Genomic DNA, 134,725 nt, shown 5'->3' with positions numbered 1-134,725 from the left:
GTACAGTATAGTATACAGCAAGAGATGCATAAACAGACCAAGAAACCACATACACATTTTAATTTAAAACAATGTTATAAACATTTAAAAAATTATCTCTAAAATGAATTCAAAAGACTAATGGCACACACAAACACACTTTCCTGTCAAAGCCTGTAGGAGAGAAATGCCTCAATACCACCCTCTCTGAAGCCTCCGTCAATCACCTATGGGCTATGGCACCATTATGTAAAAACCATATAAGGAGCCAATATCACTAGTGATGTCATCCTTCTACCTCCTCGCCTTCTGTTTACCTTTGTACCATGACGTGATAAAGCAAAAAGAGCCGCAGTATCTCTCAAACCTTACAAATCATAAAATTATGAAAGCCCTTGTGCTTTGTTGGAATTGGGCTTAGTGACAGGTGTTTATAATAGCCCCATTAAGTTCACTTTGCCTAAGGGAAGGGAATATTGTTTTAAACATCTGCAGCATCCTGACAGCTACATGCATGGCTGCTGATCGGAGCCCAGCAATAAGACAAGATGTATCCAGCTTCTTTATCTTTTCAAGGTTTATAGTGTACTGTAGATAGTTTTTTTTCATTCTTTCTTTTTTTGATAAAAATTTTTTTAATGGTGCTAACAACTAAAATAAAACCAGTCAAGCAATCCGCTTATATGTTTCACAACCACAGAGAAAGTGGCTGACGTGGGGAAGATCCCATTAGTTAGCAAAAGCAACACTTTCTATCACCATGGGTGTTAAGGATATAGTTAGCGGGTTCTGTTCGAAGATACAATAAAGACAATTTTCTTTAAAGCTGTTTTGTACAAAAAATTAAGTATAAAAGCAACTTGTTCAGGTTTTATAGTTGTTTATCCACCAGATTATTTTCTGGCCAGGTGCAGTGACTTTGTGGTGTGTTGTGTCAATCAGGGCATTTACATGCACTCCAGTAACCGGATTACAATAGGCTTTCTCGGGAAAGTTGTTGTTGGAAACCTGGTTACCGTAATCTGTGTAGGGGATTAGAGAAACCAGATTTCCCGAGGTAGATTTCTCCTGAAGATCACTGATTGCTCTGCCATGTTAACGAGTAACCGGATTTCTAATAAGCTTTTTGCAAGAGCGCATGTGCAAAGCAAAGGCTGCTGACACTCACCACCACAACAACAACAACAACAACAAACAGCCTTTATTTGTCATATGTCACATTTTACAATGAAATTTGGTCCTCTGGGGAGCTAGCGTGAAGTGTCTTGCTCAAGGACACACCTGGAGTCTGTGATGGGGTTTGAATCCCGAACCTTCTGTATCTAAGGCCACTGATCTACCCATTGAGCAACCAGGCCACAGTACTACTATCAACTGAGCAGTGCTGCGGGATGAATGGAGAGATCATTAGATGGAGCGACAGAATCTCGTGTTTAATGTGAGGTTGCCAGACAACTAGTTCAGATTCCACAAAGTCACAGCATCTGGCAAAGAGATTGTCTAAGAGCTTAATAATCAATTGACAAAGTGATAGTGTTTTTACTTTTTTCATGTAATTCTTGTTAAGAAAGCAAAGAAGCACATTCCCAAAAAATGTCAAACACATCCTTTAACTATGTTTTAATTTTCATCAAGGTTAAACATGTTACAATGAGTGAGCACAGAGCAATAACACCACAGTAATGAGTATTGGGCGCAACATTTGTGTGGTAGTATAGTAAAGTATAGTGTCTGTATTGAAAGCATTCATGTCTGAGTCATGAAATAACAACACTGTTATGTGCATTCTGCACAACATATTAATACTGTGCATATTCTTAATAAACTTAAATTAGACAGTAGTAAAGTGTTGCCAAAAGAAACTTGGGAGAGTGTAAAACTTCATAATTGCCCAGATGGTAAGAGGACAACTTGATACAGAGGAGCAAATGAAGCTGAAGGAGTGCTGCCATGTGCAGCCACACTGAGAGAACCATATGCTGTTTGTATAAGACAACAACAAGGTTTTCCTCTTTTCATCAGCTCATTGACTTTTATTGAGCCTTTTGGGCTGTAGAAGAGCAGAGAGAAAATGGTTCTCCACTGAGCCATTTAAATGAAAATGAGATGGTCAAAGTCATCTTCAGAAGAGACTGTCAGCAAAATAAGGGCGATTCAGCTTCCATGTAAACATAATTGAGGCACTGATCTTAAACTTAGTGCAAATCTGTTTTGCAAAATGGCTGACCAGAATGACTATACCATAGTGGTAAATGATTTCTCATTAACATAAAGTGTGTATTTCAATTTGTTTATATACTGTAACTTCAGCAGCTCAGCTTCATGATTGTGTAGGCGACCGACTAGCCTTTGCACTGATGTCTGTTTTTAACCTTTCTCGCTGATCTGAACACACATGCTCTTGTTTTCCAGCAACGCCCTACTTCACATTCACACAGCTACATTCATCCAACCTGGGAGTGGCCCAGTACAACCACAGTCTGAAGACTGAAGCCAGTGCAGAGCTCCACTGGAGATACAGTTAAATGCTTGGCTCAAAGGCACCCCAGTGGTACAGCATTTGCCCTGGGAATTCAAACCTGCAACCTTTTGGTCACGCGCCTGCCTCCCTTAACCTTAAGGCCACCACAGCTACACAGCAAAGCATAACATCTTCCCAGAAATAAAATGAAAAAAATCCCTTATGCTGCACTTTGGTGGGAACAGCCCAAGCTGAGAGATGGCGCCGGTTTTTCGTCTGTAACCACTGTTGAAATATTATTTCAGAGGCAAGCCGTCCCAGCATCTTGGAGCACGGTGAGCAGAGCACTTGAAAAACGCATTAGGTGCAAAAGGCAAGTTGAAGGCTATACATTTGCTACCAATTTAGTTCCTGCATCTTAGATTTCGTTCCTCTCTTCCTCTCCTGGCCCTGAAGCCAGGCCTAATGTAGTAAATGACCTCTAGGATAAATAGACAGCAGGCTACATGACCTCAGCGATCAAAACGGAGGCTGTAATAAATACTACATAGCTTTACAGGAAGCGTGTTCAACATTCTCTCAAAACCTGCAGGGAAAGAAAATGAGGGCCGAATGAAATCTCTGTTCACTGCTCTCTCTTTGGTAAAAAGCTTTTTTCCTGAGGTCTATTATTACCGACCTAGTTCCTGGGTTCCCATTCATAGTGGAGCTTGTTCATATAAACCTTGAGGTTTTGAGGTATCGCTGGACTGACTGGGTGGCTTTCACCAGGGAATTAGCACAGGGTCACATTAGATCACGATCAGCAGGCTTTCTACAGCTAACCTGTGTTGGACCATGCTGCTTATTGAGGTGGTGGTGGTGAGGACAAGTTTCCTGGCTCCTGGAATATGGGTCAGTCATAACCCAAGATGTGTAGGTCCTCATCCTGCAAATTAGGATGAGGGCCTCATGCCTCAAGATGATGCTTTTCTACTTACTGTATAACTTCTAAATTATTTTATTTAACCACTATTTTCCAGATTAGCCTTGATGAGACTGGGCATCGCCTCTGCTGTAGGAAGGTTTTTCTTTTTAATAGCTGGGTATATCCCAGTGTATATAGCCGTTTCAGTCAGATACATAGAGTACAGCACAGCTGGTTCAATTGAGGGGAATGGTACATTACTCATAATACTAAGGCTGATTTACCCTTAGATTTATAGCTTTCTGAACAGATTCTTAGTGATGTTGTGAATAAATATATAAATAATTTGATTATCATTACATTACATTAATTAAATTATTAATTAAATTATTAAATAAACAATTATTCAGATTTTAAACAAATCAATACAAGAGAATTAAGGATACTCTAAAAAGGTAAAGGTAACTACTACTTCTACAAATTGCTCCCTTCCTTGCTGGCTAATGATGCCAGTAGTGGTTTCATTCTCCCACATTTCCCTTTAATCTCTATTTTCTTTTTACTGTCATTGTGCTTCCATTGAATAGAAGAGAAAAAAACATTAGTAAATATGAAAATAAGAAAAACAAGAAAGGGAGAAAAGATAAATAGTCAGTACTGTGAACTCCCCACTCATCTTGTACATGCTAATGCTCATATGCTTTTGCTTGTCTTTCAGGTGAAGTGTCTGTAGTACACACACAAGTGAATATGCTCTCAGACCCTATCCATCTGTCACACAAAAGTCCAGAAGTGGCTGGCTGCTGACAACTCCCCACCCAACAGCTTCAGCACCACAGAACGTTTCGTCTCTGCTCTTCAAATGACGATAGACATTTTACACGTCCCGAACATGTGGCTTTTTCAAACACAAATGACATGGTGTCATCTCTGTGCTGGGCACATCTGCTCACTCTTACTCTGGTTTTAGTGTTCTTTCCATTCCACATTTATGTGGAAAGTGCTGTGTGCCTTTGTTCTCTTCTGTAGGGGGTTTGTGTCCCTTTGTTTAAAAGAGACATCAAACAGGGCCAGAGGGGCACATGACTCAAATATGATCGAAATGGTTATTTTTTGTTCTATAATAGTGTCACTAGCGTTGGTTCTTATTTTTCCTCTCCATAAGATGTCACCATACTTTTCCCACAAATGCCCAAAATGTTTACAGCCTGTATGTTGAAGGTTTAGTCTTAGTTTAGTTATTTTTAAAGTTTTTACATATATACTTTTTAGCACATTCCACATATGTTCTCAATACATTATGGTCTAGTATTTTATTATTTGGGACTTATTTTTTAAATTTCATTCTTGCCTGGGAGTTCCATTGGTCACTGACCCGACTGGAGCAGCTGCAGGGTTCAGTCTCTTGCTTAGCAGCACCTTAACTGTGGTTTACAAGTGAGCCGAGCATGTTACTCATTTTCCCCAGACAGTTTCCCAGCTGCTGCAGGGATACAAACCAGAAACCTTCTTGTCACAATGTTTCTTCTCAAGAGTAGTTGGAGTTTAAGTGCATTGCTCAAGGCCACCTCACAGGGGACAGATTTGAAACCATTGATACTGATACTGTTCAAGATACTGCTGTATGATTAAATATTCCTGTATATTTATGTTATTCCCCTTACACACATACTTATACAGCGTATATTAGAAATATTTGAAAATTTTAGTAACTTGAATGAAGATATTTAAATTGAGGTTTAATTTATATAGCAGCCAATCACAACAAAAATCATTTCAAAGCATATAACATAGTTCTAAGATGAAGAGCTTACAGATAATAGAGAAAATCTCTACAGCAAGTACCAGACAAGAGTGGAGAGCAAAGACACATTTTAACAGATGAAACCTCTAACAGAATCACACTGTTCTGTGATGATTTTAATCTATATCTAGTTCTGATAAATAATTATTTAAGCCTTTAACTTCCTTTAACTTATCATCTTTTCCTTTCCACGAATGAGTGCCCTCTGGTGGTGTTAGATATTAACATTCATCCTCTAATACCTCAGGTGTATACAAAGGTTTGTTCACCTTTGTATTTGGATCTCATGGGTTATTTCTGTATTTCAGGCAGAGTGAGGGAACTGGTGCACTGAATAAGGTGACATTAATAAGATGACAACATAATATGTCATTAGCTCTTTTAAAAAGTCTACCTTGTACTGCAAAGAGGTATGATGGCCAACATTTTTCTTAAGGTAGAGAGCCTTGCAATATTACACCAGCTGCAGCACTATTTCATAGTCAGCCCTTTCTGCTGTTACAATAACTTTGCTAAATAGTTTCTGCTGAAATGCAATATCTGGTCTTTAAACCACCAAAACTTTAATTGTGTTACTGTCTAAGTGTCCAAGTGTATGTGTTATGTGTTTATAGAAAAAAAGAAGAGATGACAAAGGAAGGAGGAGGGAAGCCTTATAGGCAGTGGGAGAACACTAAGTCCTGCGTGGGTGTGTTTTAGTGTGGGGTTGCCTGCTAACGTTTTGTTCAAAGGATGAATTATTCATTTAGACCTGTCACAAGCTTAGCTTTCAATTCTGAACATCAGTGCAGCTTAATATACTAGCAATTAATGAGCAAATTCTGGACTAATCGCTGTGTTTTCTTTTGCAGTATCACAGAGAGCAGCTCTGTTAGAATATTCATATGTTTCACAAAGAGAAAGCTGGCTTATCTCTAACTTCATGTGGCTTTGTCTATGAACAAGGGGAAAAAAATAGGCTTTTAGAGAAAAGAACAACTCAAATATTGGATAAACCAGGAAATGTCTATGTCACTAACTTTACATAACTGTAAGGGAAAAGCAAGTAATACTGTATAATAACAATGCACCTAGAACCAGGCCACATTGCCATACATAGGCAAACTGAGAGCTTTTAACAAAAGGACTTCACCATAATTTCTGTTTAATAGCTGTGCTGGAGCTTTTGACTATTTCACTTGGTCTTCCTTAGCACATGGAGTTTGCCCAGTGCCCAGTTTTTATCCACATAACTAAAAGTTAAGATTTAAAAGTTTAATATTGAGTTTGAAAATGACAGTTAACAAGGTTTCATAAGGTTTTGACACAAAACAATGTGGTGGGTTTAAGGAAATATGGTGTGAGTTAAAATAACTATAATAAGAGAAACATTTTTGTTTGAGTTAAAGTGACTTAGGATTAGGCTACTTTCAGGAATTAAAAAGATGCATTTAATTGCACAATTAAATAAATATTCAAGATTAAGATAATATTTTAATGTTGAATAATTCCTAAACAGGAAACAACTGTGACAAGCCTTTACTTACTCTTTGTTCAGAGGATTTGGAAATTTTTTAGGCTTTTGACAAGCAGGAAGGCTGAATACAGCCCAGCACTTGCATTCAATACTTGATTCAAACATCTAAGCGAAAAACACTCATCAACCTGTTGTCTTCTGAGAAAGAGTGTTGTCATTTTTCATTCATGACTTCAAACAAACCGGTTGTAAAAATTGGTAAGGAGTGTAGCCACAGTGACGGTGGTAACCAGAGATGTTTTCACAGTCATTTCCTCCAGGATTTCGATATAACCACGCCTGCAGCACATGGGAAAGGCAGTTCACAGCAACAGTGAGAAAGTAAAAAGAAGAGTGAAAGAAACAGAGATAATAAACAATTTCAGCTATTTCAGAGTTGTGGATGTTAAATGTAGTATGTAGAGATACAAAGTGCAGATAAATCATAGGAGTACACAAAAAAAATAATTTCATCAATAAAAACATAAAAAAATAAATAACAAAGAGATATTGTAATGAACAATACCTGTTTCATACATATCCCAACATGACCCTGTTGCAAAATGCAACTGATTCAATCGTAGGACAGCTCCAATTTTACCAGCATTTCTCTATGAACAATAAGTCTAACTGGCAATGCTGCATGGCAATCATGAAGACTTCAAATGTGTGCCTTCTTTATGTTATGCCTTTACAGATAAAAAATATCCACTTCTAGCTGCCAAGTGTCATCTTTTTTTCTTCTTCCTCTGTGGTGATTAAAGGAAAAACCACTTTGAATTGAACGTGAACCAAAAAGCCTTCAAATGATTCAGCTCTTGACTTTACCACTTCATATGTCACTTGTCAGGAAAATTGAGAGAAAAGCATAACACAGATTACCAGAAACTCTGTGCAGAAGGAAACAAAACATATAAACACCTCCTTAGCATACATTCATCTTCAGTGTCTGTTTGTGATAATAGTTATTGCGCTAACAGAGAAATGCAATAGCATAGATGTGCCAGAGTATGAGTATGAAAGTAGAGAGGATGTGGGAGGTGTGTTGTCTGGCACCTAAATTACATTTTGAGAAATGTAATGCAGTTTACCGCTGACTAAATGTTTACAATGACAGCAAAAGGGTCAATGGAAAAATTCTTTACGTGTCAGACCTGCCATCAACTATCTCATCTCTCGCCCAGTGTCAGCTAGGATGGGCTTTAACTCTCTAGAAGATAAACCAAGGCATAAGTAATTGATAGATAGGACTTCATTTTTTTTATTGAATTTAGTTAGTTTGGTGTGCTGAATTTGCAGTTTGGATACTTCACTGAGCAAACTGTGTAAATTAGTAAAACAAGTACAATTACACTTATAATTAAATGGAAAACAAAACTTTAAAAAACTCTTAGTGAACCACATGAAAACAACAAGTGTCTACATACAGAACACTGGCTTTGTAAGGCTGTGTTCACATTTACATTGGCAATGGTAACATTTATATTCAAGTCAAGTTGCAAGCAGCATCAAAGTACAAGAAAGCATAAGAAATTTGAAAAGAAGCGAAAGGCAAGTTTGAATAATTACACTTTGGAAACGGATGGCTGCTGTGTTTATGTGTGTGTGAGTGTGTATGTTTTTGTGTGTGTGCGTGTGTCTGAATATGTTAGTCTCTGGAGCAGGTTGGCTTTCACCCTGCTGTCTTTACATTGTGCTGGATGTCTGAGATTTTAGAGTCACTGCCAGAATGGACACACTCCTACGTACTCTGTTCCTCCTCAGCTTGACGTTTGCCCTTTAGGCCACACTGGACGGCAACAAAAGTAACAAAGCAACATCAAAATAAGTTCATTTCATTTTGGATACAGGTTGATCCAAAAGCCCAGTATGTTGTTGATTCATCTCCTACGTCAGTATTTGGAAAAGGTCGCGGTAATTGGAAACAAAAACAGTCAATGTTTTTTCTTTTTTTTTTTTACATACATTTTTCTGATGTCCCGAAAATCCATTTAAATAATTTGAAATAGATGATGTCACTATTTTGGCCACAGCAAGAGTCTTCAGGAGTCATGCTGCCAACTTCTACTTTGTGAGCAGTGAGGGGCACTTGAATCAAAAGATTAAACAGGTTTCATTTGGAGCCCCAATTTGATAGATTGAAGTAGATTTCAAAGCAGTCTGTTGAGGGAATAATTTCCTTTTGGCGAGACAAAGTAAAAACCTGCATTACTTGGTTTCTCTTTCACAGGATCTCTGATCTCAGTGAGGGTGGTGGGTGCTGTTGTGACTTTAATGCCAGTCGGCTGCAAACAGAACAGTTCAAGTAAAGGACACAAAGAACCAAGCTATAATTACAGAATGGTGCTAAGACAAAGTCACCCAACCCAAAAATTATAAATGGATGTATTAAGGAGTTGCAGTTAGACAGCTAGATCCTCTCCTTTCATTCAGATAATTCAATAATATAGATCATTAATTGCTCTGGACACACCAACATAAACTTATAGACTGGTCACTATTCAAGTGGACTATGGACAGAAAACACACGGTAAATCTAACTTTATCATAGGCACCCTTATCATGAAATGTAAACATTGTGGACAATTACTACATCCTTTTCCTGTGATAATAAAAAGTACTTGATGCAATTGTAATGTAGTATTGCAGTGCATCAGCAGACAGCAGTGATTAAAAATGTCTTAGTAGCTCTTTTCCCACTGTAACCCCTGAGCACTGAGTTCCTGTTAAGGACTCTAAGAATTGAGACAGGAAGATCATCTTACTGTAACTTCCACCCTTCAGATAGGAGAGCTTGGGTTTTTCCCTTTTCAAACAAAGACAGATGAGTCATATTTAAGGAAGTCGAGACTGAAGGAGACTAGGACACATTAAAACAAACAATGTCTGTAACCCCAAACAATGACTTCATTAAAGGGAACTGCTGCTCTGTGACATTACATCAATGTCAGAGGGTCTGATTCAATTTAAACTGAAATATTTCTAGCCAAAAATAAAAAGAAATGTCCATTTCCATCTGCACATCACTGTCCTTTCTCATCTTTATTGTAACAAAGTGGTTGAGGAAGGATATATTTGCATGGAGCTCTGGTGCTGAAGAACAGTTCCACACTGTCCACTGGCCTCTAACATTACACACTGGGCTTGTCAGATCCTTTGAGAAGACTCTCAGTTTTCAGTAGTAGTTATCTAATGTAGCAATGGCATAAAATTCTGAAATTCAAGCTACATATTTAAATTAATGTATAGTCATAAATATTATTTTCACTAGCTACATATCTGAACTAATCATGACAATTTTGAATGAAAAACAGCTGTTTTGTACTGTTCTGCATTGGAAATAATGATGTGTTTTTATTGATAACTGTTTTAAATATATCTTTTTCTTTTTAACAAACTTCCCAGAATATGTTTTGATACAAAGTTATTCACTTTCATTGCCTTAACTAGATGGTTAATCCATGATTTTTGATTTGCAAAAGGTAGCAGGTGTGTTCGTGCCTCATTTGCATTCTCAGGCTATAATTGCATCAGTCTCACTCACTAATCCTTTTAGGTCTTATGCTACAGAAATATTCAGAACTAATGCAGACTTTATATTAATAAGGTAACACAAATGTAAACGTATATGCCAGGATCTCACCCATCCATATAAAGCCCCAGACTCACACCCTCAAGCACAAACCCTCTTCTCTTAATACCCTGGGCCTCTATTTTCATCATCAAGTCAACATCCAACGTCCAGCTTTCCAACTGCACTGCCAATGAAACAAGGCTTTTCCATTACTGCCCTGAGAAAGTGAACAATTGTTTTGGCCTCAGCAGTATACATAGTTGTAAATGCAAGAAATACTTAAGATTTTAGAAAATCTTGGAACTCTGTATTTACTCTTCATTGAACCTATCCTTAATTCTTGTATCCTTTATCTTTGTTCCATAGACAGAAGGACACAAAGCCGACAAGCTCAAGATGGGATTTACATCTTATGTCTTGGTAAGGAGATGACACTGACGCCCTTGTGAAATCCCCTTGTGTGATAAATGTTATTTATGTTACAATGACTGCTTAATCTGACATATGAAAGTATATAGCATTGCACTCATCAAGGGTTCACTGTATAATTATAGCAGCATATTACCATGACTGTCATTCAGAAGCATGGGTGATTCCCAAGTGCTATTCCAGAATTAGCAATGTCAAGTTAATGTTGAATTAAAAAAAACAACAACATTACACTAACATACACTACACACTTAGCTAAAAAACACTGTCAAATATTAATTAATCCTCCCTTTATTAAGATAAAGAGATGTTGATTCTGCTGTGTGGTGATTTTTTTTATTCTAGCAGAAATCTGTTGTCTAAGAAACCTCATTAAAGCTTAACAGGGAAAAAAAATACAATGGCCAAAAGACAGATGTGTAGGCCTCCAGTGCATCAGTTTCTTTACTTCCTGAAACCCCCTTACAGAGACACATCCTGAGGATTCCCTGCTAGCATTTACCTGCCCAAGATCTCAGTCCTTTAGGGAGCTGGTTTTATTGTAGGATCCCATGTTAAAACTACTACACTGGTTTCTATTTTGGGGGGCCCATACTGGGCTGGGTATTGTAATATTGCAACCAAAATAACTCAATAAACTTTTAGTGGGAAAGTTTAATACCTATTTAGCTCTTGTGTGGTCTCCTTCATGATAAAGGCCTCATTTTCCACACTGCTCTGGAAACTCAAGCTCTAACACAAGCTCTATAGTAACTTCAGTGGGGTTACTCTGTCTTGCACTAAAGCCTGTGGCTTCAGGATTGTCATACATGTCACTAAACTTAAACATTTTATGTTAGTTATACCTGAACTTGCAGAATTCTACCCTTAAGGCTTTTTTTGTCAATGACAAGACATTTCCAAATACATCATTGGAAAAGAAAATATAAAATAGAACAGAGGATCTTGGCATATAAATAAATTGATTTAATATATCACATGACACACAAAAGCCATTAAAAGATACAATAGGACAACTGTTCAATGTACACAGTGTTCCATGGATCTCATTTTGATAAGAGACAGTAAAATGTTTGACAGTGAAATCTGTCAGACATGTCTTTACCCGTTTAGTATAAAAGCAGATTACAGGGTAAGTTGGAAAAATGCAACTGAGGTCTCTTACCATTAGATTAATAGACCATTTATCAGCAACAACATGTAGGCGCCACCCACACAGGACAAACGTGTTCTTTGTACCATATAATTGACAGGTATAATTACATTACAGTATATTTGTCTATCACAAAATAAATGGGTAATACAGGATGTTGAGTGCAAGTTAATTGTTATTTCCTGTCATGAGGTGGCCAAGAAATTGCCTCAGGACATAAATGACCTTAATAATAAGCTTAACTTTCTATGATGGAAGAACTGTGCTGGGTGAGGTTATGTGATGTTTTTTTCTATATAGCATCTTCAAAAACAAGGCAACTGAAAGTACTTTAAATAAGCCACAAAAAACACACAATCGGGGCACGACAGCTTCACCTCACACACTACATCTGAGAGACAGAACACCTAAAGACTTCAGACATTGTTGCTTTCACCAACCTCACTCATGCTAGCCTATGGCCCGAACTTGAAAATAATTCTTTCACTGAAGAATTTTATTTGATTCATAAATAAACTCATTGAATTGCATAGCACCATTCATTGGCATCATCTAATCACACTGTATCAAACTGAATTGCTGTGTTAAATCAGTTTATGTAGAACTGCATCATGATTAGGGTGTGAATAATCTCAAAGCGTATCGATAGTTGCTGAATATGTATCTTTAATGTATCATGCCTCACTGATAGTATAGGGAGACATGTACCCTCTTACACATAGAAACCCAACCCTAGTGCACAAACAGTCGCACATCAAATGCTGTAATATCTGCAACATGTTGGTGGAACAGTTCAGTACAAAACAGTACAGTTTACTACTGTACTTTTTGTGACACCAGCATCAACACATGTTAATGTTTGGATCCTTTCTTTGATTCTTCTGAAAGTTCTCTAGGAGAAACTTTACAGTCACCTAATGAATTGTGACCACTACCTGCAATATGTCTACTCTGCAGCCTGTGGAGAGTGTAGGTCTACTTGTGGTTCCTAGAGTTTCCAAATGTAGAATGAGTCTTAAGCTATCATGCTCCTCTCCTGAGGAACAAGTTCTGCGTTCAGGTTCGAGAGGCAGATACCCACTCTAAAGACTTAAGACCTTTTTTATAAAGCTTATAGTTAGAGTTGGCTCAGGTGACTCTGGACCATCTCTTAGTTATGCTGCTATAGATTTGTCTGCTGGTACTGATACTCTGAGCTCTTTGTCTCTCCTCTCCCTGCCTATCTTCACTTCTATCCATTCAAATGCTACCATTGCATGTCATTAACTTTGTGTTTTCTCTCTCCGGTAGTTGTGCTTCCTCCTCTCTGTCTCCCTCTTTCTGTACTCCTCTGCAGGTATCCTTAGCCCCAGAACTGTATAGCACCAGAGTGCACTTACTGTCCCTACCAACCTGCCCAGTGTTTTTGCTGCTTGTTGTTGTTTTTTGTTGCTTGCTGTGTCTGTCTGTCTCCTGTTTCCACTAATCCCAACCGGTTTAGGCAGATGGCCGCCCACCCTGAGCCTGGTTCTGCTGGAGGTTTCTTCCTCTAAAGGAGTTTTACCTCTCAACTGTCACCTAGTGCTTGCTCAAGTGGGGTTGTTGGGTTTTCTACATAATTCTGTATACATTTATATTTGTACTTGGCTGCCAAGGAAATTAGCATTCCCTCCTGTAAAACCTTTTAGTGTTAAATATGTACCCACAAGTAACCTACACTTTCTCATCTGAAAAGCGGGTGCACATATACACAGACACACATACACATTCTCTTACAAAATATATCTAAAAAAAAGTTACAGATGACTTATATGTCATATTCAGGTTTTGCATATCATATTGCATTAAAATGGACTTGTCAAAATGCATCGAGAGATAACGTGTAGCAATGTGACAGCCCACTCCTTCTATAAATCCTCAAATTATGCTCCAAGACATTTTAATCAGTGCAATACTCCATTACAATCGCATCAATTCTTTTTAGCATTACAGGAAAAGGATACAAGGATTGTCCAAAATGTTTACACTTATAATGGAAAGTTGGAATGACTTGAATTGAGAGTGTTTGTCATCCCCAGGATTCAGAATAATAGCTCTTGGGTAAATCACACAACATAAAAAAGTAAGACATATCCTCTGAAGTGAGTAATCAGAAGAAGTAATCTATACCTGTTTGGGGTATTATGACACTGTTAATGTATCAGAAATTAGAAGTGTTATTGCAATGATTGTAAAAATAATAACAGTGTAATGTACAGTATATGCTTTAGAGATAAATTAGTGAAACATTTAGTAGTATGAAGTATATTTACAGAAAAACATGGTGGTGTATGATATATACAATGCAATATGTAGACTAGGGGATAGCAATCACAATACAGACAACACAATGACAGTACACATGCACAGGCTGTGTGCATGTTTACACAGGCTCGTCTGTATGTCTAACTGATGACCCTCTTCTACACTGCCTCCTCTAACTGCCTTGTCTCAGGTGTTGCAATGCAGGGGATTTCTAAAATACTTTAAGTACGTGGGCTGGGAGAGTGACTCAAAGAAAGACAAAAGATTTACACTGCTAGAGTGTGTTTAGTTAACAATCATCTAGTCCCAGAAAGTTATATTTTGTTATTAGCGGTAGGTCATTATTCAAAGTCAAACTTGTTCTTGCATCTTCACATGCCCAAAAAGGGTGAATTTTTGCATATGAAACCTAGGTTAGCTTCCTTGATGAAATTAGTTGCTGCATGATTGAGTCCCAATGCGCCACATCACTCAGACGCAACACAAAGAAAAATGCCAAAACCACACAGCTGAAAGGCAGGGTTTACACGACCTCTGATATGAGTAGCCATAGATATTCCTAGCACGCACCTCTTCACAAAAGGAAATGGGGAAAAGAATCCCAGCTTCTTTTACTTGAGGACCACTGTGCACTGGGTACAAAACAAGCCAACCAATAAAAATGAATGCCAAAAAGGACGGAAAAAGGGGGAAAATGTGGAGAATGGGGAAAAATAGCCATTGACATGTTGGGCCAGACTGAGAGAAAGTTGCATTGTTTGGATCTTTTTGTTTGCAACAGCGGGGGTAAGCTTCCAGTGAGAACTGAGGCACATCACGTGCTTCACTTCAACCACTGAAAGAGCAAAGAGTAGGCCAAAACTCAGACTGAACAGCTCTAGAAGTCTTTGAAGTGAAATAAAGCCACCTCATCGATCACGGATTCAAAGGCCCTTTTTCTTTCTTTCTCTCTCTCTTTTTTCACTTAGAAAGCTTTTGTTTCTCGTCCAAATGAACCTGTTATAAGGCTCCTTCACTTTCCTAGAAAAAAGGAAAAATTTTAATTCTAAGAATAATAAGTTACATAAATGTGACATTTGAATATAAAAGTATGACAAGAAAACACAAAGATAAGATTTAAAACCATAAAATTATTGTGTTGACACAGCTTAAGTATGTTTACTTCTCACCTTGACTGAGGACAGTGGTTTTACTCTCAAGATATGATTGCCTTAACTTTAAATAGAACTGTATCAAGTTTTTTAAATTTGCAATATTGTACGCATTAGGTTATTAACCTGTTCAGTAAGGAAATTGCTTTCCAATCTACAGATCAGACTTAAACTTCAGAATTTCTGATTGTATTTTGAATTAAAATTACAAAAATCTCATTGACAATCAGGCAAATAATTTAAGCCCAAGTATTTAAAGCCAAAGGTTTCATGAGTCTTATTAAGTTGCTAAGCGAGAGCTAGGTCTTTTTTGTTTTGTTTTGTTTTTGTGCAACGAGTAAACAGTGTTTAGACAACAATAAAAATAGTTTTAACATGAAAACATAAGTTGTAATAAAGATGGAGAGTTTTATCATGCGTTAAACAATAAAAAATAGTCATAGGATAAGAAAGCCCAGCAACACTATTGCAGGAGCATGACAACCTCTCGATAGGTAGTCAAAAATATAAATTATACTTCTTCTTTATTTTTTTTATTTTTCATGACACTGATATCCTATTACATATACTACTACTTAAAATATCTAGAACTATAGGTAAATGTGCAACTATTTCACTATGTCTAATGGCCAGAGACCCAACTTACAAATTGTAAATACAGTAACAAGGACTTTGAGTTCATCACATCAATAGGTCTGTAAGGACCATGGCAAGCTGTCTGCTGCCTCAGTGTCATGCAGTGCCATCATCATTAGATGTTAGAGAATCAGGCTGTCAGTGTCTGAAAGATCAGTGAAGAAACACAGTTGTTTTTGTTATGTTGCCTAACAGCATTGCAAAGAAGTGGCATGTAGCACCCATCAGGGGGACTTGGGGAAAATTGCTATTTTTCTGTTAAAGCCACTGCCTCCTTGATCATAAGATGAAAAAGTCAAATTAGTGAATCACATAAAAACAGACATTTAGTGTTGGAAAATAAAATTGGATAGCTTCTGTCAAGGAGTCAGTAATGCAAATACTGTGTGCATGTTGTCTGCTGACGTATTTTCAACAGCGTTGGTATAGAGGTGTATCAACGGCATGTCGACATATCAAAGGGTTTTGTTGAACCTTTTATAATGAAACCGCAGTAATATAAATATATATTGATTTAATATAGAATAACTATAATTTAAATCTACATTCATAAAGATGCTATAAAGCAGGTAAGATATATCAATTAGAGATCTTTAATCTCTAATAATACTATATATTAGGGCACTCAAATAAAAAATAATCAAATTAATTACATGAGTACATCTGAATGATTACTCTAAATTATTCAAATATATAAATATTTGCTGTAGTATTTTAATAAATATTTCAATTTGAATGAAGATTAGCAGATGATTGATTCAATAAATAATTGACACACAGTTATAATTCATTCAAGTGCAGATCAACTGAAAGAAGATTATTACCCCAGGGCTGGACTTACAGTTATTAGAAACTGGGAAGGAAAATTTATTCACTTTGCAGTTCAGAAGAAAGATGGTCATTTTGGTTTATGTTCTAATATTTTCCATACTTTCTCTTTCACCTGAAATGTTAAACAAGCCAATATGATGCAGTAGTTTAAATTCATTTGCATTAGCTTTACCTTTCAGAACTGCTCTCTGGCTCTTTGTTGATGACCTTGACTGAGTTGTTCACACATAATTGCTTAAGTCATGTTTTGGTAAATGTGAACACGTAATCGCTTCTGCTCAATGTGTGTTACTCTCTCAGTTTCCACCCCTCCTTTCTTTTTCAGTTTCCCCCTGCCTGTGGCTTCTTGCTCTCTTTCACTCTCTTCCCAGTGTTACTGCACTTTTTGTGAGTGCTCCCCCACCCTCTTCCATTTCCTCTGGTGCAAGTTGAGGGTAGGAGAGCTCAGCCAAGGGTCAGTGGTGTACTCTTGCTAGCTCTGTCCCTGAACACATCTCCTACTCTCTTTATATCTTTCGCCACAATTATCCTCAAAGATCTAAGCAATTCCAAGATTTCAATCCTCAGCAACCATGCAAAAGACCAAATCACTGCAAAGGACACACACCTTTCTGCTTGAGTACCTCATCATAAAGGTGAAGCTGATCCAAGTTTAGCTTACAATGGTAAAAACACCTAGTCTTCTGAAGTTTTCACAGAGAGCTACATCAAACCTCTCAATTCACAAGCCAAATCAGTAACAGTGTTTGAACTCAAAGGCTAAAGTTAAGATTAGATGCTCAAGGGACACCACTTAAGATTAGAGCCCTAAAGACCCTGCCAATCTAGCAAGAGTATGTATTAAGACAACTGGAAATGTAAACTGTGCTGTTGTGATTCCTTAGTCCTGTTAATTCTTCTCATTCAGGTCCCTGATTTTATATTGAATCTCTAAGCTCAACCTTTATGTAAAATGGAGGCCATACATAATGTAATGACAATATGAGATGTAAGCAAAGTCAAAGCTTTCAGCTTTAATTCAAGGGGTTTGACAAAAGTACTGCATTAACCATTAGGAATACAGCTATTTTCTGTTTATGCTGTGTTCATGCCCACCTTCTTATCACCTATACCAGCCTGCCTGCTTTCTTGTAAACCTTGGACATTTCAGCTGTAACATTTGTGACAGAATTCAGGCCAAACTAACATGGGAAATCCCAAGAAAGGCAGCATCAGGTTTAAGTGAATTGATTACCTTTACTAAATTTAAATTGGTTCAGGATAAAAAAGAATGTTACTGAGACTTCAGTTAAATACAGTTTGGCACTGCAGATGTTGGTTTCCTTTAGCCCATGTTCTCAATAATCTCACACAATATCTCTATGCATAACTGAATGGTCTAAATTATAAATTATTACTGACAGTTTATTATTGACCGTTTTCTAAACTGCAGAAAAAAATTAAATAATCTTCTCAAACCATCCATTCAGACTTATAATTCAGAATTTTAAAGTGGTCTTAAATCCACAAGCTCTTCATACTTTGGAGATACTCTTGCCTCCATCAGTCTTTAGCTGCAGTAGGTGTTCCAGTGTGTGCGTTTGTATGGTTATATTGTATGGTTCATTGTGAGGACCTGCATCACTTTTTGACGTTTAAGCCAGTCCTCACAATGAGAAGGGTGTTTAAAGAGCATTTGGGGGTTAGGACTAGGTTTTAAGGTTAGGGTAAGGCAGTACAGGTGATAAATTAAAAATTGAAACAGAATAGATTAAAATGGCGACAGTAGGGGCCTAGGGAATGCTTTATGTCAATGACTGTCCTCACAATGACTGCCATACACAAATTGTGTGTGTGTGTGTGTGTGTGTGTGTGTGTGTGTGTGTGTGTGTGTGTGTGTGTGTGTGTGTTTGTGGGAGAGAGAGAGAGAGAGAGAGAGAGTGTGTGCTTTATGGCAATCAGTGTACTAGTTGTAGCATAATGGCTTGCATCTGTTTCAAGCTTGAACCCCTCAAACATCATCTACTAATATGAGCAACTGAAGCTTTACATACACAAACTTCGACAGACTGCCCTTAAGTTCAGTGCTTTAGTAAACATCTTTAGATTTATGCAGTTTTAACATAAAGGTTTTCACTTTTGATAATGTATTTCAATAAAATTTTTGAATAATTATGCATAGGACAATTTTGACAAAGGTTTTTGTGTGGCCACTAAACATCAGTAAAAAATATATAAAAAGCAAAAATACTCTGCTACATCTATAAATCCAGCAATCAAACTGTTACCTAAGTAATTCTACAAAATAACTAGCACTACAGCTGGGAGATAAATGTAATGTAGTAAAAGCAAAAAAAAAAAGCTAATATTTAGAGGTATTAAGGTACAAAGTATAATAAAATGTAAACCCTCAAACAATTGCCTCAAAATTTCAATTAAGAACAGTACGTACAGTACTTTGAAAATGTGAACTGTTTCACCACTGCCACTGTACCCTACTGCCATCTTCTGTTTTCTGTCCAAGGGGATACACTTGTCTCAACAGTGATTTCATACTAACTGGCAGGAAATCAAACAGTTTTGATAACGTCTGTAATTGTTGCTTTAACACTGAGATTAGGGTATTCTAATGTTGTTTTTGATAAGATTACGGTACGTGCGTTATCCTGCATCTCTTGCAGGGCTGGCAATTCTGAAAACAGGTTTTACAGATTACTCAAAACAACTCAGAGACAAACAGAGCCACATAATAAAAACAGCTATGAACACATGTAGTACAAACATATATACATTACAGTTTAACTATAAAGAGCTGTGAAAAAGATAATTGCACAAAACAAAAACAAAAAACAAAGTTTACATATTCATAAGTTTATTTGTGATTATGTATTATTGAGCACCTCGTATTACTAGTAGCTTCATGCTGTTTGCAAGCAACCCATTACAACCCATGAAAGATATTTATGCATGCACCAGTTAGATTTGAGCATCACCATCATCTGATGGAAGCAAATTGATGCTTCAGTCAGTAATTCACACCTCTACACATTCCAAAAGCACAGTCACACCACCCAAAAGCCATTAAACCAAACTAGGAACTTGGCAACAGCAACAGAGCTGTTAAACATTACACTTGCTTGAAGAAAACACTTTATGCCCTTGCATGGTGAAATATAGTCCAATCCAGTATAATGACATCTGAGGACATACTCCAGGTTTTAGTTGACACACTGTAAAAACTATAATGTTTAGCTGCAATGTTGTGTGTTTCAGCAGAAGTGTTTTAATCTGAAGGTGTGTAATCTGGAGTCAGTTCTGAATGGAAGCAGTTCATTATGGGCTGTTTTCTTTTGGGTGTTATACTGCCAGTCTACCCACAAATAGGAATAGCATCAATAGTTTGAGTTGATGGACAGAATGCAAAATGTTCTACGTTTTAAATGTTTCTTTTTAGTTTTTTCTTTTGTTTATGAGTTTCCTGCAGTAGGTTCATTCCAGGTTTCTTTGCGTGCAAAATTAATTAAAAAAAAAGTCTAATAGCCATATCCCACATTGGCTTCCATGCATAACACATCAACCCTTTGTCCATCAGTAATTCAGGAGGTGGGTGACAACAGCTGATTTGATGGTGGGAGGTTAATGCCTGAACAACAATGACCTGAAATGCACACTGACCCTTATCAAACACAAACAGACACAAACTCATCACATAAGAGCCCTCTCACGCGTCACTGTGACGGCATCCAACTATCTCATTTGTGAAAAGCACGTATGTTCTTTGGAGCAACACCTTTTCTGAGTCTTCTCTGAGTCTTCAGCCAATTCTTCTTAAATAGAAGTGTAGGAGGTTCCTCTGACACATTGTAATATTAGGTTTTATGCTAAGGTGGAGTCTGAATTTATCTCTGAGTTTTCTCCAAAAGATAAATGCTGCCTCGCAAAAGGTCTCTCTATCAATTATCTGCACTTTAGGCTGACACCTCACTAAAATAGTCACTACCTTCATGTAATGTAATGTCCTACAATTGTAAATACAATTGTGACAGCTGTCAATAGCACTGTCGCAGACAAGTATGATAGGGGATGAAGAACAAAAACAATCAAGATAAGTCTGATAAGATAGGTGGTTCCAAATATTTTCATTGTGTAGCACTTCATAACCTTGTTTCGAAAAGTGCAATGCAAATACAATTATTATTGTTATTGTTGTTGTTAGTCTCAACATACCAACAGAATATTTGTTTGATGTTGATGTTTTTTTTTTTTTTTTTATTGATGTCTTCTAATAATGGGAAACTCTCCATTGTATCATGCAGTGAGAAACAGTTGTGTCATAATGTATTTTATTAGTGTGAAAATATAATAGAAGAATGGTTAGTTGTTATAACTTGATAGTGACCTTTTGTTGTCACAGTGGCACACTGCTGTATTTTTCTTGCAAAAATGTTAAAATACAATATGTTCCACTAATGTCAAAGTGTGAGTTAGCAATCATTTTTATCCCGAACTCACCTAGCTCCTGTATGGTGCCCTTGCAGCCATTTACCTCAGCAGTCTCTAGGGAGGATCTCTGGATAGCAATGCTTGGGATTTATACTGGGGACTTGACTATTATTCATCTTTGCACATTCCAGATAGGCAGCCTTTTAAAGGTTAATTGCTCTGGCTAATTGCTCTCCCTCCCTTTTGCTAATGAGAGTGCACTCCTCTATGATGTCATTGAGTGGCTGAACCAAAATACTCCAATCACTTTGGTGATGGTGCCTCACTTCAGAAGGGCACCGCAATGTCTTATCTGTTTTACTATGAAAAAACAGACTGGCAATTAAAGACTCTACAACCCCAAAACAAATATTCTGCTACTCATTCAGTTTAATTGATTACCTTTAAAAAGGTCTCAATAACATTTAAAACAGCTAGTATCATAACTCACAATTAAAAAGGAAAGAAATCACATGCACGTCATCATCTCTTGTTCTGATGAGTTGCTGCTACTAGGAAACTAAAATATTATGACGGACAGGCCAAAAAATGGCAAAATGGCAAGGCAACGGAAAAACAAAACAAATGGTCATACACAGTTAAGTGAGACAGTCTAGTTGTATTTCGAAATTGATAACCTGGCAAGGCATCAGAGTCAGGTTGCGGGAAATAGCTTGAAAGCAAGATTGCATCTGGTGGCTAAAGAATGACAGCAAATATGAAGAAAGGACAAAACCAACTGTCTGAGACATGTATTATGACATCCCAACACTAGTTTGGACAGTCCAGTTGAGTGACGCAGCAACAAAACACTAGACAGCTGCTCATTAGGAAACTGAACCAAAACCATTTTCTGTGCCTTTACCCAAGAATTAGCTACATATATATATATAAAATTAAATAATTAAGTAAACAATGTAACAATAAATAGGTGCATAGTGCTGATAATGTAAATACGTGCTCATCATAAGAAGGAATCATCTGATAGCAGACTTGTACAGCACTACAAGACCTGTTATTCAGGTGCTTCAAGGGATATGAGTATGCAATATCCATTTATGATGGCTATAAAAAGGAGTGAACCCTGATGGGCTTTTTCACTTGTGGATGATGCTATCTCTCATTACTACTTACCACATTTATAGCTTAGATAGCTGTGCTTCTCCCATGTCAGGCAGCAGGGTGGCCTAGTGCCTATGAATTCACGCTTCTGCTCTCATAGAGTCAATGAGTGCAGTGAAGTGAAGTGTCCAAGTAAGTGACTAAACCACAACCATCTAATTTTATCAATTAGACTAACTTATCAATTGGAGTGTAAGATCATGTTGAGGATATAAATGGATGGAGATAAGTTTTAGGACTTCTGTCCACACTGCAACATATCATTTTGCAACATACAGTGGGTAAACAAAGTAATTAGAATAAAAGGGCACAGTTCATTACAGCGAGTTTCAGATTAATTATTGCCCATGCAACACAGCTGGTAATGATTAGCCATTATTACAAAAGATGTACTGAATATACTGTTGTAACTGTCTTGAACCGAGTCTGTGGCTTTGACTCGACTTAACCAGAATACAATAAAATGAAAATAAGAGACTACTTGGTCTTTTTCAGTCTAAGGCTGGGATGTATGCCCAGTTTGTTATACATTTTAGAGTTTATGATCTAGAAGGGTATTCTAGCTTAGCTAAGAGCTAGAAATATAATGTAAATAAGCAGTACTCAATGTGGTGAGGCGTTCATTGCCACTTTCAAATTGAAATGGAGAGTGTCTGCTTTAGGAAGGACCGACATGCTAATGAGGTTTGACAGTGGTGCATTATTGATGTATGAAATGTAAAACTTTAAACAGCTGTGTGGCTTTTACAGACAGTTACTGTTCACTGTCTTAGGGACGGTTTTGTTGTCAAGAATGAAATTTGAGTTTGATGTCTTAAACGAGTGGGAATGCGTAAGGCTGACTAATACTGCAGTAGACAAGTATAGTGTGCTAACTGTGCGTCACCATAATAAGTTCATCAAATCAAGGGGTCTGTTTCTTGTAACTGTATGTTCTTTCACATCACTTCAAAATAAATTCAGTCTCAAGATCATAACAATGAATTTATGCTGTATACTAGGTATAAAACTGATTATTTACAACTTGGGGCCAATCTGTTTTCTGTCTCAGGTACTTCAGTAATTACATTAAGTGTGGCTGCTTTTGCAAAGCTACTTCTCAGAAACTGTGTGAGTGTTCTGTCCAGAAACAACATACCCTTTTTTTGTATTTCAGTAGATCTTGATAATGACCAAGCACACTGAAAAATAAAGCTGTATTAAACAAAAGCTACACTGAAAAGTTAAATTCAAGTGTAAAGTTAGATGATTCAATTGTCAATTCCAAAAGCCATTTTGTAATCGCAGTGTGTTCAAACCTTTACTTAACTATTTGACATAGAGTATGACATTTTCATATATAAGCCCAGCTACAAATCAATGAAATCTTCCTAGTTCTTCATACACCAATTACAAATATGAGATTTAGGTCGCCAGTACACGCATTACAAATAGCTAAGAGCACTGCAGCTATAGAAAAAATAATGTACTTCACAGCTGTGAATGACACATTCAAGACATCTATTAAATGTGACAGTGGCAAAATTATTCTACAAGCATAGTCCATGTTTTACCAGCTGACCCTCCCTGTAAAACCAACATGATCAAACAGCAGACAGGGATAATATGGACATGTTCCAAAGTATAGTTACACACTGGCTTGCCACTGTTTCAAAGCTCTGAGATTAGATTGGGGGAGGTAACTCTACGCATACACATGATAAAGTTTAGGGGCCTTGAGGTTAGTTAAAGGTAAAGTTGCAGCTGAAAACCTAAAGTGACCAAAAGTTAAAACCTATGAGGCATTTTCCCAGGGACTGCACTGAGAGAACAGGATGGGAATGGCAGAGATGGCCTATTATTGCTATAAATCCCCAAAAACACAGAGTAGGAAATGATTTATGTGCATAAATCTGCCTATTGGGAAAAAAATGGCAGATCACATTACTGTTCCTGTGTTTGTGCATCTGGGGTTCACGGGTGGTGCGTAACAGATCCGAGTGTACACACCTAAGGTTTTGCGTGGGTTGGCAGAGACATCTCTCACATAATCAGATCATTTGTCTTGCATATACAGTGATTAGTGAAAGCACTCAGCACAAAGTTTGGAGGAAAAAGATTTTTTGATGTCATGTCATGTCTATTCAGTTGTAATGCAGTCAACAGGTGTTTAGAAAAGGGGCAGACAAAAAAGGGATTTGTTTGTTATACAGTGAGATATCAAATAGAATAAGGGATTTCCTGAGTCTGTAAAGGTTAAGTGGGAAACTGACTTAAGCAGTGAATCTTGCAAGTGCCATAAAAACAAGTATGGAGATGTTAACTCCTGTAAAGCTTTTCACTGGCTAATTATGCATGTTCCTTTTCACCAGTCCCCATTAGTGTGTGAATGTAACATTACTCTTACACCATTAAATCTAAAACCTGAAGTGAAGCTAATTCACATACAGTATACAGAGTTTTCTCTGTACCTTTCAATCTCCACCACATCCAGCACTTATTTCTTTTTCTTTTCATATTCTGTACAATTTTATCTTAGACCATGCCATTGCTTAACATAAGTATGCATTTCTGCATACTTTTGCATACAGGAGTCACATGATGGTAAATGATTTCCCTTTTGGCTTTATTTCCTCATCTACTACTTTTTCTGGAGTCATATCAGGGCCACAAGAAATGCTGCCTTTTATAAACACGTTGCTGCAAAATTCTGTGGTAGTCATCTGGTTTAGCGTGTCATCAATGTTTTCAAGTTGCCAACAGTGTCACAAGCAAAGCCCCAACACCATTACACTTCCTCTTCCTTGCTTCACAGTTGGAGACTCACACTCAGGAACTATTTATTCACCATCTCTACATGTAACAAAGACACAGGGTATGAACCACATTCTGGGTTGTTTGACATGTTTCGTTGGATACATAATTAAATTTTTACATTTACATTTTAGTGTATGTAATTTCAGTGTGATAGTGAATTAGGATTTTATTGCAGAGCTACATGCAACACACTGACTTTCTCAGCGGCTTTCCCTCTCTCTCACACACACATACAAACACACTACAGACTGTCGCTGACAATGCATTTAAAGGTGCCAAATCCTCAAAAGAATAGTTACCAAGCAAGTATCATTAGCTAAGTTATCTATGGCAGTGATCTATGTTGTTGTGAGGTCTGTCTACATTTAAGCTTCTTGTCCAATTTAAATTTAAATAATCCTTAACATTTTATGTAATAATTTAAGAAGAATTACATAACTTTACATAACTTTTGTTTGTTTATTTGTGGGGGCGGGGGTTCCTATAGGTCATCATGAATGAAATGCATGTCGCTTACATTACGCATGTGTGAGCTTTGCTAGTTACCTTAGTGACATGGAATTTTTAAAAATGCTTTATTTGTTATAGATAGCTGCTACATTGAAGGAGCTACTACTTGGAGGCCATTGCCAGAAGGAACCAGAAATCAAAATGGCAAACATCCCACCTCCTTAACCTTGCCTTTGCGTACAGCTTTTTACATCAAGGCAGTAGCACCATGTCAAGGTACGGCAGAAGTAGCTTATAGGAGGCTCTATTTTTTACAATGGCTTAAACTAAATGTATAAAAAAACATGAACATAGAGACTTGACAATCACTATCACAAACTAACAAGATGTCATCAGCATTTTAAGGACATTTTGCTAATCCTCTCCCAGTATGAGATATGATAATAAGTAAGGAAAAGAACCAGATGAGGTCATTATTCTTCATTTGAGAGAATCCTTTCATCCATCTTTCCTTTTCTCTTAATGGTGACACTAAATTTCCCATAGCTGTGGATGTGAGCTTGAATGATTGTCTGATCTGTGTGAATGTGAATGGTTGTCTGTCTGGCAGCCCTGTGATAGACTTGCAACCTGTCCAGAGTGTGAACAGTGACAGTTGGGATTAGCTTCAGCACCTCTGCGACCCTTAAAAGGAAAAGCAGTTGGGGAAATGGATGGATGAATGGACGTGTTAATTAAAAAACACATTTGCCTTATTTGCTATTTGAATTTTAGTCTGGTTGGGTTGCTACTCTATCACATTATCCAAAAGTAAATAACTCAGTTTGTTTATCAGTAAATAACTTTTAAACCAAAGGCTTAGGTCATCTGCAGTTTAATTCTAAAATGTATTATCAGTCACTTTGTAAGAACAAATGTGAAGTAAAATATACAGTATTACTATTCAACCTTGTAGTGATAATTACTCACAGTTTCCTTGCTTGAGATCATCACAGCAAAAATACAAACAGTACCCAACCAAGACAACAGTTTCTTACGGTTGCTAGCCAGATCCACAAAATAAAAGTTCTCTACTCTCCAAGCCCAAAGCATCTCTGTTTGTGTCACCACGCCAACCCCTGATTGAATGTCTTCTCAATGTGGTATCAAAGACAGTGATCACTGGTGGGGTCCTTTCAACACATTCTACATTGGAAATATCCAGAATTTATTTACAGAGAACAAGAATGAGCTCACAGGGAACTGGTGGAAAGAGTGAAATAAAATCAGTCCCTGGACAGAAAACAGTGACTCACTCCTTCAGTGTAGTAACACAGTATAAAGATGATCCATCAACACAAACAAATAGAACAGCTTAACTTGTTTAGAGAGAAGCCCTGGGGAAGCCATGGAGAGACATGACATGGCAAATCTGTAACAATGCCTGGAATGTATTTACTACACAAAATCAAATAATTGAATTCATCTGTAATAATATTAGGAAAAGGGAAAGGCACGTGTAGTCTGCTGTTCTTTAAAGCTTCTGGCAAGCTTTCTTCCAATTCAAAGACTTCATTTAAATGCACATATTTCTGCTTATAACAATGATATATGTTTAATGGATAAATCTGACCAAAATTTTAGATACATTTTCTACATTGTCAAATAGGAGTAAGAAGGACTGTCTACCTTGCACTTAGCTGCAATCCATCAAATATTGACAGGTCTTTTATCAGGTTATTATTATAAGTCTTTTTAGGTCAAACTGACATAAATATTTCTTAAACTACAAATTATCTGATGATGCCTCTTTACCAAAATAAAGTGGCCTAGCCTCAATATGGATTCCATTATTGTATTTGTTATTCATTAAAATACCTTTCTGACCTGGTTTAAAGGTTTAACACTCCTAAGACGCCAGCATGTTTTTAGTGGACTGCAACCTCCTGGGCCAGACTAGTATGTGCTCCAGATTTGAAAATAGTAATTTTCCTGTGAAAACTTTTATTAAGCTAAAATCAGGCCTGCTTCAACTGTTAAACTAAATTTAAAAAAAGATCATAGCCAGTATCACAGCCCGTAAATATTATGACACATACATCCTTTTTTGAGCTAACTGTCCATGGCCACCTTTAGCATATTCATACAAAGCTTTTTATGCATGTATGAATATATCTTTTTTTTTATTTAGGTAGAAAATATAGGTCAGAAAAATAAATACAAAAAAGCTCAGTCTCAGATATTGAACTTCACATATGATCTGAGAAACAATGAAAACCCTCCCTTTCCTGGCTGGAAAGGACATTGAGTCAGCAAGATGGACTCAGACTTCAAAGTTTCCTGACTGTGAGAGGAAGAGGAAATGAATTGAAATTTTTGGTGGCTACTCTTTCATCTCATATTACATGAGAGTGCAAGGAGACTGTAAATGCATTTTCTGCTACATTTAATGAAAACCATCCAATCTTGTTATAGAGTATGTTTAGGGTTTTGTATTAAACATTATGTTTTCATGGCTCATATTTAAAGGAATGTAATAATGAGTAAACAGGTAGTCACTTTCTCAATCAAAGGTAATGCCACAATGCATATGAAAAAATGTATCCTGTAACCCTTCTTTGAACTTGTGATTACTCTGTTGACAGTGGTACATTGTTGTAATAATCTGTTTCTATTTTGAATTTATGTGCTGAGAACCTTAATTCTACATACTCACCTGTAATCCCAGTATAAAATGTGTCTTAGTCTACTCCAATTTGGATTAGCTCAGAGCACAGGTGTTGAATTTCAACCATGAGGACTCTTTGCCATACCCACTAACTAAATTGAGAATGTTTGACCCAACACTGGCAGGAGCACTGTCCCAATGACTCCACACAACACCAAGTCACAGTTGTGGCTCAACCAAGGAGAATACAAGCTAAATACTGAGGGAGAGAAGAGAGAGAAAAATAACATTTAGTCTTTACACCAGGGCAGAGGGAAAAAAAAGTTCAACACTGTACAGACCCTGAGAGCCCTTCAGTGCCTTACTTTCCGCAGGACCACCTAATAAGCACCTCTATAAACCCAGAAAGCTCTGAGAAAACTCAAGGGTTTTCTTTAATGGACAACGCCCTCGCCATGTGCTCACTTGGTTCAGGTTCTCTCTGAGAGGAAAAGATTCAAGATGTTTAGATGTGTTAGATGTGGCCAAGTTCGGACCATACCAAGATACACACATAGTATTTAATTGTAGTTTCAGTAGATTGACTCTACCTGTATGAAGTGACTCTCACTGTAATGTGTGAATGGAAAGTTGAGTAATGCAGCTTGTGCTACATGTGACTAACAAGATAGCACTAACATAATTTTATCCCTACACTTCTTTTCTTAGCAGAAATGGTCTGTGTTTACACTGTGCAGATGGCTAATCTAACGCTGCTCTGCACTCTCACCAAGCTATGTCCAAGACTAACATTATGAAATGAGCGGCACAAATTACTATAAAAATAGAGGACTGCTTTAAAATAAACTCAGCTGATTTTACATTTACTGAAATATTAGTTCATCTGAGCCGGCCTCCACATTTTTAAACCACAATCTCTCTCTCTCTCCTTTCTTCACATTTTCAGTGAAAAATCAAATGCAAACAATTGCCAGAGAATGAAGTAATGTTTCCTTTTCTCAAAAGATCAAACAGCACTGTAAGTGCACTGCTTGTTGTTGGATAATGTGTACAACCTACAATGGTCCTGGCATATACTCGATGTACTGTAGTAACAACGCGATGCTCAATCATTACATTTTACATGCTAGTTATTTAGCTTGCAGCTCAGTTTTGGGAGCATATAGTGTTGCACATGCACAAATGTTACTATAGTTGTGGCTAGCAGCGATGACAGCTTTATACATTGTCCTTCCTGCCCAAAATATGTTAAAGACACACACTGATATTGAGGCAATCTAAATGTGTGCGTGAAATATTGTCCCAAAAAAAGACTTGATACACACATGAATATAAGGTGTTCAAGTAGCAGATAAATTTAGTTAATCACATTCTGTAAGTACCTCTGGCAGAATCGAATAGGGTTGACTCAATAAAAGAATTTGCAGTAAATTTCAGCCAAGAAATAGGACCATTTAATGTGAAAAGTGACTACTTTTTCAGATTCTGAAATATACACAGTGGCAGAATAACTGGAAAGTTATTTTGGGATACAGAAATGCTGAAAAATACAATAAATTGAAATACTTTCCATTTTTGCCCTGCTGCCATGGATCAGGAAAACCAGGAACCCACACCATGACTAAAGTGGTAGGGTATCATATAACCGATCCATCTGCTTTACAAATGAAGCTTTGTGTGTTTGCATGTTGCTCAGCTACAGAACAGCAGGGCTGGCGAGTCCTGTGCAAGGCAGTAGTGTATGGTCACATTTTTGTGCAAGCTAAAAGAAACATTATGCAAAGTGCAGACCCCCTTCATTTGGTGGAAAATGTGTAGCAACTGCCATAATCAAGTTCTAAAAATACAGTTATGTGAATCTCTGACATTATTGCTGCTGGACATCTTCTGGTTTTCTGATAAATGAAAGTGGTGGCGCCGAAAGAAATGAGGTAAGGTGGGAAGAGGGTTATACAATCTATGTCACTATTTTTTATGTAGTAACCTGGCTGTAACACTGATAAAAATACATTTTTGGTGTTTATCCGATGGCAAGGTTATTCCATTATATTAGAGTTTTTTTATTATGTAAAAGAGTAGAGTGCAATTGAAAATAAAATGTTGTGCAGTTTGATCAAAGCTCAGTGTTTGTCTGATTAAAAAAAACTGAAAATCCAAGCATCCAATGTTTATGCTTTAATACCTGTGTGAATTCTGTTCATGGGCAGCAAAGCGGATTGGTGCAAAAGTGATAGTGAAAAACAATAAATAATCACAATAAGTGAGCTGCTCTTTTTATTTACTATTTTCAGTGTTTTGTCAAATCATTTTTTTCTTGATGTGAGATACTGATGACATATCAAATAATTACATAACATTAAATCCATTAAAAAGAGACGAAATTGAACAGTGTTGTCAAAATAATTTCAAATCATAGAGACAAAGTATTAGGTTGGTCAGTTAGGTGGGATAAGATAACTTTTTAAAATATAATCAGTATAATTTAGTTTTAGCAATCATATACTGTATATAATATAATAATTCCTTCTCTGGTTAAACTGTAATCTTTAACTTTGAATTGACATACACATTGAATTACTAGTACACAACTTAAAACTCTTTTTCTTGTACATGGAGTATTAATTCATCCTGTTTCTCTTCCTGGCAGATCCATGTCTAAACATCTGAAGGTTGCTTGGATTGTTTCTCTTGCTCCTCTGTATTCTTCTATGTCACATCCTCTGTGTAACTATCTCACTTTCTCACTCTATCTATTGTGGTCTGCCTCTGTCTCTAAAGTAATTGCCAGCAGTATGGAATCAGACTCTGCTATGGTAACAGCCGGAACAAAGCCCAGTGTTAAAATCATTACGGCGCCATGCTGATGAGGCTCTCAGTGTTACTTCCACTTGCGAGGCATTCCAGGTGAACCGCGACTCCCTTGGAAATGTTTAATTATAGCTGCATCTAAATCTGTAGTGTTTGCTCCTACAGTAAGTTGCATTTCCCAGAACCTCCTAGATTCCACATTGTTGTTGTTGTTGTGCATCACACATATTTGGTGTGTGTAGCTGTTGTCCTCTCATATATTTATTATATATTATAGACTCTTTTCAAGGCTGACTCTTGTGCAGTGGGGATTGGGGACTGGGGATTGGAGGGGACTGTCTAGTGCAGAGTGACTGGGCATCTAGCTTAGGGCTATTTGCAAATTTATCTAGAATGAAAAACTGAAAATTTGTGAAAATAATGTAAAAACAAAGAAATTGTTGAATGTAATCACAAGTAAACTCTAAATATGGCTTCACCTTGCAGCATGCTTACACCTGTGATAGCATACGTCTACTATTAACTATTTTAGCTAATATCTGTGACTGTAGGGGGTGAAAGGGGTCTCCTCTACCTACAAAGGGAGAGTGGGCATTACATCAGCCTTGCTTAAGGTGCCAGTAAGTGTGTACACTGAGTCAGGCTGACATCATGCTGGACTTTCATCCACCTGGTTGCTGATGCTGCCCGCCTCTCATCAACCCCCCACATTCACATCCTCGTCTCTAACTCGCTTTTTTCTGGGACTCTAAGGCTTCCATCTGTCAGCAATCATCTGACCTTCAAATCCTAGACTGAGCCATTGTTTGCCAATTGGCCCCACCTGCCAGTAATCTTCCCCATAAGGCAGCGCCGCTGGTTTTAGATCAGGTCCACCATTTGTTTCCCCTCTGATGCTAATCACCTGTTTGTTGTGAAAGTCCCAGAACATGTCAGGAGACACTGTGCTGCTGTGTTTTAGGGTCAAACAGTGTAACGATCACGGCCCCGATGGAGGCTGCTTGTGCTGGACTGGCTCCAATTCAACCAGCTGACCACAAAGATAGCTTCTAAATGTAGACAATGTAGTGATCATAAAAATATGTTTTCCGTTGCTGCAACAGCTTGGTTCACCTTAACAGAAATATACCCCCCACCCCCCTCACACTTAAGCACCTGAAAAGTCCTATTCCCTCTCCTAACCATTTTAGGAGCTCTTTTAATGCTTTGGGATTCATTTTTATCTTTACTAGGATTTTGTCTTAACTATAAGGAGAAATCTTAGAAAATGTCATAATTCTAAGAATTTTCTTAGAATTTCATCACTAGGAGCTACTTTTTGGATCAGAAAGCTTTGTGAAGACAGTGTACACTCTAGCGAAAAGAAAAAAGCACGAGTGGCAGGCATGTGAAGTGGATATACAAGGTTGGTTTGCACAAGTGACTTGTCAGAACCGTCAGATGAAAAACCTTCTTAATCTTACAGAAAATGTGGATACTTCACTATCAAACGGGCTCTCTTCTCCTAAATATATTTAATGTAACTTATTTAATGTATTTGCATTTACTTTAATAAAGGTTTAACACAAAAAAGGGAAAAACATCACACAAAAAACTACACACAATTCAATTTCCCACAGTTCTTCTACACTAGGAATCTATTTTGAGCAGTGAAATTACCACAGTGTGTTTCATACAGTGCAAATGCATGCAAAGAAACGCTTCTTCTTTTACCCCAAACCCACAGGTATTGGGCTTGGATATCTTGGCTTAAGAGGAACCAGCACAACCATGGTCTAAAGGCTTATACCATTAAATGTGGCTTGTGGCTGTCTATACCATGGAAGTGTGCAGGTGGGATAAGCTGGAAATGAACATTTCTCATCTTTGGCCGTCAAATGTATTGACGTGTACATTTTAATACCCACATTAGGAAAGTATTGTTGGGGTATATTAGTGTGGTCAGGCCATGGCAAATGCTAAGAATTTAGCTTTATTTAAAATCAAATTATTTAAAGAATCGTGATAAAAACAAGCTAAACACAAGATTCCTAAAAAGATCCACAAAGCAGTGGAAGGACAAAGATGGAAGAAATCTGTTGCTACAGCATAGGGATAACTAATGTATAATTGTAGATACATATACAGCAAATCAAATAATTTGAGAATGTGTCAAATTAGTCAAGCAAGTCCACAACATTACTGTTGAAAAGTAAAAAAAAAATCATAGGTGAGAAGACCTACCACCCAAAATCTTCTATAGTCAGAGCAGCCATGTTCACCTCTAAACCTACACTGATATGACCAAAATAACTTACAAACATGTTAAACATAAAATGAAACAACACAATTAACAAAATAATGACCCTGATAAAGAAAGTAAAAAAACATTAGCACAGTCTAAACAAAGCTTGCAAAGCAAGCAAAAAAACAAAAACACAACCAGAACAAAGCAGCAGTGGGAATGTATTAGCTGCAAAACAAATAATAGACGTTATTAACAAACCACAAACCACCTTCTGTCTCATGGAATGTGCGACACTATTTGTCACCCCAGGCTCAGCACATAAAACCAGGCGTCGCTGTGAAGCACCACTGCTGACCACTGTTAGCAAACCACTGAAAAAACTACACATTAAATAGATAAACAACAGTAGCACTGGTGTTACTAAGAAATCAGCAGAAAAAAATTAATAAAAGGGCTTTAATATAAACTTAAAGGTAGAGGAAAAAGTAAATAGTTTGAGATGCTTCAGTCAAATTAACACTGTCATCTTGACAAAAGCTTGTCAAAGACTGTCAAGATAAAAAGATTTTTTAAGGAATAAACAAACTTATTTTACAAGTCTATTACAAATGCCAACAGGAGATACTGAAAAAGTCATATCCAAACACATAGTGCTCCTGATGTGCACCTGTTTTTTCTTAACTGATTTCACAAGTCTACCATGACACTAAAATTTTGAAGCACAGCCCATAGTTGAAGGTTTTGACTTTCCCACATTTTATAATAAAAGCATATTAATTTCTGTGCCTTAGTGAATGTGGCCAACATGATTCCAAATAAGTCAAGCCCCAAATAATGAGGAAAGTGTATTTGTAAAGCACTAAGCATCTGGGAGTGGTTATGTAGGACGATGCATCACCAAGGGGTCTTTGGCATGGCTCATGTATGTTGGAAACACGTTCTTTCCAATATCCAGAACAAAAACCAAACAAACAAAACAAGTGCTCCAGCAGTACTACAGGCTCACTGGGAAACACCACCATAAACAGTCACTTCATGTGATTCAAATGGAAAATTCCCTTGTTACTGCTTGAAAACCTGCCCAGGACTCCCTTTTTCATACGCAATATCACACCAACCAACTCACAGTTAAAACCATGACCAGAAAGGTCTCAAGGTTTTATAGGTAGAATTGTTTTGATTTAGAAAGTGGCAAATGCCACAGCAGGGAAAACATTTCTTGAGAGGAAATTAACCTTGATCACATTCAAATGTTTTGCTAAATTAGTTTTAGCAGCAGGCTTAAAGTATTTATAATGAAGTGGTGTCTGACTTTTATCAGTTTAATAATGGTCAGTTAAAATGCTCCCCATGAGGAATAAAATGGTTTGCATACTAGATGATTTTAAAGATTTAGTGGGTATTACTAGAGCTAGGGGATGTCTTTAAAGGCCCATTGGAAATGTTGTTGTAATTTGGAGAAATACCTAATATCATTTGGACAGCAAAAAACAACCTTATTTCTCCCATGTTTTGTGATAGAGGAAATCTAAAAAAATGTATGCTGCATTGTCGGTTGTCAGCCAGTTACAGTAATAGTTTGTTTGAGGTTGATGTAGTACAAATCCTGTTTTATCCCCTACTGTGAACTTTCTATTTACTATGTAAACACATAAGCTTTAAAGTTCCAAGTTGTTCTTTTTTCATGGACTTTTTTCATTGTGATATAATAAACATTGATAATAAACAGTAAAAATAATTGCTGTGTGCAGTGATTTTACAGCCCACCATTGGTGGAATTATAGATTCGAACCATTAACAAAACATTTCTAAAATGTAAAAAAGGAAAGAAAATGCTGCAAAATAAACATGGTTTCCCACAATTTAAATGTTTGTCATATTTTTAATTACAGTAAACGTTTTTAAAATAAAATTATAAAACTAATTTAATATACAATTAAATTAAAAAAAATAATAATTGTGGCATGTAAGGCAAGCAGTCAATTTATGTTGACTATGGTCCTAGTTTACCTGGGAGTTGATTACAGTGAAATATTATTAGAAAACTTGAAAATAAATGAAAAGTGAAAAATCTACACAATCTTCCTTGGGAAATAAAGTACAATTATGTAGTTGATATACAAAATGCATCTTATTATGCTGTATTGAGTGTAATTTTATTATTTGTTATTATTATTGTGGATATGTGGATTTATGGGATTACTGTGGATTTACAGCAAGTGTATGTGTCTTAAAACCATGATAGACTGTATTTTAGGTGGTTTAAAAAAAACACTGTATATTTAACACAAATGTAAAACAGTATATTCTCATGTTGTACAATTACACATTTGAACTTTATTTTACATAACATCCTTTTAAATATCCAGATTTACTATTGTATTGGTAAATCTCCAGAATAATGCTTATTATCTTGAAAATTTCATCAAGAAACAAATAGGGTTCAATTAATTAAATAAAATAGCACCTATGTGTGCCATCACAATTCATGCAAATTTTTGGTCTATACAGGATTTTAAGAAATACATTGGGGTGGAAAGCAACAAAAGACCCTATGAGTCTCAAGGAAGTGGCACAAGCAGATAACAACCATGTCACTATGAAATCTTTGTTCTCTCCTCCAGTGTGTTTACACCCAGGACCTTCTGACTTTGTGCTATGAATGGTCAGACAATGACCATGAGGGTGGACCAACTTATTCATTGCTCTTATCATGACCTGCCATGTTGCAAATCTAAAAGACACACACTTATCAAATGGTTGGAGAAACCAAACCCCTGTCTGTTAATCACTCTGTGAAAAAAGACTCCAAAATACCCAGGCATTACAAGTGATTGCGTATAATAAAAAGACATTGTGGAGGTGGATGCATTATGCATTACACAATGAAGATATTATAGTTAATGTGCTATTGCTCAGCAAACTCTACTAGTAATAATGACATACTTTATTAATCCCCTTGGGGAATTTGTTGTTTGGACAGCTGCAGTAGATGATGGTGCTACTGTGGGGTGTCGGTGTCTTTTCCAAGGAAACCTCGACACATAGCCAGGAGGAACCAGGAAAAAGGAATCGAACCAGTAACCCTGGGGTTTATAGATGACCAACTGAGCTAACTGCCGTCCCCAAAACTCTTTTATATTTTGCAATCTGCTGATACAATTGTTTTCTTACAATAAAAAATGTATTTGAAAATCAATATGATAATTTTATTGGTTTGCTAATTACTTATTGATTTTGTATAGTATTTATAGACGCTTAATTTGTTTTAGGAACTTCCTTGCCACACAGCCTCTTCCACCCTCTCAACAATCAGGTTTTTCCATGGGTTTTGCTCAAATTTTCAACACACTTTATGGTTACCCTTAATGACCTGATTATTTGTCTTACCATATCAAAAACAGATTTCTACCCAACACATTCTTTCCCTTGGAAGCCATAGGGTGATTCCATTAAGGCTGCTTCTAATCTCAGATGGGCTGTTTAGAAAGAAAGTGCTGGTATCAATTAAAAAGCACTACAGACTTCACACCAAGGGGAATGTGCTTTGATGTAGTTATTTATCATGGGGAACTTCTAACTCATGCCTAATCTTAACGTTGTTAAAATATCTCACACTTTAGAGTACGCTACTTTAGCCTGAAAGTGAACAAATCCTGTGCATTACCACAAAACAAACAGAATACAAATAGACAACAGAACCCACATAGACACTGACACACTTCAACGCACAGGCAACAGCAGGATACAACTATTTCCGTTTGTGCAACTATGAACCAATAAAGAAGCATGCATTTCTGTCCTCCATAAAAGACACCAATTAAAAGCATGATTCATTATTTCCTCAATGCCACTGCTGCCCATTAAAGACAGTGATGGAGACAAAGAGGCCAACACAGCTGGCTGGCAGAAAACTGATATAACCAAATTGCAAACCAAAGCCTTGTGTCTGAAAGTCACTGTAAAAAGCACTTCTAGTTAAGTTCTGCTGAAAGATAAATCGAAGTACGCTAAGTTCAATAACCATTACTTCTGTATTATTCAGTTCTGATAAGGAAATATGTAAAATCCTGTATTATCTCAACCATTGGCATTCAGACTTCATTTGTAAAGTTGAATGCATAGCAATACGAATGGCTGTGCAATTGCTGTGGTACATGGTACGCATCAGTCAGTTTGAAGAGCAAGTGCGATACAGATTTATATTATTATGAAAATCTTTATGTGGACATGTACATCATCCCCAAAAGGTCGGTGAGTTTGCCTAACACTAGATTTAGCATGTTCTGGCAACTAATAGAGGAAAACACTCAGTGGCTTCAATTCTGGACAATTTGATTTAAATGCAAATTCCAAATCTTTACATGCAAATCATAGGCAACCCCTTGCTGGACTGAATTTCAACAACTGTCGAATGTGCAAACACAGTTAAACAGAAACCATTTGCAGGGGAAAAAAGGAATCCCCTGTTAAATGACCTAAACTGCTGACTCTATAATAAACCAATGGCAGGTAAGAGCCAAACTTTGCACGAAAGTGTTGGAAAGAATGCTAACATTTAACAGCCTGGAGTGTGTGTGTCTCTTTTTTTACCCCAGCCTTATTGTATCTAAAGTAAGTGGTACGGGAACATGTAAACACTGAGCAGTGGAAGAGTCTCAAATGTCACCAAACCTGGAACTAAAGTCATTCATTCCTTCAAAGTATTCAAGGAGCTGCCAGGAGGGTTTGTTTTTTCCAGTAAAAGAAGTGGAAAATCCAACAAGGCAACAAGAGGCAAAGGAGCCACCCCTTGTCAAGCAATGAGCAGTTGTATATTTGGGGGAGGCTGCTGGGATTGAGTACTGAGCCAAAGAAATCCAGGGTTTTCAGAATGAGAATATTGTCCCAAGATGCTAACCCATGATGGCCTAATGAAAGACAGATATCCAGGCTTACAGTTAGAGATTATGGAGGGACATATAGACATTATAAATGAGAATGTGAATGGAATCCCCTTATACACAAAATATCAAATCTACCTAAGACACTGACATCTAAAATAGCTATATTATGAGTTTGACTAGATAACTGCCATGGCACAGACACAAAATAAAGGACCCATTTGTGACCAATGAAAGCAAATATAACCAGACTAACAAGCTTTGGGTCATCACCTGTTAATATCCATATCTAAAGTACAAATTTGGTGTATTTTATTTTCCTGTGTCATTGTTTCTGCTTCATTAGCTAGGTAATACTTTCTCATGATAAAGAGCTCAAATAGACATGTTATCTAAAAGTTAATGAAATACATATTGTGAAAAATATGAAAAAGTCCATATGTGAAGGATAGATTTCACATGTGTCATGTTAGTTTACTTTAATATATTTCATCTAAAAAAATCTACCTCAGGGCCCAAGAAAATATATGTAATAACCCTGGTCGCAATTTATTTTATTATACACAGAGTATAATTCCTGTACTTATCCAATTTCAGAATGATGGCTGATGAAGTTGCTAGCATCCAAAATTGGGAGTGGTTTCGGAAGACTCCAGGAATTGTAAAGTAAATTCATGTTCATTTATTTTTTTGCACTGACAGATTCACATGAAAATGTCCAGCTTTAATCATCAGTACAAAAAATGTGTTTAAATGAAAAACAATATAAATACATGCAGTCATCTTTACATGAAATGCGCCTGGCCAGCAATTACTACTAAACATCAAATCAAACAAATAAAAAATACAAAGAAACAAATGCTTAAACTTTTATTTGTGTAGTATTACACCCTGTAGAAACCTGATAATAAATTCAGCAGACTAGTTCACATTTAAATTCTGGCTTAAGTTCAAGATGATTTATGGAACTACAGGGGGGATTTTGAATCAAATTGCAAAAACAAAGCATTCATAATTAGCTAAACTCAGATTTATGCCTCTGACAATAATAACAGCTGCTAAGGCTCAAAAGAGACAAAATAATACTCCTCATAGACAGAGTTGGAAAAAGACATCGATAACACAATAATATAGTATTTAAGTGTAGATAAATTGTTTTAAAAATAAACAATAAAAAATATCTAAAATTGGAATTGGTAATTGGTAATGATATAAAAACTGCCTAAACCAGTCACTGCATTATTATTATATACAAAACAAAACAAGTAATTAGGTACAGAGGTTCCTGCATAAATACACATGCATAGCAGCTGGATAGTGTAGTGGTAAGATCACCGCCTTCCATGCGGTGCATTTATAAATATAGTGTACTGACAGAAATAAAAAAGCTTCATTCTATGTAATAAATCAAAATAATAATAATTTTCTTGTGCTTCTTGATTTACATTAACACACACACACACAACTATCAGCCCTTTTCAAAGCCTGTTTGCATTCAAGTGAATAGCAGCCACAGGGAGCACACTACCTGAGAATTAAGTGAAGGCAGATTGGAAGCCTGACGAGAAATTTCCTACTTTGAAGGTTGTATGGAACAAATTACTGCGTCCTGTAATGCCTTCAGATCCTGAAGATATTCTAAGACTCTTTGGCCTGATGAGGTTCTTGGATGTAGACAAGCATGACAGACTGACTGGTCTGCATGTTCTCTTTATACTTCTGGTAACTAAACACAAACATGGAACACACGCTGCCTAAGCAAAGAAACACACATATGGATTACACACAGAGGCAGTCACTCTCGAATGACTCATCACTGCACAAGTCCATTGGGAAATCTCAGTGAATCAGCACTAATTTTCCTATCAGCACTAATAATGTGCTCACCACTAAGAGTTCGCTCTTACTGAAGTTCCCCAGTGGTAAGTGGCTCAACATGCCTCCTACGTTTTGGTGTCTGAGGTCACATCCTTAAAGGAATTAAAGTCAGGCTCATACCCCCAACTCACACCAACATTTCGATGCATTGATCTCACTTAGCCAAAGGCAACTTTCAGGACAGAAAATGGCAAAGGTTATCAAAGGTGTTTTGGTTTATTGGTATTTCACAACAATAAAAATCTACTATTTGAAAGTCAAATAATTTTTCAGTCATATGAATATCTGACAATTCCTGTGGGTAATTATCAAGGTGGATGTTGTCTAAGAGGATGTTTTTATCAAACTTGACTAATTAAAAGCAATCTATAAGACAATTCTTCAAACAAAATTAACCACTTTGTTAATAACAATGACATACTGTATTGGTCCCTGTGGGATAATTGTGGTGCATATCAGTGACTACCTTGACAGGTAGCCAGGAGGAACTGGGAATCGAACTACTAACCGTGGGGTTTAAATGGTTTTACACACAAAAAAAATTGATTGACTATACACATACCCTCTGAATAGTGAAATGGTCACAATGCAATTTACTTGTGGGAAGAGAAACAAATGAGCCAACTCCCATATGGGAAAATCTGGGTGTGAAAAACAAGGAAATTAGGCACTCCCTTTCCTTAATCAGCAGCTAAAAACATGGACCACTCTCAGAAGAGATTACCTGTATGTGTAAAAGAGTGCTCATAAAGGATTTTGTAGCTAAGTGGCTGTGATGCATGACTTGCCCCAGGTAGAGTAAGGCTAGAAGAAACCTTTTGATGTCCCCTATTATCCGATGTAAGGTGTTTTCTTGAGCATTTATGTGGTTGGATTCTCACACGTCATCCCCTGCTTTCTCAAATTTCCTCTCCTCTCATGGCTGCATGCGCATTAGAAAGACAGTAATTTGTGTGAATTGCTCTGTAATTAGGCCTATTCCTTATAAAGCAACAGTTGCCAACAGCTGTGTCTCATTCCAAAGCTAGAGACTGGCATGTCCCTCTGAGACAATCGTTTTTCAAATCAGGTCATTAGAGCAATTAGCCACATTGTACCTAATTGCCTGCTGTCGTTTAGCCTAATGATATTACTTACACACACTCTTTAAGTAAGATAGAGCTACTTTCTGAGCCTCCACCTTCAGTGCTTAGGCCAGCAAACGAGAACATGCCAGCTGTTCAACAGACTTTGGTTTTAAAATACCTCTGCCATGCTTCTTGACTTATGATGCCATGAACAGTGGATTTATTCTAGGGTTTCAAATGCGGATGAGAGATATGTATTGGGAAAGCACAATTACTCATACATTAACATCCTAACATCCTTGTACCTGTCTGTTGCTGATTTCAACTAATGCACAGCCCCAATGAGTGAAGACAAAGACAAGCCAAGCAATGAGTGTTGGTATCTTGCTTATGAAATTTCCCATAAATAAACAGAAAAGGGAAAAAGGGACATGTGACTGCTGACAAAACAATGTTGGTGTTTAATTGCTTTCAATACCAAGAAGACATTGATAATCTAGGTACTCTACTGCTAAGCGTGTCAGGTCAGGTCATATTAAGAGTCAATATCATTAATGCAAATTCTGACAAAATATTTAAATTAACAACCGGTGAAAAAGAATATGAAACTGACATCACAACAGTAACTGAAATACAATCGCCATACAATTGTTACTGTGTGTGGCTGAAATATATTTTCAAATAAAAATATAAAACTTTTACAAAATCTGACTAAATTATCTTCCTCCACCTACCCGCATACCTGAATATATTTCCCAGTGACTACCACCAGTAAAGCATCCATAAACGAGCCATCAGCAGTGTCCAGATAGCCGGGCATTTTAGGGCACACCACAGAGAGACTGAATTGAACTGTTTAAACTGTTACTGTAAAATGTACATAACTTTTAAAGCCACATTAAGTCAAGCACTAAAAACAGTGGTCTAATGTTTATTGTCTTTAAAATACTAACATAAACTGGACATTGCTACATTGCTGATGAGAGATTTGCCTCACTGAAAATTATGAAGTCCAGCCAAGTAAACTGGCTAACCTTTTGCTTTAGACTAATTTGTTTATTATGGGGTGATAAACATGCTATTCGTGCTAAATTTGATAGACAGGCCTTTCTGAAAACAGCAAAATTTGTCTATTTGTGACATCTGCTGGTTATTAAAATCCACAGGATATTATTCAGAAGATTGGTTTGATGCTTTCATATAGTCTGTTGGGCAGTAGCCAGCTGTCTAAGACTTAGCTTGTGCTTTTTGCAAAAAGGTCCTAATATTTTCTTTTTTAATATATTTAAATCATATAACCTATTCTAAACACTTGCCATGTGAGTATAACACAGACTAGAATACTATTTCAAAAGCCAGAGTAAAACTAAACAGGTCTGACCTAGTTCATCATTGTAAGCATAGGATTTTATGCCTAATACTAAAAAAACTAAAAGCTGAAACAAAACACTATTCATCCTTGTTTGTCTGCCATCTTTCAATGATAAAGGGAATTGTTTTCAGTCTAATGTAACAGATATGACGAGGTATGTTAAAGTTGGGTACAGAGTAAACTCTACCTGCTAAAGTGACTCTAATTATTAGGAGTGTGCAGGACACTCCTCAAACTGTTTTACAACTCTGTGGTGCCATCAGCCACCCTCAACATGAAGGTAAATTGATAAGGAAGTCCAGTCCTTCGATGCCCCATGCATTACCTAGAGGAGGTGGGATAGAAGAAAATTATGGCTAAACTGTTGGCCATTATGGAGAACGCTTCCGTCCCCTACAGGACACCCCGAGTTCCCTGAGTAGCACTTTTGCTGAGAGGCTGCCCCTCAGGTGGTGAGTGAAGCAACACTAACTCAGGTCCTTTGTCCCTGCTGGTCCACGGCCAATATCGGTACTTCCATTAAACTCAAATAACTCTACTGATTTACCTAATTGCAGAGCTTGGTACTGGCACTGGTGACTTTAATGTCATCATCATTGTTGCATCTCTGCCTTCATAGTTTGAACCTAACCTTTGCAAAAAGGACACAGACTTTACATAACATAGTCTTGTTCTTGTCTGTATTGTGCTATACTCTAGCTTTATATCTATCTTATTTTGAAAATATTTATTTATTTATTTTAATGTAACTTTTGCTAAGTTCTTGTAACACCTGAATTCTGCACCTAGGGATCATTAAAATAAAGTGTTGTCTTTTACTTCATTCTTAGATACATTCAACTGTAAACTGAATAGTAATCACCAAATAATGTGTGTGTTACACAGTAAAAAGATAAGCTAAGTCATGCTCTTAGAAAATTTGGTACATGGGGTCTGATACTCTGTTAAGTTGCTGTTACAACCAATTTCTATCAATAATCTATTTCTATCTAATAAGTTTCCCATTCACGATGGCAAGCTGTTTAGGCCCTGAGTCTCCAAAGCAGCCTCATATCACAATGCTGTCTGTTGCTACTTCATCATTGGTATGATGTCAGTATGGAGTTCCATTTTTATTTTATATGGGGAGCTGCATGTACTTTCCAAAAAACCTTACCTTAGTTTTATCAGTCCACAAAACATTCTCCCAGTAGAGCTGTGGAGTCTCAAGGTGCCCTTTGGCAAACTGAAGGTAAGCTGCAGTATGCTTGTTTGTTTGTTTTGTTTTGTGTAATTGCTTCCTCTGTGGTGTCCTGCCTTGAACACTATGCCTGTTCAATGTTTTGTGTATGGTAAACACATGAACAAAGATGTTAACCACTTTCAATGATTACTTTAAGCACTTAGCTGTTATTCTTTCTTTTTGGCAGTCATTTTGGCAGGGCAAGCAGTTTGACAGAGAGCAGCCACAGTCCTAAATCTTCTCCATTTATAGACAATTTGGCTAAATGTGTACTGATGGACATCTAAACTCTTTAAGGCTGCTTTGTAACCCTAATCCAGATTTATGCAAATCAACAACTCTTTTTAAAACTCTTGTATAGTGATTCTAATTGTTTGTTTTTAGCTTTGTGTCAGCAAGACTTTTGCCAGCATGAGGATGCAAGGCACATGGAGCAGTGTCCATAAATAAAGATTGACATTTATGGTGGGGTTTTATAAATACTCCCTGGTGACACTACACTACATTAAAATTAGTTTTAAACACACAATTTTGACCTTTTCGGCTTCTGTTAAGCACACTGTGTTTTCATATACTTGTGACTTAGATGAAGATCAGATCACATTTTATAATAGGAATTACCATAAGATTTGCATCATTTTTTGCCACTGTATCTAAAACAAAAGGAAAAAAATTAGCTAATCAAAATATTGTTTCCTTTGATTAGGTTTTGCTCATTGCTTTAAAACTCAAATATTCAGAGTATAAATTAACATGTCTAACAATTTTCCATACAGCATACGTTTCAGCAAAAACAGGTTTCAGTAAACTTCACTTATAGTGTTCGCTTTCCCTAGTAAGCAGCCTTATGTAGTCTCTATACATTGTTGATGAAGTGATAACTCTCTGCACTCTTTTATGTTAAACACTAATCACTAAACTAGACTGAGATGTCTAAGTGAAAAAATCAGTGTCAGTGTTGAATAAGCCAGAAGACGTGTCTCCATTTGAAAAAATATAACTGCAAACAAGTGAAAACAATACTAGTCATAATGCCAAGTCAAGATGGGTCTAATTATCTAATCATTATGAGAGTGCAGTTTTGCTCATAATCATCCTTCAATCAAATGGGCTTGCTAGTATTCAACCAGGAGGTCTTGTTACCTTAATCTAGTGAGAAAAGATCCTTGCCAAACTTTCCTTCTTTTTATCAGGCCTGTAATTTACTCTGAACTCTTAGTACTTAGGAACACTGGTCACTACACTCTAAAACAATGAAGGTGAACTCAAGGAAACTGGGATTGCGGTTCTACAATCTGCCATTATAACAGTCTGTAGAGTAATGTTTGGAGAGTCTTTCTGAAAGAAAATTAATGTTTTCAAATATCTCTATACTGTAAATTTTTATATACATTTCAGAGGTGCCTATTGGTTCTCTTTAAATATGTGAATCTAAATGGCTAATTTTTAGAGTGTAGGTTCCCTGCTGACAAAGCTATGAACAAGGTAGGGTATGGAAGTAATTATTGAGACCTTTTTTTAAAGTACCACATCACACTATCACAAGACTTTATCATTAAGAGGTCAGGGGGTTTAAGGTTGTTGTTGCACTTGTGTTTTACTCAGTTCTCTTATTATTAGGCTTATTTATCAGCAGATGCCTGGTCGGGCACCATCATACTTCAACTTCACCCATTCACATGTATAGGATTAAAACAAATTGATTATCAATATCAAGAATTGAGTTTGGTTTGTTTACTCATCATCATGCATACTTATGGTCTTCATGCATACCAATGGATAAGCTGTGGAAAAAAGGGGTCCTCAACCACATAGTCACATACATATACACAATATTCTAAGCTGTGCCAAGGAAAGATGTGGCCCTTTAGCTCCAAGGCCACTCACGCTCAAGGTAAAAATAGCACTTTAACCACACTTCCAGTTTTGAGTGGAAGGAAACGGGCAGTGTTCACCTAATGGCAGGCACAGAGACTGTCGTCATGGGAGTATGAACAGAGAATTTGTGTCACCATTCCCTTCCTGTTGGCTATGACCTTAAACCCAAAGATAAGGACTCTAAGCAGCACCAGCTCAACTTCATTGCTGCAGAATAATGCAAAAACCAAATCCTGTTGAACTGAATCCTTCATAAGCTGGAACTTTGCTTGCTTGTGGTACATGGGCAGCTGGCCCATTTCTCCTCTACCCATCCTATCAACAAGTGGCAGGAACGGAAGCTTCAGGGGGAATTCCTGGAAGGGTTGTCAAGGAGAGAGGCTTAGTCTGTTTTACATTACAGACTTCTGCCATGTTTTGGAAGTTGACAACAGCCAAGGAAAGAGAAATAGCAATTTGTGATTATAAAACAAAGTGTGTCTATCCAAAGCCACACCTCCATTGATTCCATGGTGAGCTGGAGGTTTATCTCATAGGTTTACATTTGCTGCAGAAGTACACAACATCAGGATCAACACTGGTGAGTCATTAGTTACTCACCAAGTAGATTGCAGAAATGGTGATCATAAACAGGGGAATGCTGTTTAGCCTTTTGAAAGTCTCAATAACCAGAGAGAAGTACCTGTTTTCCAAAAAAAATCTAATCAGACCTTCAATTTTAATTTTTTTTTTTTTTATTATTATTTAATTTAATTGCTCGTGCCTAGAAAACTATGGTACATGACTACACATACGTATATTTAAAACATTTACATATTTAAAAGTGGATGGATAGGAGAACACAGTCTATTGTATTACTATGAATTATTTGTCAGATCCCTGCTTTTGGCTCATGGCAAGAAGCCGGGCATCATTCAGAGACCAGGGCTAATTCCAATTAACTTAAAAAAAACTTTGGATTTGGAAGTGTAATTAACCCTAATCCTTGGCAACACAACTCTAACTCAAAGGGAGCAATATTATTGTAACAGGTGCAACATCGATACTGTAGGTTGAACAGCAGCAACAAAAACTAGAATAAATAAATCATGTAAGATGATAAAACAAAATGAAGAGAAAAACACAAAAGGTAACTCTCCAAGGGAACAGCTTTAGAAGAAGCTTTAAGTGCGGTTTCGCACTAACACTACCAGTTGACTGATGTGAGATATTGCCTAATACAATCGGAAGATGGAAAAGTACAAATGCAATGAGTCCAAGTATACTTAATTGGCTGGTAACTGTTGCCCAGCATGGTGTGCCGCATTTGTTTTAATATGAAGCTCTGAGGTCAAGAACAGCACACCTGGGACACAGCACACACACCACTAGAGGAAGTAGTTCTCTGCCAAATAAAGCAACTGAAATTTCTAGCAAATCCATCAGTCTTTTGAGACCCCCCCTTAAAACCTCATTTTAAAATGTTTCCTTTCTCAAGGATGAAAACAATGACCCCAATCTGACATTTTAAGACTGTTAAATAATTTCTGCTCTACATGTTCAACTGGTTTGGACCATACAACAGATGAGCGACAGCATGTCCATTTTCACCACAACCTCCTCTTTGGCCTTTCTCTCATCCTCCTGTCTGGTAGCTCTATCCTTAGCATTCAAATAAAATGTTTCAGGTCAATTTTAAAGAATAAGACAATTACATTTTTCCAATCCAGTTTTGGACTTTTGTTCCATGTCTGCTGACCTGCTCCTCTAAATATAAGTTGTCAAATAAGTATTCCATAATGTAAACCACCTATGATTGTGGTTGAAGTTTGGATCACATGCAATTTATTGCCTACATTTGATATCCAAAATTAGAAGCATCCTAATTATCATTTTAAGAGCACAGATTTTGTCATGAAGTATACAGCACACCAGTTGTTGCAGTAATTGCTAATAATATAAAATATAATTTTTAAAGGCAGAAAAGCTTTGTGGCATCTGCAACTTAGATCAAGCAAAGACCATTATGATGTGATTTGCAAACCCTCTATTTCATCGCTTTTCCAATATTCAGTGTCAAGCCGCAAAAGTAGAATGGCCTCCAAGTGAATATTGGCTATTATTCTGCATTTATAGGAGGGGAGGAAAAATATTATGTGTCTTTGGCTTATCTCATGAAGTAAAATATAACCACAGGCAGGTTAGTTAGAGCTGCACCCCTCCCTCTGATTCCATTAAAATATCTCATCTCTTCTACATATTGTATCTTCAATATTCCAGTTTGTTATTCCAATGCCTACACCATTTCCACATGTAGCAACCGGACAAGTACTTGGATCATCTATTGCAACTGCAGGCCATTGCTGTTAATGTTTGTTTTTATGATTTGATTGCATTTTGAAGCTATAGAACATTTGTCCTCTCATAGTTTTACTTTATTCCCCCAAGATTTAGCCAGTTTAACACTGTTGAGCTCATTTCTCTATATATAATTTTGTAATGGTGTAAATATTGATATGGACTTTATTACTTCTCAAATGCAGTTTGTGTACATGACAAGCTGTATAATTATATTAGTGGTTTGGCATGTAAACACGCAGAAAAGCACAACAACAACATGTATACTTAGGTGGTGGTTGGTTTGAGACAATTAAACCCTCATTTGGAACAACTGAAATACTCCTACCTACAATGCTACAGGTGCTGTATAGCCAGAAAGAGCACTTTCCAGAGTTTATTTTGATAGGATTAAATTGCCTCTGAATGCAGACCCTACCTGACAAGCCACTAGGGAAAATGTGAAGCAGAGCTTGTCATTGATACAAATTCTTATGGTTCCCATTATAAATTGCAACTTGAGCCTCATGTAAATTGGTTTCTGGTGTAGTCTTTTTTGCTTGATTGTTTTTATTTAGTTTAAAAAAATTATGAACTTTTGGAATTGATAACATTTAAAATATTTAAAAAATCTTTTTTACACAACACAAATATGAAAATTGTTTGTGCCACTGAGCAAAACAAGAAATTGTTCTCTTGTGCAGGAGAGTAAAGATAGTGAAAATATAGTGTCACTGCAAATAATCTAATAAGAGGAGTTTATCTAAGGTGGTGGAAGGCAAGAAAAACAAGGTGGGCCAGGATGAGGAAAAGGGCTATTCCTTTGGGTGGGTGTTATCAAAGGGGTTCAGGGTTCTCCACCTCCTCAACATTGTTAAGGTTGCTAATGTGTAAGGATTTGGTGGGGTCTTTCCTGTCCTCTATCTTTTAAAAGATTTCCTCTTACCCAAGCATTACTCATCACTACTTACTTGGAATTCAAAATCTAAAGCTAACTGGAAATTATATTTAACGTAATGTATGAGACCTTAATCGATAAGAAACTAAGAACATAATTTTCATTTGAGTACAATCAAATATTTGTAGCAAACCCTGAAGAGTTTACTATACAAAACACTGATTCACGTGCTTGTATTTCCCTCAACTCATTTAAGACTCATGGAAGACTATTGTTTCTGCAATCCAATATGTGCACTCCCAATGAGAAAGCACAGACTTATTTATCTCAACATCTGGGATTTAGGATTTAATGTCCCTACAACCTAATAACATGTGATTATATCTTTATAACTTTTTCCTTTTTTTTTTTTTTTTTGCAGAATTTAGGACCTCAAAGTGAATTGTTACAGGAAACATATTGTGACTACTAGTACACTGCTCCTCCCACTTAACCACCCATCCATCCAGAGTACTCCCTGGAAGGTTGCCAGTCTATCACAGAGCTGACATATACAGACAAACAACCCTTTAAACCCACATTCACACCTAAGGGCAATTTAGTCAGCATTTAATCTAACTGTATGTCTTTGGACTTATAAGTTGCTTTGGATGAAAGTGTCTGCCAAAAGACTAAATATACAATGCCAGAGTACCTGGAGAGAACCCACGCAGACACTGGAAGAACATGCAAACTCCACCAAGAAAGGCACCCCGCCAACCTGTGGATTCTTCTAGTTATGAGGCAACGATTACACCACTGTGTTGCCCTTCATAAGTGTTTATTCATTTTCAGTGTACATTCATTCATTAATATGTCTATTTCTAACTGCCTTTACCCACTACTGTACATCATTGCTACTGTTGACACTGTATGTGTGGATCAATCTCTGTTTTTTTTAAAATGGGGGTTGAGCACGAACATAATTGGAACTGAGTACAGTTCTCTAAAGAACATTACTACAGAGCCCACACTGTACCAGTTCCCACAGAGGGCAACACCGCTGCGCAAAAACAGATACATGGAAAACAAGGCTGATATAAAACAGAAACGCCTGAACAGAATAACAAGGAGAGGTGGCAGGTGGGAGGGGGGTCTCAAAATGGCCCCACAAAATCTAGCAGAAAGAAAACCTAGTATGCTATATTCAATTTTTGTGCTGCCCTATGCAGAGATTATTACAGCATAAATAATAAAACAAATGATCCCTCATAGATTTTTAGACAGTTTTGATGAGATATGCAAAATGATGACAGACTAATCCTTTAGTTTTCTGTGCCTGAAGGGTGTGTGAAATGTCGCCATGTAAATCAGCCTTGCTTGACTTTCATTTGATGTTAACTGTTACTAGTCATTAACGATGAATCTTCTATGACAAATAACACAACTCTAAGCCAGTTCAGCGTTGTTCTGCCCATCTAAATCATCAGATGCATCTCAGTTTTTTAAGTGTTTCAAATATAATGAAGTCTATTTTCCTGGCCAAAAATATACATCACATACTGGTAGCATTGTTTTCTGAATAAACAATAAATTAAAAGTCCTACATTCTACAGACCTAAAGCCACCTACAGAGGCCACATTCGCTTCAACAGATAGTACATGTAAAAACATAACTGCACAAGCTTTTGTTTGATTGACAAGTGAATTCTGGTAAGCCACACCACAGCAATGAACACTTCACACCAAAGATGCTGCCAGAATGACAAAATAAACATTTTGTGGATTACCACTTGAACTTTTAACCAGATGAGCACAAACAGACACAAAAATCAAATGAAGTGCATTTCTTTCAGCATGTTAAATTATCATCACTGCCATAACCATATTCTCATGAAACCAGAGTCAAGCTACATGTTTTGTGATTACACACATATGGTAGCGATTAAGCTCATGCCAGTCGGGCTAGCCTCTTGCGGCTAGACCTTCTGGTATTCACACCAGTTTCACTGAACTCATAGTGCCAAGTATGGTTAGTGTCACAGCAGATGATTTCAACCTGACACAGCCATGTCTTTGCAGAATTAGTGTCAAAACAGTCTGCTGTATGTGTATGTGCTGAATCATGGTGAAGTCAGATTAGTCTAATATCACTGTCTGAGTAACAGTTTCCAAAGATGTTAAGAGCAGTTTAGTGATGCGTTTCCTGCCGTCCATTTCCCTGCCTGAAGGCTGTGGTTCACCAAGGAGGGCGGGACAAGAGAGTCTGACTTCTTTGCGACAGGCACTGAGTCAAGTGAAGGTGATGCAGGCTGGCATATTCATCCAAGAGTGTTCAGACTGGATATATATATTGAGCTCCTCTCCTCTCTCCTTTCTCCTGTATCAATGCAAATGCCACCATTGCATGTCATTAACTTTGTGTCTTCTCTCTCTTTTAGTTGTGTTTCCTCCTCTCTGTCTCCCTCTCTCTGTACTTTTCTGCAGGTATCCTCGGCCTGGAGCTGTACATCTCCAGAATCCAGTTCATCTGCCCAATGTTCTTGATGCTTGTTGTTGTCTTTATTGCCTGCTGTTCTTTTCTCTCTTCTCTTTCCACTCACCCCAACCGGTCGAGGCAGATGGCCGCCCACTATGAGCCTGGTTCTGCTGGAGGTTTCTTCCTCTAAAGGGAGTTTTTCCTCTCCACTGTTGCCTAAAGCTTGCTCAAATGGGATTGTTGGGTTTTCTCTATAATTTTTTGTATAAATATTTTCTGTAAGGTCTTAAACCTTACACTGTAAAGTGCCTTGAGATAACTTCTGTTGTAAATTGGCGCTATACAAATAAAATTGAATTGAATTGAATTGAATATATTCTGATTTACAGAGACATGATAAGATAGACTTACTTGAATTAGAAATGTACTTAAAGGAACATTATTTACATAATTTGTTAATTAAATTAAACCAAAATATACATTTGCTCATGTCACCTCATTAAAACACAGTAGTTTGTACAACCACCTCATGCACAGATCAAGACCCATCTGAACTATTCCTCATAACTATTGAATTTTCTCATAATACCGTTAGATCAGTGGCTCACGGGCTGGGATGGGAGGACCAAATTAGTTGCTGGACAAATCTAAAAGGTTGAGAAATCTGCTTTTCGATGTTTCTATAACTTTTTGTGTTTTACTATAAAATACTAAACAGTTTTGCTTAGCTTCTAAACAACATTAAACTGAAACAAGTAAAGATTTTCCACTTTGGTAAAACTATAGAAACAAGCAAACTGCAAGTGGAGGTCATTACATACATTCATACATTACTTGCATAAACTGCAGAAAAAAAAACAGTAATACCATATCTGTACAGGACAGAACTGCTGGATGACTAGATTTTGGCTCTCAGTGGGCCACAATCATAATTGCGCAATAATAATAATTAACTATGAGCAGGTGGAATCAGAGTGGGAGTGGGAGTTATGGCCAAACACATCCTCTCATCCCTTTTAAACGTAGAAAGTGAGGGAAAGAGTGGGGCAGTCCAAAAAGTCAGCAATATTTTGAAGATTCTGACCAGAGGGAAAACAATACTTTATCCACTGAAATTATTTAAATGTTTCTGCCTCTGCTGTCTCATTGTGTCTTTTTGCATCCTAACAGTAGGTTGTGCCCAGTGCTTTATCCTTCACTGCCCAGCAGCAGCTCTGAGACTGTATTTAATTATGAGTCATCTGTTGTAGTAACGGATTTAGTCAGTCCAAGATTGATTTAGAGATAATTGTAGGTAATAGGTGGGTTCATGCCTGTCCACGCAGGGACAACATCAACTGAAAGTATTTTTAAACATGACTTGACTGTGAGAGTCACATTAAAGTCCCAATCTTCCAAATCTTTTTGGCGTGGCAACTGCATTATTTCTTGGAACTTTAGGTCTTAAACCTGGAATCTGTGAGTGAAAACTTTCCTGACTCATGTTTAGAGAACCAGTTGACAACATGAGCATAAGCATGTATTACTGGACAGCTATGGCGATGTTATAATTGTATGCTACTATTTGAATTTGGAGAAGAGTGCTTCCTTCAAAAGAGCCTTGTTAAAGACAGCCAGATTTACATGTGCATCAAGTGTTTATAGTGCTTTACTTTTTCCATATTTTAGGCTACAGCCTTATTCAAAAAATGATTTATTTATTATTTTCCTCAAAATTCCACAAAATATGCCCTATAAGTCATGAGTCAGCCTAACTGAGTGATCAAGAGAAAGGGCCTTATTCAGGGAGGTGACCAAGAACCAGTCACTCTGAAAGCACTCCAGCGTTTCTGTGGATAGAAGATTCCTGAAGAACAACCATCTCTGCAGCACTCCACCAATCAGGCCTGTATGGTAGAGTGGCCAGACGGAAACCACTCCTCAGCAAAAGTTCACCAAAATGCACCAGAACAACTCTCAGACCATGAGAAACAAGATTCTCTAGCAAGACGAAACAAAGATTGAATTTTTTGGCCTGAATGCCAAGCATCATGTCCGGAGGAAACCAGGCTCCGCTCAGCACATGGCCAATACCAATGATGGTGGCAGCATCATGCTGTGAGGATGTTTTTCAGTGGCAGGAACTGGGAGACTAGTCAGGATTGAGGGAAAGATGAATGCAGCAATCTACGGTGACATCCTTAATGAAAACCTGTTCCAAAGTGCTCTGGACCTCAGACTGGGGTTGTGCTTTATCTTTCAACAGGACAACGAGCCCAATTGAACAATTTATGGAGAGATCTAAAAATGTCTGTGTACCAACACTCCCAATACAACCTGATGGAGCTGGAGAGCTGCTGCAAAGAAGAATAGAAGAAACTGCACTAAACAGCCAAGCATGCCAAGTTTATAGTATCTCAAAAAGACTTACAAGGCTGTAATTGGGAATAAAGGTGTTTCAACAAAGTATTGAGCAAAGACTGTAATGGTAAATGGTCTGCACTTATAAAGTTCTTTTTCACCTAACTGGTACTCATTCGTCCATTTCCACACACAAGCACACACTCTTACACCAGTGCCAGAGCTGTCATGCAGCTGACCTGACTCACTGGGGGGAACTTGGGGTTCAGTGTCTTGCCCAAGGACACTTTGACATGTGACAGGAGAAGCTGGGATTCAAACCACAAATCCCATAATTGGTAGACGACTGCTCTGCCTCCTGAGCCACAGCCGCCCCGCCCTGTAAATACTTATGTACATGTGATTTTTATCGTTTTTTTTTTTATTTTTTTTATAAATTTTCAAAGATTTTAAACAGATTTCATTCACTTTGACATTATGGGGTATTTTTTGTAAAATTGTGTTGAAAATAACGAATTTAATCCATTTTGTAATACGACTGTAATAAATGTAAAAAATGGAATGTCTCTAACTATGGCAGCAATCATTTCCTATTTAACAATGCCTTTCAGATAAATGTTTAAGCAGACCAGTCCAGAAATACTTTATCTAAACTAACAGGCTTGCTTTTAATGACACCAAGCCTTTTATTCTGAGCCAAGCTGCACCAGTCAGACGCCTTTCGAATGTGTCTTTCTACTCAAGGCCACTATTGGGTTCCTAGCCATTTATTTAGTTCAAATCAACATCCCCACCCAGAAAAAATAGTCTACCTCCGATGACTCTCAAAACAGATCACACAGGATGAGCCGAGGTCTCCAACCGTGTTTCCTATAACCTTTGATAGCCCTCAGAGGAGCCTCTCCTCATCAAGTGTTTAGCACATCAAAGGTGGATCAAATGTTTTCATGTTTTTCTTTGCTTTGTCTTTCCTGTCCAGTCAGTTGAACAAATGACTCAGACTCAAAATAAGTGAAAATGGTAAATGAAATGTAAGTTCTGTGGTGGGTATAATAATAGCGGATATTAAATGAGTACATTGCCCTCGACCTTCAAATTATTCTTCACACTAATAGTAATTAAAGTAGCTTTGTCTCTTAGCTCATATTTATTAATCATATATATAACTCATGAATGTGTTCAGTTACAGATTAAACTTACTTTTAAGGGACTATGACAGGTTAAATAAACATTTCACTTAAGCACAACTGGAGCCAGAGAGAGCTTAAATCTAACTGGTTGTGTTAAACCTCAGAACCACAGCAGAGAACCACAATCTACTAGTGAAATGACTATATGAATGAAAATGACTTTAAAAAGACATATGTGTTAGAAAGTAACATCCAGCTTTATTTTCGCAACCTCTTTACTCGTTCGATAGTAGTCTGACACTACTAGTGAGGAAAAAGTTCCCACTGATTCTTGATTAAGTCTATGGGATTGCTTTAAAATCGCTGTATTATAAAGCTTCAACTTATATCTGAACAATGGTGATTGTGCAGAAATGTGCAACCCAAAGGTCTATCAGTCAGAGGCAAAGCAAGTGAAGGGGGAAAGGGAAGGATGCAGGAAAGTCTCCCTCAGGAAGGATACAGCAGAGCATGAGACAACATGGCAAAGGCTGCAAGAACATGGCAGACTGCCAAGAGTAGTTGGCGGACCTCAGCTGACACAGCACTTCACTGCAGCAGACACACAAGCTCTCTTTGGCTAAGGCTTACAGGGCTTTGCACTTTCAGGGCTTTGTGTATGTAAACAGTACACACATCAAGATCAGATAGAGTTAGGTATGTTAATACTATAAGCATGATACAAAACCAATATGTGACGTTTGAGAGGTCTATATTTACTTTATAAGTGCCATGTAAATACAAGCAATGCTGTCAAATGAACTAAATAACTACATCCATACTAGAAAGGTTTTTAACAGACAACACAAAAACACAGTTCACACCCAAAAGATTTTGTCTATATATTAAGAGCTACATTCATTCTCCAATTTCTAAACCTTTCCTAGTCTCTAATAAGCCTAATCCCAACCTGTATCTTAACCCTAATCTTAAAAAAAGATGTGCTGCTAAACATGATACAGGTTAAGCAAAAGCTGACATGTTCACCACAACATAATGACCTCCTGACAGCAAGAGGAATAGCTCCTTTGTTTGCTAAATTTATCATAACGACACAAAAAGTAAAAAAAAGTTTTAAAAAAATCAAACCGTGTGTGCAGCTGCAAGGATACAGAATATGTCACATATATACCATGCACATAGGTCTTCTAGTGCATGCACTGTCACAGGTACACTTGTGCTGTGGGCATTCACTTAAGGCACCTGTACAGTGAGTCAGATGCCCTCGCAGACTTACATCAAACTGACCTCACTTTGCTGTTTGGGTACAGAAACCATAAAATGACCTTAAGCAAGTACAATATAAAACTATTGTTTTACACTTGCTTCTCATTTACTCGTAGTGGGGCTGCCACACAACAATGGCAGTGAGCTACCATGCAATCAAACTGGACATTGTGATTAGTGGGAAACCCGGTCTACCCTGTCAACTACAGCTCTCTCTTAATATGATGAATGGGTTTAGAAATCTGAAATCTGTGAGATTTCATGTCAAAAGGCAAATCCTTTTGGATGCAGTGTGTTAAGTGACAGTATTTGAGCATTTGTAGGTATACAATTTTACTAGCCTTTATGTTTGTATTTGTGTTTAGGATTTTTCTAAACTGGAAAATGGGGAAATGCATGAGTATAAGCCAAATTACTAAATATCATCTGAGATGTCTCCAAATATGTTTTCCTTGGCCATTGGGATAGAGTAATATTTTAATCACTTGCCTTTTCACATCATATTTGCAATCTTCTGCAGAGAAGAAGCCACAAATTCCCTAAAGAATTTTTAAAAGTCTGAGTTTTTCACCAGTTACTAGGAATTATTCACAATCAAACAATAAGTGAGGACACATATGGCTTTAACGGACACAGCAGTGAGTGAGCAGGATATGGGAATAGGATAACTTTACAGGACACAGTCCATGGTGGCCACTGATGAGCTTTATGCTAACATGAACAGAGTAAAAAGTGACACGGTTAGTTTGCCAGTGAGGTAAAGTAAGCTAATATTAGCCCACAGTGACAAAGGAGCAATGCCGTCACCAAACTGCTTCATGGCTAATTACATGACCACTCCAGTGCTTGACACCACCATCCGGTGTTTTAGGAAACAAATGTCCACTTCCTATGCTCACTGCCAGCTCCTAGTGCAGCAACAAATGATGGCAATAATTTAAGGAAAAGCACCTCCCTGATGTGAGAGCAGCTTCAGGTCTTATAAATTGAATAAGTCTTGCTTTTACAACCACTCAATGTCTGCCAAAAGGTTTCCCTTCCGTTCCACAAGTCTATTACTTATTTGGAGAACCTAATAATGATTATTCAGGGTGGCAGAGTGGCCTAGTGGTTACAGCGAGCATCCCATCATGTAGAGGACAAGGGTTCAATTGCAGTAACAGCTGTATATACTGGCCAAAAGCCCTTCAGGAAAACGCTGGAACCACTCACTTGGTCACTAAAAGGCACTCTGGATATGACTATAAGCTACAGTGGTGAAAAATAAAATATAAATATAAAAATACCGTAAAATGTAAAATAACATACATCTAACAGAAGCGGCAATAGGACCACTGTAAAGTATTTTCATTAACTTAATTTTGATACTATATTAAATTCCAAAGTCATTCAGTGTGAGCCACTGTAAGTCAGATAGGAGAATGGTTCAAAAAATGTATGGTTCAATCTCAGTTTTGGGGTTACGGTTTTCGTTTAATTTTGGTAAAGCAAGGAGAGGACATTGAAGTGTACGACTTAAAATTCTAGCTAAGAACTTAGAAAATGTTCATTAAACGTAAATGTTTAACATGAACAGTGTCAAAAATATTGAAATACATATTACATACTTATAGTGCATAAAAATGTGTGCAGACACAATGCAGACTGCACAGACATCAAAAATCATCCACCTTTCAAAAATTGCTTGGGATTTTTCTAAAAAAAAAATTCCATGTCAACATTTTGTTAGCTGGTACGTCCAAAAGTTACCATTTCCTTGTGTATGAAAAGTCTGATGTCCTTGAAGGACCTTGAAGAAAGATTGTCTGACTGCAACATAAGTTTTTGAATACTGCTGCTGCTGTAATGTAAATTGCATGTAAACTAGGCAAGCAGAACAGAGATACTGACTCAGCTTCTGCAAAATAAACAATGATTATATCTAATTTTATCTTCCGGAGAATTCTGCAAGTCAGAATATGTAAGAACCTAAACTAGATTGACAGTTGTTGAGCAACAGTGTAATCATTACAGTGCAATCCTACACATCAAAAGCCAAGCAGAAAAGTGTGGAATACTATTTTAGAAATGCAAGATTGATATCTACTTGTTATTACTGCGCCAACAAAAAGCCACAATATAATTTCAAAGCCTACGGGGCCTGCAGAGAAAAAAACATAAAGTAATAATAACAAGAGCGCTTTCAACATTTCATGAGTAGATGTCTGGACATATTCCAAATTTGGTTGCTGAATCTTTTTAATAATTGATATTTAAAGGAAACAATAATTTACTGTTGACATGCCCAGGAAAGAGGGTATGCAAGGATAAAACCAACCAAACAACAACTAAAGACAACATTTAGTAGTTAGTTATCACATGACGGCTTCTGTTTGCATATTTACATAGTTAAAAATGCTCCTACACGATGATACAAATCATCTGAAGTTGTTAAATGTAGTGGGATTCCTGTCTCATGAAAACTCTTGAAAAGACAAGCATGATCTATGAGTTATCCGACTGTGAACATGCAATTGATTTGTGAAACACCACTCTATCCAATCAATTTGTGCTTTTATGTGTTTGTTGTTTTAGTTACAAATCCCCCAGATTAGTGAGTAATGAAAAAAAGCTGACAATCCCACTCACAAGCTGGGACCAAAGGAAATGTGGATAGGAAATGTGAGATGGGCCGTGGCCCTCGTACAATACCTCAGACATGGACTTTATGACCTTTACCAGTCCCTAATTTAATTCCATTGAACAATTCGGAACAATCAGGAGCAGGCTTGTCTTTAAGGACGACTGGTAAAACAGCCAACGGAAAAGTCAGTCTGCATAGCAACATGGAGACAATGAAAAAACAAATGTGCCCAGACCCCTCATTGGTCAACTGAAGCATCAAGAGGAAAAAAACTGACATACTCATACACCTGTAGCTACTAGAATGGAAAAAGGAAAAAAATGTAATTTACTATTTGCCACCTAAACACCACTACATCACAATTAAAAGGTCTATCTTAAGGAAGAGAAGTCTATATGGCAGCGCAATATGTGAATATCATATGTGAAATTCGTTGTAGCTAGTTAGAGCATGATGGAAAACTTGTTCCTCATTCTCACTATCATGGCCTGTTTAACAGCTTTTCCATAGGAGTGCTCCTATACCAGCTGCCCGACGAGAGGCAAAAGATCCAGGGTTTGAATATGAGCTGGGGCGAGCCTCTATTAAAATGGTGATCCCTGCATGGTGGTAAACCTCTGTGTGCTTCACTCCTTCCTACAGTAAAAGCCTGGTTAAGGCGCCTGGCTAGCCAGAGGAACTTATCCTCCCTAAGTACAGTGCCTCTAACCTGATACTGAAGTTGTGGAATGTGATATACTTTCATATATAAAATAAAACCAAGTTTCATGTTTCATATACATGATACATCATATATATAAAAAACACTAATTGGTTTCTAAACTGTGCTAACATTGCAACAGTACTCTTAACTGTACAATAAACTTTCTCAATAAGAAAAAAGGATACACATTTATTTTGATAGCAAGGTAAAAAAAGTAGTGCTTACCTTTCATCTGCTGCCAACATCTAACTCAGGGTGCTACAGCTCAACCATGTTTCACTCATACAGCGGTGTCAAAGCCATCATTATGAAAAATGTTATGAACAACTTACAACCTATTTTCCACCTGCAAGGTACATCTTCAAAGTGACAACAATCCATTTACAACATTTCCAGTTTTCCTCTGACATCAGTATTTAGATGGATTTGTTATTCTATCTTTTCGCAGCTTGGACAGAGAAGAAAAACACAAAGTAGGACTGGATATTCACTAGCTAATATTAACTTTTTAATATATATTAAATTTACAATCTAAGAGGTGCAGTTTACTTATATTAAATAAAAGGTGTCACAATGATTAATTTTTACATTAATGTTATAACTTTTTCTAGTATTGAGTAATGAGACATCTAATTATATTATTATTGTGGACAGTAATGGGGTGTATAGTGTAACTCATATGTTGAGTTACAGGACCATGTGTGCACACGTCTTTTATACTGATAACTTTGATGACAACATTTATAAATTCTAAAAATAAAAAAAGTTATGATAAAGATATACTGCATATCAAATTGTTTATTTGTTAGCTTTTTCTTTTTGTTTACTTTGTTGTCTATTGTATCACTTATTTCAGCTTGACTTGACTTAACTGGACAGTCAGGGACGTTAGCTACCTAAGCTAAATATCGGCTTTGTTAGCCAAAAAGATTTTAAACAGAATAAAAAACTAAACGCAAAACTGACAAACAACGAGTGACCTTGAGTTACCAAAGTGATAAAAATAAATAAATAAATAGGATTAACACTACTCTATGGTGCAGGCCAAAATAAAACGTGTGAAAATGTGTTAACGTTAGCTAAAAAGCTAGGTTAGCCAGAAACAAAGCATAAAAGTACAAAACTTTTTTTGTGTGTGTGCATAAATTATTATATTTTAATTAATTTTAGAGAGTTTTCCTTACCTGAAAAGGAGAGAGAGGGAGAAGTCAACACGGACGTCTCGGACAAGTCTTAATTGGAAAATAACTAATATTAATAACATTAATTACAGCTGTGTTCCAATGGTCCACTTGAACAACGACAGCAGTATGTAGAAATGATTTCTTTTATTTTTCAAATACAGAAACAGTCAATCAAACAGCTTCTTCATTATCTATTAGGCAAAGAAAGATGAAAACATGTCTTTCTTTTAATAATTAAAATAAAAACGATACATTTTAAAAAATAGTGACATTCTTTGCTTCCACACAATGGGATGACAAAAGAAATCAGCTGAAATCAATAATCAGCTATTAAAATATCAACACTGACAACACTCGCCAGCTCCCTTTTATTCAAGACGTATTACTGATCAATCGTCAAATCGGATATTGCTTAGTTTGTACACTTTTTTTTACCACATTTCTGTGTGTTTGCCATGTATTTTGCAGGAATAAAAAAAGCACATATCTTCTCTGATTAGGACTGTTTTGCTGGTTGCATTGGAGAGTGGAGCCTTGTTTGCCTTGTTTATTATAGCAAACCCTTTACTGTGAACTGTACTTCACTAGTTGTTCACTGATCACTGATTCACACTCATCAGAACATCATGCCTGTTTTCCACACTGGCCACAGTCTTCAACTGTAATCCTAGATGACCTCACTTGCTGACCCATGACACGTTTGTGGTTATTAGTCTATACGATGATTGCAATTAATTTGGGTGGGGAAGATTTGTGATTCAGTTAGTTCCAGTCAGATAAGGCCACAAAATAGCTGTGGAAAAACACTGACCACTCTGTCTTCCACTTTCTTTGACCTCTGAATGATAATACAGATGAGGAGATCACTTAGAGGTTATTATGTGGTTTGTTCCCAGCCAGTCTATAGTATGGACAGGAGTTTATGAGAGCAGTGCTTAACGCTGCTTGACGCGTCCCGAGTTCGCCTTTAATGTGGCAAGTCAGACGCCCTTTCACAGCACTTGGGTTACTGTCTCCCATCCTCTCCCATTTAAGCTCAGTCGTCGAGGCACACTGAGTGAAAAAAGATCTTTATTGAATTAGCTCCTGACTGTAAGGTTAACTGCCATCGAGCAAGCAACTTTTTCTCAGGTCTCAGGCCAGTAGGTTTCTCTTCATCTGCAGGGATACCAGATCTCAGACCCTCGTCCTTGTGTAGCGCTTTTATGTGCAGTCACACAAAGGTAAATGAAGCATTCACTTATGTAAATCATACAATTAAGTCAAATACACAACATTAAACAACATTACGTCTGTAACATCGTACAAGATTAAACCCATGCATATAAAATGAAACCTGAGACAAAATAAGTTTATGAGCCAAACTGAGACTGCTAAACACTTCAAATGTGTTGCATTCACCAACACAAACACTCGCTCCACAAAAGAACACAAAAGCTACAGAATATGCAAATCACACACATGCTGTAAATATAAAGAGTCTGTATTTTGCTCTGCTCTGATTTGCTCATTATAGACCTGTGTGGCCTTTGCGCAGGTCTACCTAACTTGACGTCAGAGATCACCCACTAAATAGGAGGCACATGGGAGTTAGGAGCGAGGCTTATTGTGTAAACCCCATCGCCTGGCTTGGTTAGTCTGATTTGGGTTAGACCTCACATGGTCACGCCACTTGTCAAACGCTTCATCTGGTTTGAAATTGCTCTGCTATGCAAGTGCCTATATCACAGCTCCAAGTGGCAACTAGAATCCTAAGTGCAGGCTTCAGTAAAAGGCAAAGCCACAATGGCACCTCATTTCCAGTCAGCCAGAAGTATGTCCTGCTGAGTTTTCTCACCGAGAGAATCTGATCATCTGGCACATGGCAATGTAGGTTATCGTAACATGAAGATAAAATCTTTCAAAGGATTAAAAATCAATTTTGGCTGATTATAATAGGTACCTTTTAACATGACTGTACAGTGAACCTATTCTCAAAATTGGATACATAGAAGGAACATTTTGTGCACAGTGAGGTGGCAGAAATGCTCTCTACTTTCTGCTATGAGCAAAGACAAGCTTCGCTCATGAGTACCTCACCTATGCCTTATCTACTTGAGGAAACTGTTTTCCACTTATTTCATTTTATCTATCCAGGTCATATAACAATAAATCACTGAGGCACATTCCAGCATTTTTTCTGATTCAAACAAACAGAACGAATGCATACAGGACTTTCCATATGTAGCTTTTGAGGAGCAGGTACAAAGCTCTATTGCTTAAGGATCCTCAACCTGCAGCTGAGCTTCAGTGACCAGGTGAAATGTTAAAACTCCATATTTAACTTGCAACTAGACCCGGTGTAGACTTTCAGTCTTTAAGGTACTTTTGCATGTGGTTGAGATATTTGTTTTAGGCTGTGCTCAGACAGGCAACAAAACATAAAATGATCACTGTGATAACTTTTGAATCAAAATTCTTCCTCATATTATTAAACCACTGAGCAATGTTTTGGCATCTGATAAGCCTTCAAACTATAATTCTATCAATAAGTAAAATCAACTTCTCTGAAGTGTATTATATTGTCTTGCCAGTAACACACCAACCTCGCCCTGTGCTTTTTTTTTTACCCAGTGCTGTTTTCAGTTTGAACACATGACTCAATTATTATTTAAGGTCATGAGAGCAACTTTTAATACCTGTTTTTTTCACTGTACTATAAAAACACTTGCACACTTGCTCTGTCTATGAATCTTTGCTTGTTGACTCAATTTAAGCAGTTCTTGGTCTAGAATGTTAGCTAGATGCCCTAAAACCCTTTACCAAGCCTTTGAATTTCCTTTGTGGTTGTCTTGACACACATTCCTCGTTGTTTTTCAAGTGAGGTAAAGTAGTGACCTCACGTGAAGCGTCTGCAGCAATGGGTTTTCAGTCCAGCTGATGTTAGGTTACATCACTCCCTACATGCAGTTTGTCCTCAGACATTACGACAGGAATGCTTTATAAATCATTTGTCACATGATGAAAGAAGTTATTTTCTAAGCGGGACGTCAAGTAACTGTATAACACCTCTGTGTCTCAGAAGGCTCTGTTTTTGGCTCTGTGTTGAATGGGAATGTTTGACATTTTAGTGGTGGTTGTTTGTGTTCCACAAAATATGGGGTCCTCTTATAGATGTCTTTTTAAACATCAGTTAAATATTAATGTGCATGAACAATTTAATAGAACAGTCTGTAGCAGTTGGTGTACTTGTATGTATCTTGCATCACACCACTAATTCAAAGATATGTTACAGTGGAATAGTGTCTGGTTGAGTCCAACAGCAGCAGATCAATTTCACTGAGAGAAAACAAATGGCTGGCAATTCTTGAAAAACCATGAATGACATACTTTACATCCCTGTAATTCACTACACTGAGTTTGGAAAGCAATTACTCGTTGGTTCAATATTAGTGACTCTCAAATAAAAAACCGGGAAACAAAATGTTATAGTGTTTTTGTGCAGTGACACTTTGTATTTAGCAAAAATGATGCTTAATTTACCGTCAAAGTGAATTATTTGGAACCCTGATCTAAGATTATATATCTGCAATGAAATGTCCTGTTTCCATGTGGTTTTGTCACAGCTTGTGCCACCCAAACCCCAAACACGCATTTTTCCACATGGTTAGAAAAACACAAGTGACACACCAGTGTGTGAGCGGCTTAGAAAAGAACTTCTGCCACCAAGTACGTGTGGAAATGCTTTGTGCACTGTAATAAATGCTCTTAAAGCAGTCAGTATATTATTCACTTTTATGATTATAATAGCAATGATAACCTCAACAGTGATCAACAATAATTGGGGTGATTTTAAAATCTAAGTAATTATTTTGATGCCATTAGGAGAAACATACTGATATCATTATGACTCAGTATTTGGCAATGTTAGCGATTTGTGCGTGTGCAATTACATTTCAACTTCTAAACACAACCCCAATAAAATAGGAGCCAGACAGCATCTCTTGTGTCCCAAAAAAACAAAATATGTACAAGAATAGCATTTGACCTAACAGTGTCTTTCATATGTCCTTAACCTTTTTAGATGTTTTTTTTTTTTTTTTTTCTGCCAAGCTTTGAATTTGACCATGGTTTTCACTTGCATTCCTTTAAATCTCACAGACAATTTGAGCTGTTTGTAGATGACTGAACTTTTTCCACTTTTAGTCATTCCAGTGTCTGCTCAAAAATCATCAGTATATTCTGGTTATGGAATTACAATAAAGAAATTATATAAGTGCATGTGTTGGATAGGGCAATAAAAGCTATTGTTCATGTGACTGTATTCCACTTGTGGCTTCTTCATCCTTTGTATCTGGCTTCATGCATGACCAGCACTGAACAATGTTCCTCCACTGTTGTTGGTGTGAGGAAAAGTCATCTGTTAGCCTGTTACATTTGCATTGCTGTCTGTGACACTAAAGACCAGGAAAAAATTTGTACCCCACACAAACCATCAACTTAGCATCAGATTGAGCTGGGATGTTTTGTGTATCAGATCCTAAATTTAAAAAAAAAAACAGAAGGGAATACAGTGCATCATGTATTCCTTTGTATTCAATAATAATAGTATTCAATGAAACAACAAAAAATAACCCATAATGACAACGTGAAAGAAGTAGTGGCCGACGGTCACTCTGAAAGAGTTCCAACGTTTCTGTGTCTGGAGAACGTTCCTCAACAACCATCGCTGCAGCACTCCACCAATCAGGCCTGTATAGTCGAGTGGCCAGACAGAATCCACTCCTTTTGCCAAAATGCCAAGCGTCATGTCTGGAGGAAACCAGGCACCGCTCAGCACATGGCCAATACCATCCCTACAGTGGACCATGGTGGTGGCAGCATCTTGCTGTGGGGATGTTTTTTTCCTGACTGGGAGAGTAGTCAGGATAGAAAAGATGAATGCAGCAATGTACAGAGACAACCTTAATGAACCCTGTTCTAAAGTGCCCTGGATCTCAGACTGGGGTTCAGACTTGAACCCGATTGAACATCTCTGGAGAGATGTGAACATGGCTGTGCATTGTACCCCATCCAACCTGATGGATCTGGACAGATGCTGTAATGAAGAATGAGAGAAACTACCGGTGTGTGTGTGTATGTATGTGTGTGTGCACTCAAATGTTTTATGTCACTGACTGGCTATTGGAGTTTTTTTATCCCTTCCCAAAGGAAAGTTAAGCAATAAAGATTTGTGAGTAATTGCATGTGTGAGGATTTGTACCTACCCAATAAAAGCTAAAGCAAAGTTCAGTGACTCACAACTCAGATCTTAAGTTATTAAGTTAAGTATTACAGCTATGTCCGTTCCTCAATCCAACCATTAACAGGTAGCCAAAATAACACCGGGCTGACATGTAGAGACAGATAACCATTTACACCTTTGCGTAACTTAAAGTCAACCATCAACCCTAACTGGAAGTTTTTGGACAGTGGGAGGAAGTACAGACAGAGGGGAGCATGTGCCAATTCACACAGAAAACCAACTTTTCGACCTTGCCTGGGCAAGAAGAGCCTGGGTTCGACCTTTGGGTTCAAACCCAGGCTCTTCTTGCTGTGAGACAACAGTGCTAACTGCTACAGCACCTTGTAGGATATATGTCCATTTAAGAATACATTTTATCTTACCTTTCCAAAGAAAGATTGCAACACCGCATCAGGATGTGGCTTTAATATTGACATATTGACACACTGGAATCGTTATACAATACGCACAAAGTCAAGTCATGTCTCAAGTTTCGTTCTTCTTGAGTTTCCTCTAAAAGAAAATACTTAGTTCACAAAACCTTCATTCACATTGGAAAATCTCGTGAAAATGGCGTAGATAATATATTGTTTCATTTTGTAACATATGTCATATGATTAAAACTATTATAAATAAATAAACACATAAAATATCAAATTAAAGGGGGCAAAAGGTTCTTCTCACCCCATGTATGTATATACAGTACATGAGTTTTATGTGTCCATTCCTTGCCACTGAAGGCAAGTCTGTTGTTAGCACATGTGAAAGCCTTCAGAGCACTTGTGTAAAAGGCATTAAAATTCCCCATGCAATAAAACTGTTATTTATAGGACTGTAACAGCCTTGTAGTTTGTCTTACACAAACCCCAGAGGACACTCAATCCTGACATAGACAGTCATTGCAAAGGCTACTGCTACACATGTCTCCTCCACTTACTTGTATAGTTTCCTGAAGCAAACCAGTGAAGTTGCTTAACTTTTTTTTTTTCAGCTACATGAAAGTTTAAAAAAGTTTATTGAAAATTAAGTGAATAAGAACTTGCAGCAAGAGCAGGAACAAGAAATAAGGGGAACGAAAGGACAGCATAAAATAGGTGCTCTCAGTAATCCATGTGACGTAATCGGCAAAAGTGTGTAACATTGTTAAACTATACAAAAAGAGACAAACTTGTGACATAGCGCTTGCGGCATGAAGGGAAGAATGTGTCACTCACTTGTTAAAATTCAAAATAAAGGAATTGGCAATCACAGAAAAATGTGCAAAAACAGAGAAGTTGTCAAGGACACAAGGTCAGCAGAGTTCAGCAGCCATTGTTGTTGATGTGAAAGCGAAGGTGATGGTGAAAGAACATGAAGCGACTCTTCCATGAGACCCAGCATCCTCAACTTTGTTCCACTACAGGTAGCTTGGAGTGTGAGTGGGATTTTCCAGTTTCAGTTGCAGAAAGGGGCAAACCCTCAATTAGTTCACAGAGAGAGCTTGATGAGACTTCCTTTCGTCTTAAGTATGGGAAACAAAAGCATTTCTCCTGACGATAGCTGGCATTGCGGCACCCCACTGCCACAAAAAGCTGCAAAAGAGCATAGAGTCTGTCATTTTTGGACAAGATCTTGATGACAGGGCAGGCCCAGGTCTGGAAACTTGCACTTGAACATATCAAAAATTTTTCATGGGTATTTTTCATCCAACTTTCCCAGCTCACCATGCCACATGAGCGTCAGTAAGTACATTGAATGTATACATGGGTATAATGTAGTGACACACATACAGGGCTTTTTGGCAACATATTCATGTTCCAATGATCAACAAGCTTCTGTATGCAGGTGATAATATAATAACAATGCACTTTTTTTACATTATTATAATTTCAGAACAGAGTGCTATTTTGGAAACTACCATGTGATTAGTGATGAGTTCATTGTTCCTATGGAAGACACTGCACTTCACTCTATTCATGGATGCCAATTAAAGAAAAGCATCATATCCTCTACGTTCCAATATGCGCATGCATTGTGCAATAATTATGTGTATGTGTCTCTGCAACAGCCGGTGAGTCAGTGAAGTAAAATGATGTGCCACTGTGGTGTTACGAGAAAGTGTGTCACACAAGTAAGGTTATGTGACTCATGTTAAACTGCTACATGTTGTTGGGGATTGAGGAAACAGTTGTCTTTTAATAACTTTCTGTGTGTTTTTGTTTATTTATTTATTTATTTTCAGAAAGTGAAGCACCGCCTGTGGATCTGTGGATGTGTGCCTCATCCACACATCCAAACCAACACAAAATGAAGTCATAAGAAAGTCTTTATTCATTTGTCATGTTCTTTGTTTCACTGCCTCTTACTATCTTCACTCCGGGCTTGCTAATCATTAGGTGTGTAATAGATTACCGCATTTCAGGCTGTCCGCTCAGATTTCACTTTTCTCCACCTGTCAAAGTGTCTTGCTTAATACACATTCTCTGGATGAATAATTTCTCTGGTAATCTGCAGGTTGATGTGAACCCTTTGACCTTACAAGCCCAGTTAGTGAATCAACACATGGTTTGTGCAGTTACGTTACATTTTTCATCACTCAATTTATAGTAAAATTCAGTAGAAAACCGCTTTACTGCATAGTGTCGCTTGGTGAAGTAACACGTAGTATTTCCCAGTTCATATGAACTTGTGCTGTTTTGCATTTGTTGTTGTAGTGTCTGGTTGCTCTTTCCTGGGAAAATTCTGCCTTGCAATTCTTCAGTTTATTCATGGGCATATAGCAATGAATAGAAGAGCTGGGTTGTTGGCGTAAGTAATGGTAATCACCATGGCTCAGCAGAAGCAGCGGAAATGAGCGACAATCACAAAAACTCCCAATTAGTAAAAGAATTACAAGGAAGACATCACACTGTTTTATTCAGAAATGATGTGTTAGAGGTTCAGTGCAGAAACAAGAACTGTTAAAAACCAATGATGTTGTAAGATCAAAAATTCAAAAAGAAGTAAACGGCGCATATGACGGTAATAGAGACAAAAATACGATTTCATCCACAGCAAGAAAAACACTCCTATAGATAAATGTCTTCCCCATTGAGGGAGATTTAAGACAGACAGCCAGGACGAGTGTCAAAATCAGAATCTTCTTAGATGGACAAAAATGTGTTACATTATCTTACAAACAACGGAGTAATTGAATTCTGCACCATGCAACTGGGAACAGTTCTTACAATACCAGAGGCCAATGGATGGGATGCATCTTTTGTTTTGAGTGTCTGCTTGTGTGTGTGTGTGTCACGATAAGAGCAATACGTTTACTTGGTGACATGCTAGCGATACGTTTGCCCCTTTACAGTAAACGTCAGAGGTTGGCCAGCCCTGTTGTTCATAGGTGTCGTGCACTGAGTGAAAAAAATTAAACCAAAGTGGCGCTGCACTGCACTCCCATCAAAGAGCTTCTCCATCTTTGCAAGTGCAATAGATTTGTTTCTTTACATTAATAACCAGTTTGTACTATTGAGCACATATCCCTGCAGTTATGAGCACGTTAGCTCCTCATAACACTTGGTGCAGCAACATTTTAAGGCTGGCAGAACTCTGGTAGTAAGACAAATATAATCACATAGAAAACCAAAGGATTACTGATTTTCTTACATCACATTGCAAATACATTATAGACAGTGAATACATACTATCCACTCTTCATACCCTTCTTGGTATTTTCATATGATCAAGTTATAAATGCTAAAGTTCTGCAGCATGGTATTGATCCAGTAAACATGCTTCACTTTTCAGCACAGCAAATACTGCCACTCTGTGTTCCAAATCAGATGGTGCTGCCTGACGATGTAACTCTGCTGTGCAGGACTGCTCCAGGATCAATCCACACTGAAAGAAAAATATATAAACAGTTTAAAAATTGAGTTAAAAGTGTCACAGTGTGATGAGATGGTCTCACTTCAGGTTTCTCCAATAAGTCAATCTCTTTGCATCGTTGAGTGTCAATCAGAACGTTTTGTATTTGTGCACATTTCTAGAACGTTCCTGCTGTAGGTGAAACTTTAAACACTGTAAATGCAATTATGAAATGTAAAATATTACTACATTAGATCTTTGTATGTCTCACAGTGATCAAATGCATCAAACTTAGGGTCAATGCTGCTTTAAAATATAGACCTATATGCTTGGACTTTCTTGCTTCTACTCGCTTATTTAATGCCTGTAGCACAACAAAAGGCCTTTTTTTCTGAAAAGCTTTCTTATACCTGAATCGAGGAGCTTTGGCATGAAGCCTGAAAGTTATTTCTGGTGCTTAAAAAGGTTGGTTAAGATTCTTCAGCAACACACTAAAGCTGGAAGTAATGAGCCCCTTGCAACTTACGCATCTTCCTAACAGAGTTTATGTGGCACTAAAGAAATCCAGAGAGATTTTTACAACTCCAGATTTATAAAGATGCTGCTCTGGGATCTTATAGAGCAAAAACTCCACTCAGATAAAGGAACAGTAAAGAAATAAATAATTATAAGACGAAAACATGCATCCAAGACGACCTCAGTTAAAGCTTGCATGATTGTGAGGCACATGCAGAGCAGCCTCAGCATGTGTCTGTTTTGTTCTGTTGTTCCACAATAAATTCCTTGTGTGATGTGACATGTCTCACTGCAGTAAAGTACAAACTGCAACATATCAAAACCAGATGAATGAAGTAGAAAATCAGTTATGATGACACAACATTATATTACAAACATAATCATTATATCATTATTGATATGGGTCCCTTGCTTAATGCCAATCATTTGAAACCATCAGATGCTTTGTTCTTTGAACTGGACCATTGTGCTAGAAAGACTGTTCCAGCAGCCTGTTTATGCAGATGCTGAAATCTTTTTCTTTAAAATCTATAAATGATGGATCTACAGTCAGGCAGAGACACACACATTTATTATTAGAGCAATTTGTGTGTTTAAGACGCCTTTAAGTCAAAAAAAAGACACTTATCACAGATAAGCCAGTCTGTGATAAGTTCAATCGTTTAATTCCAGGGGCAGCACCTGAAGATGTGTCATTCTCACTTTCACAGAAGAATATACGACTTGTTGCGATGTTTCAAAGGGCAGGCGGCTGGCATCTTACAAGTAATCCCCCTGCCAAAGTCGCTCTTCAGCTCTAAACACGCAGTCTTTGAAAGCACCTTCGGTTTCAGTTGCTGCATCCGAGCCAGAGGTCTAAAAGTTAAAAAATGGCACATTTTGATAGATCACAGCGTATCGTATTTCCTCCAAAGCCCCGATGACCGGAGCTTGTATCATTTAATTAATCCCTGGCATGACGTGCTCAGAGGCAGGTACAGGAACAGGGAGTTGGCGAGTTGAAGGAGGTCCATTACGCAGGTTGTCATGACATCACCATGGGCTGGCTATAAAGCGGTGAGGGCTAATACAGAGAGTGAGAGGAGCACTCCAGGAGCTTTGGAGTAAAAGACGGACTGAAGCCTCTTATGCTTGACAACTGATTGGCTGCTGCTACCGCCCCTCTTTCTGAACTTCAGCACAGAGGAAGAATAGAACACTTGCCAAAATGAACTTGTCCTACTTGGTAGCCTGTGGACTTATGGTCGCCCTGCTTTCAGTACGCATGGGAGCAAAGCCTTTATCTCCGGCGCAGCAGAAGGTAAGAATAAGGTACCTATATTCTTATTAGTGCTAATTAAGGAGTTTGTTTGCTTTAGGCTATGAGATGTTGGGAGCTGGATGCTGTTTCGGGAGCGAACAGCTGTTCTGTGGTTCTGGTGCCCAAAATTTTTTGTTTTACGCATCATAACCTATTTTATACTTTCAGTAACAGTTTACAATATTTTCCACACTGTGAATCTAAAACCTCCAAGCAAATGTTCTGACCGCTCTAGTTTTTATTTAGAAAGAGACATTATATTCAATTATGTCTAAGCTTTTTTTTTTTTATATAATTTTAGCATTTAAGCGCACATTGGAGACATCTGACAAAACAATCAGCGCCTTTAGGTAGAAACGTTTTTAAATGAAAAGTGTTGTTAATCAATACAGCGTGATAAATTACTTTTACATGATGGAGATCTGTTCAACTCACAGGTTTAACTTACTTAAATTAATTACATTAAAGTGAATGTTTTTGTTTTTAGTTTGTCTTTTTTTGTTTTTTTGTTTTTTTGCGTAAACGTGCCACGGCGGAGAGAAGTATCAGTAGAATCGAACCAATAACAATGAGATTTTAGAAGTAGGCCAATTATTTTGAAAAATAAAAAAGTTTACGCGCAGTGTGCGTTCAGACCAGAGGAGCGAGCGAGGCACCTGTCTATGACCCCTCACATGGGAAATTAACCGATTGAGGTTCTAACTAAATAAATAGACCTTGTTGCTCTTTTCAAAAGCTGATTTTTGCAACATGTAACCAGACAATCATACAACGCTGTGCGTAAAACCTTACCGTACAAACCATCACATTTTCTCTCCCGGCCAATGCACTTTGTGTTTGTGTGCACCAAGCTGTGGTTTTACCTCAGTAATAAATCAAACATGATGCAAACGGTTGCTCTGCTCAAACAAGCAGCAAGTATGTATTTTAGTTTTATCAAAGCCATATCTCTTTGCACAATGCATTTGCCCGAGGGTGGCATCGTTTATTTATTCTCCCGATCTTTGTTCCAGTCTCTTAGAAGTTTGCTGGGCGAGGAGCTGGCGGAGTTTTTGGAGTCGGAGGAGAGGGAGAGGCGACTAGAAGATGTGCGCTCTCGGATACGGTTACTTCGAGATATACGCATGGACACCCGGGCCAGAGGGATGTGGGCTCGTCTCCTTAACGACCAACCTGCACCGAGGAAACACAAATCGGGAAACAAGAAAGGGGGCGCCACGTCACGGAGTGGCTGCTTCGGTCACAAGATGGACAGGATAGGAACCATCAGCGGGATGGGTTGCTAGGCTTGGAGCTGTGATGGTGAGTCTTCACCCTCAGACTGAGTAACATGATACTTTTGGCAAAGCAAAGGGTAGGCTCTATAGTGCAAAGGGATGGAAGGACAGGAGAAAAAGAAGGTAGAGAAACTCCTCAAATTTACCTTTTTACATTGTAAGAATGATAAAGAACAGACAAAGAGAGAAGATGCTGCAGAAAGTGGATCAAGAGAAAAAGGCAGAAATAGAGTTAACAAAACAAATATATTAAAGTTTGGTTATTTCTTTTTTTTCTTCTGTCGAGACACTGCTTTAAACCACACTCAGTGGCTAAAGTAAAAACCAGGTCTTAGTGCCATCAATATATCGTACAGTAAGTGTAGAGTGACGATGGTGCAGGTCTGTATTCTGCCAAAGTGATTAATTCACAGTCCAGGTCAAAGGTCATCTTGAGAAAAGAAATCACAATAAACCCAACCTGAATATTAACCCCAGCAGTCAGCCTGAGTCCTGTTGTTACATGAAATGATGATAAGCTGCAAGGGAAAGCTTAGTCAAACTAGTGATGTCATCAACCCTCAGCCTATTATCTAGCCGTGTTCCTTCCTTGTTCGGGAACCCCCTTAAGACAGCAGGAAAGCCTACTTAAACTGATGTAAACTTGTGTATGGGAAACAATCCACTGGGTATTTAGAAAGTCGTCTCTTGTACTTACACACGTCCTCGTGAATGATTCCATCTGCCTCATCAAGAAAAGGATATATCAAGTTTAAGAAAAAAGAGGACAGGGAGAGATGGAGGAGGGAAGTGGGGATGGAGACAGGCTAACCCACACACACAGACTTGAAAGCACAGCACCCTGTGGCGGCTGGGGTCTTTCTGGGAAACCCATTCTCTTTCCCCAAGTGATTTGAACAAAAACAACAAAGGGGATGTGGTGGTGAATAAAGTAACAAGGAAGCTATAGGTGACGCACAACGGGTCCTGAGGCTTTGGGTCTTTTTGTGGTTGTAGCAAACTGTGAAAATCATGATGGGGGAGTGTGATTTCGTGACTAACATTAGTGAGTGTGTGTGTGTGTGTGTGTGTGTGTGTGTGTGTTTTTCATCAGTTGACACCCGTCATTCCTCCAACTGGCTGCAATGTATCATAAAAGTGAAAGTCTGCGTTGGACGTGTGCTGGTCTGGGTTGAAATAGTTGGGTGAAGAGTCAGGGACAAGAGTTGAACCGAGCGTGAACGTGTAAATTCAGAGTCTGCCAGAATGACAAAAGTCATTAGATCAAAACTGCTAAATCGCAGATGTTAATGAAGTTTTTTGTGGGAACGTTTCAGGCTAACCTCACTTCTCTCTCGTCTCTTTTTTTTCCTCCAGATCTCTGGACGATGTGTTTGGTCAACTAAAGGTTCACTTCGCTCTCACCTGTGGGAGGAAAAAGGAAAAACTCACCAAGTGACAGATTTTTGGTACGAATCTCACCACGACCAGCATAAACAAAGACTGAGATGACAATGCTACAAAACCCTCATCTAGATATATATATATATATATAAATATATATTTAACAAATATGCAGGTATATATACATATATACATATACGTATGTATACCATACAACATGATCAGCAGATACAAACACAGATGTATACTACAAGATGATGGACAATGTAAAACTACAAACTGCAAAGCTGTATATTGTTGCTGCTGCTGTACATCCATGTACTTCATCTTCCCCTGCATAAATGTATTTATGTTTAAAAACTATTTATATGTTTATAAAAAAAAGAGATATTTATAAATATGAGTTTTATTTATGTACCATTTAAAAAAATTGATGAAAGCTGCAGGTCAATTTTGTTTGTAACTTTTTTCTTTTGTCTCAAATAGTTGTAAATGTTTTCAAAAATGATAAAAAGAACATTCCATGTGCACTTACATGCATCTTCTCAGGTTTTATGTTTCAGTGAAAATCAGATTTCAAGCAACCGAACAATTTCTGTCTGCCAGGTGAAAAAGTGGTATCTTGGAGTGCTTGCAAGGTGCTAGGAAAAAATGTTTCATTAGCAGAACGTGCAGCAGAAATTCTGCACTAATAAGGGCATATGTGATTTTAATTCAAGCAGACATAAGGTGATTAAGATTTAGGGCGCAAAGGAGGCTCTCTAGGCTGTAAGTTTTGTTGCCGTAACTCTTGGGAATTGGCTCTAAGTCAAGTCTTTACTTTCACAGCATTATGTTTTATGGCAATGATAATAATAATACCACTTTTTATTCATATGGCCCTTCCAGTGAGTTTACAAAGTGAAAAGCATAAAAGAAACCAGTAAAGTGTGTGAAAAGGACGTGAATGTGCGAGCTATTCAAAGGAATGAACGAGGCACCTGAGAATATAAGATGGAAACATATAAAGGCAACTATATAAAAGAGTGTATATGAGGAAAATGCGCTAATGAATTAGCTGTGCGTAACTTAGACAAGTCGTTCCACCGTCTCATGGTGCAGGGTGTTGTGTGGGCTCTTTGAACGAATCAGAACTTGGCAATGAATGTGTTTTATGCAGTTGATAGACGGCCCCTCAGGACAAATATAACTTACTCTTGTCACCTGTAGAGCTAAAAATTTCAAGGAGAAAACACAAACCTGAACTGAATGAATTAATGTTGATTGCAAGCACTGATATACTCTCACGCTAGAGGGCAGCGTAGAGCTGAGAGGAAAAAGAGAAAACACCTGTCTCCTATAATTTAGCAGCCTATAAAAAAGTATCACATTTGTAAAGGTTAAGTGACTCAACCAATGACCAACGCAACTTTTTAAGACTGGCATGTTGTTTTCTTGTTAAGATGTCACAGACATACACAAAACCTGTTTTACTGAGGCTCAAGTGCAAAGGCAAGCAAACATACCCACTCAGATGAACTCATTTGATGTGGTGCTAAGTGAAACAAACACAAATAATGCTGTACGTCTTATTGGATTGGGTAGTTAAGTAAAGGTGACCCTGCTAGGTCCAAATAACAGCAACACTGGCCACCATAAAAAGAGAAAATAAAGCAAACAAGTGGTGAATCATGTTAAAACCTGTCAAACATGGATAAATGCTTCTTACAAACGGAAGCCCACTAAGAGAGAAGCACACAGTCTTAACAGGATAGTTGAAGGTAGTTATAGTGCTTTTTATTAAATGTTTGCAGGAAAGGTGAGCACAAAAGAAAAAGAACAGTGTGTGTGTGTGTGTGTGTGTGTGTAAAAATTTGGCAGTTCCTCTAATTGGCTGCTTAACAGAAGAAAGGATTAGTTTCTACCTATAGCTCACACACATTCTCCTCATAACGTTTCCATATTTATTCCACAGTCAGACGTGAACACCAGAGTAGAACTGGATGCCTATATAGAACCCTAACCCTGACAACAAAACTTCTTTGCTGAGGTTTTTATGACTCATCTTGCAATAATCGAGCATTTTAATGAATTGTAATATTACAAATCATTTTTTAAACAGTTTATTAACAGGGACAGAGAAAAGTCAGCATGGTCCATTTCAAAGTCACATATACAGGCAGTAATGAAGCACTGTCAAGGTTAACAAGGCACCTCAACTTAAAAAAGGTTTAGGATCAGTTTGCAAAGTTGTGTTGAGTTAAATCAGCTTTAACATTTGAAGTTGCAGTGTAGCTGACACGTTGTGAGTCACGCTATCCCAACTCTTCCATTAGCAGGTACCTATTTATTTTAAGACAACAACATCATACCTGTTGGAAAAACCAAAACTGCTAAAATAATAAATTACTGTTGATAGTTTTTATTCCTCAAAAGGTTAACTGTCCTCACCTTTATTCTAGTTATATGGTATGCATGAGAACACGAGTAACAGTTACACTCAAAGATGAAAAACACTTTACTTGCAGATGATGCCGGTTTGTTCATTCTAGCCAGCAAACGATTGTAGATCCGTAAAGTTGGCTCAGCTTGATTCTAATTATCTATTATATCTTACAGGACTGAAGAACACAGTAAAACATGCTGTGTCAGCTAGTTCATTTAGAAATAGTTGGCTCAGTTTGAACCTATTAGATCATTCAGTGTATGTCTTTTGAGAACATGTTGTCTCAACTATTTTACTCATCAAAGGTTAGGCTAACAATGCAATATTCATTTATTCAACTTTAATCCCGTTGGTGCTTTTACAGTGAGCAAAAGAAAAGACAATGACAAGAAAATGAAGGACTAAAGTGTTGTGGAGATTCTGCAAAAGAACACATATGTTCTCATATCCAGTAGCGTGTTAGTGTTGAGAGGCATCTTTGACAGACGGATGAACAGACAGCAATTAAATTTGACATTGAACATAGATGGCTCCAATCCATGTAAGAATCCCAACACACTACATTAAAATCACAGCTCAGAAAGTGACAGTGTTTTATGGTATTATTTAAACATGTGCTTCTCATTTTATTACAGGTAGAATTTTCTGTTAAAGAGATGTTCATATGTAAAATTTCAATGATCGAAAGAGAACGTTCTTTGGATCTATTGACACTAAACAAACATTACCATATTCTATGCAGTTTAATTAAAATAAAATGTATATAGGCTACCTATTCTGTTTGAGAAGCACTCCCATCACATTAGTTCACAACTTCATTGGGGATATTGTTCACCCACTGCTCTGGGAAATAACAGAGGGATGTAAAATGCAATGCTGCCTCTGTGTGGTGTTGACGGTTAATTACTGCTGATCATGTTCCCTGGCAATCAACTTCCTCACACATTTACACTCACTGAAAAACGAAGAGTCCTTAAAATGTTAACCAAAACACAACAACCTGGTAAAATTGACTTGTTGAAGATTGTGTGAGACATTTAAACTGCTGCTAAATAGTAAAGCTTGTTTTGTCAGCTGTTTTAATGGTGGTGGTGGTGGTCTGGCCAACATTTGTTTTCTTGATGTAGTTTCTCTTTATCTGTGATCAAAGAAGATATTTAGCTGATGTAAACATATAGATAGGGAGCAACAAAAGTACAAATAACTATTATGAACAAAGACATTGTTAATGGCATTTTTATATAGAATATTAGTCAATTTCCTCCAGGTACATTCAAAAGCTGTATGGGCTTTAAGAGGAACCATTTAATACAGTCGAGTAACCAAACTATATTATATACCACAATTTAATGATATTATTCTGCAAAGTAAGTGGCAATTTTATTTCATTTTTTAGAGTGAAGTAAAAAACAAAAACAATAATCCAGTCCTGTTCAGGCTACTGCTGGTAGCGCATGGTGGGGATCAGCCTACACGTGGATGGTGGTTGATGGCAACTGTGCCAAACCACGTGGTTCACATGAACAGCTGCTGTGATATAAAGTAGGAGTAAAACAACGTGTGGAGCCACTGTATGCACACATGTAAATGTAATATCTATCGAATTATTTCATTTCTCCAAACATTTAGCAACTGAATTTAAACGATCCCAGTGTTGAAATGACTTTATAGATAAATCCAGCGTGTTATCTATAATTCTATTCATACAATTGTATGTACACGATCAATTAGGCCTATTTATTCACCCTATTTGTTAATAATGGTTTGTTCGTGATTAGTAATGTCTTCCATGTCTATGTAGGCGAGGCGCGGGCACGATGCAAAGCGTATCAACTTGTGATTGGTGGACAGAGTCATGTGGGCGGGTCGCCGGGAGCGCGCAGAGCAGGAGAGTAAGGAGCGCGTCGTGGACTCGTCTGTCTTTCCACGGTGTCGTCTGAGCCACGTGCATGTGCAGGCGATTTCTTTACTTTTCTCCAAACATCCAGTTCCTTGTGTTTCAGTGAAACACGCACAACAGCACCATGGTGAAATTAGCGAAGGTAAGACTCGGTTTATGGTTCAAGTGGGCGCGTTTTTGGGTCAAAACGAGGCTGCGTTTTTAACGCGTGCGGCCTTTAAGCGATGGCGTGTGTGCGTAAAAGAGGGGAAACAGACGCCACAGTAAAAAAAAAAAAAATGTAATCATGCGACGTAGCTGCTGCTTTCTGCCCGTGACTGTGCGCCGTTTTTGGGGGGGGAGTGTGCTCGGAGGGAGCGGTGTGTGGCGAAGCCGCATTCGCACCGTGCGGGTCGAGATCAGCCATGTTTGTGGCGTCCTGCTGGCTCCTGGCCTGCTAACTGCTAACTGCTAACGGAGCTCTCAAGATGGCATTCGTGCGCGCTCTCGACTCACGCATACAGAAGAAATTACATCTCAAACACGCTGTGAAACTAATCCGAGGGTTATTTGGAGGCGAACTTCACGCGTGTTAGCTTAACAAACGTGTAACATGTTGGTAAATGTTTAAACGCGGTATGTTAGTTGAGACAGGTAGAAGAAGAGTGGAGTTATTTTAATTAAACAAATGTAGGTCAGCGTTTGCTCGGCCGAATTTGACACTTCTGTTTCGTCAGTATCGCGTTCGCCATGTGTTGAATCAACAGGTTTTCAGGTGCGAACGAAGCACGAATCCAAACTGTAAAGTTAGCCAACGTGCTAACATGCTAACTGTCCGACCTCCTGGGCTCCACGTGGGTTGTGCGCATGCTTTACGCTTCACACGAGGTGAAAACCAAAACCGGGAAATCACCGAGATCAAAGTTCAGACAGAAAACTCCTTAAAGTCGACTCGTTTCTGTGAGGAAACCATCGCTCGATTTATTGATGTGCTTTATTTAATGGAGGACTTATTGTGTTTTTATCTGCCACATGGTGCCAACTTCCCATGTCCGCAAACATGCTGAAGCAGCATGTGTGGAGGAGCCTAACTCCTGATTATTCTGCAACTAAACTTTTTCATTGACTAGTGTGAGCTTAGTTACATAATGTATTTATTATATGCATTGTATTCCTCTTTACAGGCAGCGACTAAGCAAGCAGCTCAGAAAAAAAAGGCCCCACCACCTCCTAAAGAAGTGGAGGAGGAATCTAGTGAAGAGGACAGCAGTGATGAGGAAGAACAGGTACAGTACATTTGACTGTAACTTTATTTTTGCAAATACTAAAAATATATGCATGTCCAAATCACCTATAACAAAGTATTTATGTATCTTTTTTTTTTATTTGTAGGCTCCACCTAAAGTGGTGAAGAAAGCCACACCAGCTAAAGCCACCCTTGTTAAAAATGGCGCTGCAAAAAAAGCAGAAAGTGAAGATGACGACGACTCTGGTAAGCAATCAAATTTAACACACTTAAATCTAACTCATTCAGTTGTTTGAATAGTTCGTGTATATACCACACTCACCTCTTATGGACATTGAATTTTATTTTAACAAGGCAACTACGCCAGTGAGCTCCTTTCATGTGTCTTGACATGATTAACATAAATGTTATCGAATGTGTGCTTTAACGATAGTATTGGTTATTTTAAATTGATTATAAAAGCATGTTATTAAGTCTGGACTTTGTCCACCTACAGAGGAGTCATCTGAAGAGGAGGCACCCCCACCAAAGAAGACCCCAGCAAAAGCTACACCGGCTAAAGCCGCCAAGACGGCCGCTGCAAAGGCTGAAGAGTCAGATGACGATGAGGACGATGATGGTAAGATTAGCAGTAATGCACTTGTGGTTGCAGTGATTTTATGGGTTTACTTCATTTGTGCACCTTTACTCTGAATATAGCAGAGTGCTACAGCAAGTCATAGTGGGCAGTGGAAGTACTTTAAATGTTTCCAGCTTAGCTCAGATTTCTTTATTATCTTAAGTGATAGTTACACACCCTCCATTTCTTGGCATGCATGTGGTTGTTAAGTACTCATGTGTGTAATGTACGGAGGAAAAGTGAATGCAGCGCTATGTCTTCGGTACCGGTGTGTGTTATCGTCTGCCGGTTCTATCCTCAATCGCTGTGACATTTTTACCTTCAATGGCTATAGATAGCATTTAAAAAGGTGTTGTGTCTGCAGTTTTTACGTTGCACGTTTTGTTTTAAGTTCCCGAATCTTGTATGTATCAACTCTAGACGATGAGTCAGAAGAAGAGACCCCACCACCCAAGAAAGCAGCCAAGCCTGCTGCAAAACCTGCCGCTAAGCCAGCCGCCAAGGCCCCGGCAAAGGCCAAACCCGCAAAGGAGTCCTCTGAAGATGATGATGACGAGTCAGAGGAAGAGGCCCCACCTCCGAAGAAGGCTACTCCAGCTAAACCAGCTGCCAAACAACCTGCAAAGGCAAAGCCTGCTAAAGAAGAGTCATCTGATGATGATGAAGACGACGATGAAGATGGTTAATCCTTTTATTAATGTGCATCTCTTATGCATTTGACTGTTTGCTTAGAAACTGTGGTTCTAGCTGTGTGATGATCAACAAGGGACTTAATACTGATCATGTATGATGTCACCTTATATTCTATCTGATGCAGGTTGAAGCAGTTTGTCGGGTTTGAATTTGGTCATGATGAACATTTGTTAATCTTGCTTGTTTGTGTTGTCTTTTCAGACTCTGAAGAGGAAATGGACACAACTCCTGCTCCAGCAGCCACCAAGGCCAAGAAAGCTGGCATGGTTAAGGCCAAGGAAGAGTCAGAGGAGGACGACGAAGATGATGACGATGAAGATGATGATGACGACGAAGAGGAAGAAGATGGTAAGTTTTGGCAGTCTGTGCTGTAAATATGCCATTGTCTTCCCTGCTCTGTAAACTGGCTCTTGAAAACCGATTTTGGTCTGTCAACGTATAAGAAAACAAATGTTAAATACATGTGTCTCGTGTTGTCTCAACAGACGCCCCAGTGACCCCTGGAAAGAGGAAGGCTGATAGCAAAAAGGACACACCTCCTGCCAAAAAGGCGAAGTCAGAAGGTGAAGGTAAGAATTAAATCGGTATCCCATTAATCAGACTTCACCATGATTACTCTAATGATGAATAAACAAGGGACTTAATACTGATGTGTGATGTTGCCTTTATTTTCTGAATCTGTATTAATATAGTTAGTAGGATTTTGCACAAAACAAACGAGTGTAAATCTACTCTCCCTTTTCCCAGGGTTCTGTCTGTTTGTTGGAAACCTGAACTCCAACAAAGACTTTGATGAAATCAAATCATCCCTGAGGAAGTTCTTCTCAAAGAACAGCCTTGAAGTTGCTGATGTTCGGTTAGGAGGATCCAAGTAAGTAATCAGTAGCTTGTTTGTAGTTTGATTAACCAGTCATAGTCTTAGTTTTTGTTTTGAAATCTACCTGTTTTCTCTATCATTGTCTAATTGTTGTTACTTCAACAGAAAATTTGGCTATGTGGACTTTGAATCTGAGGAAGACATGCAGAAGGCACTGGAACTCAACGGCAAAAAGTTCATGGGTCAGGAGTTGAAGTTGGACAAAGCCCGAAGCAAAGAGAACTCACAGGAGGGCAAGAAAGGTGCAATATTTAATATAGATGTTCACTGTGCACATGTGAAACCAACATATTTCCAGGATGTCGTGTTTGGCAGTTTAGTCAGATTTTAAAAAATGCTGGTTACCATACCTATGCTGACACTCTATTCTGCCCCACAGAGAGAGATGCCCGCACTCTGTTTGTAAAAAACCTTCCCTTTTCTGCAACGGTTGATGACCTCAAGGAAGTCTTTGAAGATGCAGTTGATGTCAGGTTACCTCCAGGCCAGAACGGTTCAAACAGAGGGTAAGAACATGCCAGCAATTAACCGTTGTGTTTAAATGCCACTGCTAAAGGTAAAATATACATGGAAACAGGAAAGTAGGTCTTCCAAGCTTACCTTGGATGAGAATCCCAGGCATTGTCTGGAGACTGTAGTGTTATAGTAAATGAAATAAGTTGTTTGGTTTGTAGAATGAAAGTGTGTCCAGTTTTGTTTCCTAGTATTTAAACCTGCTGTCAATACATGGCTGAAGGGTATTTTAAATGACCATTTCTGGTCTGGTTCAAGACAAGTAATCTTAATTCTCTCCTTTAACAGCATTGCCTATATAGAGTTCAAAACTGAGGCCGAAGCTGAGAAGATGCTGGAAGAGGCTCAGGGAGCTGACGTACAGGGGAGGTCCATCATCGTTGACTACGTTGGAGAGAAGAGCCAGAAAGGGGCCAAGGTGGCAGGTAAGGATTTGACCTTTTCATAATGCTGCTTTGGTATTTTAGACAGATGTAGTTTGTGGTGTCGGGTGGTAATCGAGTTATTAGCGTAGCCTTTGCATTCACATTGCTTCTTCAGTCAAACCTAAATCTATAAAATGTGGACTATTTGGTAAACAGGGTTGTATTAAAAACTCTGGACTTCTGAATGAATCATTTAAACCTAGATTTAAGTGTGAGCAGGTGTAGCATGGAACAAATGATGCTCTATAATTTTTTTTTGTGTGTAGATGCTCAAGATAGCTGAATATTGATCTCGTTGAGGGTCACTCAACACTCACTAATTATTGCCGTGCTCCTTCCCTCTCCTCTTATAGCATCAGGAGCAGCCAGCAAAACCCTGGTCGTGAATAATCTTGCTTTTAGTGCCACAGAGGACGCCTTGCAATCCACATTTGAGAAGGCTGTCTCTATAAGGATTCCACAGAAGGATGGCAGAGCCAAGGGGTAAGTACCTGTGTATGGTAGATGTATTTGAAAGATGAGACTTCTTGCCCAGAAAACTGAGGCATTAACTCTTCTCATGAGCTCCTCTTAATCTTACCCATGATTCTGCATGGATTCGCACGAGAAGTAGAGTCAGTGCACAGTAAGAACGGGCTCATCCTAGTCACGTGTGGGTGCTGCACATGTCTGCTGTGCAACAAGTAGAAACATCGTATAGTGGAACAACTTGACAGAATAAAGGCTGTGTGTCTGTTTTCCTAATGATGTACTTCTTTCTTTAGTTTTGCTTTTGTGGAGTTTGAGAGCACTGATGATGCTAAAGAGGCTTTGGAAAATCTCAACAACACAGAAATTGACGGCCGGTCGATCCGACTGGAGTTCAGCCAAAACAGTGGTGGCAGGGACGGCGGCAGAGGAAACTCGGGTAGGTCCTAAAACTCTACCGACTGGAAACTGAACATTGTGCAAGTTAGCTTGTCCAGATTTGATGAAAATTTGATCTCCTGAAACTCTGTGAAGATTCAAAGATAGTCAAGTCCTGATCTGGTCTATGAATGAGGTATTAGCTTGATCAAGCATTTTTAAGCTCTGGTTTAATGATTTCTTTTTGCTACCAGGTCCAACAAAAACCCTTTTCGTCAAGGGACTCTCTGAGGATACGACAGATCAGACTCTTAGGGAGGCATTTGATGGTTCCGTAGCAGCCAGGATAGTCACAGATCGTGACACAGGGTCATCTAAAGGGTAAGTCTGGAGGATTTCAAATACTCTTCACTCTTCTCGTGAGCACCGCGCTGTCCGACAGTGACAGCTTATGGATTCGCATGAGAAGTAGAGAAAACTCGCAGTTAAACAGGCAGCTCACTTTGTGGGAGTTGCCCATGTCTGATGTGAAACACAAGCAACTTTAAAGTGATGTTACTGTGAAATGCAGTCAGACTCAGGTCTAACTGAGCTACATTTTTGCTCTGCAGCTTTGGCTTTGTGGACTTTGACAATGAGGATGATTGCAAGGCAGCCAAGGAGGCAATGGAAGATGGTGAAATCGACGGCAGCAGGGTGACCTTGGACTATGCCAAGCCCAAGGGTGACGGAGGATTCCGTGGCGGCCGTGGTGGTGGATTTGGAGGACGTGGGGGTGGCAGAGGCGGTCGAGGTGGTTTCGGCGGTTTCGGTGGCCGTGGCGGCAGGGGTGGAGGAGGAAGAGGAGGACCCCGTGGAGGTGGACGCGGACGTGGCGGCTTTGGGGGTAAGCAATGTGTTCTAGGTTTTTGATTTAATAGATGAAGCCTCTTTGACAGCCACCTTTGTCTTTGACAGTTAGAACTGAATATTCAGGGTATGGTCCTTGACCCTGGAGCACCTGTCTGGTAAACTAAGTTGCTTTCTGTTTTTCGTTTTAGGCGGAAGAGGTGGTGGATTTGGAGCCAAACCCCAGGGGAAGAAGATCAAGTTTGATGACTAAATCTTAGTCTATTTTACTTTTTGAATGGACTCTGGTTTCATCAGTTTTCAGAGCTTTTGGACATTCCAGAAAGCATCATTGATATGTATTTAACTGTTAATGGGCATTTTAGCCCTTTATTTCACTCAACCTTGCCCTTTTGGCCTCTTGTGTGCCAGAGTGGTACTTTTGACCCTCTCAGCTCATGTGCTATGTGCGAGTATTGAATGTCCTGAATGCAAACTTGCACCTCCTACCCTCAATAGCTTACTTGGTTTTCCGAAGGAATTAAATGGAATGGGTCTGGCAAACAAGTTTGCTGTGAAAAATATGCGAGTGTCAGATACATTGTGTAAATTTAAACTTTTTATTTCATTTTACCTTTTGTAAAAAAAAAAAAATATACACTTGTATCCATGTTTTGTTTTTTGTCCTTTAGTTTGCTTTAGGTGCCAAGTTTTACTGTAATGTGCAAAGCATATTTTGGTAGATTTGAGAGAGTTGAGTGTTAAGAATATGTTCCTGTTTGTTTGGTGGGGCTCTGTGTCTTAAGTCACAGAATGAATGACTCTTATCTATGTAACATATTTGTAGTGCATTGTCTATATATTTTTTTTTTTCTCCCCCCCATCTGAGAATCTGAAGATTTTCACGTGACTAAATAAAACCTTGTTAGGTGGTGATTTTTAACTGTCTGTTCTGATTGGCCTCATTAATCTGAAGCTACATAGATGAAGAAATGCACATGCTGGTGAGAGAAAAAACAATAACTCCATGTTTCTACGGCTTCATCGAATAGACGATAGTGTGAACTATGAGGTTTGTGCACTAGGTGGCAGTCTCCATCTGTAATTGCACATAGGTGCCTGGCAAGTGTTCTCTAAATGTCGGCCTGTCCTCTTTGAGCGTCTGGTGGCTCATTCTTGTCAGTCAGCCTTGAAGAAGAAAAATCTCCCTCAGGTTAAGGGAACAGGGTTTGGAGGTGTGACCATCAAATGGTTTGTGGAAATTGTTTTGATTTAAATCGTACTAGGGTTCTTCATTCACTCACTGTAAAGTCTGTTGCCAACTTAAGTGCATTACAATGTGATGTTCAATTTGAACCTTGCATCAGAATGTTTTTTTGTGTAATATAAGCAGTGTTGTACTGATCTATAATCGTAAACTATTGAATTTGTTAGTAGAATGTAAAAAAAACAGTCAATGAAACTAAAATATGGTCCCGACATGCCTGGATGTGCTCCCAATAACATAAGTCTCTAGGTGGTGTCTTGGGGGATTCTCCCCCGGTTAGGATCAGGGAAATAGTTTATGGTGCTGGAGTAGTTAATTAAATTTAGATTCAGGTGTGTGGGCCAATCTGTACCATCGGTGCTCTCGTCATTCAGGCGCTGCCTACACACTTTGGCCTCATGAGGGTTGGCATTGATCTGACTTATACTGTAATATTAAAATCTTTTGTGAGCAGTGTTTTTTTTTTTATTTCATTTTATTTGAGGAAGTCACATGCAAATTACCCCAAATTTCCATGTGTTTTCACTCCTGGATAATGGCCAGCATAAAGATTGGGTTGTTTTTTTTTTTTGCCTTCAGTAAAGAAATAATTTCCTAAAAGCTAAAAGTAGATATTGCTTTCAAACAAGCAACTACTCTTCTTACCTGTTAAAAGTTAGATCAATTGTAAAATTTCATGTAAAGTTGTGACTGGAGCCAACAGGCTGTAGGTTAAGGAATGCTCATTTTAATTTTAGCCTAAGCAACAACGTTTTCCAGCTTCAGTCATGTCACTCGTGGTGCTGCGGAGACCCTTTGAAGAAAATAGAAGGTTAGTGTGAAGGCTTTCAGCCCCTCTGCAGACGACCCATTGATCATGCTGACATCAGAAGCTCCCTCCAATTAGTCTCTGCAAACATGCAGCTCTTGCTCTGTGGGCAGGTTGCAAAGCTGGATGTATACAGTCAAATATCACTGCAATTTCACTATAGTAAAATCTAGCATGTGTTTGAAAAGTAAACTCTACAAACCCAGAAAACCAGTTTTGTTGTTCATAAAATGAGCGCTCAGTCACCGAGTGGTCATAGATCTGTGTAGATAGAAAATAAAAAGTGCTTCCAATGCCAAAGTTCATAATGTATAATGCTGACCATGTTTACGGCCTATAGTCTAATGATGTGTCAGCATGTTAATATTTGATAATGATCATTAAATTAAAGTAACATCTGGTTTCTTTTACATTCTTGTGTAGCTTAAGTAGGAGAAGCATTCACTTCCACCAGAAACATACTTGTCACCCCACAATTCACACCATCGTGTCGCCAGCATCTACCCCCCACATGTTACACTTTGTTGAGCCGTCTCCGCGGTGCTAGAGAAAATGTAGCTCATTTTAATGGCAGGACTGACGCAGCAAACCTTTTCACATTGTGTCAAACAAAGAACGCGATAAACCTTCTTAAGCTATGTCTTTGTAGCGGGGAGTGCGACCTTTATGAAAGATAATATAGAGAAGATCCAGTTTCTCTATAGATTTCTCGTCTTTGTCCTGAAAGAGATTGTGAGGAACAATAAAAAGGTGTTTGCTTTGAGGTGCTGTGCCCTCTCTCTTTTTTTTGGGGGGGGTCAACTATACTGCCTACAAGTATCTTTCCTCCCAACTCACAGCATCAGCCCGAGCAGCTGTGGTGAAAACTCACACAGTGTTCGACAGGAACACTTCAACAGCGCTAAATGTGACACCAAACTGAAAGATATTTTCAAGTAGTATAAGATGATTGCATTTTTTTTTTTTTTTGAGACTTATCTGCTTTGACTATGTTATTGGAAATGGAGTGTGAACACTATAAAGCCGTCTTCATGCATGACATGCTTGTAGAGGAAATGGAAAGTACATTGAATACAATGAAACACTTCTATTGGTCTGAAAAGCATTTTTTGCATTTGCGGCTTTAGGAGGATGCATTTCCTTTACTGTTCAGTTGTGTAATAGATAGCCATGTGTCAACAGCGGAGACTTGCTTAGTCACCTATGCATTAACCTATCAGATGTCTGATGCTGATAAGACTAAACACACAAAAAAAACTGTTGATCTAGAACTGATTTTCAAAGGCAGTTGTTTTGTTAAGAAGTTTATTTACAAGACATTTTATGTACATTTTGATTTTACATGTATTCACCTCGACGTGACCATCACCCACTACTCTCGGGTTATAATGAGCTTTATAATGATTGAACAATCCAGTAATATATTCAGCTGTTGCTTTAAATTAAATATTAGCACATTGATTTGCCCCTCCCCTCCATTTCATTTGGGGATGATTAAATCAAACATGAAATATGTTCGTACCAGCAATAGACTTAGTTCACAGTGTCATTGTAAACCCTCTACCATATTCATGGCAAATATATCAGCACATTCAAATCCACGGACAGCAAACATGTAACGTGTCTAGACACTGTAATGTCTCAGTAGTAGCAGAAGTCCAGATCAAGTCAGTCATATTCAGAAAGATGAGTGCAAGGACCTCTATGATACAAACAGTGATTAAAGTCTTACCCATTAATTGTAGTATTGCTACACTTACAGTAGAAAACATGACCAATGGTGAAATTAAATGAATCGCTGACTGAATCACTGAGGTAGAGACAAGTTTTTGCTTCTCTTACTTCAAGCCATTTAAGTGACTCCAGGACGCCATATTGATCAAAGTGAAGGCTGTACATAACACACAGTACAACCACATAACAACTACAGACTGTGCAGCGTGTGCAAATGGCTTTTAAACCCAATCCCCTAGAGAACCCACTAATGCTAATTACACTTCAAACCAATCTGAAAGCACAAAATGCTTGTGCACATAAATATACTCTAATATACTATCCTTGTTTTGATTGGCTCTCGTCCTCACAATACGTTTATCAACATTATATCAACATTTATGAATTTGCTATCATTGACGGCTCTCGCGTTCAATAAAAAACGTCCACATTGAAGCAAAAGGAAGAGAAAAAATAGAGCTAACCAAAATAGAGGGGAAGGAAAAGAGGAAGGAAGAAAGTTTCACATGAAAATGTTTGCATCAGAGCACACAACTCAGCAAATATTATGCAGTACAATCAAGCAAGTAACTCTCCTTAGTGTGCCTCCGAGAGCCGTGGTTCAACTTTGGTTATAGTCTCTGAATTGGCTTGCGGAGAGTGTCGGCCCCTCACAATGCCAGTATAAATACATAATTTATAAGTCAACCTTTAAAAACATCTGTATAAATTATTTGACTTTTTCAGGAAGCTCCTCCAAAAAGTGCAGTGCTGCACACAAAGCGTATTCGATTATTGTCCATGGGCTCCCTCCACATACAGGAGAGTCTCCTAGGAGGAACAGTCACTCTCGTGCTCAGCCTCTTGGCGCTCCCCTGTTCCCCGGTGCTCTCTTCCAACTATAGGATCTTCACTTTCTGAGCGCAGACCAGATCTTCGTTGACCAGATTCCACATGTGCATGAGGTCCAGTGGGAGCAGTTTGTGCACCACAATCATGCTCCTGAAGAAACAAGGTTCTCGGTTCATCCGACTTTTCCTGTCTCTCACCAGGCCGAACGTCTTAAAGGCGTTGTGTTTAATAGGAGTGACCTGAAGCACTTCGAGACACATGCCCAGGAAAACGTCATCGATGGGGTAGAGCTCCAGGGTGTCCGAGACCCAGTGAAGCCTCCTCGCCAGGGTCCCGTCCATCAGAAAACCTCCTCCACCTGCATATGGAGGGTAGACGTTTTTATTATATAGCGCCTCAGGGATGTAGTATTTGTTTTCTTTATTCCGGATGGGCCTGGCATTAAAAATCACATCGCCGACAAACAGGTTCTTTTCCTGGCTGCTGCTTTCCAGGTACTCAAAGATGTTCTTCACGTTGACAAAGACGTCATCGTCCCCCTTGAAGACGTAGCGCACAGTGGGACAGTAGATGTGGAACCACTTGAGGAAGTGGGTCTCTTTAAGCGTGAGGTTAAAGAAGCTATCCAAGAAGTCCCACTGGAGGATGTCCCCATAGATGTAGTCCTCGTACTCCACAAGCTTCTGGTGATTAGCTCTCTCTGCCTCATTGGACGGTTTACCTAGGAGGAAGAGAGTTTTTATCCTCTTTCCGTCCAGCACCCGCTCTTTGCCCCAGGTTTTTCGAATGACTTCCCTGCGGTCATGCTGGGTGGCAACTGATTTAATTACCATGAGCAAATATACTTCCCCTGCGCAGGTCTCTGGGTGGTTGAAGGTCATGGGGAAGTAACGGCAGTGGCGATAAAGCATAAACTGCTTGAAATTGTCCTCCAGGTTCATGAACCAGCTTTGGCTGGAGAGGTTGAGGTTTGCAGTACAGTTGGAGCTTGTTACATCCCAGGTTCTGGGGCTGCTGTCCTCAGTGATCCTGGGCTTGTGTCCGATGGCTGCAGCCTTAGGCAGTGGCTTGGATTTGCTAACCTTCCAGAACTTTTTTACATTCGCCAATTCATTATTTTTCTCTTCCAGTGCAGTTTCAGACTCCACTCCCTCGAAACCATCCATGCGGGCCTGCCTACTGAGTTCAGACGGGGTCCCGAGATTGATACTCCCTCTCTGGACCACAGTCAGCGCCACCACCGCCAACAAAAACATGACACTCATCCCCTTGTACACCTTCCAGCGATCTCTACTGTTAATCCTGCATAAAGACAAAGATCACCAGTCAGATAAGGCTAAATGCAGCATCTCATAAGTAGTACTTACATTTATATCATGATGGAATACTTTCACAGAACACATGTAAAGACAAAATGGACAAAGTGAATGAATAACCCCTCAGAGCTTAAACATTGCGTTTGCATTACCCATGTTTGCTTCTTGATATACAGTCAGAAAGCAAACAGGCTATTGCCATATCAGGTTTCCATGTTTGCATTTACTACAGCCTTATATTTGCTGGTTTATTTATAGCTTACACAGGTAACAGTAAACGAGCTCCAGTTTTTGCATTCAGAAACACAGAAAAACACAAACAGCGTCGAACGCATACAGTAAATGTAAATATTTCCTCTTCTGTCATTCTTATAATGCTCATACATCATGCGAAACCAATGACAGGCAGGCGGACGTCGTTTCTTTAGTTTTGTTTGTTTGTTTTTTAGCTGAAGTAAGAAACCAGTGTCACATCTGGAAGAACATGTGGAATGCTCTGGAGTAATCCCTGCACTTAAAATTCTCACGTTACCATCATGCCGGGGCTCGTTGTGGGGCCCCTGAGACTCTCCAGTGTGGGCCCCTCTCTCCCTTTGAGGAAGAGTTCTCAACATTACGCACAGTCAACTGTTTGCATCAAGCATCAAACTGTCTGAATGACACCGACGACATCACCTGGTGTTTGAAATAATAAAAAAAAAAGGCTTCTTACAAAGTGATTTCAACATTTGTATGAAACCTCCAGGTGCATTGATCCTGCGCAGCATCGTGTGCAGTAAAACACCTTCACTGTCTTTACCACAGAGAGTCATCTTAACAAAAGAGGATGTAAACTCTCCGCAGCATGAACTCATGAACTAATGATGGTGATGTTAAGAGGAGACTTACATTTCGGTCGCGCTTTGGACGCACTGAGGCGGCGCAGATTATCCAAACAAGACCAGAAGAGGGGATTGAATTGATTCTTATTTCTCTCCGGCTGTCGTGGAAAAAGCAAAAATAATCCTTCCCATCGAAACAATCTTCTTCTTGAGACTAAACACTTGTGTGACGGACGAGCAGAGACCCTGTGATTCGCTGCGCCTGGTGATGCACATGTGCGCCGCGGGATCCGCGCTGCTGGGGACTGATCACACACCCTGGGCCGAGATGGGCTTTTTAAAGCCCGCAGCCAGGCCTACGTGGACGCACACGCTCCTCCCTCAGGCGCAGGTCTCATAGATGCTGACAGAACTCCACAAAAACTCTCCAAAGAGTAGATTAAAATGGATCAAATGTGACACGTTGGCACCAAGCATCAGTCAACAAAGTGTGCAGAATAAATAGAGAATTATTATTATTATTATTATTATTATTATTGTTATTATTATTATTATTATTACACTGTATTGATTACACTATAGTTCATTTGCTAATAATAATAATATAATAATGTTTTATGTTTATAAGACTCAAAACTAAACCTAAACTTGTCCTCTGCTGACATATTTATGTTCCCATTGGAGAAACAGTTTGACAGACATCTTTTAATAGTGACCATCCACAAGCTGCCTCAATAACTAACTGTTAAAACCGTTTACTGGTCCATTCAATGGGCATTCCGGTACGTTGATGACGTCTGCAAGAGATCCTGGTGTTAATGTGCTGTCACAGAGCAAACTACAAGCGCTCTTATCAGCTCACTGTTTCACAACCCCTGTGTGACTAATCATCTGATGTGTGCGAAGCCCTATGGAAGCGACTCTGATATCACATTTATAGGTTGGCTGCTGTAGATTAGCGCTATTCATTGCATTGTTTCACTCATAAATCGTGCCTACTGTAAGGGAAGGAGCCAATGGGAGTCAAAGTTTAAGTTATTTTTTCCTTTAAGTGACACAATCACTGAGTAATCAGTAAGACAGGAACATCAGTGTCACCCGCAGATGGGTTTTGGCCATATCTAAGTCAAGGACTGGTGATGGCTGAAAAGCTGATTGCACGTCTGACACCACCACAACCACTGTGCCACTTCTGCTTCTTTGTGGTCTCAAGAAAAATGAACAAAATGTCTCCCTGTGCTTGAAAACAGGCATTTTTCAGAACGCAGCTGCGATCCAAAATCTCTGCTTCCTCTCCTCTCTCCATTTCCTGGATCCAAACAGTCATCCTTCTCTGCACCATGTGCATCCTGTTGCCTGCTGGTGATGTTTTTTCCGTTAAATTTTTTTTTTTTTCTTTCCCCTTTTGTGGACTCGTGCTTTGCAAATGCTGTGGAGGAATGAGTGAGGCGGTGATGGACATTGCAGTCCGCCATGTTTCCCTTGGCTGGAAAAGGCCAACATTTGTCATAGATGTTCAACAGAGGCAGCGGCGAGCATGAAAAACGGAGCCTCTGTGAGCACAGTGACTCATTGTAACACGTGAATTTGCTTCAGGATGTGACCTTTGTTACCAAAGTTGATGTTGAACTTGGAAATCAAAAGTTTCCACAAGTTCAATATACATCAGGCTTCAAAAAAAAAAAAAACTGTTACTACACTGACAATAAAACTGCGCTGATCAACATTACAATGGATCACATGACTACTTTTATGTACAGTGTGGTACTTATAAACTCACAGAGTAAACTTCACCATGTCCATGGTGCAGATACTCAAATATGATAGGGATGAATAACCTTCCTTGAACAGTTTCCACCTATTACATGTCATGTAAACTAAAACAACGTTATACTAAACTTTGATGTTTGTCTTTTGCTTCATTCTTAATGCTGAACCTTTCATAGCAGCGTGTTTCAATATTGAATGTGTGAGTTGATTCTGAAAACAGATATTACAGGATATTACTATACAGAGTTAATAATTACTAATGTAAATGGAATTGTTTCTGTATCTTGTGAAACCTCCAGGTTTTTATGACTTTAGGGCTGAGAGGCTTTTGCCGTATGCAGTGAAATAGTAGCAGAGTTGTGAAATCTCTTTCCTCAAGAGGTGAAACGGGACCCACCTTTGTCAAACCTGGCCTTTCCGTCATCACTCCGTCAGTGCTAATTACTACGTACTTCAACAGCTCTCTCACCTTGTGATGTTGTTTGAGCGAGAATGAGGAAGCCAGTGAGAGCTGGGGGCTGGCAGGCCGTAAGAAGAGGGTTAAGAAGTGACTGCTGCAAATTTGGGCTCAGATAATTTCTGTTCTGATCGGTTATTGGGGTCAACAAAGCTGAGGGAACCTGAGGACTGGAAGGAGCAAGTCTTAGACAATCCCTATGGTTGAGTGAGGGGCCCTGGCTGCTGGCTTCTCAATCCACATGAAGAATTTACTGCCGGGGGAGAATAAGCAGCTTTTACGTCACTCTTCCCACCTCATGTCCATTCAGCCATATTCTGCCCTGAAAAGGCAGATAGGACAAAGGAAACATGATCACACTGTGTCGTGAATGTCCCCGTCATCTGTGGTTAAAGGTAAACACCTGCCTCCCATTTAACCACCCAGTGACAACTATAGGTTCAATACACAACACGCAGTTGGAAATACTGCTTCCTACGCAAAATCCATCCTTTTCTGGAGTTTTCTCTACCATTGGCGTTCATCGTGATCATAATGCACGCTGGAGGGTTCCTGACAGCTGGTGAGAACTGCAGTGGGGATGGGTGCTTTATTTGGAGTGGCCGCAAGGGAACATTTAATCATCACTGTATAACACAGAGTCAGCTCGACTTCGATTTCAATCTGTCCATTTAGGAAGGGCAAGCGATTGTGAATCTGTTTCACCTGCTTTGCTGCCAATGAAAGTGACAACAAAAACCTCCAGCAGGCCAGTGGTGTACATGTTTCTGACCAAGCTGTCAGAAACAGACTCCATGAGGGTCCAAGGTCCTGCATTCAGCAGCATTGGCAGGTCTGCCACCGGTGACCTGCTCTTTTTACAGGTGAGAACAGGTTCACACTGAGGCGCGACAGAATCTGATGCCGTGGTGAACGTTGTGCTGCCTATAACATCATCAGGCATGACTGGTTTGGTGATGGGTGAGTGATGATCTGGGGAGGCATATGCTTGGAGCTCTGCACAGACCTCCACTTCATAGCCAACAGGGCCCTCAGTGTTTGATTTACCGGGATGAAATCTGAAATTGTCCGACCCTACGCTGGTACAGTGGGCTCTGGGTTTATTCTGGTGCAGGACAATGCCCGGCCTCATGTGGCCACAGTGTGCTCAAGGCTGTATCGAACACAACCTTTAAGCACAGAAGACCTACATTGGTTCAAAATAATAAAAGGTTTAAACTGTTCCAGTTTAAACAACTGAGGAGACTCTATCAGATCAAGCGAAGGCTTCGGCCTTGTTTTGTGACTGGAAAAAGCAAAACAGTGTCCAAAATCAACTGCACAGTTCCAGAAATGCTAGTGTCATCCACTGATAAGTGGCCCTCAGTGCAAGCAGCTAGCCCAGAGGAAGAAGGACTAACGTGGTTTTCTCTTAAACTGATGCAGCTGTCATCTGTGACAGAGATTAATCTTTTATCCCCTTCCTGTTGAAGAACAAACAGCCTCAGACTCGCATTTACCCACAAAACATGCTAACACACAGTTCGGATTTGCTCTAGTGTACACACAGAACAGTGTAGTTGTGTAGAACAAGTGCAGTTGCATTCACACGTAAGGTTAATGTGTAATTTGTCAGGACATTTTTGAGAAGGCATAAAAAAATAAAAATAAAAAAAATTAAATGAGATTGAATGATTGACCTCTTTCACCGAAATTTGGCAAGAATCATTTGGTCAATATGTAACAATGTCTTTTTCCCCATTCCATTAGTGTGAAGGGGAAAAGGCACATTACAAAGCCATCAAACAAGGTCTGAAACGAAAGACGAACTGCTTCAAGTGTTTACAACAAAAGTCCAGTTGGTCTTTTTGAAAGGACTGGTCAGGAGGAAACAGGAGGTTCAGGAGACCGAGACACTGAAACATCTCTTCTTTGTTGGCGTCATCTTTTATCAGTAGTCCACATGCCTGTCTACTGATAACATGTCCGAAACAGGGTGTTAGTTATCCTGATGACACATTAGTTGAAGGTGCCTCTGTGATTGGAGACAACATCCTAAATTTTTGTTTCTTTTTGGCTCTAATTTCCATTGTAGCTACATTTTCTCACCAGATTTCTGGGATATAAGAGGTTGTGATGAGTTACGATAAAATCAAATCTGGAGCAAGGTCATAAACAGGTGCCCAGGTTAACTATATTAACTAAAGCACATGTTTGTAGAAGTTAAATCAAGTGGTTGGTGGAATTTTTACACAATCTGTTTTAGTCAGAGTTGAACACAAACCAAATTAACTTTTGTTTACACCAAGACGATAAGAAAAGTGTATTTAATACAAATGATCTGATGGCATATTATCATCTTACTCCAGAGGTGGTGTTCAGTGGCATCCAGAATAACCCGAAGTTCTTGAAGACAATCACGTCTCATGTGAAAGGCTTCATCAGTTCTTGCAGATGGGATGTGAACTTCAAGCAAGTCCAGTTGCCACTGAACAGCACCTCCCTCTGTGGTTAGGGTTCAGGATGTTAACTTCAGGTCAAGGTAGCTAAGAGGAGAGCAACTTGATAGGGAAACAGCTGTTGACACAACACTGGATTAACTTTCTAGACCCTTATTAAATTCTTGCTGCTTCAACTTTTAATTTGTACTATTACTGGATTTGAGATGTCACCTTGAAGATCATGCAGCTACTGAGCAGAACATAACTGTTGTCTTAAAATAGATTTTGACAAGGATCCTCTTAAATACAAGGCCTCGAGATAAGCACCTAAAAGCACCCATCATGTGACCTTTCAGTGAAAGTACTCGAAAAGATAAAAAAGTAAAGCTGGAATTCTGGAGAGTAGACAAAACCATGACTTTACGACTTGTCTTGATAGGACATTTAAACTAAATCTGATGAATCCTGGAAGTAAAAATAGTAATGAAATAAAATCTGAACTCCCTTGAGTGTGATAAAAGCTGCAGTAAACATTTGATATTTTTCCACATCTGTAAGCCCCATCCCTTAGTCTTTATCCCCACTTCTGTTTTGAGAGAAAACACTCTATTCCGCTCCGTCGCCCTTACAGCTCGACAGTGCCAGCATGGCTTGAGCTCAGGGTTACACAGCCACCTGGCTGCAAGTGCGTCAGTCGGTCATGTCCAGCCTGTTTCCTCACATTGTGCTAGTTTTCACTGCAAGCGTCCACAATCATAATTGTTCAATATGTCATCTCTCCAGGGATTACGTGAGAGCTAGCTGTATGATGGTGATTTCATTTTCTGAACAAGTATTAAATGTCATTTGAAAAAAAAAAAAAGATCAACTGTCACACATTTATTTAAAAGCACTGACAAAACATCAAATTCTAGTTCATATCAAAATGAATCACAATAAAAATGGAGTCATTAACATTAATACAGATCACAACACCTGTAACGCAGTGCAAATGTAGAGTAAAAAAGATAAATGCTGGATTTAAGACATTCACATATATTCAAGTTTTCTTTGACATAGATTGCATGGGTGGCAGGTGTGCTGTATATTAACAGTAAGAAGCAGTTTTTAGTATCATTTCAAACATGCATTCGACTGGCAGCTCAGATAAGGACCTGTGTCAATCTCGTAAACATTTCTGGGGCATAAGTTTAACACGAGCAGCTATTCTGATATCAGATGTCTTATATATGAAGGAAAGCTGGTACAATTATTTATTCATGTGGACGGATAGTTTACACCACAGCCCAAAATCTATAAATATACATAGCGAAACTCAGGAAATATAGATTGTGGAACCAAGATGACATCGCAAAATAAGCAGCTGTAACATTTATTTTAAATATGTGTACAATCAATTCAAGACAAAAAGTCTTTTCTGTTCCTCATTAAATTAATTAAACTTTGTGATAACCACAAAAAGTGTAAAAACAAAAAACATTTCATCTCCATATCCATTTATTTAAGTTTCCTATTTTCATCTATTTGAAAGCATACTGAGCTTTATTATCAAAACACTGAGGATCATATGCAGACTTTAACAGATATTGAGGTTTTATCCACAAAAACATGCATCTCTGGGACCCTGTCCCTGCCGGCGTGAAGAAAATGTCCCACTAATGTCCCTATGTCATGTCAACCTGGTGAGTCAGGAGGCAAATGAGAAGAAAAGTGATCATTTCTTTTCTTTTGTACTTAGTTTTGTCATGGCTGGAAGATGAAGACATATTTAGAGGTGCCAACTACCTCCTTGGTGAGAAAGTGGAGAAATTTAAGGGTGACTAAGTGTAGAAGGTGCACTGGATGGGTGGCTGGGAGTTGTGATTATTGTCTGACCTCATATTGTGTTACAGAACAAGTCTATGCTGAAACCTGACGATTCAGAGCAACAATCCTTCACATTGTTTCAGCCCCTCCTCCTCCTCTTGCTGCTGATCCTCGACCATCTCTGCTGCCCCGACCCTGATCACAACCTGGGGGGATGATGTTACAGGAAGCCTGATGCTCCAGGGGAGATAGAGCAACTCCATGGTGACAGCTCCCTCTTCACCTCCTCTTTGACTGGCTGCCTGAAGTTGGAAGAGTGAAGAGGGAGGGGATGGGGGGTGAGTTGGTTGTGTAATTTAAGAGAGCTGGAGGAGAAGAGTATGTATAGGATCCGATTTTAAAAAAAGTTCTCCTCTAGACATGTTTTAAGATAAATGTGTGCTAAGAAATACTGGAACAGTAAGTACAACGTCTTTTCGAGTTGTGCTAGGGCTTTAAATTATAGCAGCAGTAACGACAACTGGCATCAGTAGACAGCAAGAAACGAGTGTATCCACTGTGACTGCAATACCTAAAGTGACTAGTATTAACATTTCAAAGTACACTCCCTCTACTGCTTCTGTATCTGTCATCGCGTGAAGTCAGCCTTGTGGTCATGACTTGGGTAGAATAGTGCATTTTTTTCCCGGTCTTCTCAGCGTGCCGCGGGAGCAGTGTCTACGCTTGCTGGGCTGAGTGGGTGGCCCAGTCAGCCACACAAACACCTCCTCTATCCCTCCTCAGCCCAAGGAAAGTCTCAGTCAATCACAGTTTATCAAAAGTGGACCTGAAGGGGCTCTTGCCTCAGCATGTATTTGTTGTTCTCTCCTTGTAGCCAGACTCCAGGATGCACAAAGTATTATGCCTAATAACACTTGACAGTCAGCAGAAGCTACAATTAAGTGAAAATAAATTGAAAAGTGACTCAAGAAAAAAAAAAATCCAATAAAAGCTATAGAAGCTTATATATAAACTGGACTTGTGTGCTCGTCATGCCATTTCCTTTTGGTTATTGCCCCTTAAGCAGAACTATGATTAATTGACTTCCTTATGAATCCACAGATGCCTGACACTTGCCAGACCTCCAAAGTACAACACAACACACAGGAGGATGTGGAAGCTTTGACCATTAGGGGCTATTACAGACTTTATGGTAAGGATGCCCAGCGGAGGAGCCGGATGTAATTGCTCATCAAATGCATTTTGGATGCATGAGAGCATCTGGAGATGTTATCCCCCAGCTAAGAGCAGCAGGGCAACTGTCATCTTTCCTACAGGACCTCACGTGTTATGATTGTGAACAAATAATCATAGAATCAAAATGGCAAATAAATATGGGGATATGGTTGGGTTTGGCTGAGTGGTTCATTTATTCAACAATACACATTTTTCTTTTCACATTTTATAAAATAATATTTTTAAGTCAAGCTTTAATGCGTAAAAAGAAAAAAGCCATTGCCTGTCAAAATCAGAGTAACTAAAGCTAGGGCTGTGAATGAATAAGGTGTGTAAAGTAATATGTCAATAACGGAGACTAAGGGATTAATAATATGCTTCTATTTCTGTCGCCCACTGGTAGCTGCATAAGGGTGACACAAAAGCCTGGAAACAGAGAACTAGCAGATTGTGTTGCAGACTCTCAGTTAAATCTGCTGAAATCAAGACGTGAGCTTAAGGCAAATTTCAGGTTTCTCTTTTCACCTATTACTGTAAGTCTGCTTTTGTTCTCAGCACAGTGAGAGCGGACAGTTCTGAAGTACCTGTTTGTAATGAGGCAAGAACATTTCAATGAACAATACAAAGTTCTCACTTTAAAAGCCAAAATGTCACCATGCCAGGTTTGCAGTACAGTTTATCAGGGATTGTGTTAATAGTTACACCTAAGTTTCTTTCGTCTTTTAAGACTGCTTTGGTCACTTGACTAAAGTACTGGATCCCAGAATCATGGCTGGCTATTATCTAAAGCAACTGGCACAGTAGACAAAATTACTAACTGGTCAAAGATGCCCAGGGCTGACTGCTGGCCAGTACCGATTTCCCACCTCTAACATATGCTTACTTCCACTTTGTCGTCGTCCTCCTCCTGTGGAGCTGCTAGATCCTGGCCGGCTGCTCTGCCATGGCTCTGACTGGGAAGACTGGGGAGCCAGGACTCGACCCCTGTGAGCACTGCTCTGGCTGGCTGCCGTGTCCGGTGTACGAGGAATCTTAGGCTGGCTTACAAATGCAGGGATATAATCACCACTGGTTGACAGTAAAAGAAAAGGAAGAAGAGAAAATAAATAATGACATTTGCTTTGTAGCAATTCCCTAAAAAGACAAATAATATTGGCTTACAAAAATAAAACATGTAAGACAAAATAAGACAAGGCAACAGGTAATCCAGGTACAGAATGCCTACACAATTTATGTTAAGGATAAAATAACCAAGCAAGCTGTATGTTTGGATATTTTTCATCTACTTCTTTTAAAATGTACTTTACTGCTTTACTGGAAAGACTTTTCTTGGAACAGCTGCACCAGATTTTATGAGATATGACAATTATAGACAGATCTCATTTCACAAAAGAGTGGCAGATTGTTTTATGCACAAAAGATATTCAATTTCATCAGGTATTTCTTTTAAAAACAAAGCGACAGTGTGTCTGAAATTTAAGGGTTGGTCTACACAAGCTAGAATAATCAAAACAGGCATATTTCAACAATGTATGTTAATTAGTATGGCACACGTAAATGTTCGCACTTGACTAAAGTAGTAGTAGTAGTAGTAGTAGTAGTAGTAGTAGTAGTAGTAGTAGTAGGAGTAATAATAATAATAACAATAATAATAAAAGCAAATGTCATCAAGCTTCAGTTTCTCCCTTCAAACGCTGGAATTTAGCTAGGCCAGAGCTATAATCTTCTGTTTCTCCATGATGCCAGCATGTTTTTACTTTCTGTTCAGCCTACGCAGGTTAAACATCACTCAAAAAAAGTGTAATATATGGCTATATGACTACCTTCATCTACTGGACAGGAGCCAAATGACCTACATCCTGTGGAGAAAAATTATACCATAATAAAGGAATGGGCTCCAGTGAACTTACAGTGTATCTTGTTTCTGTTCACAGTGATCATGCTGGCTCCAACATCTCTGCTATGATTTGATATAACTGGATGTTACAAACTGTAGCTGTATGAACCCAAGTAGAGAATCTAATGGGTTCAATAAACTTGTATCCTCAGCTGCAAATTTGCAGCCGGCCCCTAAAAAACCCAACTCAAGGAGCAACAGGGTGCCAGGACATCTGTCTTTCACTTTGAGGACCAAATGGAAAACAGTCTGGCTGCCACCCACCCAGGTGTTGTGCATATAACAAAGGCAAAAATATACATCTTCTCATTTGCTATTTGCCAACTTGCTGTGTTGCTAAGATTCTATTCAGCTGACTATCAATAGCTGTGTCCTGAAAATGCTTTTGACTATAAAGGTCTTGTCCTCCAAACTGGAGTGAAATGAGGCTACTGAAGCCAGACTCCACCGGGCTGCATTGTAGAGGTGTTTAACGTTCCTGGAGGGTAGGGGAAAGGATAACCTAAGCAGTTTCCTAGGACTTATTGCTGCTGGTGGGATTCAGGAGTCAAGTTCCTCTGGGATTTAAAGGAGAGAAGAAGCAGGGGAGGTTGGATTGAATGGGTCTCTTTGTAGGCACTGCTCGTTTAAACGCATGTCACAGTCTCACAGACCAGCTTGGCAGTGCTGAGTCACCAACTGGTGTCAAATAACAATCTTGCCAAATCTCTCCACAGACACACAAATAGTGACACACATCTCTGAGTTTTACAGGAACCTCACCTGACTCGTGCTTTTTATTTTTCTTTAGCACACTCATTAACAAGCTGGTTCAGTTCATTACATAAAGAATAGATGCTTCTGAACAGCTGGCACACAGGTTTTTAAATAAAATATTGCTAATTTATTGTTTTGTCTGTAATCTGTATTTTGTCTCTGACCAAGTGTTCAAACACTTCCTTGTTATTTTCATGTCTGTGGCATTTGAATTACAACAATTAAAAACAAATTAAAAACAAAAAACAATTAAATGCATGGTTTCCATTCCATGATATAAAACACAAAGTTTCGGCCAGTATAACAGGAGCCCTCACATGCCCTAAATCTAAATCAACATTTTCAAATGTAGCTCTAATATATTAACATGCACAGAATCACAGTGTGTGTGTTTGCAGATAATGTTTGGGTGTCAGTTTACCTGGCAGAGTGTCCATTGTGTTCCACCTGGGAATGTCCTTTTGTAGCTCGCTCTTCATACGGCCTGTCCAACTCTGACTCCTGGGACAACTGGCCACACTCCGAGTCTGAGTGTTTTTGTGTGACAGTAGGGAAAAAACCATTAGTGCTTCATCAAACTCACTCTGGATTCATACCAAATTGTCTGACTTTCCAATTTAAGCAAAAGTCAACACACGCATGTGGTCACTATCAACTGGATTAACAATGATAGATACTGTACATTTATTTTATAGAAGGCCAAAAAAGGCCATTAGCCACTTAGAGTCTTCTGTACATGAAAGTGAATTTTGTTCCTTGTGGACGGATCACATCAAACTAATTCAGTAAACATCATAAGCAGGTCGAAGGGAAATAAAATGACGATCAAATGATGAGAATCTAACAACTATTGTGTGACGATCACCCAGAGTATGGTCAAAGGATAATAGTTTTCCTCCTTTGATCAAATGTTCTTCAAGGATTTATCTACTCATATAAGTAATCTGGAAGACATAGACAATGCGTATTTATGCAGCGATCTACCCACCAATGCTGTGATGTAGGGAGTCAGCAGTGCTGGGGCGACTGCCAGAGCGTGTAGGAGGTCGGGAGTTGTATCTTCTTTCCTCATCTCCCTGTTTGTTGGTGCGATAACTGCTACACGTGACACATAAACACAAACAAAACAGCTCTGGTGATTATCCATTTTCACTGCACAACACCGTAAAACAGCATCACCACTGGTTCCAGTTAAAAAACTATAAAACCAGTGTGTCAATTATTTGTTAATTATTGTCCTGTTATCTCCAGCATCAGATAATGTGTAAGATACCATTCCCAAATTACTGTCATATCCCTTACTTCCAAATAATACCTCTTCCTTTATCCCTGCTGTCTGGTTTACATCTTGTATTGACAATAATCTGCCTTTCAGTACAAAGTTCAAGTCTCCTCCTTTACCCGAACAATTCAATCATGTGGCTAAATAAAGTGGACAGCACAATCACAGCAGAAAATACCTCTAGGTTGAACTATGAGTACAGATTAGCTTTAAGAGACCTCAGGTGTCTTCATCAAACTATAATTTTCTATAGCACTGACTACAAACTGTGGAATGAATCACTAGTTCCTTTGGGCAAGAATCCAAATCTTCACACTTGCTGTTCCTCCAGTACTCACAGACAGTGAGGATAAGTGTGTCATTTTAAGGGTGTCCTTTCTATTATGCATTTTCTGTGTGTGTATTTAACTTACAGTGCATTGACATTACGATGAGAACTTGGGGTGACTGGCCTTTGTAGGGGCTCATCAACACTAGGTTGAGGCAGAAGGGTGGACTTCCACTTCACTTTTGTCATGTTTGTCATAATCTGCACAAACACACACATATAAAAGTATATTAGAAAAAAGAGAAAACAACTATGTACATATATTTTTACAGATGTGTGTTAATTTGTGAATCGGTAGCCATCACTAAGAGCAGAGATACAGGCTGTAGTGATGACACTAACTAACACATCAAATAATAATAAATAAACAACACATGTTGTCATTTACTACAGGATGACAACATGTGTTGCTTGCTAATATTAAGGCCTGTCTTGTGTTACAACATGTAGTTAGGACCAGTCTCGAGACCCACTCATACTCAATAGGTCTGCGGTGCAATGAGAAGTTAAAAGGCTGCTAGTTTGGTCTTGAAACCATCGAAAATAGATTAAACACAAGTCCTGGATGGAGTATACTGTATATGGTTCCAGTACTTGACTAGGGTACAGGTACAGATAAAATGTTTCTAAATCACATATGGAAGCACAGACAGAAAAGCAGAAATTCAATGTGTGTGTTGAATTGGTCACTAAATCAGTGTCAATAGACCAATCTCAAAAAGTGCCACCTCACATTAGTGTAATGTTTAGCCTTCTTATTTAGGGAGACACTAACATTGTTGGCAAAATTATGCATAATGTGAATTATAATCTTCTTTAATGATCTGTTGATTATATTTTTTATTTTATTTATGTTATGTTAGTTATTTATTATATTTTACAAAAAAGTACTTTGGTCAACAAGATGTCCTTTTTAAAGTGCTATATAAATGCATTAAATTAACTAATTAAATACATTCAAACTATGCATTTAGAGTACTTACTCCCAGGTACTCCGTAGTGAGCAGACTCTCTCCAGACAGTTCTCTGGGCTGTGGTTGGAGAACTTCTTCTTTGTCAAGATCTGTCTCCATTAAATCTTCCTGTCATAAAATAATTATCCACAATTAGCTAACAGTGCTTGGCATCAATTTACAAGGTTCCCACAAAAGATCAGTGTAGTTTACAGTTTTGGAACTTAGTTAGTGGCAAATATGAATATGTACTTCTGCTTGTAAATCTCACTTTGCACCTTTTCCTCCACTTTGTTACATTGATTTATTTTTGTTAATTCATTTAAACAAAACATAAACATATCTATCTATATTAAAACATATCTATCTGATGTCATTAGATATTTAACAATATCTAATGGGGCGAGAGAAAGACTTACATCGTTGTCGTCCTCTTCCTCTTCATCGTCTGATTCTGGCCCTTCATCCTCAGCTTAGTGGAAAACACACAGAGATAACTGCTTCACACTGAATATAATTAGAAGGCCACATTTGATAAATTTGAAGAAATCCATAAATACACAAGTATCTAAACAAAATAACGTTACTGCTATTAATGAAAAAAAGTCATTCCACAAAACCTAATTTTTTTACCTATTGTTATTCAATAAGTTGCTATGTAAACAACAGTGTCAGTGGCACAAGTGGCACATCACCCTGAATTTGCATGACTACATTAAGTTTTGGTTAGTACTTTATTTACAAATGCATTTTATAAAGTACAATACATGTATAAACTGACCTGAGTTCAGCTGTTTAATAATGAACTCAATCTGCCTGTTGAGGTCCGGGTTGTCCTCTTTGCTGTAGCAGCGGAGAATTTCTTCTACACTCTACATACATGAGGAAAAAAACATGTCATACTGGTGTATGGACATAACTTAATAGCAATAAAACAAATACAAGGTATTTGTTTTCTATTTCAGAAGAAAAAATAAGGACTTTAAAGATCGTATAAACTTTCAGCTGGAGTCCAAAATGAAAATGTTAAGCCACACCAGAAAGCGGATTATAATTTATGACCATAATGATGTCTGAGTTATTTATTTAAATGTGATATTTTATTATTTTATTATATTTTATTGGTTACATTTTATTCTGAGCAGAATGACACAAATACAACACACGCACTGTCAGTACCAGTATTTTGGCCAGTGTCTAAATGACTGAACAACTGTTGTTTCCTCTGCACACTGGCTGTGTTGGTGACAAGAAGGGAGACAAATGCAGAGCAAAAGACAAACTGTGTCTGTTTCCTCCAAGCAGGTGAAGACATTTCTGCTATCTCACCATCTCTTTGGCTTCCTGTCTCACAGAGGGAATACACAGGATACTGTACAGGGCTCCATTCACATATGGTCGAATCTGAGGAAAGTGACACAGACACAAACACACAACCTTTATATTTATGGTCTCAGGTCACACTGTCATAACTTGTATGAACTTACAGTGGCAAGTAAACATAGACACAAAGTGGAAAAGATTTTTTACCACATGGTGCCAACATTGTGGTCCTTTGTCCCTTGTGGTGCAATGATTTGTGTTTCTTTTGGAAAAATTCATGGTTTTGTACTTTCACTGGTTTTAAAATTAATTTGCACATTTGTTTTTGTATGTATTTTCTTATACTACATGTGTTCATAGGTGAAGTATCCATAATTTACACACTCTATAAGTATGTACATTTTATTATATACAATATGCATGTAACATCTGTGTGCAAATTTTGACATATTTATATATCACCTCGTGGTTCTCGTGTCCAAGGAGGTCAGTTAGAACCTTCAGTACATGCTTTGCGTTCTCTGCACACTTCCTTTTTCCTGTACACACACACACACACACACAGACACACACACACACACACACACACACACAGACACACACAATTCAATTTAACAACCCAAAGACTCAAAGTGAAAACATATTGAAGCATTTTCTTGTAAATTAATTTAAAATCCAGAACTGTCTACATGTATATAACATCTCAAAATTCAAACGGCAGTTCAAGAGAGAAAGCAAGACAAAAAAGATTCAAGGAACTGTGCGTAGACATCCACAATAACAGTTTTGCTTTGAGCGGCAGTATGTCAGAACAGTGTCCTCAATAAATGTGAAATGGGAAGAAGTCAGGAACAACCAAGACTCTTCCTAGAGTTAGCTGTCCAGCCAAACTGAGTACCCAGATATGAAGGGCCTGGCCAGGAAAGTGACCAGGAAGCTAGTAGTCACTCTAGCAGATCTTTAGAAGTCCTCTGTAGAGATTGGAGAACCTGACAGACAGATGAGCACCTCAGTAACACTCAATCAGTCAATCAGGCCTACTACAATCTAAATCTACTGTAAATTTTATTTCAAAAGCCCTTCATCATAAATAACAACTCAAAGGACTAATCAGTGCGTTTTTAGACAAAATACTATTCAACCTTAATAATAAAGTCAAATTTACCTTTCAGTTTAACAAACGCAAAGGAGAAGTAGTTTACAAATAACAGGGATAAATTTTGAGTCTTGAACATGACATAAACAAATATCGTGTCTAGGTTTGATGTAAGGGAAAAAAGGTGAAAAAATATGTACAAAGGATTGTGCACTGATAAGTGAGGGGTTATATAATGTGTAATGTGTGTGTGTGTGTTTAGTACAAACTGTAAAAGCTAAAAGCTTTTATTGGATACTAACCCATCAATAATGGACTTTACTCTGCCCATTATGAAATCTTCCAATAGGAACACATATGTTCTTTTGTATTTGGCTTTGAAAGACATACAATTCATTTACACTGAAACTACCAACTATTAGTAAAATACAATTTCCTTCCTTATTCCTACAGTTCGGGAGGGTTTTGATCTAGTATTGCAGAGCAATCCAAATACTTTTGAAGGTTTACAAGACATTAGTGAGGCCAACTGTGTTGTATGAACTGGAGGCAGTGGTTCTGACAAAAGACAGGAGGCGGAGCTAGAAGTCACAGAGTTGAAGATACTGTGACTTTCGATGGACAAGTTTAGAAACGAGTGAAATACAGACAGACAGAAAAAGAAGAGTTACTGAAGAGTTAAAAAAAACAAGGCATATATTTACTGTGTACTTTCATGTACAGTATGTGTAGACCATTTCATAGGACTAGTAACTGTCGGGGTCCCTGCTTTGTTTCTGTTGACCAGAGTCAATTAGGACCCAATAGGTGTCATGCCTTTACCTTTTGTTCTCAGACATAGGTTCATAAGCAGAGCTGCAGAGTATTCCAGGGTGTAGTCACTCAGGCAGTCTGAGTCCTGCAGTTCATCTACAAGCCATGCAATCACATTGTCTGCTATCATGGCTGTCTGCTGACTCCTCCTATCAAAACAACAATAATATTTGTGGTCTGCTGTGAGACAGGAATTTTAGCTGAAGAGAAAAAGTGACTCACTTTGTAATATACTTAAAAACATTTTACAGGGAGCTGTAAATACTGAATTAGGTGATTGAGTTAGGTCAACATATTCTACAATTCAGTGTAGTATAGTTTACAAATGTACCGAAGGCTGAGTTTCTGCAGGGCCACAAGCACATTTTCTCTGGTCAAGGAGTCTTTTTCCTCCTTCCTGAGTGTCTCTGTCAGAAGCTTCAGAAGAATGGGGATATGGGAGAGGTAAACCCGACCTGTGATCATTGACACAATATGGAGTTAAGAGTGGGCTGCTGTAGATATCAACAAATGGTTTTTATTACATGATAAAAGGAATGACGTTGTCCCACATTGTATATTCCTATGAATGCAGTTATAGTAGATGATGACTAACTTACAAAGAAATGTTAATGCTTAACCAAAACTGATAGCAGCAGAGCACTCACCCTCTGCAAGGGAAGCAAATGCATTGATGAGACGAGCCATGTATTGGCAGACAATCTCATTCTTCGACCTCAATAAATGAAGCACAGTTCTCTATGAAAGCACAAATTGCAAAGTAGTTTAAAATTGTATCAAATGCTTATCAGATGCGATTAGTACTTTGAACAAAATGACCATTACTTATGAGCAGGTCACATGTTTTGCTAATAGATGTCTGTTACTCCCATTTTATCTAAACAATTGCAGAGCCTAAATGTGCTTTTTTCAAAAGCTAACCGACCAAACTGATTGATCAAACTGAAAGTTCACGACACAATATACAGTGGCAAGAAAAAGATTAACTCATTAATGAGATAAAACAACCCAGAGTGACAGCCAAAGATTTGAAGGCATCATTAGAACTGGGTAACATCTGTGAGCAAATTGACACTCCACAGCGGTATTGGCAAAATGAATCAGTTATTAATTACAAGGGTTCACACACTTTTTCCACTAGCATGATAAGGTTATTATGGTTGTTCTCAATAAAGATATGAAAGGTCAGAATTGTTTGTGTTACTATTTTAGGCACATTATGTTTGTTAATACTCTTGACTTAGATGAAGATCAGATCACATTTTATGACATTTTATATTTTTTAATGCAAAAAAATATTTAGTGCACAACTTTTAGTGCACATACTTTTTATTACTTCTGTACATGTATAGGAATGTATAAGAACCACCACTTGGCCACAGCTGACCAGCACACTGATAAAAAAGATGCCAGCACAGACCTTTAGACAGGGTAATTTTTTCTGACATTTTCATGTCAGAGGTCAGTCTGAGAAAATCTATTATTGAAATGGCCTTTGTCATAATCTATATAAAACATACAACAGAATGTGATCACAAAAACGCTTCAAACCCTACCTGTTTAGTGCTGTAGCATTCCAGCAGATCATTGCTGATATAGGCCTGAAGAACAGTGTCTCTCTGTTCACCAGGGAGTGAACGAGTCAGTCTCTATAGAAAGAATTGAAAAAAGGACTCAGCAATAAATAAAAATTAAAAAATTAAACACCCTCTCTAACAACTCTCAAACTTCATAGAATGCTGTCTAAAGCAAATAACGTACAATAACCTGTAAATGCAACGGTGTATCATTACAAATACTGTATTTAATAAAAATAAGATATATAGAATAGGAAATATTTTAAATGCCAATATGAATACTCACCCAGCGCAGTGCTTGAAGCAGTAGGGACCTGAGTCTGTCTGAGCCTTCAAGCAGATCTTTCTTCAGCTTCTCATAGTCTAATGATGGCAGCATTGGTACCTCTTTAGACCTCCTGGAGATTCATTTAAAAAAACAAAACAAAGCAAAAAACACATCAGCCATATTTCATATGAGCACACAAACTGTAGAGATTAGCAGAAAATCTCTTCACTTACTGTGGTGCAATGGATGCTCGCAGCATCGAGGAGGCCTGCAAAAAACAAGAAAGATATTCAGTGTATATTTTAGAACATGATGATTTCATACTACATTCTTAGTGTAAACATTGGAAAACATAACCCATGCCACTCTAAACTAATTTTTTATCTTGTATTAATTTTACTATCTCTACTTACTCACGAGTGCTCTCTGTCTAAAACGATCAAGTTAGCTACTGAGTAAATGACTTGTTAGTGTTTTTTGGGACATGCATACATCATGCTACTGGTACATGCTGAATCCTTGAACATACACTAATACTGTGTGGCAACAAAATCCATGCAGTCAGTGGGAAGATAAGGCTAAGATAATTCAACAATTAACAAGTTCCACAGAGGGCAGGTTAGTGTGAAACCACCATCCCTTCATTTGCCACACCTCACTTCACATGTACTGTAGATCTGCATGCAGTTATGGAGGCTTGTGCACAGTCAAGTAGCCCATAGTGGTAGCAGTGTAAGTTCAGAAGAGTGATCCGTATTGTTGGCGGTATCAGGTGGTCTGGCAACATTTTTGCTTTGGTGTAGAGTAGGTTATACAGAAGTGGAGGATAATACTGATACTTGGATTCTTTCCCAAATGTCCTTTTCCCTAGACATTTCAGCTGCTCTGAAGAATGCTTGAAGGACAAGAGGAAATGTTAGCCATAGACATTTGATACTATGGGTGCCAGGACCTTCAGGGATCCAACTAAGGATTACCACTGATGTACTGTACAAAGGTGACAACGATTAGCCTTTGTTGCCGCCTTTAAGCCGGAATGCCACAAATGTGAATTATTGATCCCCAAGGAGATCAAAAAAAGTGTTCAATTATTCATTATACTGAAACTACAAATGTCCTACTAATGTCAAGAGGTTTTATGAAACTACAACAAATATTTTTACTGTTTTTGTAACACTTTGATTTTAGGGCCCTGTTCATTCTCAGATTCCAGTTGGCCACCTACACATACTGTACAAGCAAAAGCTTGACCTAAATTTTCCAACAATGAACAATGCACACACAAAGATGCCTTTATATTCTTTATCTCTTTAGTATGTATTCACGCTATTCACTTTATTTATGACTGCGGGGAAACCGAAAGCCATGTTTTGTTAATGTTATTGTCTAAGTAGATAGCTCTGCTCTGTCCATGTTTAATGGTCAATTATAGTGTTATATTGCAATATTGGGTACTGTTGTTGCCTGTGTGAGAGCCAAATACCAAATTCTGACAACTAATTCTGTGGCTTTCTGTCATATACTGTAGCTTGTAGGGGTTTTCATGGAATTTATCTGACATTAATAGATTGTATGTCATGTTACATGTTTAACCTAAATGCCTATTTTAATAGTGTTTTGGTTGTGAAATGACTGTAATTTAACCCAGCCTGTTTGTCTTGTCCTCTCTAAATTGTCTGTTGTCTCTCTAATGTGTCCGTTCTAAATTATTTTAAAGAATTGTTCAATTAAACAAATGCTACAACAAGACAGTACAAGAAGTTTAGAGGATGAATAATGACTCTAGCCATAGGAAACAAGTGGATTTAGTAAAAAGCTACATCCTTCACGAGATATTCTTGTTTAGCTTAACAAGTGGTGTCACTGGACAAATTTAGTCATTCTTAGTACAAACACTTAAAACTTAAACAAGTAGGAACCTAAGGAAAATATTAGGGAATGTATATTGAATACAAAGATAGACCATGAAATATCCAACAGTAGTAAAGGAAGGGAAGGCAGAAAAAAAGATGAGAAGAGGAGGAGGGGAAGAGGTGAATTAGCCACGGCGGTGGACAGGCAAAATGAGAGGCGGGGACCTGAGCGATAACAAGAAGTAAAGATGAAAACATGAAACTTACATAGCCATCATCATAAGGACTCATAGAGTAATATCCCTTTGTGGACAAAAGCATTACACACGCACAAACACACAGAAAGAAGTTGTTCAGTTGTAAACAGAAAGATTTCACAAGACAGAATTCAATACCACATTGAGAACACAGACAGTTAAGAGAGACTGTCAAGGTATCAATCAACAGTTTTAGGTTTAGAGTAGGTCTACAGTGTACTTCATGTCATAAAGTCACAGTCTAACAGCTTGTAAACATTATCAACGATATTCTAATTTTTGCCCGATATTTGCTTCATTTCTCCTTTTCATCCTCCTGAGTGTGTATTATTGTAACTCTGGAATGCATTCACCTTTACCAGGAAACAAACTGCAGGATAATTACACAGTCTACAGGCTGCAGAGGACAAAGACACACTTTAATGGAGTTTTATTTTTCAAAGGCAATGTCAACTTGACAACTACCGGTGAAATAAGGCAGCAAGAGCAATTCTGCTGTTGTGTGACCTGTCAGTAGTTCAGTAATCCATTATTTTACTGAGATTATTTTTCCAAATTTTCCATTATTTTACTGAAATCATCTTGTCTTCTGTTATACTATACTTCTACCAGTAAGGTATGAAGGAGAATGACGGAGAAGAGAGAGGGCTGTATGTTTTTACTCACAGTGCCAGGTCTGGTGAAGTCAGTGCTATGCACCACACTCTGCCTCATCTGGCTGCTGAACAGGCGAACACACACACTCTGCAAATACTCTGGGGAGATCTGTGAAAGTACAGCATGCCTGTTTTACAGCTTTAAGATACTGTGAGTGGACAGAAAGAGGGAAAGCAGTGTTGCCTCTTTTGTCCCTGTTAAAGAGCAGTGTCATGTAGTGGCAAAGTGCATACGTGTTGTTTTTATCAAAATGCTATTTTTATATATAAAAGAGCTATGTAGTTAGGAATAGCGCATATGTGAAAACCAGTCTAATTAAAGCCAGTGTTTGTACCACTCATTAACTCAGTGTTAGTGTGCATTTATCTCTTTCTGTATCTACCCTGGGTCCACCTATCTGTATACATCTTTATACAGTATTTTGTGGGTGTAGTTATGTGAGAGTGTGTGTTTGTTTGCCAAACAGTTAAGCTCACTCACCATTTTTCCACTGACGGTGGCCTCCAAGGAGTCAACTAGCTCAGCAGTGATTCCTATCAGATTGTGATAGTCAGCCTGCATCTTGTTGAACTTTCGAACATAGCTGGCAATGCGCCGGTCTGATTCAACCAGTTGGAGCTGTAACTGCTGCATGGCCTCTATGTAGTCAAATACAAACACAGACAAGGGTTTCAAGAAACAAATAAAAGAGATAAACTACATTTAGATTATGAGCAACATTTTCTGTATAACAAGAAGTTATTGTTTTTTTTTATAACCAATTATCCATTCCTGAGCTATATTGTTTTTCATGTAGAGGGTCACATGGGGACTGGAGCTAGCCTAATGTCTAAAATAGATTTTACAATATGTCTGCATGTGGCTACGTCACATGTCAATTCTATGTTTAAATGAGCATTGTGTAATTATTAATCATTACAAACGGCTATCTGCAACCAATTGCAGTATTAAAATAATTTATCTCCAGGACAAATCTTTGGCAATGCTCTCCATCAATACTGTATGTGCCGTTGATTTATTGTAAGCTATCATTTACATTTTTGCAATTTTAACCTAGACTATTTGTCCAGTGCTGGGTACCTTAAGATTTCAGTGGGTGGGAAGCTTTTGTTCCTTATCAGAACAAACACTAATAAATGTTACACATGGCTAATTTGTGCTATGGGACTATGAACCAACAACCTGAAGCTTCTACCTACAGTAGCTATAAGAAGTATTCACTGCCTTTTTTTAAGTTTTCAAATTTCTTTATTTTCCACAATACTGATTCATGGTTATTTAATTTAGCTCTTCTGACAAAAAAACAAATTCATGTTACATTGAAAACAGATCTCATTACATTATTAAGTGCTTGAGTATTCACCCTTCAAAGTTTCCCCACTGGATCATCATCGGTGCAGCCAAGTGATTTAACAAGTTAACACAATCAATTACACTAGTCCCCATATTGCACTGTGACTTGTTTCCATCCCCTAACTTGCAGTTTACAATAATCTTCTTTTACTTCTTGGCCTGGATACTGATTCACCAGTAACTGGACTTTGCAGATATAGGTGTATTTATAATACAATCCTTGCAACACATTAACTGCACTCACTTAACTATCTGTATGACTTCAGCTGGATGCACAAGCGATAATTTAGGCGAGTTGCTATAATGAGGTTGAATACAATCTTTTTTAAGTTTTAGATTTTATTTGATTTAATTATTTTATATTACTTTATAGAGATCTGTCTTCACTTTGACAAGAAAAAGTATTTGTTTTAAATGTTTATCAAAAAACCAAATCAAATCAACCATGACTCAATGCGGTAAAAGAAAATTATACGACTATAGTCAGACATAATATATAATATGAAGTAGGGAGAGACAAATTAATTACAAACCACTACAAAAAGTTGGGTTATTTTTAAGGTATTTACCTTTAGTACTCCTTCCGCCCTCCTTCTGCATGCAAGTTTGTTAAAGAATACTCATCCTCAATAAAAAATATATACAAAATTCCTACTATATTTGTTTGCTTATTATTGTCAAGCAAAGCTTCATATACACAATGAAGTAATATGTATTGATGCAATGTTATTGTGTTTGGACTACGCAAACGTATGACAGAAACCATTTATGTAGGATTAAGCTAATTAGTTACACTTTATGAAGAGATTAAAATGTTGATGTTTAATCAATACATGTTTGTTTTACAGGGAGGGATAGATAAATTTCAAAAAGGTCTCATGGTCTGACTGGTGTATTAGCAAGTGCAAACAAAGCTGTCGTTTAATGCATTTTCATGACCCTAAATAGAAGCATTACAGTTAGCTTTCTTTTCTAAATATCAGGTAAGTGTTCCCACACCAAACAACTAATTTTCATGATAATAAATGTACACATACTACATTTTTTCTATTTTCACATTTGAGATTATAGTTGGTAATCTATAAGCTTTGACTGTTGTCCAGTAGGAATAGTTTTTCGTTTTGCAGCTGTGCAAAGGGGGAAGTTGATCCACTGAATTTCCAGTAAAGGCAACTATTCTCTAGGTGAATTATATCTGCCCTCCTACTTTTAAGGTGTGTTAGTGTTAGATTAGATTCTGCAAAGCACAAACATACCTATTTATAAATGCAAATCAAACATGATTAGGTTGCAGGATACAAATCAACCAGGTCTGGACAACTGTCTGACTGTAAAATAAATATTTGGTTTCCTACAGAAAACCTACCTTCTTAATTTTTTTTAATTTGAAATTTAATATTGCAGTTTAGCCAGGAGACGAAATGGAAAGCACTTCTCCCCCAAAAAACAATTTATTATTATAAATGCAATTTTTACTTGTTGTGTTTTATAAGCAGCCTCTTTGAGGGCTACAATATGAAAACAGTTCCAGAGAGGTAAACATTATCAACTTATACGGCTGTTAAGGACCTAATTAATGGCAATATTCAAAGGTATAATTGAGCATTTCATAGATAATACTATTTTAATTTATTTTTTCATTTAACCATTAAGATCTGATGGCAGTTAGTTTTTCTTATAATACATAGAAGTTTTGACATTGTCATTTATGTAACACCACTTAACAAGTAACTGAAAGAAAAATATTATATTATTACTTGGTCTTGAAATAAAAATATTTAGCCTTCCATCCGTACTCATGATTCTCTCAGCAATGACGTGAGCACACCCAGATAAAGGATACATATAAGCTCAGAAGCCTTGGGCTGTTGGACAGCTTCAGTGTCACTGACAGAAACTGCTCCAGCTTATTCTTCAAACGTGGTATCCAGGAATCCTAAATTCACATAATGTAGGTTGGAAAAAAATGTGGTTAGGTGTTTTCTAAAAGTGGCACTGAGCAATAATGTTACATTTTCTAGGTAATAATTAGTTCAGAATAAGAAACTACAGTAGATAATATTCTATGATTAACTGAGCACCTGGAAAAGACTTTTGAACGAGGGGTGGACAGTGGGATTAGGAACAAAAGGTAAGGCATAGTAAGGCAGAAACTCTGTGGTTTGGCTCAGTGCTGCTCCTCGAGTCTCCAGGTACTGCTTGAAGTAGGAAATCCTCTCTTGAAACTCAGCTTGATCCTAGAGACAGATTTGAGTTTTCCAATGAACTTTCAAGTGAAGTCAACGACATGATAATACTTTAAAACATGCCTTTTGTTGGATACACATACTGTATTGTCCTGTTATAATTCTTTGTCTTGACCTACTATCACCAACAAAAACTAACGTCACTACTTGTATACTGCAAAATCAATATCATAGAAAGCCTACTGAACCTGTAGCGCCACTTAGTGGAAATTTTGAAAAATAGCACATAATAGCACATAATATTCAGCTATAGGGCTTACTTGCATTTTGTTTGTGGATACCAGAGTGTAAATAACTAAAAAAAAAGACAAGTTAAGATGAACATACGTGTCCACTAGGATGCCTTCTCAGTGGGTAGATGGTGAAATGAATGTGAAGGTAGAACTCCAGGCTCTGGGCCTCCCCATCTGTGTTTTTTACCTCTTGGGGAATATTCTCCATCCACAGTTCAAAGAACACCTTTTGGTCTCCATTGTCAAAACACCTAAGGAGGTCTTTCTAGAAAAGTCAGAGTTAGGAAAGATTGGTTGAGAGGACAGCAAGGACCCTGGAAAGATATCATCCACCAGCAGGAACAATTTGCAGGTTTTATGACAATAACCAACAATATTTGGAGATAGAATAATACAAAATAAAAATACAAAAACCCTAGCAATTTCTAAGATGCACTTTCACAACTAATTAAATAAAACCATCGACAACATATTGTAAGAAATGACAATCATTTACCTCAACCTCACAAATCTTTGAGTCTCTAAGAGTACTTCCTTGAGGCTTTGAGACAAGCTTGCCTTTGCTTTTGCACTCCTTGTTGAAACAGTTAACGGTCTCTTCAAATTCCTCAAACTTAAGGTACTACAAAAGACACAAAACAAGGACAAGTGACATTAACCCCAGCTTAGGCAGTGCAAGATGGAGCTGTTTAAGGTGTCTTGACAAATGTGATGTTATATCAAAAGTGTAATATTGCCTATTAATATGTCACTGTGCGTATTCTCTACACTTTCATATAGTACCTCCTTTATCATCCCAAGAAGGCTGGCCTCAGTTGCCAAGATGTCACCCATCTTGGCTTCTTCCCTGGAACTCATGTAAGTGCCCACAACTTTGAAAACACCTACCAACAGCAAACAGCACTCCTCTCATGAAATAACACGAGTAATGCGTTAGTACCTGCAAGAACGACACAGCACTCAACTATTATAGTATAGTGGGCGGTGTAGTACCCAGAGAGCTTCATAACAAAGCGACCGTCTTTATGTTTCCTTTCTGGTACTATACAATTTAGGTAACATTAAATACTGCTGCAAATGCTTTAATGTACGTGAACAGTTCCTTCATATTCTTAACAAAACAACAGAAGCATTTAATCTTAACTGTTTTTTACTGCATTTAAATTTTAACATTATCTTCAACAGCTAAATTAAGCGACAAAAAATGTGGCTAACAACGTTAACAGACGTTAGCTGACGGGCTGGCTAATAGCTAACGTTAACTATTTTAACATTATGTGACATTAAGAGAGCATCATTCTCACCTTACTCGAGTGCTATTTACTGTGTGGGTGCGTGTTATACAGTTTCCAGTGCGTTCATCCACAGTATAAATGTATATAATCCATTTTCTATAAGGCTTATGTGCTCTCCTTGCATGTATCTTTCTAGCTAATAGTCAGCTAGCCATTAGCTAGCAACGGTACACAAATAGGACGCTAAGACACCTAGCAACTGCATGGTCGAGCAGGGCAGTCCGTAAAGTACAGGCAAATGTCGTAAATAACGATAATTACAGTGGTATATAATGTAATGCTTTCTCAACGCAATCGGTTTGCTTCTTAGACATTAGTATTAGATAACACTTCACGAAAGATGCATTTCTCTCAGAATATTTGCCGTTATTTTAAATTATCTCTTTTTTTGTGTGGTTTTCAACCGGAAGTAGTTTGCGTTTCAAAGGTCGAGCACATTGTTCCGGCGCGGTATGGTTTTACAATGAATGAAGTGTTACTCGAATAAATTATCTACGTTTAACACACGTTTGTGGCACATTTTACCACAAAGAGAAGCTAGTTGACAGCGACGATTGTGTATGAACAGAATTACATACGACGTTCAACTCATTTAAGGTAAGCGTGGGGAATCGAGTGGTGAAATTAGCTAAAGCTAACAGCTAGCCTGAAGAGGATACACTGCTGAAGTTGTGGTAAATTTATGACACACTTTATCTTTAATTTAGTTATACTTACTAGCAAGTATCTTAGAACAATTTTAGCAAGAATATTTTAGAGCCAATGATTTTTGCCTTCTAAATGTTATATACATTTGAGAGTTGTTTATCTTCCGCGGTGGACCTCTGTTTGTCAGTGCATGCTCTCGTTAAAGCTGAGTTAGTGTTAGAAAGTGACTTTGTCTAACTCGGTTTAATTACAGTACGATGCATTTACTAAATAAAGGACAAACATGTCTGGTCTCGGGTAGTCAGCGGTCACGATGTGGTGTGGAGATGCGCTGAAACCTCAGTGTAAGCTTAGGCGTTATTTAAATGAAGTGCAGCTTGGTATTTGTCGTCAACTCTTAAAAAGACGCACATGACTTTTGATAGTGTGATCTAAACATCTAGTGACACCTCAAGCAGTAAGTTTATATCTATAGTGATTTTCTCAGCATCTTGTTTTGATGTAAAACAGGTCTAAAGTAACAAATAGCGTTAAACAATAAACACTGGGAATAGGCATTTTAAAATACATATAGGAAACCATCAGATATGTGTTTCTGTCTTTGCTGATGAATGTTACCAAAGTCCTGCTACTGTTGTTGCTGTGCTATGTAGGGCTGTCAATAATAATAATATGTAAATAAAGATGTAAACTATGTGATTGTAATATTCACATTCTGCTAGTAAAAATATGACATGTATTTCTTATGGTACTAATGAAACCTGAAAATACTGTGCTTGTAAAATAATAATTTCTCTATTAAAATGTAAAATATACACTCCTGTCATTAAAGTCAAAAGTTTTATTGACATGTCTTTTTTTTATTTATTGTTTTTCTTTTTCAAGTTCATAAACCAGAACAGAGATGGCTGGAATTCTCTTTGAGGATATCTTTGATGTTAAAGACATTGACCCAGATGGGAAGAAGTTTGACAGAGGTGTGTCAAATGTCATTATCAAACAAGAGCAGAATAGCAAGATATAATATATTGATGCTAGAGATGCTTGCTCATTCATTATTTTCCATTCTAATTTTTAAGTACATATATACATATGTTGATTTTAATTCTTTGCTTGATTCATGTTTAAGTGAGTTTCGTATTAAGAATGCACTTTTATTTACATTTAGCCATTATCGTGTATCTATTGTCCTTCAATTTAAAACTTCAAGTTAAGCAAACAAACTAAATCATTGTTAATTATGTGTTACAGTGTCTCGGCTGCATTGTGAAAGTGAATCTTTCAAGATGGACCTCATCTTGGATGTGAACATTCAGATCTATCCTGTTGATCTTGGTAAGAAAGTAACTTTGTTCCTGTGCATGGACTATTAGTTTAGTTTATGTTAGTTAGCATGTAGATCTAACATGTATAAAGTACAACTAGATGTTTCCAAAATGATTTTTATTTTTGCTCAGCATGATTTTTAAATAAAGCCATTATTGCACAATAGTTTAAAGACACTCACAGGCCCTCACAATATTTGACTGTTGATTGCATACTCTGGCACATATGTACTAGGTGAGCTGTATCACTTTTTGCTCTAGTTCCAACCAAACAGAAAACACTTTAGGTATGAACAAAACCATTAAATAACATACAGCATGAATCATGCTTTATAAACTCATCACTAACATAATGTGTCCAGAGCAACATGGTAAAAGCAATATGTTGTTATGTTTTTGTTTTATTAAGGTGACAAGTTCAGACTGGTTATTGCCAGCACATTATATGAAGATGGAACACCCGATGATGGAGAGTATAATCCTCAGGATGACCGGCCATCTAGGTACAACAATTACGCTCCAAGTATATACTGTATGCATTTAATAATATTACCACGTGTTATTTGGGCATTCTTAAGATTCTAACATTGTTTTTATATAAATTCCTCTTCTGCCCTGTAGTATGTAGTTGTTGTTGTTTGTTTTCTTGGTTTACATGTACATTCTCATTTTACTTTTGTTTGTTGTTTAAATTTCCAGAGCGGACCAGTTTGATTATGTGATGTACGGAAAGGTTTATAAGATTGAGGGTGATGAGACCTCGACAGAAGCAGCTACACGCCTGTGAGTGATGCTACGTTTATTTAGTAAATTGGCTGAATGTACTATTATATTTGTTACATTATACAATTACAATTTACAGGAAATAAAAACCTTCAGCAAATTATTCAGCTTAATTAGTTTCCAGTATCTTTCACACTATTTCACTTTTACAAATATAATAATGCATTATCAGTGCAGATTAAGAAATGTAATCTGTTATTTCTTTAATCCTTGCATTGATGTGCTCTCTGTATTTTAGCTCGGCTTATGTGTCTTATGGTGGCCTCCTCATGAGGCTGCAGGGAGATGCCAACAACCTTCACGGCTTTGAGGTGGACTCGAGGGTTTACCTCCTCATGAAGAAACTAGCCTTTTAAAACCCTGCTCTCCTCATCCACTCACCATGTTTCTTTTACTGCCACAGTCAACCTTAACGTCACACTGTCAACATTCATATTCCAGTCTGGAATACACGAACATCCCCAACAGCAGCTCGCTGACAGAACACGTGGAGGCCAAATGATTTTTATTATTATTTTGATATTCTTAGTTACAAAATGTTTCCTCCAGATGGACTGCAGATTAAAGACTGTGACAATGAGCTGTTGCAACCCCATCTGCTCACAAATTTGTAAATAAAAATATCTTTTATATGAAACAGTTGTAAGACTGTCAGTCTTTGATCACACCATAGTTGTTTGTCATGTTATGTTTATTCCATAGGTTTTATTCCTACCTCAAAGTAGGTGGTCATACACAACACATTTCACTAGATTGTATTTTATTTTTATCTTTTACTTTTATATTATCAGTAACATCCTGGGCCATTTCGATATTTGGACAGCAGTTAAACTACATGTAATAATAGAAAAGAGGGTGGGAGAAGATGCCGATAACCTGGGCATGTAGCTCATACATTGTGTTCTTTGGTAAAACGCATATTGGATATACACTGGAGATCAAAATGGAAGAACAATTTATGTACACTTGATTTTTTTTCATAAATAATGTCCTATTCATTGCTTAACAATTGAAAGAATTTTTTTTCGTGGCGAAACCATGTTGCTAGAACAGTGTCCTGCAGCCACAGGACATCACTAGTCTCTCACACTGCTATAGAGTGATTTGTCAGTTCTGTGTCTGTAGTGGGTTCTTGGCCATAATGTTGCCAAGGAACTTCTAGAGGTCTTCTATTGGGTTTAGATCAGGACTCTGGGCTGGCCTTTTCATTATTTTAATGTTTTCAGTTTCAAGGAACGTAGGTATGTAGAGTGCTGCTTAAATTGTCTTCTAACTGGGCATTAAGAGAACTGTTCCACATAAGCGCACATCAAAAAGAGAGTACAATTTAAGACATTTGGATAATTCTGACAGAGCTGCTACCATGTTTGATTTTACCTCTAACTTCTACCCTTCTAAATGTGTTTTTCTGATTTCTTTTTGTGCACCCTCCACTCCCAGGACAAACGGCCTCTAAATACTTAAACCATTGCTGAAACATCTACTGGATGTTGGCAGGTATTTTAATAAATGAAAACATTTAGCTCTCAGCTCTCAGTTAAGCCTTTCATTACTCCTCATGCAGTATTTGCTTGCTGCAGCAAAACAAAATGTGGACACTCAGGAAACAGAAAATTGAATTCAGGGTAAAGAGGCCGCTTTTGTTGTGCAACACAAGGCTTTGCAATGTCAGTGGTAATGGATGTCACAGGATAGAGAGTGGCATTGCCAGTGACTCAGAAAGTCAGTAAAATGTGTGCACGAATATTTGCACGTAGCTGCAGAATAAATTTGAAGCCAAGCCAAGTTATTATTATAGTAGTCATTATTGGATTACTTTTGATTAGTAACATTACTAATACATCAGTAATGCAGCTCCATATTTAGTTCACTAACAACAGTGTTGCCCTATTTCCATAGCTTTACACTAGTTTACATCTCAGATTGCACCTTTACTGTTAGTACCCAGTCAAATTAAACTTACTCAGAATGATTAAACATACAAGATGTTTTATTTCAAATATAATTATCACTGAATATCCATGCATCTGAGCACGCCAATGAGCATCACAGGTATGATCTGCGCCACATGTTGCTCACCGGAAGTGACGTGATTGGCGTTCAACTGCGCAGGAGCGTCGCGGGTGGATTTGCCTGTGCGGCGTTTGCGTGGTGGACGGGTCCAGTCCTACCTGTTCAGGCAGCGATCTGGCTTCAGGACTCTACTCTGGAGCCGTCCACTCCTCTGCTGGGACAAAAAAAAAAGAAACAATATGTAGTTTGTAAATCCTCCGACTGGACCCGGTAGTAAAGTTATGTCCCTGCACTCGACTCTAATTGGAATCACTGCTCTCCAGATTATGTCATCAGAGGCTGATGAAAATGTGTCCTGAGGAATTTCTAAAAAGATTATAGCAGGAAAACACGATGGATAATCGACGGAAAAAGAAGCTGACCTTCTTCACCATCGGGCTCATCTTTCTCCTGAGCGGCGTTGAATATGGTGAGATATGATTAATGTGATCTGGAGAAATTAAGTTCCCTACATGGTGTAACTACATGGACATATTTAATTTCTCAAGTACTGTGACTATAAAAACGTTTTACTATGTTTACAGGAACATGTAGAGTTAGAAATCTCACATCTGTGTTTGGTTGGTCCACTAGACCGATCTGCTTTTATTTTCTACACCTGATCAGGTCTTTTACACCTGTAAAAGCCAATATCTGTTAAACATAAGGCCTGTGTTATAGATATCAGTCCCACCACTTTATAAATTAGTTTACCATTGTAAGGTTCATTTTATTTGCCAGGATCATGGCGATACTGTTTGAAAGCTTCTTCCCCACTTTTAATTACTTATGGCTATAATTAAATCTGCCTTTAAAAATATATGCTGAGATAATTTTTATAATTGTAGAATTAAAATTCTTTTTGTTGTTAAAATCCCTGAAAAATAATAAGATATAGCCTCGGTAGTCCACCCTCAGTCAGACAGTAGCACAGTTAATATATAACTTTAACCTTTTACTATTTAGCTCTTTGTATGACATTCAAAACCACGACTACAATCAGATGTGTGGCACCTTTTATAGAAGACACGTTGTTGCAAATGTACCAAACCCTTTTTTGTATTTGACTTCTGGTATTATACTTATACTGGAAACACCCTAGAGAAATATCAATGTCAATATCAACACCTCTCTTACAATAAGATGTAGAAATTATGTGACAGTGTAGTTTTCTCAGTTACTCACTGTCAGTGTCTTAAAAGTTGTGATGACTCTATGACATTCCCCTAGATGACAACAACATTCGAAAAGGCATTCGTCCTCCCTGGAATTTGCCAAGAGCATGTTTCATTGTGTGTCCTCTGACCCAGAAATTGAATTTGGATTGTATTGACTAAGCACTGTCCTTTGTCTATGCGACAACAAGACTGGATGCATTGACAAGGAGTTGGAGCACCAGTTCAGCTAAAGTTAAACTTCACAATGTGTTCAGGAATCTCTCTCTGCATGACTACCACGGACACAGAAATGATATGAAGTTGGCGTTAAAACATTAGTTTAGTTTAGTTAGTTTAACTTCTTCATTAAATCAACATCTGTCTGCATACGTTAGACTTGATGTTGTCAGGAGGCAGGCAAAAAATGTATGTAGTTTATCAGGTTAGATTTATTGAGAATTTATGGTAATCGGGATAAATATGAGCAGTTACTGTACTGTGTTATTGTTAGTCATATATAATAATAAGTAATCATGAGTGAGATGCCTTGGTGATGTAGCCTAGGTTATTATGCTTACGCATGAGCAGCCCAGCAGAGCAACAGTATGTTCCACTGTCTCCACGTGGGGATTATGGCACAGATGACTTAGCTTCAATGAGTTCAGAACATTTAGGAGAAACCACTCACATCATATGTGTTGAGGAGACATTTGGCTTTTTTTCCAGTCAGACACAGAAACACATTACTTCACAACAGTGTGTACTTTACAATGAGAAACTAATTCTCCTCAATTCTCTTTCCCCAGCTGTAATTTTGCCCACAATATGGAGGTACTTGCAGACTTTGGATGCGCCACCTTACTTTCTGGGTTTGGCCCTGTCCGCATTCAGCTTGAGCGGCCTCCTGTCAGGACCGCTGTTTGGCCACTGGTCCGACAGAACCCAAGCCACCAAGAAGATAATTTTGTTTGCCAACCTTTTTGAGATAATTGGTGAGGTCAAAGACACAAACTGCATTTGAAGTGGTTATTTGATTGTTATGTGAAACACAATTAACCTTCTACACCTCTTTTTTCTCTCCAGGTAATTTCATGTACTTCATGGGCTATTCCAAGTGGCTCTTACTGTCAAGCAGATTAGTGGCAGGTGGGTCTGTGGAAATTAGCAAAGGACGTTTTGATGTTTTCAATAAATCCCTTTCATTCTGGAGTTTTATTTTATTGATTTTTGTGAATTCAGAATGTTTCAGTGCTTATAATGAACTGTGCTTTTTATTCAGGCATTGGCACGGGTGCTGGCTCGGCTATCTTTGGCTTCCTAACCAGGAGTACTGCACCAGAGGACCGTGCCACAGTGTTTGCCGCTGTCATGGCGTGTCGACAAGCTGGGCTTTTGATTGGTCAGTTTTGTCCAGCTTTTCAATGGCAGATATCAAGCTGATAATTTGAGTATAGTGGGTATAAATTGTAATAATTAGTATTTGTGTTCATTACACTAAACAAAAATATCATCAGCTTTTAGATCAGAGTGGAGCAACATTTACTTGAAATGTATGTTTTGCCTTTATGTTTAACAGGTCCAGCATTTAACATCTTCCTGAGGCTTTGTAATTTCCACCTGGGTCCCTTTGTAGTTAATAAATATACTGCACCTGGGGTAAGGACCAAAATACAGTGGTAGTTTCCTCTTTGTCCCAGCAAAGAAATGCTCTAACACTCTTCCCCCCTCCGCTGCAGTTGTTCATGTGCTTGTTGTGGATTCTCCTTCAACTGGCTGTGGTGTTGATGTACTGGGACCTACCTCGTCCAGAGAGGATGAAGGCACAGGAGAGCAGAGAAGAAGAGAATGAGCGAGGTCTTATGGAAAATGAAGGCGAAGAAAATGATGAAGGAAAGCCATTAATGGGGTCGCAGGAACTGGGGGGGTCGTATGGCTCAGTGGTGACGCCTAACCCCTTGAGAAACCACAACTCTGCTGCCTCCAGTGCCACGCTCAATCAAATCTCCCCGCCTCCTACTCCACCGCCATCAGAGACCCTTGAGTCCCCGAGTCCCTTTAAGAATTTCAGTATATCCCGAGGTAGGTAGTTTGTGGTTGGGGGTGGTTTTCCTGCCTGCTTTTTGAGCTTTAGTTAAATACAGTACATGTTTCCTCCAAAACAAGAAAACCAGTGTGTTTAAAATCTTTAACTCTGAACATTATATTAGGTATTTGAATATGTATATTTTATAGTTTTAGGTTTCTGAGGGTATTTCCTTGTTGTAGCAAGCTCTGGATCACACTATAAAATTCTTCTAATAGACTTTTTCAGTTCCTTAAATAGAGTGAAGTTAATGTGAACATAATTGAATTCTGCTTTTGATTCTGTTGTATATTTTGAATGGTGACAGTGCAGTATGACATTTGTCTCTCCTTTCTGCTCTGAACTTGCTGCTCTCTTGTCTGCCTTCCTCCTTTCTCCTTCTCTTTTTGACTTTCTCTCTGTCTTTTTGTAGAGTTCCTGAGAGAGGAGGTGGTTGTGCTGCTGGCTGCTCAGTTTATCACTCTCTTCAATCAGACAGCACTGGAGGTGCAGTACAAGCATTTCCATTGCTTTTAGTTTTTAATGTCTAGTTAATAACCAGGCACAGAACAATGACTTGATGTGTCAGCTGTGCTAGAACCTGTTCACCATTACCATTACCTCCTCAGACCATGGTGACTCCATTGACGCAGAAGTACTTTGGCTATGGAGAGCTGGAGAACAGTGTGATGTACTGTCTCTGTGGCGTAGAGGTGATCGCTGGCTTCCTGTTTGTGCGCTGGCTGAGCCGGCGCGTGGCTGAACGTGTGGTCCTGGTCATTGGTTTGACCATCTGCAACATCTCTGGTGTCTGGTGCCTCATCTTCCTGGCTAGCCCACTAGGTAGACAACAGAGCACTCCTTTAGTTAGAACATCACTGTAGCAATATGTTATTGCTATTAATAAAATATTGTTGTGTTGTTTCCTGTAGGTGGATTTCCATGGCAGCTGACTGAGTTCATCATTGGGGTGTTTCTGCAGGTTTTGGGTTTGCCTTTTGTAGCTGTGGCCCAGGTTTCCCTCTTCTCCAAAGTTACTGCTGAGAAAACACAAGGTAAGAAATGGCACCATCTATGGGCCACCATCAAACATTGCATGTTGGATGGTATTTGCTATCTTTATTTATCATGTGCAGGGTGTTTAAATTCAATATAAACCCAGTGTTGCTGAAATTGCTGCACATTTTAAACATGTACATAAAATAAGTCATGCGCCCTGCTTGTTTTGTATTTTTGATTTGGTGCTGTAGGGTTCAGTCAGGGAGTGCGTCGCTCAGTGGGAGGTCTAGCGACTATCCTGGGCCCTCTATGGGCTGGAGGCCTCACTGAGAACATTTATATCATGATGGGGGTGATTATGGCACTGCTGCTACTGTTGACGGTAAGTGGAAAGAAACGAGATTGAGAAATAATATTGAACATGTCTACGGTTGAGTGAAGGAGATGGAACCATGTGATGAGGGTATAGTTGTTTTCAGTTTATGCAGTCAGGCACAAACTCAAACAGTATTTCTGGGATTAACTGTTTTAGATTTATGTTTTATATAACCACAGTTATTTGGTTATGTAACCTTATTTTGTTAACTTTAAAAATGACAAAAATGTTCAAATTTCTAAAAAGAAAATTGGCATTGAAATGTTGGCAGTATTATATACTGTATTTCTTGGCTCCACAAGAGTTCTTCATATAAGAATTTTTTTGAATCACTGAATTTCCACAAATGTAGATGCTACATACAAAGGAAATGTATTTGCATTTCTTCTGTTCTGTGATATTATTCCTCCCAAATACCTCTTTCTTGTAGTTTATTATTATTTTAATTTTTTTAGGTTTTAGTAACATGGCTGCCTGAGAAGATAATAGTTAATCATCACATCCTCTTTGTTTTATATGAATAAAATAATAATCATTCTTTGATTGGCTCTCATTGCTCTTTCGAGCAAAAACTGTAATTTTAAGGAACGTGAATCTAATTGGAACAAATACGAAACAAACAAACCGCAGAGTCTGGTTTAATGTTAGAGATGTGACTTGACATTTTATAGCCCGCAGCTATTTTTGGATTATGGGAACAAATAAGGAAAACAAAATGCTCGTTGTTTGTAACGAAGTGTGGGCAAACCACAGCCCAGTAACCAAATGTTTCCACTGTTAATAATACAAATCATGGCTGTGTGAGAGAGAAGGGCCCACAGTGTCCACAAATAAGGACAAGTCCACCTTGCAGTCCTTTCTTCGTGACTGGATCCACTCTTCACACTCTTGTCTTTATTTATTTATTTGGCTTTTAATCCCTTTTTCGTCCACCAAATGTGTTTGCTCATCACTGACATCTCTGAAACGACTTTTCAGCATTTTAGACATTTCAAATTGAAAAATATTTCAGCTTTCAGAGTGATTGCTGCTGGTTTTCAGGATTCACCTTAGACGTCTGTATAGAAAAGTGCTTTGTACTGTTTCTCTGACTTTTAATTGAATCCATTTGTTGCTTTTAGGTACAATGTATGAAATAGAAAAAGGTTGTGAATGTCACAGTTGACTGATAATAGCAACCGTTAAGCTGGACGAATATTTTGATGTTTTTTTCTTATTTCATGATAATATTCACATGTGCAGCTAATTTGGAAATTGTATCCCTGAGTGACAGAAAGTAAAAAGAAATCAAGGGACCATGGAAAAAAGAAATGTAGAAGAGAATGTAACATTAATGTGTTTGTCCTCGTAGGGCTCTGATCAAATTATTTTGCATTAATAATGAACTACTGTTTTTTAATACAGATTATGCTGGCTTTTTCCTATAACCGTCTGGTTGAGCCTGCTGCTGAGGAACAAGCAGACAGCTCAGACAGCTCTGGTTAATCCAACAGCGAAAGTGGAAATGAAAGGTAGCTGTACAGTAGCTGCAAATATAATGATGCATGCAGTCCTCACAGACAATCATTTATTCATTTATTTGCATAAATGGAAAATAGAAACAAACTATTTTCTTATCTTTTTTAATGTGGGCTAGGAAATTAATAGCAGTCTCTCATGCTGCTTTCCTGCGTCTTATCCTTTATCTTTCTTTCTTTTTATACCAGTGCAAAGTGGGAGGTTCCCAGTGCTGCACTTCCACACTCTCACTTTCTGCTTTGGGACCAGCACGCATGGTGATAACACACACCAACAACAAACACCTTGGCACCTCCTGAGTGCTTCTGTAAAGCTTTTGTGTGCCGAGGCTGATGAAGGCACTGGTTTGATTTATGTGTATATTTCCTATGGAAAATTAGATCCCTGATGGCACCACATGTGCAAGCATTGGATGAAAATGTGTTCCATCCTTTTTCTGTTCTCCACTGCACTGGACTATGTGCATCACACATCGTTTCTGTGTTTCACCATATACAATATAGACATGATGTTAAATGAATGGACATGCTCATTGGTTGTGGATTTAGCTGACCTCTGTTCATGTGCTGTAGGAAAATAAATTAGCTTTGTTTAGCCTTGATATGTAATACCTCATCTTTTAACAAATCAGGCCTTACAAACAAAATATTCTGAGCTCCCTGAACTCACTTTTTTTGGGTTTATTTTGTAAGTGCAAATTAGTTTTTCTACAGGTTTGATTAACATTTTTAAAAGATACATGATTTTGGGTTGTTCAAATATAATTTTGGTTCTTTCTTCATACCCAGTTTCATATATGCCTCATGTAATGTTTTCCTTGGCCACCGCTAAGTATTTGACTTGTGCTGGGTAAATCTCAAAAGGATCTACATAAACTAAGCAACATAATCAAATTAATGTGGATATTAATTGTTTGTTATGACACAATGATGAAACATTCACAACCAGACAGTAATACATTTCTCAGGGAAAACATAAATAATTCACCTTTGATTATGGCACTCAGTCTTCGGTGTGAAAATGGTTGTGTTAAGATATATTACACCGGGATCTATTAAATTTAAATCTGCCATGAAAAAAGGAAGAGGGTGACTTTTAGAATCCCAAATATGCCTGGCATAAAGGCAGTTTAAAAAAAAGTTTCTGCTTTGAAAGGAGTGGGGCAATCCAGCTTTTTAAGCTTTTGATGCTAATGTACTATATATTTCCAACACTGGGGGTCGCTATTAGTCTTTGTTTCCAAGGATTTGTTATTTTGTTTCACCAATGGGCCAAATAATAGACAACACTAGCCAGAAAACTCTGTAAGTAAAATGCATTGGTTAAAAAAATAATACAAAATTGGTCTAAATTGCTTTATTGACAACTTTTACAGAAACGGTCTTTAAATAGTTAGTTTTTTTACAACACATAAATCATTCTAAGAATTTTTTTTTTCATATTTTTTGCACTTCTTTGTTCAGATTTGTCTCAAAACTATTTATTCAACAAACTATTTATCTTTTATTTATAATTCATATATTTATTAAATCCTACCATGTACCTAACATGTACACTAACTTCTTTTTTGTTCCTTGTCTGTATTCAAAAAGAAACTTTCCCCATGCCTTCCACGCTTGTTTCGTTCTTCTCTCAGGAGACGGTGAGTGAGTGAGGACAGTGATTTTCACAGCAGAACAAAACTACTGTTATAGTTTATATATGAGACTTACTTTTATAAATTTGTATAAAGAAATACATAAATTGCATAATTTACTTAAAGTATAGTAAAAGAAATCCCCGCAGTTCCCCTCCCATTTTTAGTCCAATACACTAATTTAAAAGAATTGTTAAAATGTATATCATACTAATTAGCTTGTATTAATAAGTTAATATCTTCAATATATATATTTGTTAGACATCTAATTATTTAGATAAATTGTCAATAGTTAATAGTTAATTTATGTTAAATGTTTAAATAACTATTTTACAAATGGTTGCAGTTGTTGACTATTTTTTATTTTGAGTTTATATCCCTGAGTTTATTTTGGTATAGTATTAGTATTTCTATAGTTTATTATTTTGATTATTTTTTGAACAAATTATCAAAACCTAAATTTAATCTGATGAATTGTGTCAGGGAGCTCAAAGCTTGTATACAGTTGATTTGCCAAATATTAAGACCCTTTCAGTTTAATTTTTATGGATAAAATTGCCATTTTGACCATTTATTTACACATATTTATTACCCATACAAGGCCATATTTTACGGCATAATGAAACCTGGAGTTACATTCATTTAGAAGGGATTGTTATTTTTATTTGTGTATATACTGTGCCATACCATTTATTTTACAGATATTTACCATAGATTTATATTATTATTATTATTTAATATTATTGTTATTTTTGATGATTTTAAGCCATGTAAAATAAAGGTGGAATTGTATGTTTTAATTTTCAAAATAGATATCCACATTTAAGGTGATGAAAAAAATTAAATTCATAATATAGTCATAGATGTATATAGAAAAAATGTTAGCTAACAAAGAACTCCGGTAAATAAACTGATACGAAGTCTTTTTTCTTGATGTTTTGAGTAAACGTTTAGAAATGTGGAAAGCAGTGTTTCACATTTCTGATCGTGGCCCCACTGGGGGTCGCTGTGACCTTCCTGTCAGAACCAAAAATGAGAGCTTATGCGGTGTCCGTTGCTCATGATGACGCGTTAAGTCCTTGGTGACGTGATGGCGAGGGGGCGGGGCACCCATGGTGAACTCTAGTTGAACCTGTTTTCGCGTTGGGCGGGGCAGGCTGTTATGACACAGGGCCAGCAACAGAGATATTTTGGGCTTTGCTTTGTGTTTTTTTTAAATTTTTTTTTATTTTTTTAAATGGATTCCCCCACACATCGCACACACACAAACCCCAAACACACTTGGCCTGAAGTGGCAGTCTGACCGAACAGCGACCCTGCGTATCAGGGTCACAAGTGGAGATCACATCATGTGTCACAGTAACAGTTGTTGGGGCAAGTTTGGTAATCTCTCTCCTCCCCATTTCCTGCTAATACTAGGAAAAGGTTATGAGGCATATATTCCCCAAATTCAACGACGATAATGGCCGTGAACTTTTGGTGAACCGTTTTTCCTTAACTGAAGATGGCAGCGAGGGCAACTGGAGTTCAGTGGGTCTAGCTTTTTTCAGTTATATTCCCCAGGCTTGATCACTCATTGATCCTCACAGAGAGGGTTGGCATTGAGCAGGGATGATGCACTGCAACAGTAGAACTTGTGGGACATTGCATCTTAGCCTAACATACATATTTTACATGTGGGGGTGTGTGCGCACAGCCCCAGTGCATCATCATGCACCTTTTGTCTCACGCAGCCACCTTTTCCTGTCTTTCTTCATGTGCACTTTACAGGATTCTTTCCATTGCCATGTGACAGCTTAGCAGTTCAGGAATAATAGCTTCAACTTGGTCAATATAAGACTTTCATGAAGTTAGTTGAGATGGCTAATAAATGGCTTGAAGAGCTCTCAAGCCTAAACCTGTGAGCTTTTGAGCTGCCGAGCATATCAAATATTTAGTTGTGCACCGGTGTCACAGGTTCTTAATGTTTGTGCAAAAACCTCTCGAGCCACAGTTAAATCAAAATGGTGGCACTGACAGAAACCTGTGAAAGTCTGTGAGTGTCCCTGCATGGATAGCACTTGAATCCCATGTTAATAATACATGTGTCACTGCGAAGAGGTGCGACTTCTCAGAAGCAAGGTCGGTTATGAAAAAATGGGAGAAGGGGAGAGCTTGAGTTGTGCTGGAAAAGAGGGTGGTGGTGGTGGTGGTGGTGGTGTGGTGTGTGTGGGCACACTGCTACACAAAGCCTGCCATAACAAATGTTGAAATAGAAGACATGCCAAAGTTAGATTTTTGTCTAGTTTCTTAAGTTTAAAAGGTCACCTGAAGGACAGTTTCGTTTGTTTGCTGTAAGTGTAATGGAACTCCTACAGAAAACCCAGCTCCATTTCTGTCACCCAGGGCTGTGACATGCAGAGGATTCTTCTTCTTCTTTTTCTCCCTATCACGAAAGCAGGGTTGTGTAATGCTTTTTCTGACTGAATGAATAATTAAGTCTGTGGAGCCTATAGCCGGGGCACAGAGGGCTGTGTTGTGCAAGTTAGCCAGCTGTTATTGCACAGAGATTTCTCCAAATGGGTTGCACTCCAGGCATTTTCAGAGCTGGAACTTTCCCTCTAACGACATCCTTCCCCTTCTCTTTGATCTTAAAACAGTGTGCACTTACTCTGGATTTGTAATTCTGATGATCTCTTTGACCTTTGACATCACACTAGTTGTGTTTCAAGTCTTGACCTGTGTGGTCGGTGAGATGAGACCAACACAAGGGATTATGTCACATCTGACACCTTTTCAAACTCTCTAATTTGAGTGGTTTTCAAAACTCCATGAAAGGAATGCTAATTTCTGCTTCTCACCACAGGATGTTTTTTTTGTCCCTTCTTCTGTTTTTAGTTCCTCATGTGAAGATTTTAGTCAGACATCTATTGTAGGAAGTAAATAAATAGTAGTAAATAAGCTTATTGGTACAGGAAAGCTTTGATGAATGGAACCAAAGATTGGCTAACAAATACAACATGATGAAAATGATTATTGTTTAGTCCAGTGTCCAGTGTTTTAATTGTGCTCCACACCAATATCCACCCAGGCAGCCATGATGTACCTTTGCTCTCACCCAGAGATTACCAGCCCATCTGTATCACCCGAGCCAAACCACACTAAGCCGATGGGAGCCCCGCTCAGCAAGGCACCACCGCGATTGTTAACCCTGATTAACATGATGTGGCATTCACTAGAGGGAACAGTGTGAAAATCAAGCCAGTGCCGTGACCCAGTGCCCTGCCGCTGAACCATGGGGAAATTGGGCAAACTTAGGGAGGGTGGATGAGAACGGGAGCCAGCAAGAAGAGAGAGGAGTGAAACAGACTAAAAAGCGAGACCGGATGATGGGTTAGAAATTGAAGTGGTTTCAGGCCTTTCCTAAACATTTTGCACGAGAGATAGATATATGCACATAAACATTTTCTCTTCTGTTGTGTAGTGAAAGGAAGGCGTCAGTTTCGCTACACATTTTTGCAGTAAAACATAAATTGGTATGACTTTCAGTGCCCATGTGAGGAGCTTCTGTAGAGCTGCTGGGTACATTAAAGGCAGATGACATTAAAGATTCAGCTGCTGTATAACTGCAGTAAAATTTCAAGATGATCAGCAAAAGAGAGGGTATAGTGTAGATATGGGACAGAGCAAAAAGATGACAGCATATGGAAATGTTTATATTGACGACTTTATTTCATGAATTAAAATTTCATGTTTTGTTCCCAAGGCGCAACCGACTTATATTTATTCTTCTTTCACTTTGACTTTGTAGCATAACGATAAATTCAGTTGATGCCTTTCGTTTTAAAATATTATCACGTCCATGCCTCATTTTTTTCTGGCATGTTTGTGTATGGAGCGTTAAATAATTAAATACAATAAAATTCCTTGTCAGATAACATTTCAACTTTTTTATTAGCGTGGACTTGATATAACACTGCTTGTTAAGTCATCGCCGCGCCGTGGCTAATGCTCTATTATATGCTTTTCAGTTTGACAAGCTTAAGAGGAATCATTACAGATTAACCGCAAATTATTCATGTTTGCTAAAATGCATTTTCAATCTAATGCATTTAAATTAAATTTGCACTAAATTTGCACCTAGACACATCACTGCCTGTGGCTCTCTGAGAAAGGTCATGCTAGGCCATATGTCAACTCTAATGCCAGCTTTAATATTTTTACTTGCGACATATTTGGACCAAGTTGGCTGGAAACCATCAGACATGTTGCCTGGCAGTAATTCTGTTTTTGTGCTGACATTTCCTGGTAATGTGAAAACACTGAAAATAGAAAGTTAGCCAGTGTCTAATGACAACTAATTAATAAGCTATGTTGCACCTTCATAGTGAGAAAGCCCAGTGCATGGCGCTTTTCCTGTGCATATAAACGAAATGCAGTGCAGTGGATTTTTTTTTATTGTTATTATTCCAAAATGCAGGAATAAAGGAGATCCTTCTGAAATGTGTTAAATTATCATGTAATATTTAGGGAAGAAAACTGGGAGCTGCCCGTGTATTTACATTTAAACAAATATTGGATGTAAAAGTGGGAAACTGGACATTGCTGGATAGTGGTGATTAAAGCGATTTTGTAAATCTATTGCTACTTTCAAGAGCCAAGATGGAGAATTACAATTCATACAAAAAAAAAAGATAATAAAAGATGACAAATGTTACATTTGCAGATTTTAAAATATTTGAATATTTGCGCTGCCCCCAAATGACCTAATATTTTGTATATTATATATACTTGAACCTTTTTCGATGTTTGTAATTAAAAAATATTCATTTAGTTATATTAGTTGTATCAAATAAGTGTAAATCAAATTGGTTAACATAGCTGTTTTTGCTAACTGCAGTGTAATTAAGGTGGGGTGGGCATGTTGTTATGGATTAGGGCGTTTTAAGAAAATAAGCACTGAGTGCAATTGCAGTGACACTCCCAAACAAATGCAGAGATAATAACGAGTTGACCCCTGCAACTACCCCGACATGCCCCTCCTCTCTTCATTTCTCATCTGACCTAATAATTAAGCTGCTTTTTTGCATCATAAGTTGAGAAGGAGCTTTGCCAACCTGCAGTGACAAATCTCCCTCAAGTGAACCACTGCTTTGTGGAGGCCACAGCTGTCCTCCAAGCAATGCATGGATGCTTCCTGGCTCC

General features: G+C 38.1%; 6 protein-coding genes and 2 non-coding genes across 14 annotated transcripts; 6 read left to right on the top strand and 2 right to left on the bottom strand.

The window, feature by feature from the left end:
- Positions 1 to 71,138: 71,138 nt before the first annotated feature.
- Positions 71,139 to 74,442, top strand: nppc (natriuretic peptide C). The gene is made up of 3 exons (XM_026346064.1): positions 71,139 to 71,342; positions 72,356 to 72,644; positions 73,976 to 74,442. Exons 1-2 carry the CDS (start codon positions 71,250 to 71,252, stop codon positions 72,626 to 72,628), a joined length of 366 nt encoding a protein of 121 aa, XP_026201849.1. The 5' UTR covers positions 71,139 to 71,249; the 3' UTR covers positions 72,629 to 72,644; positions 73,976 to 74,442.
- Positions 74,443 to 78,308: 3,866 nt separating this feature from the next.
- On the top strand, positions 78,309 to 85,301 carry ncl (nucleolin). Of its 2 annotated transcripts, XM_026345962.1 has the most exons (16): positions 78,310 to 78,469; positions 79,491 to 79,592; positions 79,699 to 79,798; positions 80,049 to 80,171; positions 80,592 to 80,852; positions 81,066 to 81,212; positions 81,350 to 81,433; positions 81,612 to 81,735; positions 81,847 to 81,983; positions 82,121 to 82,247; positions 82,543 to 82,679; positions 83,033 to 83,162; positions 83,444 to 83,586; positions 83,780 to 83,906; positions 84,137 to 84,411; positions 84,566 to 85,301. In XM_026345962.1, the coding sequence occupies exons 1-16, from the start codon at positions 78,452 to 78,454 to the stop codon at positions 84,625 to 84,627; spliced, it is 2,097 nt and encodes a 698-aa protein (XP_026201747.1). In that variant the 5' UTR covers positions 78,310 to 78,451; the 3' UTR covers positions 84,628 to 85,301. The 2 variants fall into 2 exon arrangements, with proteins under 2 accessions (XP_026201748.1, XP_026201747.1); XM_026345963.1 differs by lacking the exon at positions 80,592 to 80,852 and having other exon boundaries at positions 78,309 to 78,469.
- On the top strand, positions 80,349 to 80,486 carry LOC113152979. Its single transcript, XR_003297949.1, has one exon. It is a non-coding gene; the product is annotated as a small nucleolar RNA SNORA57 (small nucleolar RNA).
- LOC113152989 lies at positions 83,231 to 83,364 on the top strand. Its single transcript, XR_003297959.1, has one exon. It is a non-coding gene; the product is annotated as a small nucleolar RNA SNORA75 (small nucleolar RNA).
- Positions 85,302 to 87,737: 2,436 nt separating the features above from the next.
- On the bottom strand, positions 87,738 to 91,421 carry b3gnt7 (UDP-GlcNAc:betaGal beta-1,3-N-acetylglucosaminyltransferase 7). The gene is made up of 2 exons (XM_026343015.1): positions 91,198 to 91,421; positions 87,738 to 90,295 (listed from the first exon to the last, which is right to left on the bottom strand). Coding segments are annotated over exons 1-2 (1,257 nt in total). The 5' UTR covers positions 91,200 to 91,421; the 3' UTR covers positions 87,738 to 89,040.
- A 5,222-nt stretch (positions 91,422 to 96,643) lies between these two features.
- LOC113152769 (lisH domain-containing protein ARMC9) lies at positions 96,644 to 117,148 on the bottom strand. Of its 5 annotated transcripts, none has more exons than XM_026346196.1 (26): positions 116,995 to 117,148; positions 116,474 to 116,630; positions 116,187 to 116,312; positions 115,785 to 115,955; positions 115,293 to 115,448; positions 115,055 to 115,147; positions 113,781 to 113,805; positions 112,339 to 112,496; positions 111,868 to 111,966; positions 111,212 to 111,247; positions 109,325 to 109,359; positions 109,110 to 109,221; positions 108,803 to 108,895; positions 107,894 to 107,984; positions 107,578 to 107,701; positions 107,256 to 107,395; positions 105,800 to 105,876; positions 105,344 to 105,418; positions 104,796 to 104,886; positions 104,434 to 104,486; positions 104,045 to 104,143; positions 103,147 to 103,262; positions 102,440 to 102,549; positions 101,873 to 101,978; positions 99,682 to 99,866; positions 96,644 to 97,885 (listed from the first exon to the last, which is right to left on the bottom strand). In XM_026346196.1, exons 2-26 carry the CDS (start codon positions 116,546 to 116,548, stop codon positions 97,863 to 97,865), a joined length of 2,469 nt encoding a protein of 822 aa, XP_026201981.1. In that variant the 5' UTR covers positions 116,549 to 116,630; positions 116,995 to 117,148; the 3' UTR covers positions 96,644 to 97,862. The 5 variants fall into 5 exon arrangements, with proteins under 5 accessions (XP_026201981.1, XP_026201983.1, XP_026201982.1 ...); XM_026346198.1 differs by having other exon boundaries at positions 102,440 to 102,546; XM_026346197.1 differs by having other exon boundaries at positions 116,474 to 116,574.
- A 272-nt stretch (positions 117,149 to 117,420) lies between these two features.
- On the top strand, positions 117,421 to 120,750 carry polr2h (info polymerase (RNA) II (DNA directed) polypeptide H). 2 transcript variants are annotated; one of them, XM_026344788.2, is made up of 6 exons: positions 117,421 to 117,582; positions 118,519 to 118,610; positions 118,885 to 118,968; positions 119,368 to 119,461; positions 119,658 to 119,741; positions 119,980 to 120,750. In XM_026344788.2, exons 2-6 carry the CDS (start codon positions 118,538 to 118,540, stop codon positions 120,095 to 120,097), a joined length of 453 nt encoding a protein of 150 aa, XP_026200573.1. In that variant the 5' UTR covers positions 117,421 to 117,582; positions 118,519 to 118,537; the 3' UTR covers positions 120,098 to 120,750. The 2 variants fall into 2 exon arrangements, with proteins under 2 accessions (XP_026200573.1, XP_026200574.1); XM_026344789.2 differs by lacking the exon at positions 117,421 to 117,582 and adding an exon at positions 117,583 to 117,659.
- Positions 120,751 to 121,871: 1,121 nt separating this feature from the next.
- Positions 121,872 to 128,966, top strand: LOC113151909 (major facilitator superfamily domain-containing protein 8). Its single transcript, XM_026344777.1, has 12 exons — positions 121,872 to 122,223; positions 123,757 to 123,942; positions 124,034 to 124,096; positions 124,230 to 124,349; positions 124,527 to 124,606; positions 124,687 to 125,029; positions 125,446 to 125,519; positions 125,642 to 125,855; positions 125,945 to 126,067; positions 126,263 to 126,393; positions 127,792 to 127,898; positions 128,094 to 128,966. Exons 1-11 carry the CDS (start codon positions 122,148 to 122,150, stop codon positions 127,870 to 127,872), a joined length of 1,491 nt encoding a protein of 496 aa, XP_026200562.1. The 5' UTR covers positions 121,872 to 122,147; the 3' UTR covers positions 127,873 to 127,898; positions 128,094 to 128,966.
- Positions 128,967 to 134,725: the final 5,759 nt, after the last annotated feature.

The sequence above is a fragment of the Anabas testudineus genome, chromosome 4, assembly GCF_900324465.2.
Source record: "Anabas testudineus chromosome 4, fAnaTes1.2, whole genome shotgun sequence".
NCBI lineage: Eukaryota > Metazoa > Chordata > Actinopteri > Anabantiformes > Anabantidae > Anabas > Anabas testudineus.
This window is presented reverse-complemented; position numbering and strand designations above follow the sequence as displayed.

What these genes read in the sequence shown, in the direction of transcription:
- nppc (XM_026346064.1), top strand. Translation starts at nt 71,250, where the DNA reads ATGAACTTGTCCTACTTGGTAGCCTGTGGACTTATGGTCGCCCTGCTT. An exon ending in TATCTCCGGCGCAGCAGAAG is followed by an intron (nt 71,343 to 72,355) that starts GTAAGAATAAGG and finishes TCTTTGTTCCAG; the next exon opens with TCTCTTAGAAGTTTGCTGGG.
- ncl (XM_026345962.1), top strand. An exon ending in TGAAGATGACGACGACTCTG is followed by an intron (nt 79,799 to 80,048) that starts GTAAGCAATCAA and finishes GTCCACCTACAG; the next exon opens with AGGAGTCATCTGAAGAGGAG. An exon ending in GAAAGGGGCCAAGGTGGCAG is followed by an intron (nt 82,680 to 83,032) that starts GTAAGGATTTGA and finishes CTCCTCTTATAG; the next exon opens with CATCAGGAGCAGCCAGCAAA.
- LOC113152769 (XM_026346196.1), bottom strand. Translation starts at nt 116,548, where the DNA reads ATGAGTTCCAGGGAAGAAGCCAAGATGGGTGACATCTTGGCAACTGAG. An exon ending in ATTTGCTTCCCTTGCAGAGG is followed by an intron (nt 107,702 to 107,893) that starts GTGAGTGCTCTG and finishes CAATGATCACAG; the next exon opens with GTCGGGTTTACCTCTCCCAT. An exon ending in CATCGTAATGTCAATGCACT is followed by an intron (nt 102,550 to 103,146) that starts GTAAGTTAAATA and finishes TGTCACGTGTAG; the next exon opens with CAGTTATCGCACCAACAAAC.
- polr2h (XM_026344788.2), top strand. Translation starts at nt 118,538, where the DNA reads ATGGCTGGAATTCTCTTTGAGGATATCTTTGATGTTAAAGACATTGAC. An exon ending in TGGGAAGAAGTTTGACAGAG is followed by an intron (nt 118,611 to 118,884) that starts GTGTGTCAAATG and finishes TATGTGTTACAG; the next exon opens with TGTCTCGGCTGCATTGTGAA. An exon ending in ACAGAAGCAGCTACACGCCT is followed by an intron (nt 119,742 to 119,979) that starts GTGAGTGATGCT and finishes TCTGTATTTTAG; the next exon opens with CTCGGCTTATGTGTCTTATG.
- LOC113151909 (XM_026344777.1), top strand. Translation starts at nt 122,148, where the DNA reads ATGGATAATCGACGGAAAAAGAAGCTGACCTTCTTCACCATCGGGCTC. An exon ending in ACAAGCTGGGCTTTTGATTG is followed by an intron (nt 124,350 to 124,526) that starts GTCAGTTTTGTC and finishes TATGTTTAACAG; the next exon opens with GTCCAGCATTTAACATCTTC. An exon ending in TCAATCAGACAGCACTGGAG is followed by an intron (nt 125,520 to 125,641) that starts GTGCAGTACAAG and finishes TTACCTCCTCAG; the next exon opens with ACCATGGTGACTCCATTGAC.